This window comes from Myotis daubentonii, chromosome 4 (assembly GCF_963259705.1).
Source record: "Myotis daubentonii chromosome 4, mMyoDau2.1, whole genome shotgun sequence".
In the NCBI taxonomy this organism is placed as follows: domain Eukaryota; kingdom Metazoa; phylum Chordata; class Mammalia; order Chiroptera; family Vespertilionidae; genus Myotis; species Myotis daubentonii.
The window spans coordinates 27,735,870-27,846,342 of NC_081843.1; the positions used below are offsets into that span (position 1 = coordinate 27,735,870).

At 45.2% G+C, this 110,473-nt stretch overlaps 3 protein-coding genes and 1 non-coding gene across 8 annotated transcripts; all 4 read right to left on the reverse strand.

Annotated features, from left to right (window-relative positions):
* Positions 1–2,063: 2,063 nt before the first annotated feature.
* On the reverse strand, positions 2,064–5,915 carry ITPRIPL2 (ITPRIP like 2). Its single transcript, XM_059693302.1, has one exon. The coding sequence runs from the start codon at positions 5,243–5,245 to the stop codon at positions 3,638–3,640; it is 1,608 nt and encodes a 535-aa protein (XP_059549285.1). The 5' UTR covers positions 5,246–5,915; the 3' UTR covers positions 2,064–3,637.
* Positions 5,916–17,746: 11,831 nt separating this feature from the next.
* On the reverse strand, positions 17,747–43,189 carry COQ7 (coenzyme Q7, hydroxylase). Of its 2 annotated transcripts, none has more exons than XM_059693303.1 (7): positions 43,051–43,189; positions 39,240–39,418; positions 37,426–37,540; positions 36,570–36,709; positions 35,276–35,344; positions 34,625–34,703; positions 17,747–18,031 (listed from the first exon to the last, which is right to left on the reverse strand). In XM_059693303.1, exons 1-6 carry the CDS (start codon positions 43,121–43,123, stop codon positions 34,626–34,628), a joined length of 654 nt encoding a protein of 217 aa, XP_059549286.1. In that variant the 5' UTR covers positions 43,124–43,189; the 3' UTR covers positions 17,747–18,031; position 34,625. The 2 variants fall into 2 exon arrangements, with proteins under 2 accessions (XP_059549286.1, XP_059549287.1); XM_059693304.1 differs by having other exon boundaries at positions 39,240–39,471; positions 43,051–43,176.
* Positions 43,190–50,549: 7,360 nt separating this feature from the next.
* TMC7 (transmembrane channel like 7) lies at positions 50,550–104,234 on the reverse strand. Of its 4 annotated transcripts, XM_059693305.1 has the most exons (16): positions 103,996–104,232; positions 86,902–87,145; positions 85,618–85,766; positions 83,654–83,821; positions 80,446–80,528; positions 75,206–75,351; positions 71,439–71,586; positions 70,337–70,510; positions 69,127–69,284; positions 66,418–66,535; positions 66,034–66,131; positions 63,732–63,918; positions 59,079–59,209; positions 56,578–56,733; positions 53,500–53,578; positions 50,550–52,653 (listed from the first exon to the last, which is right to left on the reverse strand). In XM_059693305.1, exons 1-16 carry the CDS (start codon positions 104,060–104,062, stop codon positions 52,588–52,590), a joined length of 2,172 nt encoding a protein of 723 aa, XP_059549288.1. In that variant the 5' UTR covers positions 104,063–104,232; the 3' UTR covers positions 50,550–52,587. The 4 variants fall into 4 exon arrangements, with proteins under 4 accessions (XP_059549288.1, XP_059549289.1, XP_059549291.1 ...); XM_059693306.1 differs by lacking the exon at positions 53,500–53,578 and having other exon boundaries at positions 103,996–104,234; XM_059693307.1 differs by lacking the exons at positions 50,550–52,653; positions 53,500–53,578 and adding an exon at positions 53,645–53,774 and having other exon boundaries at positions 103,996–104,233.
* On the reverse strand, positions 55,980–56,086 carry LOC132233904 (U6 spliceosomal RNA). The gene has a single exon (XR_009452758.1). It is a non-coding gene; the product is annotated as a U6 spliceosomal RNA (small nuclear RNA).
* Positions 104,235–110,473: the final 6,239 nt, after the last annotated feature.

A 110,473-nucleotide genomic window follows, 5' to 3' on the forward strand; every position in this document is an offset into this window, starting at 1 on the left:
GGCCCAAAGACCAGCACTGTTTTTCTGGTGTTCAAGGCCACTGCTAAAAAAATAAAAATAAAATAATAACAATAATAATAATAATAAATTTTAAAATAAGAATAAAACGCAAATAAAAAAGAAACAAGTTATTCTGCAATCCTTCCTGATGAGTCATCTTCAAACTCCAACACAGCCTAGGAGTTTAGCCCGGACTCACCAGGAAGGAAATGCCAAGAACGGGCCTCATGGTTTGCTGGAGGATCTGACTGCAAAGAACAGCTCCACGAGAGGGTCCTCCTGGGAATTGTGAGTTAAGTGTCATCTGTGGCCATGTTAATATTTTTGGTTTGTTTCTACAATAAAGCTTAGCTCTGAAAGATAAAGAAGACTGAGATATCACTCCCCCAACTAAGTATAACAACATCATATCCATAACAATAAATATAACTTTATACATACTTGGGGGTTTAACTGTGTAAGTCAGGGGTCGTAAACTGGTGGCCTGCAGACTTAACCAAAAGTTTTGTTTGGCCCACATGGTACTTTGGAAATTTTAAAATTACTTCAAAATCAGAAATTTAACTAAAAAAAAATCCTGATTTCCAGCCCCTCTGTACCCCTTTCCCCTGCATGGAGCCGAATAATGGCTGTTTCCCTTAAGACAGGGGGTTCCCACTGCCCACCCACCCCTTCTCTACCTTGCTTCTGCAGGCTGCTGAGTTTGTGACCCCTGGTTTTGATATAGCACATACCTAAAAATGTGTTTCCTAACCCAAACCTCTCTCCCACCCTCATGATTTCCACCCCACCTCTCCTTCCTTTCACTTCCATCTTAGGTCCTACTTCCCGAGTCCTTCAGATTTCTCTTGGTTCACTCACATTCTCCCTTCTTTCACTTCAGTTTCATTTTGCAAACCCCACCTCCTACTCTCAGCCCTGGAGCATTCTAGGATGGCTCCCAAGACTGCTCAGTGGAGTTACTGAAGGGTGTCTCGTGGCAAAATGGCTGAGTCATTTTCTCCAAACATTTTCTTTGGGCACTGCCTGGACAATTAATCATTTTTTTTTTTTTAAACGTAAGCAATTCTGAGCCTTCCTGTATAAGATTATTTGCAAATATGAATCTCCAGTACCAGGTATACACCAAAAATGTGTACTTTTCAGATCAAGATCATGACGGAGCCCTAATAAAATACAGAACTGAGCTTAATTTAAGTGCCTTGGGCAACCATCACACCTGGCTAATATGCCATATTATTTCATTTGTACACAGTACATGTTTGGGATTACTAAACATTGATCAAAATCGATCGAAAATTCTAAGTTTTGGTTACCATGTCCAGAGAACAATTGCTCAGCATGGCATTTAAATAAAACATTAATATTTAAAAAATTAACAAATACAATGCCCATTAATTAAAAAATAATAATAAAAATTTAAAATATTGAGGATGGATGAGGCTTTGGGTAATTAACCTGAAGAAAAAAATAAAAATAAAAACCTACAAGAACAGTATGTTACCAGATTTAAACTTCAAAACACTACAAAGATAAAAAAGGAACCTATCAACTTAGCTAGAAATATTTGGAAAATTCAGCTTTTAAAGCTTTATAATCCCTCCAGAGCCTCAATGCCCCCCACTCCAGTAGACTTAAATGACTACAGGGGAAACTGAACTCTGTACAGTTTATATCTTTGCAGAAAGCTGGTAGACTGATCCCTTTGCTAAATGCAGTACCTTATAACCTAACACTGACCTCAAAAGCTAGGAATGATCTTTGTGGTTTCAAGGGGAACTCTCCCCAAAACAACCTCAAGGAGAAAGCAGAACACCTGCAACTGTTTCTCTTACAGTCCAAGGCTGCAAAGGATGTAAGAAGTCTCTGCAGTTCTGATGAGGATTTCCTATAAATCATTCATTCACAATGATTTCCTGCAGTGGCCAACTAGGTCCTTTAAAGAAAGTTTAGAGCTCCCTCAAAGTAACTCAGGAATTAAACAATGGCCCTATTCAGGTGGCTATTTCTGTCTCCCAAGTTTTACCCTTTAAGAGCCTAAGAGAGTACGTGTCTTTGTTTAAAAAAAAATATATATCCCAAAGTAACACTGGGACTGGCTGCAGTTTCTAGCAGGAGAGCATAGGATGGACCATTCTAAACTTGGAATTGTGGGCTGTTAGAAATTTGGGAGGACAAAGAGGGATTTCAGAAGGGGCTCCTCCTGGTTGCAAGACACACCCAACCTGGTGATATTTCTGTCCAAAGGACAAAAAAAAAACACACCAAAAAAACAAACAAACAAAAAACTGACAAGAGCTATTCTCCCTTCATCTCCACCCATCTCCTCATGCTCTCTTCTGTATTTCTCCTCTGCTGATTGACCAGGGAGTCGTGGATCTTCAAATACTGAGCCCCAGATACTGAACTATACATAATGAAATGCTTTGCAAGACCTGTGCTGACAACCGCTCTTCAAAGTCGCCTTAGGACCACTTAAAGGCAGCTTGGGCAACAGGAGAATAACTTTCAACCACTAACCATTACTGAGCATTGAGAGCACGAACTACAAGTTAGGCACTACAGTAGGCATTTCCTCTTCATTACCTCATTAAACTCTGAAAGAAATCTCATGCAAAGGAGTATGCTTAAAAGCCTTAAAAAGAGGTTTTTCTCTGCAGCCAGCAGCAAGTTCCAGTGAGACTCCTTGATAGGCAAAGACTAAAATACATCTTTCTCGAGACCCAACATGTTTCCCGCCCTCCCCGGTGTTGTCTTAAACGAGCACTTTGATGCTACTTTGCACTGTGCCTGGATCACAGCATGGGCTCAATGAATGGCTGTTGACTGGTACACATTCTGGCAAGTGCCCGGAGGGATGTAAATAAAGTAAGCCAGCTTTTCAAGACTGCACCTTTCTTAATAGTAAATATAGCTAGTCTCCCTTTTGGATGTAACACTTGGCACTAGCGATTATCACAAAACAAAAGAATTGATCAAAATAAAGTGCTATTTGCTCTGGAATTTTCTCTAACCAACTCTTGGCTGCCTCTCAACCTGTGTGACTTACTTCTTCACAATCCCATCAAACACTAACGATTACACCATTTAAAAATACATTAATATTCATTTGAAGAGTGGGAACTATGTTCCTCAGAACAGTAGCCCCTAGACTAGAACTTCAATTCCAGTTGTAGATATTTATGTTTTTTACAAAATCAATCAGGAACCCAGGACCTAGCAAGTCGTCAAGCCAAAAAACATTTAACTTCTTTAAATCTGAGGGCAGAGAGACCTGTGACACAAAAACCAACAGAGGGAACTATTCCTGCTGCCAGCTCTCTCTTCCTTCACGGGACCTTCCTAAAATCTGCAGATCCTTCCACAGAATCATTCCACACAAACCAACATTTGGACTAACTCTTAGCTGCTGCTGTTGGATGTTTTTCTGGAGCCTGCCTAGGGCACTCTGGTGGGTGTGAAGAAGTTGCCATAACTATACTGGATTGTGGACCCAAGGGTGTCATTTAAACCACCAAATATCATCCTCCGAAGTTTCCAACACCTTCTGCAGCTCATCTTTCTGGAGCTGAACTGGCCTCATGGCCATCCCCACCCCCGCCTGGTGGGAGAGGCTTTAGGAGCATTAGGCCAGGGTTTATGGTTCATCTTTGGGGAAGCCCTGGGTGTGCTGGGGGCGCTGACTCCGGGGTGGAGAGCACCTGGCAAGGTAGCGGGGACCCCCATAGGCCCGCAGAAGCTGGGGCAGCCTTCGCCATGTGGACAGCAACCGTGCAGCCACGAGTTCCCGGGCGTGACGATCAAAAGCAGCCAGGAGGTCAACTGGGGCGGCTTCACGAAGTACCTTGGGCAGTGGGCCCACTTCAGCGGCTGCCCCGCCAAGGCCGAGAACACAGTGGAAGAGTGTCTGGCGTCCCAGCAGGCAGTCCCTAAGAAACCGAACTAACTGTTCCATGCGCTTGCCCAGGTGAGCCTCATCCCAGCCTTGCTCGGGCGCCCTCTCGCACAGCAGCACCGCCAGCAGCACTGTCTTGAGCACGTATGAGGACAGGATGCGTCCCCACTGGGTGGCAGCCCTTGGGTCCAGCCCGCGGGCACCCAGATCTCGGAGGGCTTTAAGCAACTGCAGGCACTTGAGGTAGCAGGCACCTGGAGGGGCCCGTTCCTGCAGCCAGCCCAGCAGCTTCTGCTCCTGGCGGGCTGTGTTCACGCCCCAAAGTGCATCTGCACGCAGGCCTTCCGGGAGCTCCGACAGGGGCCCAACGGGTGAGGATGGCGGTGGTGGAGCCACGAGGAAGACACCGTCACCCAAATGGACGGCGGGAATGAGTCGCACGGCCATGGAAAGTCTGCAGCAGCCGTAATCGGTGCGGCAGGGCAGGATGTGCAGGGTGGGAGGTTGCTCCAGGCCCCCCGGAGTCAGGGTGACCCGACAGCGCTCCTCCAAGCTGTAGCGCACGGTGGCCAGGGAACGCTGCAGATGCGACTGGAACCAGCGCAGCACCAGGGTGGCCGAGAGGTGGCGCCGCCCGCGCACGTCCACACAGAAGCCCTCGGCGAAGGGTTTGCAGTCCCGGAGCCAGTGACCCCCCGAGGCCCCCGGCGGCGCCTTGAGTGCGCACACGAAGCAGCCGTGAAAGGCTGGGGCCAAAGCGGGCTGCGCGCCCAGGCTCCGCGGCTCCAGCGCCACCAGCGGCGGCAGGCGCAATGGCACCAGAACGTCGAAGGCGTCCGGCCGGCGGATTTTATGCTGCTCATACGCGCTGCCCACCTGGATGAAGTCTCCGCGGAAGGCCAAGGCCAATGTGCCCCCAGGAATAGGGCCTGGGGACCCCCGGGCGCGGCCAGCCCGCACCAGCTCGCCCACGATCCGGCTCACGTGTGCCTTGCTGTGGCCCAGCACGTGCGGTGACAGGCGCACCTCATGCTCGTAGTAACTCTCCAGCAAGATGTCGAGGCTGGGCTCTTGGAAGTGTCTTGGAGAGAAGGTGGAGTGGCCCCCCAGGCGGGGAGACCCGGGCAGGAAACGCTGCCGGACAGCGTGGCGACAGCGGAGGAGGATGTAGCCGAGGAGGAGCAGGGCAGATATCTTGAGCAGCGGGAAGCCGCTGTCCGCGCCGTCGGGGGGCTCGGCCCGGGCGCCCCCACTCCCTCGCAGGACATGGTATAGGCACACGAAGGCAGTGCACAGGCCGGTCACCAGGGGCCAGAAGACGCGCAGGTTGAGGGTGTAATGCACCGACATGCCGGGCGCCAGCCCCGGCGGTGCCCCCGGCCCAGCATGCGCGCAGCACCCCAGCAGCCCCGCTGTCCCCGTCTCCTTCGCCTTCGCGGCGGCTCCCCCCTCGCAGGGCTGGGGGAAGCCGCCTTCCAGCTCGGCCTCCTCTCCCAGCTCAAGTTCTCTTTCCAGCTGCGGCCCGCCCTCAGCTCCCAAGCTCCGGGCCGCGCCCTGCGCCGGCAGCGCGCTGCGTCTGGCCGGGCGGCCCTCCCCACCCAGCGCCCCGGCGCGCTGCCCACGGCCAGCTTCTGGCCCGGCCCGGCCCGCCTCCTACCCTGGGCGGCCCTCCTGACACCGGGCTCCCCCGCTGCTCTCCTCCGCGCTCGTTCCCGTTACTCGGGCCCCGGGAGTTTCCTCTTCCGAGGGGGAGGCGAGGCCGCGCCAGCTAGCGGGGAGGAAATGCCTAAGTCAGGAGCCGCGCGCCCAGCCGGCGGGCGGGGTCGGCCCCCTCCCCGGCCTCCGCCTTAAAGCGACGCGGGACGGCGGGAGGGACTTCAGGGCGCGCTTGGAACTGGTCTTCTGTGGGCCACCCCCATTCTCCCTCCCCTAAGGCAGAACTGGGAAGGCCCTGATTCCGGGGCGGTGGCCTTGTCCAGGGAACTTCTAGGATGCACTCACATGAAGTTACACTGGAAAGTTAAAAGGAGCAAAGAGCTCAAGCCGAGACTGTCTCTCCTCCACCCGCAGCAAGTCCTGGCGGCGTGGTATTGGTGGGGTGGCAGGCCCCCAAAGAAAGCAGTCCCTACCAGAGTGGCGCTGTCTTTATTCAAACCAATATTTACTGAGCACCTACTATGTGCCAAGTAGGAGTCTAGGTGCTGGGAAAATAGCAGTTGACAAAATATACAGTTTCTGTTCTTCATAAAGCTTGCAGCCTGACAGAGAGAGAGGGGAGAGGGGAGGGGGGAGTGGGGAGTGGGGAGGGGAGAGAGAAGGAAGAAGAGAGGAAGGAGAGAGAGAGAGGAAGAAAGATTGAAAAAAGGGAGGGAGGGAGGGGGGAGGGAGGGAGGGAGGGGGGAGGGGGGAGGGAGGGAGGAAAAGAATCAAAAGGCCATAGAAGAAAATGCTCTGGATGAAACAAAACTGTATGAGGGAGTGAGAAGATGGGTTTTGCTGCATGGCAGCTGGAGGTGACATTTGGTCTGAGAACTGCATGAGGAGGAGCCAGCCTCTGGAATAACAGCCATTACAAGGGACTTACTGTGTGATAGTACTGTCACCTTACACATGTTCACTCACTCCTGTTAATCCTATGAAGTGGGCACTATTTCCATTTTTCAGATGAGGAACCAGGGGCACAGGCAGGATCAGCTGCTTGCCCAAGGTCACACAGCTTTAGCAGAGCTGTGCCTTAAACACAGGAACCAGGGTCCCTACCAGAGTGCTGCTCAGAGAAACCAGGGTCAGGACTCAGGCAGGGGACCAGAATTCCCCTTCCTCAACTGCTGGGAATTTGTCTGTATCTTTTATCAGACCTACATTGGGACCTCAGTCAGGGGGAGCTTTGTTTTATTGCATAATCAGGGAGCACCCCCTGAATTTATCTAAATAATCATCTTTATTTAGTTAACACTCATTCCACTTTCCCTGCTCTCACCATCAATTAAGGAGAGCAGGATGAAGGCAATAAAAATGTTCAGAGTCCAGCTGCCATCTGGGAATCAGAACTGAGGATGGCTCCGGAGTTAAGCACCAAGATTACTCCCAGGAAATCCTGAGCCGAGCCTGTTAGAGCTAAGCGAACTTGCTTTCAGATCCCATCTCCACTATTAGCTATCAGACGGTAGTCTGTCAGTCAGGATTCTTTGGGTTGTAAGTGACAGAAACACAGCTCAAACAGAATTGATTGTATCATGTTAACAGAAATCTAGGGGATCCTACTTCAGTAAGGCTGGATTTAATTATTCTCCATAGGCTTCTTAGCTCTGTTTTCTTCTAAGTTGGCTGCACCCTCTGCCAGGTCCTCTCCATATGCCCCTGGCTGCTCTAGCTTCACTTTAGCCTCACTTTATCCTCGCTGCGAAGGAAAATAAAGTTTTGCTTGCCTGAAAGTTGCAGTAAATGCTATGCCGAGGGGTAGCCTTGGGTCATATGCTACAAGCATCCCAGTTAGAGAATGCACTGATTAGCCTGGCCTGTGGTGAAGCTATGGACTGAACTGTGTCCCTTCAAAATTCATAGGGTGAAGCCCTTATCCCCGACGTAACCGTATGTGGAAACAGGGACTTTAGGAGGTAGTTAAGGTTACATGAGGTCAGAATCCAATGATGAGCCCTAATCCAATAGGACTGGTATCATTATAAGAGGAAGAGAGAGAAAGAGAAAGGTCTCTCGTTCCCACACACCAAGGAAAGGCCTTGTGAGGACACAGGGAGAAGGTGACTGTCTGCAGGCCAGGAGAGCCTTCGCTAGAAGCCTGACCTTGCCGAATCTTGACCTTGGACTTCCAGCCTCCAGAACTGTTAGAAAATAAATTTGTTTTTTAAGCCACCCAGTCTGTGGTATTTGTTATATACACAGCCCCAGCTGACCAAGACAGTTGGATACCCAATTCTGGAACCAGGAGGTGAGGTGAGCCTTGCCCAGACCGTGGGGGCTGTGGTCCCCAAAGAAGTCAGTATGCTATGCTGGAGAAGAGGGAGGGGATGTTTTGGCATGTGAAAGCAACAGGTGGCCACCATATTTTGATAAATCCCTTAATCACACTTTGCTTTAATTTCCCCATCTATAAAGCAGGGGTAATACTAACAGGGTGACTTATTTTTCCCCTAGTAGATATGATGGCATGCTATCATCAACCATACAAAAAGGGCGATGCTCTAGATCAGAGGTCAGCAAACATGCTGTGTAAATATTTTAGGCTTGTGGGACGTACAATCTGCTACAACTACCAGGGTTGGCTGCTGTAGTGCCAAAGAAGCTACATTTATTTTCTGGGGCTGCTGTAACAAAGTACCACAACTGGGTGGCTTAGAACAACTGGAATGTATTCTCTCAGTTTTTAAGGGCAACAGGCTGTACTCCCTCTGAAGCCTTTAGGGGAGGATCCTTCCTTGCCTTGTCCAGCTTCTTTTTTTCCCTTTTCTTTTTTAAAATATATTTTTTTATTAATTTCAGAGGGAGAGGGAGAGAGATAAAAACATCTACGATGAGAAAGAATCATTCATTGGCTGCCTCCTACACACTCCACACTGGGGACCGAGCCCGCAACCCAGGCATGTGCCCTGACCCGGAATTGAACCATGACCTCCTGGTTCATAGGTCGACACTCAAACCACTGAGTCAGGCCGGCTGGGCAGCCTTGTCCAGTTTCTGGTGACTCCAGGCATTCCGTGGCTTGTGGCTGCATCACATTAACTTCTGCCTCCATCTTCACGTAATCCCTTCTCTGTGTATCTTTTTTTAAAAAATTGATTTGAGAGAGAGAGGGAGAAAGGGAGAGAGAGAAACATCGATTTGTGTTCCATTTATTTATACATTCATTAGTTGATTCTTGTATGTGCCCTGACCAGGGATTGAACCTGCAACCGTGGTGTATTGGGACCAACTGAGCTACCCAGACAGGGCCTGTGTCTGTATTTTTTCTTTTCTTTCTCTTATAAGGACACCTGTCATTGAATTTAGAGCCCACCTGGGTAATCCCAATGGTCTCATGCAGAGATCCTTAACTTAATTATTTCTGCAAAGACCCTTTTTCCAAGTAAGGTAACATTCACAGGTTCCAAGGGTTGGGATGTGGACATAGCTTTATGGAGGTATACTGGAAAAAGCTCACTTTTCCCTCCTGTATCTCCTTTATCATTCACACGAACACTTCACCCCACTGCACTGAGTCAATGATGTGTTTCTGTTACTGTTTTTCCAGTCCGTAATTGGTTCCCATAGCTCACTTCCTCCAAAGAGTTCAGGTACAGACCTCAGAACTTTGCCCTTGGAAAATCTACTGTATGTGTCAGAGCAAATACAAGCCCACTTATTTATTAGTTTATCACCCACTTTTGTGGGTTCTTACTGTATGCCAGGCAGAGGGGAACCTGAAGGAAAACAGGGCACTCCCAGCTGACGGATTAAAACACCGCACAATATGGGCGGATTCAGAAAAAGGTTTTGTAGACTTTTGATAATTATTTCATTAAAAATTTCCTTTAATGTTTAATACTTGACAAAGTCCACTCCTGTTGTTGTTTTTTTTAACAGCTTAGCAAATATATACACACAGCCCTCCCAACATTTCTGATATCCCAGAGGTGTGTCTCCCAACACTGATGAGAGGAAAAGTGAAAGAGGAGGTGACTCATTTCCCACGGAGGCTGGAAAGGCTCTCCGGAGGAGACATATGACTAGGCTGTGAAGGACGGCAAAAGACAGCACTGTATCATATATGCCATGTGCTCCTGGACACAGCCCTTCCTATAGTTTCTCCTAAAATGCTCAGAACAAGCCCAGTGAGATAGGGGCTGTCATCAATGCCTTTTCAAATGGGGGGAAAGTGAGGCTAAGAGAGGATGAGTCACATGGCTGGCAAGGCTACTTCAGAGCTGGGTTCTTGGTGCTTTTATTTCTTTCACATTGTAAAGGGTTTTATTGCACAGAAAGAGAGCACTCTGGGAAGGCAGGTTAATTTATGTTTGTATCTATCTTACTAACCAGCTGATGAGGTTCTTGGAAGAAGGGACTTTGCCATAGTCATCTTAGTATCAGAAGCACCCAACACTGTGCCTGGAACATTATAGGGGTTTTCTGAATAAATGAATGAATGATGTTTCTATCAGCAGAAATTCAGGGAGGCCATTCCAGGTAATGGGAACAAAATGTGCAAATGCTCAGGTCCAGGAGCATGTGATAGTTGGGGGCAGGGGGAGACAGGACATCGGTCCTATTGCTGTAGAAGTCTAGAGTTGGTGAGTGGATCCTGTGGCATTCACTGACCATCCATTCCAGCCTTCTTCTGCAAGCTGGGGCTGGAAAGCGAAACACATTCCCACATTCCCTGGCACGGGGACAGGAGCTGCCCAGGACACCTGCTTTGCTAGTGCAGCTGGCAGCAGAGGTGGGTGGTTTTGAAGCCCACAGCTGGGCCCTGATTCCACAGGCAGCTCCCCGGTGGGGTGGAGGCGGCAGCTCCCTCAATGGCCCAATCTGCTGTGTAACTTAGGAATCCTTTCTGGAAGTCCCAGAGTCCTTTCCTGCAGCTTTCCCACAGCTTCTCAAACTAAACTGCAATAACTGATCTGTTGCTGTTTCTTAAACATGTCCTGTTGGTTCTACTATGCATGACTATTACACAGCACATGGCACATGCTACTCAGAACACCCACATGGCCTAGCCTCTGTTCAGAGAGACGAGCCCATCCATCACACTTTTGTGGCTGTCACAGCAATATTAAGTTGATGCAGATGTCTCTAAACACTTACTCTAAAGTGACTGGAGCAGAGCAGCCAGTAACAAGGCCTGACACACAGCTTTGCCAACAATGCCACCCAATACTGGATGGTGACCAAGTGACCTAAACCTATCTAAGCAAGACTGTGGGCAGAGACAGGGGAGGGAGGAGGATGCATACACTCTGGTGCCTTACAAAGCTGGCCACAGCTTTGCAGCAGACACAGCTGGCTCCCTGGTTTGAATGGGACACAGAAACCATGAGAATGTAGAACTCAGAATTAAGCAGCAGGCATGGAACAGACAAAGGCTTTGAGAAAATAAAAACCATAGCAGGTCAGGGGAGGGTAGGAAGGAGCAAGGACAGCAAGCAGCTGATCTGAGAATGGTGGGTATCAGAGCTGATGTTGGGGCACAAGGGCTGCTGTGTGCCTGTGACAAGCTAAATCGTCCCTTCTGAGCGAGCAGCTGCTGCCTCGGTTCCCTGTGGATCCTTATAACAATCACTGCTAGACTCAGGGGTGGTTGTGGCATGAGTTGGGAGGCATTTTAGCTCAGTCCCCTAGAAAACAGGACCTAAGTGGATGGCTTGCATGTGAATGTGTTCTGGGGAGTACAAAGCCAAAACCAGAGGGGAAGTGAAGCAGGGAAGGAAGGAGGGTGCATACATGTGGTGCATTACCGAGCTGGCCACAGCTCTGTGGCAAACATAGCTGGCTCCCCAGTCACCAAAGATGCTGCACAGAGTCCCTTTATCTCTAATCAGCCGTTGAGAAAAAGGGCAGCCAATTCAACAGATGATTCCTTCCCACTTCCTGTCCCTCATCTGTCAAAGTATGCCCACTGGGCATTAAATGTCGGCACTTCCTGGCTGTGTCTCCAGGTCGATGGAGAAGCCAGTCCCTGCAGGTCTAGCCTAGTCTGTACACATGCGGTCAGTCTCTACTTCTTGGTTGGCTCCATGCAAAGGCAGGCCTTGGTTGGTAGCAGTGACGACAGTGCTCTTTCCAATTGTGATGGATAATGGAGCAAGCTGTCACTAGAGCTACTCTGGGCAAGAAGCAAGGCCAGGAGACAAGGCCGAATGGTCTGGGGTGGCCCATCAACTGGGTCTGGTACAGAATGCTCCCTGAGGAGGTGTCTGCTCAATTGATTCTGGAAGATGCACTGGTCATTGCCAGACAAAGGAGACAGAGAAGGACAAACGTGCAGAAGTCCCTTTGTGTATGGAACCCTGGACAGATGAGAGCATGGTCTGGATTTCAGTAGGTCTGAAGTTGGAGGCTGGAGGGAGAAATGTTGTGAGATGAGACTGGAGATCTGGTCACAACCTGTGTACCATACTGTTTGGTTAGGAAACCCTTGGTGACTAGTAATAAAAGACCCCAACTCAGTTGATTTAAATAGCAGTAACATGTTACAACCTCACCAAATGGAAGTCTGGAGGTGAAGTGGCTCCAGGCTTGCTTAATTCAATGGCTCACCCACATCACCAGGTTCCTTCCATCTTTCTGCTCTACCTTCTAGACTAGCTCTCCTCCTGGTTATACAATGGCTGCCATGGGTCCAACATCACATCCAGACACACAAACATCCATCAGAAGATGGACCTAGCACCATCTCTGGTACTTTATAGAGGTGGCTGTCTCCTATGGATCTCTATTTTAGAGCAAGGAAATATTTCACAGGAATTCCCCAGCAGAACTTACTGCAAGTTTCATGGTCTACAATTGCATCATGTCCAGGCCCAAGCTGATCACTGGCCAGAAGAGGGAGTTGCCCTGATTGGCTTATATTAATGAGGACTTACTTCTGAGCTAGGGCTACAGTCAACTTTGTTAAGAGTTGATACCTGAATAAATTAGGGGTTCTCTTAGTAAGGAAGGAGGAGGACTACAATATCAATGGAGATATTAATTAAAATATAAGTTCTGCTATTGTTACAGCAACACTTCACTTGTCTCTCATGAAACAGTCATGGTGTCAGGAACTTGGGCTCCTTCAATCTCCTTGTTCCACCCTGCCTAGGTGCTGCCCTGACATCTAATGTGCAAGATGGCATTCCAGCCCATGGGAAAGAGTAAACGGACAAAGGAAGGGCATGACATGAAATTAACTGCACACTCCATGTCTGCACATTACGAGGTATTGTGATCTTTAATAAGAAACATAAACTTGGTCTTTGTCCCTATTTCTGGCGCAGACCTCCTAAAACCCTTGGGATCTCCTAAGTGACCAGGGTGTCAAGGTATTTTTTGTTATGTTACTGAGGTGACATTTTTCACCAGCATCTGAGGATGGGGGCTGTTTGCCAGGAGAACCAACCATGTGATTAGAAAGATGGAACTTTCAGACCCCTCCAGTTCCTCCTCCCCACTCCCCCTTCCACCCTCCATCTCCAGGGAGGAGAAAAGGGCTGGAGATGGAGCTCAAACACCAATGGCCAGTGGTTTAATCAATTAATAATGAAGCCTCCATAAAAATCCAAAAGGATGAGTTTGGAGAGCTTCTGGATTGGTGATTACATGGAGATGTGGGGAGAGTGGTGGGCCTGGAGCAGACATGGAAGCTGGGCGCCCTTCCCCTATGCGTCCTCCCATCCGGCTGTTACTGAGTTTTACCCTTTCATAATAAACCAGGGATCTAGTAAGTAAAATGTTTCTCTGAGTTCTGTGAGCCACTATAGCAAATTAATCAAATCCAAGGAGAAGAGGGTTCACTGTCTGTCAGAAGCAGAGGGGACAACCTGGACTTGCAATTAGCATTTGAAATGGGGGGTAGGAGCAGTCTTGTGGGCCTGAGCCCTTAATCTGTGGGATCTGATGCTACCTCTAGGCAGACAGTGTCAACATTGAGTTGAATTGTAGGGCACCCAGCTGGTGTCCAAGAATTGCTTGGTGATGTGGGAAAATGTCCTTCCACACACTGGAATTGGTTCCAGAAACATACATGGCCACATGTAACAGCAAAGAAGGCTGAGAAATGTAGTCATTATTCTAGAGCAGCGGTTCTCAACCTGTGGGTCTCGACCTCTTTGGCGGTCGAACGACCCTTTCATAGGGGTCGCCTAAGACCATCCTGCATATCAGATATTTACATTAAGATTCATAACAGTGGCAACATTACAGTTATGAAGTAGCAACAAAAATAATCTTATGGTTGGGTCACAACACGAGGAACTGTATTTAAAGGGCCAGAAGGTTGAGAACCACTGTTCTAGAGCATGAATCCTGCTAAAAAATGTGTTATTATGGAAAAGAAAGAGAATGAATATTAGGAGACAATCATCAGCCTTTGCCACAGTAGTCAACCAACATTATCTACTCCAGGGGCTGCTATGGGATCAGTTCTATCCTAATTTCGATTCATTATTTGTGTGATTACTAATTAAATGTTTGTATTTCTAAATATACTGTAATCTCTTCTTATGAACAGTGACCTTATCTGTCCTGTACACATTCAATTACTGATTTTTGAAGGACCAACTAAATGAAAGAACGAGTGAATAATCCTTATTTCGGAAGTCCGGCAAAGTAGTCCCATAAAGAGCTTTTCACTAGAGAATGTTCTTCCCTGGTCTGTATTTCCAAAGCCACGGTTTATGAGTCATGAATAATGAAACCAGCATCAGTCAAAGAGAAGCTTTGGTCCAGCAGAGATGAAAGGCCAAGAGAGAGCTAATGAGTCTGTAATGCAATTTTTTGCCAATAAAATGGTGTGATATTAAATTCAAGGCCATGAGATTTACACTATAAACCCAACACAATTAGAGAGTAAGAACCCACTTCCCCACCTGCTCCAGTTCTTCTAGTTTGAATCATTTTATGGACATAGATTTCCCACTGGCATTGTCTGGTGATGCCACGGTGAGGATTTTGACAGGCATTTAATTTCTGGTTGTAGGGCCAATGGGGCCAAAAGAGGCTCAGAACTGAGTGGAACAGAATCGCTGAGTTCAGAAAACCACTGTCTGCAAAGTTAAGAGTCACATACGAGGCCCCTTCTTCCCTGCCTCCTGCTATCAGCGTGGAGATAAGAGTCAGCATGTCCTGAGTGTTTCCTGTTCCACAGGCAACGTCCTAATTAAGCACTTTAGTGGTTCTCAACCTTCTGGCCCTTTAAATACAGTTCCTCATGTTGTTTGTGACCCAACCATAAATTTACTTTCGTTGCTACTTCATAACTGTAATGTTGCTACTGTTACAAATCGTAATGTAAATGTCTGATATGCAGGATGGTCTTAGGCGACCCCTGTGAAAGGGTCATTCGACCGCCAAAGAGGTCGAGACCCACAGGTTGAGAACCGCTGCTTTACATGGTTTTCACTCATTCAGCCCTCACCACACAGAACAACCTTATGAGGTGGGTTCTATTTTTATCTCCATTCTGTAGATGCAGAAACTGAGGCATAGGCAGAATACACACTTTGTCCCAGGTCATACAGCCAGAAAGTGGCAAAGTTGGATTCAGACCCATACCTCTCATGCCGATACCTTTAACAACCCTACACACTATCTTGAGTCAGTCATTTCCCAAATGGACATTAGATAATGTTTTCCAGGGCATGGGGGAAAAGATCAAAGTAAGACATATGAAGGAAATTTTTCATAATACCCAACTTACAGTGGAGTCTCGTCTTACAGGGTAGGGACACTTCAAAGTCAGCATGTAGCAAAATAAAACTGCATTTAGTTCAAATTGCCCTTGACAGATTGGCAAAAGAAGTTAGGATTACACATTTGTCAAAACATTTAATGGTCCACTTCCAACTTACACATTTCACTGTATCTAAATTTTATCTTAAAAAATACCACAGACATTATAGTGAGTAAAATGCATGCTGAAGTGTTTAGGGGTGATGTGAACTGGTCTCAGCAATTGCCTTCAAAATATATAAGAAAATCAGAGGAACTGATGGGTGGAGAGAGGGATGGGTAAGTGGACAGACATATGATACAGCCAGTGAAGTTAAATGTTAATGGTAGAATCTCAGTGGTTGATGTATGGATGGTCTCTGTACAGTTCTTTTGATTTCCCTGTTTGCTTGAAAAAAATATTTTAATATAATGTTGAGACGAAAAAAATCAAACATTTAAATATCTGTTAGGACGTTGCTAGTTTGGAAACTGATATCCTGTCTCTCATTGACCATCATAGCCAGATTTTTTCCAGCATCGAAACCAAAGTTTCATCAGCTGAGCACCCAATGAAGGAACTGGTTTGAGTTCATGGGCCAAGTTATGTGAATTCATATGTATCTTTAAGCACTCAGCATGGTGAACGAGCCATGGTAAGACACGGACACTGGGAGACGAGATCAGCTCTTTAAGTAGTCATTTAAGTAAAACAGTATTGTCCAGACTATTTAAAGTGCTCTCTTCCACACACGAAGCATTTTTGTTTATGTAACTAAGCCACAGCAATTTAAATTTGCATTCTAATACAGTCATTTAAAAAATCAATCCACTCCGTTGAATGTTAAAATAACCATTTTCTGCCCTGGCCAGTTTTGCTCAATGGATAGAGCAGAGCGTCAGCCTGAGGGTCCTGTGTTCCATTCCAGACAAGGACACATATCTAGGTGGCAGGCTCCATCCCCGGCCCAGTCAGGGAGTGTGTGGGAGGCAACCAATTGATGTGTCTCTCTTACTAGTACATTGATGTTTTTCTCAGTCTTCCCCCCTCCCTTCCACTCTCGCTAAAAATCAATGGAAAAATATCCTCGGGTGAGGATTAACAAAAACAAACAAACAAGTCATTTTCTTCTAAGGAAAAATTGATAACAATTGTGGGAAGTTGGTTTCTCTCCTTCAGTCCTAACAGCAAAATGAAAAGTTGGCAATCCTAGATCAATAAATCACTTCATCCGCCACTTGCATGTGGGCAGGGCTCTGTTTGTTTACTTTGTGGCCCCTTATCTCACTAGTGCTTGGCACAAGTGTCACCCCATAAATAAATATTTGTTGAATTCATTTTACCAGCCTGTGAAATCTAAAGGGATGGGGAGAAAAAAGCCTGCACCTGGATGTAAGAAGTCATTACTAAACCTATGGACCGATGGACAGATGGGCCTGCACTAGGGCCCGGCCCCACACAGACATCCTGTGATCACCTATCTAAGGACATAGTTGTCAAGGCATTCCAACCACAGCCTGGCCAGGATCCTCCCAGTGTAACTCATACGCCACACATTTCACTTGGGACAACTTTCTCTCAAGGAGGGAAAGTATTACCCTTTTATGTGCCTCAAGAGCCAAGAGGACCTTTGTGTTTTGACACCAAAAAAAGGGTCACTTGGGATTTGCATCTCTCTTGGAGGAGGCGGCACAGCAGAGAGGAACCCCAGGACCACCACTGGGGACCATATTTCCCTGCACTCTGGGTGGCACAGTGGGAAATTCTGCCACTTACTCATGACACCTGGCTTCTCGGCACCTGGGTGCATCTACAAAACCCACAACTGTTCCTGCACCCCTGCTTTGTGTCAAGCACTGTACTTTCCATATGTGTCATCACTAATGCTCATAGCCAACTTGTATATAACAGGTGGGTATTAATGTCACCTCCTACTTTACAGATGAGGAAACTAAAATTCAAAGGGATTACAAGACATGTATAAGACCATCCAGCCAAGAGCAGATAAACCAACAATTAAACTCAATTCCATTAGACTTCCACTCCAATGCCCTTACCATGACAGCTCCTTGAATTGAATGTCAAAGAGGCAGTGTTGTCCTTAGGGCTATGCTGCAAATGAGAACTAGAATTGAGGCCATTAATGCAAGCTCCCTAGATCACCAGTATGGGTTAGATCGTTCTAGTAGGTATCTCTTGTTTCTGCTTCCTTGGTACCCACCTGGTGGTAACAGCTTGATTTTTCTTGGGAACTTCCCCTCCCTCAGCTGTTTGTTTGACTTGGATGTCACTGCTCACAATCCCCAGCTTGAGGAACAGGCACATGACCTAGGCCAGTCTGTTGAGAGTACAGTATTCCCTTGCTCACTATGTGATTCAGAGTAAAAAGGTGACCCAAGTTGATCCATAAGTATTAGTTAGCTTTTGCTACATAACAAACATCCCAAACCTTGAAGGCTTAAATAACAAACATTTATTATTTTTCACAATTCTGTGGGTAGGCAGGGTGGTTCTTCTGCTCTAGGCCAGCTCAGTTGATTGCAGTGGTCTCTTGGTGGCTTGCCTGGAGCTGAATGATCTAGGATGGCCTTCTCAGTGTCCAGTGGTTGGTAGACTGGTTTGTCTAAGTACATGTGGAACAGCATGTTTCTGACCCGTGTAATTTTTCATCCTCTGGTAGGCTATTCCAAGCTTGTTACTGTGGGAGCAGCATTCAAAGAAATCCAGAGCAAAGACTGAAAAGCAGATTGAGACTTAGGCTTGGGACTCATATACTGTCACTTTTACTACATTCCATTGGTCAACACAAGTACAAGATCATCCAGCAATAAATGGTGCAATAAATTCCACCTCTTGGTGAAAGGAGCTGCAAAGAATTTGAGGCCATTTGCAATTTACTCTAGAGTTAATTTTCACTGGGAAATTGAGAAAGAGAAGTATTTTTTTTTTTGAGAGAGAGAAGTCCTTTTTCTATCAGAGTTGCTGATCCATTAGGCTGTAAGGCCTGAGATGCTGGCAGGCAGCTTTGCCAATACAGGGGAAAGGCCTGTTGGAGAGGAAAGGACTACCAAGACTAGAGATAGAAACTGCTGATGGTTTCATTTGAGCTCCACTCATGCCTATATTTAGGTTGGTTTGAGTCTCTCCTCTGAGATTGGAAGTGAGAGAAAGGAGGGTTTCTTTCCTTCTGAATACCTTCCTCAGACTCCCAAAGCATCTCATAGCCCACTTCTTAAATGGTGGCAATAGCTTTCCTCCATAATTGAATGCTGTCATTCTCAGTCAGTGTGAGATGCTATAACAGAGTATCATAGATTGGGTGACTTATAAATAACAAAAATTTCCCTCTCACAGTTCTGGAGACTGGAAAATGCAAGGTCAAGACACCGGCAGATTCAGTGTCTGGTGAGAGTCCACTTCCTGGCTCAGAGACAGCTGTCTTCACTGTGTCCTCACATGGCAGAGGGGCAAGGGAGCTCTCTGGGGTCCCTTTTATAAGGACATATTCCATATCTGAGGGCCCCACCCTCATGCCTTAATCATCTCTCAAAGACCCCCATCTCCTAATACTATTACCTGGAGTTCGGATTTCAACATATAAATTTGGGGGTACACAGACATGCAGCTTTGAATTCCACTTGAGCTCATTGCCTAACTTTTGGTATCTTTCTACTGAAATAAATGATTTCCATGGAGATGGGAGGGACAGGCTGGTAAAGAAGACAGGTGTGGTGAGTTTCACACAAGTGTTTGCTTTGATTTCAACAGAGACAGGGTAAGTCCACAGGGATTTTTCAGAAAAGATGTCAGGAATATGGTAACATACTAATTTAATGATGAGCAGGCACCTAGAAAAGGTGCCTAGTTTTGAAGACTGGTCACTTTTTGGTGGTATCTGAATCTCTCCATAGCATCCAAATCTCTACCATTTATGGTTTTCCTGTTAGGGTCAAATAAAGAAGCCATCCTCTGTAGTTATGTGAATGTAATCATAGTATGTGCAGGAAGAGGTAGGAACAAAAATGGAGAGAGAGAGAGAGAGAGAGAGAGAGAGAGAGAGAGAGAGAGAGAGAGAGAGAGAAAAATGTGTCACCATGTGAACATTGTGGGGGACCTACCCATCTACCTACTGTTTTTGCGTACGAGCACAACCTTTTTGGTGGGCATAAGATGGAAACTGTATATCTGCTCTTGTTCCCTCACACCATCCCAGTTCCCACCTGCTGGGTGCAATCAGTATTAAAGATGGCTATTTCCCTTCAACATGGTCCTAAGAAACACCTTCCTATAGAGCTCAACTAGAGAAACACAGCGATGGGTTCCAGCCCTGGAAAAAAATCTACTAGGTATAGGGAGCTTCTGGGAGACAGCACAATGCTGTGTTGTCTAGGCCCTAGACCAGCTGTGGGCAAACTACGGCCCGCGGGCCGGATTCGGCCCGTTTGAAATGAATAAAACTAAAAAAAAAAAAAAAAAGACCGTACCCTTTTATGTAATGATGTTTACTTTGAATTTATATTAGTTCACACAAACACTCCATCCATGCTTTTGTTCCGGCCCTCCGGTCTAGTTTAAGAACCCATTGTGGCCCTCGAGTCAAAAAGTTTGCCCACCCCTGCCCTAGACTCTAGGGAGTTTAAGAAATGGTTTCACCTGGAGAGTAGCATACGAAGTGAAATAAGTCAGTCAGAAAAAGACAAGTATCACATGATCTCACTCATATGTGGAATATAATTAACAACATAAACTGATGAACAGAGTGGCTCCAGATACATGGAAGCATGAAACAGAGTGCAGAATCTCGGAGTGAATGGGGGGGGGGGGGGTAGTTCGTAGCAGAGAGGGGTCAACCAAAGACTTTGAATGCATATATGGGTAACCTGTAACCTGTGGAGGCAGGCAATGGGTTGGTGAGGGCCTGGAGTGGGGGTGAGCAGGGGTGGGCTAGAGGGGATCGATGCGGGGGGGGGGGGCATATGTAATACATTCAACAATGAAGATTTTAAAAATAAATAAAAAGAAAAAAAATTATTTCATAAGAGGAAGTCTTTGTCAATGCATGCTTTTCACCATCCTTACTGACTTCAGAACCTCCCCTATCTCATTTCCACACTGGAAAAGATGGGGAACAGGAACAAGTCACCCACATTCTCTGAAGCCTGCCACACTCATCCTTTGTAATGTCTTTGTCAATTGTAGCTTTGAAGACCCTCACTGGAGGGTGTGACACCCTTCATTGGACCACTTGAGCCCATCACTAACGCAGATGTGATTTCGAAGACTCCAAAAGCCAGCACTGGCAGTAAACTCAGACTCCTCACCCTGGAGCTCCTGAGCCGTCTTCCCAAACTGCCTCCCTGGTCCTATCCTGATGGCACCAGCGGGCAGCGTGAAAGGATGCCCCTCTGCTGACTGCTGGGTTCTCCAGCCACATTTCTTTTATACACACGGTGTGTCGAGGACCACTTCCAGCCGCTGCCCGGAACCTAAGCAGCATCTGGCCATCAGCTTGACAGGATGCCGAGTGGCCTGTGTGTACCTTTCACTGGGACACAGAAGCCCTTCACTTTTCCCCCTTTGTTAAAGGCACACTGGGAAGATAGACGTGACTTTTTATAGCCTCTCCAAAGGTCAGGCTTTCTCCTGTGGCTGGAAGTGGCCCTCGACACACTGTGTGTATAAAAGAAATGGATTATCAGCCTTACCTTTACGTCAGGGCTGTGCTGAGCACATAATCTACCTCCCCTTTCTTCCACAAAGCCACCCAGGGCTCGATTTGATGTTTTATTTCTGACCCTGCATGAGGGATCCACCAAAACACCCCATCCTGCAGGAGGCCTTGAACAATGCTCACTTCCTTCTTCACCTGGGGTAACCAACCTGGACCATCCGGAATGAAGCAGGTGTTTGATTTGCATGAGTAAAAACACAAGACTCAAACTAGGCACAGCCTGCTGTAACCACAGGGAGGGACCAAGAGCCAGGCATCCATATATGTTCAGAGCTATTTTAATAGAACAGTCCTCATCCTCATTCCACTGTGTGGCTTTTGTTCTCCTGAAGGTACCTGTGTGGATTACCGATAATTCACTCAACTTTCATTGGTTCAACTCATACTTACTGAACACCTACTCCGTGCCATACTGTTCTAGGTGCTTGGAATATACTCAGTGAACAAAACAGCACCTCAGCCCTCACTGAGCTGGCACTGAAAGCCTTGTCCATTATAGTGGGGCCATAGAATTTATTGCCCAAACTCAGACACTCTCGAGAAGGAAACTGATTGCCATGGATTATTAAGTTGGACAACAGGCACAGACCAGAACCTTCCTGGACAATCCACAGGGGAGGTGCAGCAGCCCAAGGCTTTGCCTGGTAGTGGACACTGCTCAGTAATCAGGTGCTTCTAGAGCAGAAAGAGCAATGTGCTTTGGAGGTAAGCAGTGCTGGGTTTGAGTCTCAGCTCGGAGACTTACTGAGTGTCATCAACTACTCATCCCTTCCGTTTGATGTTCAAGTTTCCTGGTAGTATGGATTACGTGAAGTAACACTTGGAAAGACCTAGCCCACACTTGGCACGTAACGCCGTAGACAGGTTCTGTGACTTTAAGCAAAATGGCATACAATGAAACCAGTTTTACTATAGGCTAATTGATATAAACAAGAGTTAAGCTTCTACAGCATCTTACCAATGTTATAATGAAACGATGCTGAACAAAATGATGCCATTCAAGGACTTGCTGTAGAGGCTTAACAACCATTGGTTTCTCATCCCTCAACTCAATGCCAACACTCCGACCCTCCCCCCACCCCCAACACACACATTAACTAGATTTGGAAACTACCCTTTAATATCTAAAGCAATCTATCTGGATTAGCAAAAAACTTACATTGGTTAAATAATTATAGGAAAAGTTTCTACTGGAGCAGCAGAATAAAACCCATGAGAAAATCATAACCATTACTACATTATTGAGTTTACTGTAAGTGCTAAGTAGCTTTTTACATTAACTGTGTTCCTACAATCTCTATGGATCAAGTCATGTTTTACAACCCATTTTAAAGATGAGAATAAGGCCTAGATCAGGGGGTCAGCAAATGTTTTCTGTAAGGGCCAGTAAGTAAATATTTTAGGTTTTGCAGGCCACAAGCATACTGTTGCAACTATTTAAGTTTTCAGAGGTAGCATGCAGCAGGAAAGCAGCCAAAATATGTAAATGAAGGGTGAGTTTCAATAAAACTTGACTTAGAACAGCTGGATTTGGCTCCAGAATCTGTCTGCTGACTCCTGACCTAGAGAGGTAAAGCCTAGCTCAAGCTCCGCAGGCTAGTGAGGTGGTTTAGCTGGGATCTGAGCTACACCTATACACACAGTTCTGCAGGACGGTTTGCCCCTCACTACAGTCAATGTCAGAGATTTTTCCATATCACAACAGAGACACCTCCTTTTTCTTAATGGCTGCAGAGTAATCCCTGTTGTGGCTGAACTGTAAGCTGCTTAGCTGGTCCCCTTCTGGCAGGTACTGAAGTCAGTTACAGCAGTTTGCTATTATAAATAATGCTGCAGCAAATACCTGCGCACAAGTCATTCTGAGCATGTTGAACTGTAGTGTATTTTCAGAATGGCTGCTGGAGTTCCAGCCTTGATATCCATTATCGCAGGCTGCATGCAACAGTTGGGGGAAGGCAAGAAAAGCAGCTTCCAGTTGTCTGAGCCTTCCCTGAAGATCCCACCTAAGAGCTTCTGTTTATATATCACTGACCCAAACACAGTCCCATGGGCACATCCAGCTGCAGTGGGAGAGAGAAGTCTGAGGGCCTCCCCTGGGATCTCGTGGAAATGGATGGATAAGCACGATGTCCTATGTTACGCCAAGGAGGTGGGAGTGGTCCAAAGTGTCCTTTCTTGCTGTGGCTTTCTTAAGGTTCCCTTCCATCAGATGGGGATAAAGTATGGAGATAAAGTCAGGAGGCCAGACTCGCAGCCTTAGCCGTCACCATGGGTATCTTTGTCTCCCTATCTAAAGATGCCCTCTCCCCCTCCCATCTTTCCTCTACTTTAGTCTGTTTTAACTAATGGCATTTCATAGAAACACTGCAGATTTTTCTTCAGACAAGATCTCTTCCCCTAATAAACACTTAAAATTGTTAGCAGCACCCTTCCTTATCACCTTAAGAATAGTGAAATGGGAAATATACTTTATGCCTATATACTTTAACCAATACCAGTGACTTTCCATTTCCTAATTTCACATACAGTAACTCTTCAAACAGCTCAAACAGGTTCCTGGCTCCTCCTGAATCCTAATTAAATCAGTACAAATGTTGTGGATCTAAAAGGATGGGGGATGGCGATTCCAATGAAAGCCCTCTCTACCTGCCAAGGAAATGGATTTGAGAGCAATTTGAGGAGGGAAAATTATAGACCTTAAGATTAATTCGATGTGGATGGTGAGGCTGAAGAGAGTCAGAAGGCTGGATTTTGGCCTCTAGTTTACACAGCTGGGTAGATCTTTTAATCCCCAGTGGCTGGCCCTTTATCTGGCATAGGGCAGATGTTAAATAAATTTTGTGAATGAAAAAAACAAACATAAAAAACCTTCTTTCAATACTAGTCACTTCCCTTGACGTGATTTCCTTATTTCTGTCCTGTATTTTTATTATTTTCCTATTCAGCCTGAAATTTACCACTAACTCATGTTTCCTTCAGGTCCTGTATTAGTCAGGATTCCCGAGAAAAACAGAACCAATGGGGGTTGGAGGTGGTGTACATATAAGGAATTGGCTCACGTGATTACACAGGCTGACAAGTCTCAAGATAATCCGTCGGCAAGCTGGAGCCTCAGCAGAGCAGATGGTGGGGGGAGTTCCAAGAGCCAATGTTTCAGTTCAAGCCGGAAGGCAAAGGACCAACGTCCCAGCTGGGCAGTCAGGCAGGAGAAATCGCCTTTATTTTCAGGAAGGTCAGCCTTTTCATTCTAGTCAGACCTTCAACCGATTAGATGAGGCCCACTCACATTAGGGAGGGCAATCTGCTTACTCAGTCTACCAATTCAAGTGTTAACCTCAACCAAAAACACCCGCACAGAAACACCCAGAATAATGTTTGAAAAATGTTTGGTACCCATAACCCACTCCAATGGACACAGAAAACTGACCATCACTAGTCAATTTGATGAGTGCACCTGACTGATTAGCCAGCAAGTCCTGCTCTTCTTCCGGAGAGGTGTTTTCTATGCAGTCAGGGTCCTGGCAGAAATAAGCAGCACTCAAATGGGAGAACTGAGTGGAGTTTATGGGTGAGACTTGTTCAGAAAGGTGAGGGCGGGATGAAGGGAACTTAAACTTGAGGGATGGTGAAGCCTCCAAGGTCCTGAGACAGTCAGAAGCTTTTATGACTTCCGGGTCTGATGGGGCAGACAGAGGGAATGTGCCAGCCATGTTCAAAGCACTTGACTCATTACCTTTAAAAAAATACTTTTTTTAATTGACCTTAGAGAAACATTGATCAGCTGCCTCCTGCACGTCCCCTACTGGGGATCAAGCCACAATCCAGGCATGTGCCTTGACCAGGAATGGAACTGGGACTTCTCTGTGCATGGGATGACGCTCAACCAACTGAGCCACACCAGCCAAGGCTACACATATTACCTTTAAAAAAAGTTTTATTGAGACACTAGAGGCCCAGTGCACGAAACTCGTGCACAGAGAAAGGGGATCCCTCAGCCCAGCCTGCACCCTCTCCAATCCAGGACCCCTCGGGGGATGTCCGACTGCCTCTCACAATCTGGGACCGCTGGCTCCTAACTGTTCACCTGCCTGCCTGCCTGATTGCCCCTAACTGCTCCCCTACCAGCCTGATCGCCCCTAACCACCTCTCACTTGCCCCGCACCCAGGACCCAGGATTCCCTCTTCCAGCTGGTCACAGGCACCCAGGACCTGGGCTTCCCCTCCTCTGGCCGGCCACAGGCACCCAGGACCCAGGCCGGCTGCAGCCGCAGGGAACCGTGAGTGGGCAGCTTCGCCTAGGTGCAGCCACAGGTGCCTGGGACCGCAGGGCAGGCAGCTTGTCCCTCTCCCGGGTAGCAGACTGGATGGTCCCCATTCCTCTCTCACAAGCTCATTTGTGCCTGGCTGGTCCCCATTCCTCTCTCCCCAGTGTTGAGTGTCTAAGCTGTTATGGCATAATGGTGTGACAACCATTTGCATATTAGCTCTTTATTATATAGGAAAACTCACATACCAGACAAGTCACTAATTTAAGGTGTACACTTCAATGGCTTTTACTATATGCACAGTGTCCTGTAACCATCACCACAGTCAAATTTAGAACATTATCCTGAAAAGAAACCCTGAACTCCTTAGCTATCACCTCCCAGCCCTAGGTAACCACTAATCTACTTTCTGTCTCTATGGATTTACCTGTTCTGGACATTTCATGTAAGTGGAATCATACAATATGTGGTCCTTTGCGACTGGCTTCTACCACTTAGCATACTTTTTTAGGTTCATCCATGACAACCCAGGTGCACCCATTTTACAAGTGGGTAAATTAAGGCACTGAAAGGTTAGGTAACACCTGATAAGTGGTAGAGCAAGAATTCACACCCAGGTGTTTTAGATCATTATGCTACACTGCCTCTCTGTTACAATAGAGTCCTCACCCACCACCAAGGGGAGCACTATAATAATGTCCCCCCTAATTGCATCCTCCCTGACCCAGTCCATCCTGAACCTACTGCCCCATTTATATCCACTCAAGCTCTGTCTCCAACACGACTTCCTGGGCTCAGGGGACATCAAGCCTTTTTACCTTCTCCCTTCTCCTGGTGAGGGAACTCTGGCTTCCTTTGTGGGAACCATCCCTACCCAACTCGAGGCCATGTGGCTTGAGTGGAGTTGTTCCCACTCCACCAGGCAATTCCCCAGGCCACAGTACTTGGTCCAGGGAGAGAAATGTGACCTAATTGGAGAAAAATGAGACTGGAGTGGGGGAGGGGCATCGTTGTGGGTTCTGGGAAACCAAAGTTTTCTCTTGCTTCTGTAGAAGCTAGAGCAGAGGTTCTCAACCTTCTGGCCCTTTAAATACAGTTCCCCATGTTGTGACCCAACCATAAAAAGTATTTTAGTTGCTACTTCATAACTGTAGTGTTGCTACTGTTATGAATCGTAATGTAAATATCTGATATGCAGGATGGTCTTAGGCGACCCCTGTGATAGGGTTGTTTGACTGCTAAAGGGGTCGCGACCCACAGGTTGAGAACCGCTGAGCTAGAGGAAGAGATCCTCTTTATGTGGCTGGAGGAGTATTAAGAGGTGATGGAGGGAAGTGCTGCAGCAATTCTGCTGCCATATATGAGGCAGGCCACTGGGAGCCATGGTGAGCCCAATTTCAACACTATGAAAAGCAGAAATAGGAGAGAAAGAGAAGCCAAGTATTTGGTTCGAGCTCCTGGGTCAAGCAATACCTGAAGAAAATGACCTCTGAATTTTTCATTCTTCTTATTAGAAGAACTGTGAGATATTTTGACTCTTCTAAATGATATGAGAGAATTTCATGTTCTAAAATTCTTTTTTTTTTATTTTTTATTTTTTTTAAAATATATTTTATTGTATATTTTATTGATTTTTTACAGGAAGGGAAAGAGATAGTTAGAAACATTGATGAGAGAGAAACATCGATCAGCTGCCTCCTGCACATCTCCCACTGGGGATGTGCCCACAACCACGGTACATGCCCTTGACCAGAATCGAACCTGGGACCTTTCAGTCTACAGGCTGACGCTCTATCCACTGACCCAAACCGGTTTCGGCATAAAATTCTTTTCTTATACAGCACTTAGAATATGGTCCCTTGAAGCAGTCAAATAAATAACTGAGATAATTAATCTTTTAATGCCCATGCTGTCTTATTTAAACACATACAAAGAGCATCAGCAAGTGAGTGCAACAGGTGGCATCTCCATGCAATTTTTTGTTTCAATAAAGCCACTTGGAAGTTAGGCATGGAAAATACCACACAAAGGCGGCCCTCCCCACCCCCTGTGGAATGGGAGCATTGCTGTCACCATTGTTTCCACCTGATGAAGACAACTTGCTCTGGAACATATTTCCAGCTGTCACGTCACCAAGTGGACTGGAGAAAATTGGAACAGCAAGTCACATCTTAGTGGAAAAGTGGGACAAATCTTGAATCACCCTCAGGGAAAAGCATCAATTTGGGGGTAGATTTAAAATAAAGCCTTTGTGGAATTAAACCACTGATTCTTAACCAGGGTGCATATCAAATCCTGTGTGAGCTTTTAAACTATATCCATCCCTTAGGCCAGCTCTGCAGTACCTGCTTCAGTAGGACTGGGGGAAGCAGGAGCATCAGTCAATATTTTTTATCTCAAGAGTTTAATTTGATTTGCACGCCTAATTAAGAATTCCAAAATTAAACATTAGGAAATTCTGTGTAACTGGAAATATAATTGAGATTTTTTAAAAAGGGACAAAAAGTGTCATGAAGAGAAATTCTCAAAAAACACACACAACAGCTATAAATAAAAAGCATTCTGAGGAAGGAGTTGAGACATAGTGGCGGGTGAAATGTTCGTCAGGCTTCCACTGGGTTTGGAGTGCAGATGGACAAGAGGACTGAAGGGCACCCACAAGTCAGAGCCTCCTTCCCCCCAGCATACTCTGACCTAGAAGTTTCTAGGTGAGCTCGTATTGAGATCAGGTGATTGTCATTACTTGTTTCAATTCGTTTTGTTCCATTCCATGAGCCCATGTGATTTGTTTTTAGCTTAGATTCATTTATCAAATGTTGGCTGAGGGCCTGCTAAGCTCCAGGAACTGGCAATAGCCCCTGCCTTTGAGAAGCTCGCTGCCAGGCTGGAGAAATGGTAGGAAAGCGGGTAACAACCATACAATTATAGAATGCAATACCAACGCAGGAAGCTAGAATATGCAGGGATGGGAACGAGGGTTTGGGAGGATTTCACCTAAGAGACAGGGGGTTTGAAAGGGCAAACAGCCTTAATCAATAGAAGGGCAGAGCATGCAGATTGCAGGAAGGTGGGGGTGAGCAAGGTCCAGGGAGCAGTGCCAACTAATGAATACGCATTCAGTGCGGCCCCTTGGATACTACGTGGTGCTTAATGAGGGTTTCTCCACATGTGGTACCCTCCAGACACAGACTAACCGAGCTCCCCTGTGTTTTCCTCTCTCCCTTTTCTGAAAAGGAAAAGCCTCCTCCCTGAAAAGGACTCTCAAGTTAGTGGACCAGCACAGAGTAGAATAGCCAGCTGAGCAAGTCCTCCATATCTTGCAGTGTGTAAATGTGACAGTCCACTCTCATCTAATGGCAAAAATCAGGAGGTGGGATTATTGGGGTCAGAATATCACCACACGTAGAAATTGCTTATCTATGCTCTCCAGGTATTATCCCTATGACATTCTGGAAGTGACAGAGCTGGTAGGGGCGCTGGACTCGGAAATCAGGGGTAAGGGCGCCCTCTGGTGGCCACAGGCGGGCGCTAGGAAGACCTTCCTTGCCCTTGGCGTGCCCAGCAGCAGATCTTTCTTAGAACCAGGATCAAAGGGCCCCTCCTGTTCAGTCCCAGTCCTGCAGGGCTGCCATTTCAGGAGCCAGGAGTGGAAGGAAGCACGTCCGGAAGGCAAGAGGAGCCTTTTAAACGTTTGAAAACATATTCAATAGAGAAGTGCTTTGTGCTCTGGCAGAGCCAAAAAAGGTGGTTTTGAAAAAAGGTTTCTTTTGTTCCCCTCCTGTTGGAAAAGGTCATGTTTTCTTCTCCACAAATCACTCAGATCCCGGGGTCTTAAGGAGGACCTTTAGGAGTCTGGGGTGGGGGGTGGGGGGTGGGGGTGGTCCAGAGATTTTATCATATTCTCAAGGAGGTATGGGATCTCCAAAAGGATTAAGAACTCCGAGGGGTCCCTCCTCCTGAAATTTCATAGAAGCTATGTTCAAATGTGGTCTCCTTGAAGCATTAGAGGTCCCCAAAGTCTGTTCTTAATAACCACCAGGTCCACCGATAGGGAAAGAGAGGGAACAGGTAGAGGCCAGATAGCTTCCTAGTTAAGTACAAGCTCTTCAGCACCTAGCAGACTCTGTAAACAGGGGGACCAGAAGAGTGCGTGTCCCATAGCGTGGTCCTGAGAATTCAGGGGTAAAGCAGTTAAAATAGTACATAGTCTGAGCAGGTAAGGAGCTGGCACGGTGCCGCAGTGGCTCAGCTGTAAAAGGGAAGAAAAGTACTGCAACCAATTAAAAGAATGAGGTAGATCTATACATATTGACTTGGAAAGATGGCCAAGTAGGTCACTGAATGAAAAAGGCAAATTGCAGATCTAGATGTACAGCATCACTCCATTTGAGGTACAATACAAACCCAAACATCTACATGTATGGATAAAAGGTCATGTTGGGTTTTTTTGGTCTGGAAAGGCACACGATGAATTATCAATAGTGGTTACTTCCAGGGAATAAGTTTGGAAGGGGTGCTTTCTTTTTTAGTTATATGTAGTTTATATTGTTTGATTTTGAGGCAAGCATTACTTCTGGAAGGAAAAAAAAGAAAAAAAATGTGCTGTCCTCTGTGGCAGATTGCTAATAGTTAACTACAAAGTAAGGCAAGTGGTCAGTTTCCTGCTAACAAGCAATCTACATGGAGATTTACCTGTCACTGCACATATGGAGTATTTTACCATGTGCACACATGCATTATTTATTACAAAAAAAGTTTTAATCTTTTAAAACAGGGCAATTTAGCCCTGGTCCGGTAGTTCAGGTTAGAATGTTGTCCCCATACACCAAGGTTGTGGGTTCGATCTCTGGTCAGGGCACATACAAAGAAGCAACCGATGAATGCATAAATAAGTGAAACAACAAATTGATGTTTCTCCCTCCCTTCCTCTCTAAAATCAATAATAAAAAAAAACAGAGGCAATTTAACTTTGTATTTAGTCTTAAGAAAGATTTACTGAGTGTCAGACACTGTACTAAGTTCTGAAGATACGGAAAGGATGAAGACAGTCTCTGCCTTCCAGTTCAAGGTCTAGTTCAGTGCTTCTCAAACTTTATTGTGCTTCCAAATCACCTGCAAATGTTACATATTGGTTATCTATTGCTTTTTAGCAAATCAGCCCAGAACTCTGCAGCTGAAAACAAACATTTATTATCTAACATGATTGCTGAGTCAGGAATTCAAAACTGACTTAACTGGATGATTCTGGCTCTGGGTCTTTCATGAGGTTGCAGTCAAGATATTTGGCTGCAGTCATCTGAAGGTTAACTGGGGCTGATGGGTTCACTTCCAAGATACTGCACAAATATGGCTGTAGGCAGAGGGCCTCAGTTCTTGGACATGTGGCCCTCTCCACAGAGTAACTGCCTGAGTGTCCTCATCACATGGCCTCTGGTTTCCCCCAGAGTGAGTGCTCCTGGAGAGAAAAGTAGACGCTGCAGTGTCTTTTATGACCTACCAGCCCTGAAGTCAAACTTCGTCATTTCCACCATATTCTCTTTGCTAGAAACAAGTCACTAAGGACAGCCCATCTCAAGGCAAGGGGAATTGGGTTCCGCTGAGCAGAGGAGTATTGAGGAATTTGTGGACATACTTTAAAACCACCACTGGGTTTGGAGTGCATATTATTAAAATGCATATTCTGATTGAGTAGGTCTGGGGAGGAGCCCAAAGTTCTGCATTTTGAACATGCTCACAGTTGATAGCACTGCTGTTGGTCATGGACCACACTTAGAGTTGAGAGGGAATCACATATGCAAAGAATGATAGCTCAGATCACGTCTTTGGAACAATACTGCTTGCAAGAATAACATCCTATGTCATGCTGGCATTCTTTGGATGATGTCCAATTTTAAAATCACATTTCCCCTGAAAGGTCAGAGCAGTAAAGTAAGGGAAAGACAAGATTACCTTGTTAATACACGAGGACAAGCTGTAATGAAATAAAAAACAACCAAAGGGAGAGCCATAAAATCTCTCTGGTCTTGTTTTGGAAGCTCTCAAGCATAAAACATCAGCCATCAATTCTGAAGGGGATGCTAAACAAACAGCAACAAATCTGGGCTTTTAATAAGGATTGTGCAAAGTGCCTTCATATGCCTAAGATTCCTGCCTGCAATACTTAAAAAATTAGCTCTGACATGAGGGCAATAAATAGTACCAGCATTTCCAAGATCAAAGAACAAATACCACCAGCAGCGAGATCCAAAGGAGAGGGAGAACAGCCTAGGAGGCCATTTTCACAGCAGTTTTGCAATTGCTTAAGATATTTTTTTATGTTTTTATTGATTTCAGAGAGGAAGGAAGAGGGAGATGGAAACATCAATGATGAGAGAGAATGATCCATAGCTGCCTGCAACCTGAACATGTGCCCTGACTGAGCTCAATCATTGAGCAACACTGGCCAGGCCTTAATAACATCTTGATCCTTCCCTCACCTTGTCCTTTCTCCTTCTCCTTCATTCCTTCCTGTCTTCCTTCCTTTAAATGGGCGCCTACAATGTATTAGGGACTGGGAAAGATTATTTGCCCTCAAGAAGCTCTTGGTCTTATATAGGAGAGACATAAAATGAGCATTTATAAAACAATGTAGGCATGAAGCAGTCACTGTGTAGAGCAGTGGTTCCCAACCTTCCTAATGCCGCGGCCCTTTAATACAGTTCCTCATGTTGTGGTGACCCCCAATTTCATTGTTACAAACTGAACATAATTAAAGCATAGTGATTAATCACAAAAACAATATGTAATTATATATGTGTTTTCCGATGGTCTTAGGCGACCCCTGTGAAAGGGTCGTTCGACCCCCAAAGGAGTCGCGACCCACAGGTTGAGAACCGCTGGTATAGAAACTTGGCTTTTCAGTTGTTAAACAACTACACTAAACTACACTGCAGGTGTCTGTTTGTAACCTAGCACTAAAGAGCTGGGGATCTAAATTGTCTTTGACCTTTCTCTCCCATGTTTAACTTACTGCAATTATCATCAGAAGACTGATTGACTTATCACATAAATTAAACTCACTCTTGCTCTAGGAAAAGAGAAGTTGACTAAACCAAACTATCCCCGTGTCCACTATTCTTCAAAACTGGACCCCTTGGAGGCAAGTCATGCCTCGTCAGGCAGTGCTGATTAAACCCAGAAAGGCAAAAACCTTAATGCTGTAATTCTTCACCACAAGAAGCTTAACACATTTTGTTCCGCTCAGGAGTGTTCTCGTTTTTCACGCCCATGGAAAAAGGAGCAAATCTAGATACTTATGTAAATTTTGTTTGGTCCCTCTTCATAGACGAAAATGTTTTACGCAGTACCATATGTTAAAAAAGTACTAGGAACTTTAATTGTTTTTGTAAATAAAAACGTTATAATTATTGAAAAACAACACCTAAAATGCATTATGATGATTTAAATAACATGAAGTTTGCCCAAAAACGTGCAGTCCCTGGCATATGTCTTAGAGATTTCTATGCGGTATGCAATGTGTTAAGAGTGTAGGCCAGGAGTCCCCAGTCCTGACTCACATTAGAATCACCTAGGAGCTTTGGAAACCATTCTGGTCCTGGGCCCCACTCTAATCCTGAATTTTTAGTTTACCACCTGGAAAAAGTTCCTCAGGACATTCTAATGTGCAGCCAGAGAGAATTACTGATCTAGGTTTTTCATAAATTATTTTAGAACTAGAGGCCTGGTGCACAAAATTCATGCACGGGGTGTCGGGGGCAGGGGGTGTCGCTCAGCCCAGCCTGCACCCTCTCCAATCTGGGACCCCTCGAGGGATGTCCGACTGCCTGTTTTAAACGGGCAGTCAGACATCCCTCTCACAATCCAGGACTGCTGGCTCCCAACCACGTGCCTGCCTGATTGCCCCTAACCACTTCTGCCTGCGAGCCTGATTACCCCCTAACCACTCCCCTGCCAGCCTGATCGATGCCTAACTGCTCCCCTGCCAGCCCGAATGCCCCTAGCTGTCTTCCCCTTCTGGCCTGGTCACCCCTAACTGCTCTGCCCTTCCGGCCTGGTTCCCCCCCCCAACTGCTGTCCCCTGCTGGCCCAGTCACCCCTAACTACCCTCCCCTGCAGGCCCAGTCCTCCCCACCCCCCGTTGCCCTCCCCTGCAGGCCTGGTCGCCCCCAACTGCCCTCCCCTGCTGGCCTGGTCGTCCCCAACTGCCCTCCCCTGCTGGCCATCTTGTGTCCACATGGGCGTGGCCATCTTGTCTGTTGGAATGATGGTCAATTTGCATATCACCTCTTTATTATACAGGATGTGCAAATCACATAAGACTTCAACACAGTATGAAAAGTTTAGTCCGTTTTGGTCCATTTTTTGGTAACAGCCCTAAAGAAAATTATTATAATGCAAATTCACAAATAATTCACAATTTAGTATATTCTCCAGTGGAAGTAACCTGCCTTCAATCCACAATTCAAAATAGAAACAATGAGTTTCCACTTACCTGATGAACTTCACAGCCTTGCTTTGTGTCAAACTTAAATACCCTTGTGTTTTCAATTTCCTTTTGTTACCAGTAAACTCAAATTTTTCCTTTAGATTCCTATTACTTTCTTAATAATTTATTCTTGATGTTTTAGGAAAAAATTAGCTATGGACCAAACACTGACCAGCTTTGTTTGCTGAAATTTGAATGCACCTGGTGCACTGTCAGCCTTACAGCATACACAAAAATCAACACTGGAGAGTTTTATTAAAAAACAAACCTCTTGCAGGTTAACAAAACTCATATAACAATATTATAACCACAAAACTAGCATAAACTGGCCTTGTTCTGTTCCTAATGAGATACTAAGTTGTTTTTCAGAGTTAGCAGAATAAGACTGCAGACCATGTACTGGAATAGTAGGACAACACGCTATAGAAAAAATTTACCCTAAAATAACTTTTCAAAGTCACCAGGTCAAAATCCACTGTGGACTACAAACCCCTACCCGCAAATTCAAACATTCAAAAAAGCTGTGATTCCCAAGCACCTGCGTCCTAGGCTCTTATTATGTTAAATCAATGTAACTCTCTAAATATGCAAAAATTCCCCTGCTCCTTCCTTTAACTGTAGCCCAAAACCCTCATCAGGGAGACAGATCTGAGCTCACCTCGTCTCATGGCTGGTGGACCTCACAATTATAGCCTTTTCTTTTCTCAAAAGATGACGTCACAGTATTGGCTCCTATGCATGTGGGACAGTAGCTCTTGCTCAGTGACAATATTGTACATTTCCTTTTCTACCAATATCCCTTGTTAAATTACTATCATCTTTTACAGACAGGGAGAAGCGGTCATACCTTAGAGTCTTTCTGATAAATATATCGCTGCACTGCACCCAGCCTGGATAATCTTCTTCAGAAGGGCATATGCTGGAGCCTGTTAAAGACAACAAGCACACAAAAGCAGCACGCTCTACGTTCACTTTTTAAAAATATATATTTTTTTATTGATTTCAAAGAGGAACTGCCTCCTGTACGCCCCACATTGGGGATTGAGTCTGCAACCCAGGCATGTGCCCTGACCTCCTGGTTTACAGGTCGATGCTCAACCACTGAGCCACGCCGGTTGGGCTATGTTCACTTTTACTTGTGAAATCTGCCTGGCAGGACTGAGGCTTCTCTGGAAAGAAATAAGATCTAAGAGATGATCCATTTTAATTTGGGGGGGGTGAACTATTCAAAAGATTAGAATGCCTCTGCTACTGCCAAAGCACTGAGTCATCTGGTTTCTCACTGGAAAGGGACAAGAAGCTGCCAGGGAAAATGATGAGGAGGAAGCAAGGAGATTCCCAATTGGGAGCTTGCTCTTTGTCAAAGCAGTGTATTCGTTTTCTTCCCTTGGCAGTCACTTTGAAATCTATTTTTTGGGGAACAGAAACCTTCCCACCCTACAGCCTTCAAAATAAGGTAACCAAAGCACCACAAGCAACGGTAAAGGTAGGTCCTCACCAGTTCTGCATCATGTTCCAGGCCTATGTCATGGTGCTCAAGCTCTTCATCCCTAAATTTCTTTATCACCTGGTTAAATAAAAAGAAACAGAAGCAAGTCAGCATTCCAACTCTCCGGGTGAGACTAAAAACTCATATTATTATCTAAGAAGATAGGGGTAGGTAAACTTTTCCTATAAAGAGACAGAAGCAATACTTGAAGCTTTGTATGGTCCCTATCATATCTACTCAACTCTGCGATTGTAGAGGGGACAGCGGCCATGGACATGTGAACAAATGGGTGTAGCTGTGTTCCAACAAAACTTTATTTAGGCGCCCTAACCGGTTTGGCTCAGTGGATAGAGCGTCAGCCTGCGGACTGAAAGGTCCCAGGTTCGATTCTGGCCAAGGGCATGTGCCTTGGTTGCGGGCACATCCCCATTAGGGATTGTGCAGGAGGCAGGTGGTCGATGTTTCTCTCTCATCGATGTTTCTAACTCTCTATCCCTCTCTCTTCCTCTCTGTAAAAAATCAATAAAAATATATTTAAAAAAAACAAAAAACAAAACAACTTTATTTAGGGAAACAGGTGGTCAGTCACAGGCTGTAGTTCACCAACCCGATTTAGGCTTTAAAAAAAGCCATGCCTGCCCTAGCCGGTTTGGCTCAGTGGATAGAGCATTGGCCTGTGGACTGAAGGATCCCAGGTTCGATTCCGGTCAAGGGCACATGCCTGGGTTGCAGGCTCAATCCCCAGTAGGGGGCATGCAGGAAGCAGCCGATAAATGGTTCTCTCTCATCACTGATGTTTCTATCTCTCTCTCCCTTTCCCTTCCTCTCTAAAATCCATAAAAATATTTTTAAAAAATAAATTAAAAAAGCCAGACCTGTATCTGTTCCCTTATCTGCCGTGGAAAATTATCTGAGAGTATCTTTCATTTTATTTATTTTTTAAATATTTAAAAAATTGATTGTTATTTGTTTTTTAAAATCTGAGGGTATCTTTTAGTTCATTTATTCAATCTGAAGGATTCGTGCTAACAGCATTTGCTCAGGACCTACCAATAATCCAGAAATGGGGAGAATACAGGTCCGGGCTCAAAAGACATGGGGTTCTGACGTCTGCCCAAGCATGTGACCAGGGCACATGGCTTCAGCTCTCAGTACCTTAGTTTGCTTGCCTTTAAAATGAGGTGCTGACCTAGATGTCTAAGGTCCTACCATTTTCTAACATTCTATTTTTTTTTCTTCTTACCAAACTGCATATCTGGCCCTTTCCCCCTTTATCAGCCCCTTTCAGAGTGTAGTCAAATACCTGAAGAAGCTCCTCATATTTTTCAGGATCCTCCTCCATCAATGTCCTGATCTGGTTGTTGTAGTGATGTGCTATGGACTCTTCCACGGCCACAGTGCAGGCCATCGCTCCTTCCCTCCCAAGCAGGGCGGTTCCTGCGCCTGGAATTGTCAGATCCAGAGCAGTCAAGGATGGGACTGACTCCACTGTTAGAGGAGAGCACTACAGACTCTGGGGCTGGATAACCAATCCCTTGTTGTGAGGGCTGTCCCATGCATCATAGTATGTTTAGCACCATCCCTGGATGGTGCTACCACAAGATGCTGGTAGCATTCCCAGATATGACACCAAAAATGTCTTTAGATATTGCAAGTGTCCTCAAGAGCAATTTGACCCCATTGAAAACCACTGTCTTAGGGGGTACCAGATTCAACCTTGACTAATGCAATAAGAAGGCTATTCTCTTTCAATGATCTCCCTAACCTGATTATGGCAAGGGGAAAGTCGTCATTTGGGGTGTGTCTCTGATTCTCCTATACCATTTACTTTTCTCCCTTGTTAAGAGTGAGCAGCTTTACCAGGAAACATTATCTGGCTACAACTGAATTAGTCTAGCTTTGTTTCCCCCCTCCTGTTGTATCTATTTTTACTGTACCTTTTATTTACGAAACTACTGATTTTGAGAGTCTATCTTAAATAAATTTAAGCAAAAAAAAAAAAAAAAAAGTCAGCCAATTTAACCTTAGAAAAATATTAAGTAAAAAAAAAAAAAAAAAAGGCCGTAGAAGGACACAGCAAGAATTGTGAAGTGGCACTTAAAGGATATGTTCATCTCAGACCTTTCAGCTCCCATAAGCTCTTCTGGACAGACACGCACCTAACGCAAACCCCACCACGTTCCAAAAGGGCATCAGAATCGTCGGCCGGACCCTGAATGCAACCATCAGTTCATTGAACTTTTTCAAGTGGTCCTTTTCTTGATCCCACATTTTCTGTAAGAAACATAACAATAAAAACATGTAGGCATTCCATATAGGCCACCGCTGTATCCCAAGGAAGCTACATGCCCTATCCATGAACCATGATTCTGGCAGAAGCCCTCAGACCCACAAAGTACCTAAAGCTGTGGTTCTCAACCTTCTGGCCCTTTAAATACAGTTCTTCATGTTGTGACCCAACCATAAAATTATTTTCATTGCTACTTCATAACTGTAATGTTGCCACTGTTATGAATCATAATGTAAATATCTGATATGCAGGATGGTCTTAGGCGACCCCTGTGATAGGGTCGTTGACCGCCAAAGGGATCACGACCCACAGGTTGAGAACCGCTGGCCTAAAGGCTGAGGAGCCATACTCATAAGAAATGAGATGTTTAGCTCATTTAAAATTAGGAGGGCAGAATATTAGGTATCATATAATTTCCTTCCAGATTGCTAGTATATAAGTAACATGTATATCAGAGAAGAAAGGGTGGATGATAATAGCAGCCAACACACAGCACTTCCTGCCAGGCACTCTATCAAATAGCTTAATGTAGGCAACTCATTTAAGCTGCACAACCGCTTTGTGAAGGACAAACCATTATTATCCCTATTATACAGATGAGGAAAGTGAGGCACAGAGAGGTTAAGTAACTTGCTTGAGGACTCAGAAAAGGCAATTTAACTTATGCTGAGTGTCTGTTACATGCCAGGCATGGTATCAGCTGCTCTATACCAGCCATTTATTCCTCACCAAAACCCAATGAGGTAGGTGTTATCAGCCCATTCTGCAGATATGGAAGTGAAGACCCAGAGTTTATGTGACTTCCCCCAAGGTCACAAGGCAGCAGGTGGGAGAGAGTTGAAATGTGAAGCTGGGTCTGTGTGAGTACAAAGCCAAGGTCTCTCCTTTTGTTTCTCAGTATAAAATATCTCTGCTGGGCTCCAATGGGGGCCGGAGTGCAACCTCTCAGCAACTGGAACTTTTACCTAAAGGTGTTTCTCAACCCTTTTTTCTTTTCTTTTTTTAAAAAATATTTTTTATTGATTTCAGAGAGGAAGAGAGAGGGAGAGACAGAAACATCAATGATGAGAGAAAATCATTGACTGGCTGCCTCATGCATGCCCCCTACTAGGGATCGAGCCTGCAACCCGGGCATGTGCCCTTGACCGGAATCAAACCCAAGACCCCTTCAGTCTGCAGGCTGATGCTCTATCCATTGAGCCAAGCCGGCTAGGACTCGATCCCTTTTTCATTATCACCCACCCCCACTATAAAAATTTACTACTACAGATATACCATATTATCTGTTTATGTACTAGAGGCCCAGTGCACGGATTCATCCAGGGCATGTCCGGCCCGTCCCAATCAGCCGGATCCCAGCAGCAAGCTAACCTACCAGTTGGAGCGTCTGCCCCCTGGTGATCAGTGTGCGTCACAGCGACTGGTCAAACAGTTGAACGGTCAGACACTTAGCATATTAGGCTTTTATAATATAGGATGTCCATCTGTGCTCTATACATAGAAAGAATAATATCCTTTTCACTCTTCTCTCCCCAATATCCAATTTTTACTCATTTGGGGACAAAGAGTACGTCCCCTAAGAATACATGACCTAATATGATTCATTACTTGAAGGCCTTTGGGTCCCCACCCCCGTAAGCCCTGTTCAGTAGACCAGGCTGAGAGATATAAAGCAGCGCCCACCTGAATGACTGGCCCGACACTTGTGCGACCCAGGACAGCCATCTGCCCTGCATAGATGCGGTTTGCTCCATATTCACCTGCATGATCCACACGGATAATTCGATCCACAGCTGCCCGATTGATATTGTCTAAAGTCATTCTTGAGCTGCAAAATCTGACACTGATTCTTCTTCCATAAGCTGCAATGCAAGTGTTTATTCTTCATTACTCTCAAGTAAAATTGAGCTGTTTCCTTTTACAGACAGAAGAAAGGGGCACCTTAGAACAAAGGTAACAAGTGAGTTCCCCTAGGTTGACATGCCCTTAAGTGTATTGTTTATCCTGCAGTATTGGTTTTTAAAAGAAGCGAATGTTACATACACTTAAAAGACTTTAGCTAAATATCTGGATTTCTGGTTTAAGTGTATGAAGATAGGGAAATGCTGAGTCTGACTTCTCTTAAGGCAGCTGATGCGGCAGCTGGCGCTAGATAGGCATGGTTCTCTAGTTCACTCATGGCTCCGGGCCCACTTCGCTCCCAACCCTGACTACCCAGAACCTTGTAGGGAGCTTTCAAAACCATGAATGCTCCTCCCCAGTTGACTTCTGGAAGGGGACACTGATATTTTGAAAAAGCTCTGTACACAAATCTTCTCTGCAGCCAAGGTTGAGAACCATAGATTTAAATTCTCCTAAAATACCCAGATCCATGAGCATCTGATTTTGAGAAATAAGCCTTAGAACTTGGGTTTTATCTCATTATGGTACAGATCCAATTCAACTGAATTATTCTTGCCTTCAAAATGTAAATTCTTTAGGACAGATTACATATTGTCTTTAAAAATTTGCTAATAGTGACACCTGGATTTGTATTCTAAGCCTCATATGGCAGCATCCCAAAAGTTTTTTTCCCTGAGAAGAGTTCTGTAATGTGTTTAGGTATGTAAGCTGTTTTCAGTCCATTTTGCAGATATGGAAATGGAGGCCCAGAGAAAATATTTAAAGTGAACTTTAACCTGCATTGGTATCACCTTGAGATGTGTTCCAAGCCTTATGTATGACAACCATGCCTTCCTGTCTTTAATAGATATTTTTCATTTAGTCTAACTTCAACACCCAGAAAATGTGTGGAAATTTCCATTTGGGGTACATCTATAGTTTTTTCATTAAAAAGCTGGAGTGCTTTGGGCATAAGGTGATGGGGTAGGCCTGGTGGGATTTAGGGTCAATTATTCTGCATTTGAACTTTTTGGCCAGGTGGAGTTTATGGTGCCTCACTAAACACAACAGTGTGGGTGGGCATGGCGGTGTGAAGCATGGTGACCCAGCTTTGGTCTACTCCACTGCACAACCTGCTCCACCTCACTGAGCATATCTGACTCGAGAAACTAGACTCCAGTTCCTGCACTCCAAATTCTGCCAAGTATAATGCACTACTCAGTTCTGTGCCTTCTGACAATGGGTCAATGCTAACTGTGGCCATATTTTTATGTGGCCATTTGATAAAGTCAAGGTAGCCTCTTGCAAGTTTCTGCCTCCTAGTCCAAAGACTGGTGCTTTCATCAATCTGACCTTCTTATAGAAAGTCTAGCGGCCTGATGCACGAAATCCATGCAAGGGACTTGGCCCTCACAGCCCCATGGCCCCGCCCACTGGTCCTTCTGGAAGGTCATTCTGCCACCCCGTCTAACTAGCATATTAGCTCTTTATTATATAGGATTATATAGGATGGGGCAAAAACCTGACCCAGGAATTGACACTGAAAATGATGAGCTGGCTCTACTTCTCAAATTAATCTTGTTTACTTGTTCTTTCTTTTGTTACTCCCACCCCAAAACATGTCAATGGGAAAGAACTTTACAGACATCCCAGTACTCATTTAAAAACACACACACACACACACAAAAAATACACTTTTTTAAAAGTACATAGGATGAATTCCAACAAACAGGTGACTTTTTGTGGGTAGAATTATATTTAGATTAAAAACATACTAGATTGTTCCCTAGGCCTGTACCACCTTTCCAGATTCAGACACCTAGTAAATGATCTGGGGTGAGAGGTAACATGGAAAATTGAGTATCATAACATTTGCCATTTCTATCTTTTCACAATCTCTGCAAGGTGTCTTTACTAAGCATGAAGGGACCTTAGAAAAGGCACAGAGCTAGGGCCAGGAAACGTGTGTTTTGTCTCAAAACACTAACTTTGGACAAATCAGAACTGCCATTTCTTACATACAAATTGGTAATAATCAGGTTATTACCCTTTTAAGGGAAACATACAATAACAAAACCTTTCTTACTGAGTTACCACGAAGATAAAATGAGATACAGGAAGGAAGGTAACTTTATAAATGAAAGAAGATTCTTATTCTGTTATGCCCATTGGCTCAACAAAGAAGCATTACAATCCATGTTCAACAATCCTATGAGTTTTGCCTGTATTGTCACACACTTTAAAAAAAATAAACTTGAGAGCCAGTGGTAGAAGCGCTCAAATGCATCGTTTTTATATTTGTGTTTTCCAAAGTGTGAAACATATACCAATAATGTTACCCAGAAGACTTTTAAGTGGTATATGTGAAGATTTTACATGGCTTATGATCGTACATTAAATAATGCCCATGTGGTAAGAGTTATTCTCTTTTAAATTCTCTTCCAATTCTTTTGATTTAATCAAGGACACTGGTCTGTTTATAGCTGACAAATCCTAACACTTGGTAATCTCCCTTTTTAAAAAAATTTTTAAATCCTCACCCGGGGATATTTTTTCATTGATTTTTACAGAGAGTGGAAGAGGGAAAGACAGAGAAATATCGAAGTGAGAGAAACACATCGATTGGTTGCCTCATGCACCGAGGTGCCTGCCCTTGACCAGAATCGAACCCGGGACCCTTCGGTCTGTAGGCCGACGCTCTACCCACTGAGGCAAACCGGCCAGGGCTAATCTCCCTTATTTTTTTTTTTTTTTAACCAGGAAAAGAGATGGTCTTGGGCTCAGGCCTTGGTAGGCCACAGTATCTAACACAGTTTAATAACTTTTTGGTTTCAGTGTATTGATTACTTGATTTGGGGCAGGCAAGTCGGGTCTTCTGTTTACCGTAAGGACTTAGTTTCCCTGAAACGATTTAATTTAAAAATGGCATACGGTTATAAAATACACTGAATAATCAAAAGTACATGATTTTGCTATGAGGCAAAATCCCGAAGGTGGCACACGAACGACTTCACTTGTAGGAAGCGACCTCCCCATTTTCCGAGGCAGCTCAGGTGAACCGAGAAAAGGAGAAGCCAGGACCCAAACCCAAGCCTCCCTGCTCCCGACTCGATGCTCCTTCGACTACCCGGGTGCTTCTCAAACTTCCTACTGCAGTACACGGTTCCTCCCCAGAGCGTGTTAAAGTACCGCCGGCCGGCGGAGCGGCCCAGCAGGTCCGTGAGGGACCCGAGCCCTGCGCGTCTAACAAGCGGGGGGGGGGGGGGGGGGGGAGAGCGGGCGCCGGTCACGTGACTGCACTCTGCCTGACCAGCCCCGAGGACACCCCGACACCCGCAGTGACGTGACGGCACAGGTGTGCCCTTCCCCAACGCGCCAACCTTTAGAGGCCGCCCCGGAGAGTCCCTGCGGAAAGCCATGCGCGCATTCCCGCGGCGCACTAGCCGTCAGGGCCCCCTAGCCGTCAGCGCCCCGTGTTTCAAGTCTCGAAGCCGCGCTCCGTCGCAGGCCTGTGACGTCATTATAAACGTCTTCCCCGTGACCTCGCCGGTCGAAACCCCAGGCGAAAATCCCCGGGTTTCCCGCCCAGCGCCGGGCCGCGCTCCCACTTTACCTGAGAGGGGTCGCGGGGCACCGGAGCACAGCCGCCACCGGCAGCCAGACGCCACCCACCGGGCGCAGCTCATTGTCGGCGACAACAAAGCAACGACTCCCTTGAGCGAAGCGGGCCCAACGTGCCCTTAGCGCGGATTGATGACGCAGGACAGACGTAGGGAAGACGCTGCCCCTATCTGCATCGGTGGTAACGCCCCAAGGCCCCTGCTTCCATTCGATTGGTTGGAAATCGCAAATGAAAACATTCTATTGGATGCAGTTGCTATCAATCACTGAGGGGGTGGTGAAGGAACCTTGGGTTGCCATGGAGGTGAGAATGCTAAATTGCTCGTCCGAAGATCTGACAGGGTAAAGATTTTTAAAATCACATATTTTTTTTAATTTTTAAATTACAGTTGAGTACAATATTATATTAATTTCAGGTGTACAACCCCGTGATTAGATATTTATTTGACTTCTGAAGTGAACACCGTAATAAATCTGATACCCATCTGATACTATATGTAGTTATTACAATATTGACTGTATTCCCTATGTTGTACTTTATATCCCCCTATTATGTAACTACCAATTTGTACTTATAAATCCCTTCATCTTTTTCACCCCCAATCCCGTTCCCATCTCCGACAGGGTAAAGATTTCTCAACTAAATTCCTGGAAAAAGGACTATGAGTGAATTAATTTATTGGCATAGCCATTGTACTTTGTGCTTCACCAACACGGAAAAAGATTTTTATCCTACATCCACTTCAAAACAGTAGAAATTACATGCTGAAATTAAGTTCACCACATGGCCAAAAGTGTTCTCTCTAGGTATTGGGGCTAACAGACTACTTACAATTTCTTTCTACTTATTTTCTCAATTTTAGATTTTCTGCAGAGAGCACGTATTATTTTTGTGTCCACTTTATTGTTGGTAAACAAATGGGTGCCAATTGGTTAACTGGGGTTTGGGGTGAGGAGAGGAGATTTAGCAACATATACTTTTAAAAGTGCATTCCAAAGTGCATTTATGATGCTTCTATCTCTCTTTTAAATAAAGAAAAATTAATTTAAGCAAGGGGATGGAGTGGTAAACAAATGTACCACTCTGGTAGGAGATGTGGATAATGGGGAGGCTGGGCATGTGCGGAGCAGGGGGGTATACGGAAAATCTTTGTACTTTCCTCTCAATTTTGCTTCGAATCTAAAACTGCTCTAAGATATTAAGTGTTTAGGAAAAAAATTGTTGGAAATGTTTAAAAAATGCATATCCATTGGTACAGTAATCCTCCTGTTAGGACTACAGGGCATTGTGACCCTTAACAGCCATTTGTAAGCTTCCCACCATGGGAGAACAAAAGACCAGGAAGACTTGCTGGATACCAGGAATCACACCACATAGGGAATCGAAACTATTCTAAAGACACCTGATCGCACACCTGCATTCCAAGCCCACCAGCTCAGCCCCCAAACCCACTGACGACAAAAGTTTCCTGCCAGCGACTGCCTGTAAGGATGAAACTCCAGCTCCAGAGTACTACCATCATCGACCCAATGTCCTCTTGGCTCGGTGCTGTGCAGCCCTTCCCTTTCGCTATCCCATCTTCCATCCCCTTTCTTTAAATAAATTCCTTTTTTCTTTTTTAAAAGGATGTATTTTCATTGAGGGAAGGAGGAAAAAGAGAGAGAGAGAGAGAGAGAGAGAGAGAGAGAGAGAGAGAGAGAGAGAGAGATCAATGATGAAAGAGAATCATTGACCAGCTACCTCCTGCACGCTCTACACTAGGAATTGAGCCTGCAACCCAGGCATTTGCTCTGACTAGGAATAGAACCGTGAACTCCTGGTTCATAGGTCGTTGCTTAAGCACTGAACCATGTCGGCTGGGCTCAATTTTTCTTTATCCACCGTCTGAGATGGCTATTTAGCCTGCTCATGTACCACTATGTTAACCTTTCACCTACTTCTAGGCACCTATCCAATGAAAACAATGTTGTTGTTGTTGTTTTAATATATTTTATTGATTTTACATTGAGGAAGGGAGAGGGGATAGAGAGTTAGAAACATCGATGGGAGAGAAACATCGATCAGCTGCCCCCTGCACACCTCCCACTGGGGATGTGCCTGCAACCAAGGTACATGCCCTTGACTGGAATCAAACCTGGGACCTTTCAGTCCGCAGGCCAATGCTCTATCCACTGAGCCAAACCAGTTAGGGCTGAAAATAATGTATGTGAGGATTTGAGTATGTAAAGTATGTATGTGAGGGTAAAAAATCAAAGATGTATATCTGGGAGGATATATAACAAAACATTTATATTGATAACTTCACAGGGTTAGTATTGTGAGAAAGGGGCTATCAATTTCTACTTTACACCTTTATAATATATATATATATATATATATATATATATATATATATATATATATATAATCTTTTATCCAAGTAACTATAAAACATGTAAGGAACACTGCTCTTGTAAAATAATTGAAGTTGCTAGTTGTTTTCAAATCACTTTAAAACACTGCAGTCATTAAAAATTGTGATGAACTAATATAGTTTTTTAAACCCAAATACTTCTTGAAAGTGAGAGTGATAACGTTCTCATCAAGAGCTCCTAAGAGTGTAAATCTGGCTCTCAAAAGCATTAAAATGTTCTGAGTTTTGTTGTAATCCCACTTCTAGGTCTCTATCTCTAAGAAGGAAAAATGTTGACAAAGATTTATATGGATGACTCAGTTATTATCAGGAAAATTTGGAAACAAAATGTTAAGTAGCAAGAGAATGTTTTTAAAAATTATCCGTATGATGTTACTATTATGTAGCCCACTGAAATGTTTATAAAGAACTTTTGATAAAAGAAGAAAACTTACGTTAAGTGAAAAAGAAATAACATTTTTTTTTCTTCTCATCCTCCTTCCCTCCCTTTGTACTTTCTATCTTAAAAGGAATTTTGTCAAGTTTAACAGTGGCTATCCATAAATATTGCTTATACATGATTTTTCCTCCCCACCCCCCCCCCGCAGCTTTCAATGTTCTCTGCATTTTCTATAATAAATATTTTTATAATGAGGAACAAAATTTCAAAAAGAAAAGGCATACTTATCCCTAATTCAATCCTCAAAAACAAAAGTGATTGTATCTTATTTTTCTATTTAAAGATAAGTGTTAGGACAAGAAAAAGGCATCTTTTTTCTTGCTGTAGCCTTCCACAATTTATGAGAAGTACCTGGTAAGTAAACCCCAAGATTGTTAGCTGCTCTGATTCAAAGAGCCCCTCTGTCCAAATGGCTGGACAAGGTAAGCTCCTCTCATGGCAACATTCTACATCCCCATACTCCCTACTGTTTTTACAACTCAGAGATAATTCTCACCAAGGAATCTCTAGTTCCAGGGTGGGGCACCTTTTTTCTGCCAAGGGCCATTTAGATATTAATAGCATCATTAGAGGGCCATACAAAATTATCAACTAAAAAATTAGCCTGCTATTGTTTGGTCAAACATTTAATTAATTCAGCCCTAATGCCTTGGCAGGGCCAGACCAAATGATTTCTCGGGCCTTATATGGCCCCACGGGCCAGACGTTCCCCACCCCTGCTCTAGTTAGAAAGTTCCCTTTCCCCCTCCCCTTCAAACAAGCCTCTTTGGAACTCTTCATAACTTTTACTCTAAGCATGTTTTATAGGCTTGGGAAAAATACCGATAAAACACCTCCCTAGGACATCTGCCTGGACTTTTCCTGAAAAACAAACAAACTACATGCCCCCCCCCCACCTTAATGTCTACTCAATTTCAGCGCCCCAAATCCTCCTCCCTTTTTTATCACCTAGCAACAGCAGCCATTACCCTTTAAAGGGGGAAACCATGTTTTGTTTCTTGCCCTTTTACTGATTAGCAATGAATGCACTAGCCCTTTCCCTCTATGAAAAGTAAAATAAACTCCCTCTCACTACATCTATCTCTTCTCTCAGTTATGAATTCTTTCACAGCCGGTGTCACTGGCCAAGCCTAACAATAAGGGAATTTTATCCCAGAAAGATGAAGATACCTGTACAAAATCACACAGTCAAGCAAATAGCAAAGCCATGCCATGTCCCAAGCACATCCCATGCATTGGAAAGAAAATACACCAAATGGAACTAATAAAGCCGTACCTTATATAAAGAAGGTACATGCAGAAGTTCAATCTTATCTTGCAGTGCTAACCTAGAAAAATCAATTCCTTCCTTCTCCAACACTTACTTGCATTTAGCTGCAATCAGATATGTAGCTGCAGGGATTTAGTTGGTCAATTTACAAGTTAATTCAAACTAAAAACTTGCCTAATTGGATTCTTCTCTTTCCTGGATGAGAATATTTTGTGATTGTAAGAATGTGCAAAGCATCCTTCCAAAAGAGTCTGTAGCAGAATGAGGCAGAGCAAAGAAATAAAGAAATGCTGGGGGGGGGGGGGATTTTAAAATTCTAGCTCCTAGTGTTTTTAAGGGGTGTGGGTTGAGGGCTAAAAACAATCTAAGTGTCCAGAAGAGAGCAAATCCTTATGGAAGCAATCACTTGTTAGATAGTACAAGGGTCTCAAGATTAGGAATAAAGTTAGGGTGGTTCTTAATAAATGCTCTTCTTGTTAAACGTTTAAAAATATAGTCCAGTGTTTTGCAGATGCAGCTGTAAACAGGATGAGCGTGACAGGAACTCAGTGGGTAAATGCAGCCAACTGCAAAGAAGAAATCAATGTGTAATTAGCCAAACAGTGTTTGCAGAAGGAATGGCTAAGGCTCCCCTTGGGGAAACAGAGCTTTGAATGTGAATCTCCTGTGCCCTTTACTTGCTGCAAGTAAATAAAACCACCACCTCTCGTTGTTGTTGTTGTTAATCTTTTATTTTTTTAAAATTGCTATTTTGAGATAGAAAGGGAAAGAGAGATAGAAATATTGATTTTTCCCCCACTTATTTATGCATTCATTGGCTGATTCTTATATGCGCTCTGACCAGGGATCAAACCTGAAACCTTGGCATATCAGGAGGATGCTCTAACCAACGGAGCTACTCAGCCAGGGTCACATCTTGTTCTTGACTAGAACACCCCAAGTAGTGCACTCCTTGAGTTCGGTAACACATATATAATGAAATGCCATGTAGCCATTAAAAAAGAATGTGCCACTACTCATATGGAAAGATCTTTAAGATGTTATTGAGAAAAAAGGGAGAAGCTCAGAAATATATCTCTCATATATTCACACAAATATATCTGCCTGAATATGTATTATAATTTTCTGGGAGAATAAAATAAACATCATTAACAGTGATTACCTCTGTGGGGGAAGGGGGTAGGGTGACGGGGGAAGGGCACATAATAAGAATTGTACCACAGTTGTTTAATGATTTTTTGTTTGTCTGTTTAATGATTATTTACCTTACTAACTATTAGGGGCGCCAAAGGAGGAAAGCATGAGGCTGAAAGTGATAAAGAATAATAAATTTATTAGGTCATCCGGAAACCAGTTGGATTGAGCGCCAAAATAGTGCCAGCACCCAGGGACAGGGAATCAGAAGTTTTAAAGGGCTCTAGGCAGGCTTTTCTGGCAGGACTCTGGGCAGATCCAGATCCTACAAGAGTCCAGAGGGGAAAGATAACAGCCTTAGCACGTGGAATGTCGGTTGTGAAATGGTCTAAAGGTCAGTTTTCCAGGGGATGGGTATCAATTCAATTATTTGATGACACCTAGCCCTAACTATAGATAAAATGAGGTTTTCTTACAAACCCTGGGAAACTGAAGGACATGTCGTAAAAAGAAAATACATTTTAAAAGCAGATCAAGGCCCGGCTGGCGTGGCTCAGTGGTTGAACATCGACCTATGAACCAGGAGGTCACAGTTTAATTCCTGGGCAGGGCACAGGTTGTAGGTTCAGTCCTCAGTGTGGGGAGTGCAGGAGGCAGCCAATCAATGATTCTCTCTTATCAGTGACGTTTCTATCTCTCCCTCTCCCTTCCTCTCTGAAATCGATAAAAATATATTTATAAGATAAAATCCTATATAATAAAAGGCTATATGTAAATCGACCAAACAGCAGAACGATCCATCGCTATGACGCGTACTGACCACCAGGGGGCAGACGCTCAACGCAGGAGCTGCCCCTCTGGTGGTCAGTGCGCTCCCACAGGAGGAGCACCACTCATCCAGAAGCCAGGCTCGCAGCTGGCAAACGCAGCGGCGGTGGCGAGAGCCTCTCCTGCCTCCGCAGCAGTCCCACATCCTCCAAGGGCTCCCAGACTGTGAGAGGATGCAGGCCGGGCTGAGGGACACCCCCTCCAGTGCACGAATTTTGTGTACCGGGCCTCTAGTAACAAATAAAAGCAGGTCAAGGACAGGACACACTTTGACTTGGTTGCTGTGCCTAGACCATGACCCCCTCCGGGGGTGGGGGGTTGCCTCAGGAATGCTGACCATTCTCCAGTCCCAGGTATGGGCTGAGCTGCTTGTAACATCACAGGAGGTTAGTCAGCTTGTTGGTGGACTTCAAGGTCCCGAAAGCTGAACTGCAGACCCGCCCCTCCCCTTTTCCCAGCTACACTGTTAGCTGTAGGTCGCCCTTTCTTCCTCACTGTAATAAGCCAGCTGGCAAAGGGGTGGGGGTGCGGGCAGAGCAGAATTTCCAGGATGCTCTCCTGCTGCTCTCCCCATACTGCGGGCATTATTGGAATAAACGTCCATATATGGCCCTGGCCGGTTTGGCTTAGTGGATAGAGCGTCGGCCTGCGGACTGAAGGGTCCCAGGTTCGATTCCGGCCAAGGGCATGTACCTTGGTTGCGGGCACATCCCCAGTTGGGGGTGTGAAGGAGGCAGCTGATCGATGTTTCTCTCTCATCGATGTTTCTAACTCTCTATCCCTCTTCCTTCCTCTCTAAAAAGAAATCAATAAAATATATTTTAAAAAAACAAACAAACAAAAAACATCCATATATGGTTCAACCCTGTCTCTGCTGAATTGGGCTCAAGTAGTGACAGGCAGTCTCAGACCTGATTAGTGTCTATCCCAGGGGTGGGCAAACTTTTTGACTCGAGGGCCACAATGGGTTCTTAAACTGGACCGGAGGGCCGGAACAAAAGCATGGATGGAGTGTTTGTGTGAACTAATATAAATTCAAAGTAAACATCATTACATAAAAGGGTACGGTCTTTTTTTTTTTTTTTTTAGTTTTATTCATTTCAAATGGGCCGGATCCGGCCCACGGGCCGTAGTTTGCCCACGGCTGGGCTAGTATCAGGTGGAGCACTTGAAATACTTTTATGTCTTTTAAGTCTAAACCACACACACACACCACCCTCAGCTTCAGCAGAGCCAAGGAGTTATCACAACACTCATCTGATGATCTCCTACAATTTAGCACTTCTTTTTTCTCTCTGATTCTAGGAAAAGACAAAGAATGACTTTACAAATTTATAGTTGTCCCTGCTCACTTGATTATTGACAAGAAAGCTCTGTGAATTCAAATATATACAATCACACTGAAAAACCTTCAAGAGTGTTTAATCAGTAGTTTTCATGCACATTTGTTAGTGAGAGCTGCACTTGAACAATTATACAGACATCGCTTAAAGTTATCAAAATACATATATCAAAACATTCAAGAGGTATGTAAATTAGCATTTAAAACAAATATATTAGCATATTTCAGTATCATTTTTATAATAGGGAAAGAAAACAGACCTTCCATCTCTCCTCTCTCTCTCTCTCTCTCTCTCTCTCTCTCTCTCTCTCACACACACACACACAGAAAACTTGGCTCTCCTCAGAAGTATGGTAAAGGCGAGAACAGTATATATATAAATACACGAGGTAGCAATGCCCCAAATTGGAATTTTTTAAAAGTGAGGGTTGCATGAACTTTTGTTTACTCAAAATTCCATGATACTGGTTTTTAGACTTAGAAAATCCTAAACCTTAACAAGAGAGCAAAAGCTTGAAAGCCTCATTGGTGTCACAGGTACAAAAATATCCCATGTTACTGCTCACTTTGTGGAAGGCAAGTCGCTGACCTGGGGCAAAGGGACAAGTCTACCGCAATGTGCAAGCCACAGTCAGCTGGCTTTGCTTCTCAGAGCAGTCGTTTTTTTCTAATGAGGGGTGGAGGGGGGTGGGAAATAGTCTTAACAGCAGCAGCTTTCTGAAACCTGCATCCAAGGTGAAATTCCAGCTACCCCCAGGAGAAGGTTTAGTCCGTAAAAGGCAGGCTGCCTCAAACAGTACGTTACAAAACAAATGACCTGAAGATGTAAAAATGAAACCGTTATCACACTAAACAATAACTTAGGCTTATGTTAAAAAGTTCAGACCTATCCATTTTGGAAAGCTTATGCTGAGGTATTGATTGCATACAGTTTTTTACTGTAATTGAAATTACCTTCAGAGGTACTCTGCATGTTTTGTAACATAAAGGCACTTGTGTTTAAAATTTTAAGCACAAGAAAACCAACAGTAGCCCTGAACGATTTGGATATGTGTATTTAGGAACACAGTGTTGTCTGATTTGCTACACTGGCTACTAGGCTGGTCTGATTAACAGGCAGAGCTGCAACCCATATCCCCCAAAACACTTATGCCCATAAACCCACAACTCAAATAAATACTCAACAGTCTTTCCAGCCTGGCTCTGAAATGGACAGTGTCCTTCAGAAATAGAGACCTCAGTGCAGGAAGGGAAGTGGCACTTGGAAGACGGAGAGGCACCCTTTGTCTCCCGCTTCATTTTGATGGCACAGGGCCCTCTCCCAAGTCCCCAAATTCAAGACTGGAAGGGAACCGAGGGCTCGTGGCTATCCAGCCCCGCAGAGCCACCGGGAGTCCCCTGAGTAATAAGGCCACAGCTAGGAAATCACTGCCGCCTGCAGCAATCCCCTCCGAAGGCTTCCTCGGTACATCCAGAGGCTGTGCCTCACACAGCAGGACCGGCTTTTCCCACATCACTACCCCGTGTGGCTGAAATTCCATAGCCGTCCTCCCCAGGTTCCCACCACTTGTTCCCAAATCATGACTCAAGGCTTTCTTTTCATTAAAAAAAAAAAAAAAAAATCAGGTTTCATTTTAAGTCCACAGAACCGTCCAGAAGGGTCACTACTTCTTAAGGAACACTTCTCAGTGTAAACCCCCAGAACCTGGTTTAAAAGAATGACCCCAGCCTCATGAACAGATGACCCTACAGTTAACTGTAAAAGACAAGACCAAGAAGCCCTTAAAAATATGTAAGGTCTCTCCTCCCCCATTTTTGGTGTAAAAGCTTAAAGGCTGCATACATCAGTCACTGAGTGGCTGGTCAACAGGCAAGACTTGGTTTGGAACCTGCTTTTCTACGTCACTAAAGCCCTCAGTAGGAGCCGGGTCACGGAAACATGGCCACCACAGCTGCACGCATGAGGCCACCTTCAGGAAAGGCCTGGACTCCAGAAAAATACTCCTTAAAAAATCCGCAGAAAAGCCAGCCGCACCTCTGCAGGCTCAGCAGGGCACCGAGCCAGCTTATGAACAGGCAGCAGCATCTTCTCATCCGTCTCGTCAGTTCCTCATATCCCTCTGGGCTTCTGTTAGTTTCTGGATTAGGTAACGCTTGTCACGACTTTCCTAAGAAAAAGAAATAGGTTCAAGAGTACATCCAGTATACTTGGGAACAAATATCATGATTTCAACCTGCTCCATTACCTACCAGACACGAGGCCAAGGATGCTAAACATTGGACGACTGTAATGGCCTCCTGACTGGCCTGTCTCTCTCACTCTTGCCCCCACCACAGCCCCCTGTCCAAAGAATGGACAGTAACCTTTAAAAAATGTCCATCAGACTTCTAGTTCACACCCTCTGGTGGCTTCCTGTCACCATCAGAATTCCACCTAAACTTCCGACCAGAGCCGTCAGGCTATGCTGTGACCCAGCTGCAATTCCGCCTCATCTCGCCTCTCCAGCCCCACCACCCTCCTCCCTGCCCCCAGGAGAACCCAGCTCATTCCGCACTGTGGCCTCTGCCTGTTCCTCTCATCCCAGAGACCTCCCACAATCAGCTCCTTCTCATCATTCAAGTCTCAACTACAAGGTCATTCACCTCCTCCAAGAGGCCTTCAGTGGCCACCATCTGCAGCAGCAAATGGCCCACTTGTCACTTTGCCTTGTTCGTATTATCTTCTCAGAGTTACTGCTAGCAACATTTCTTTTTTCTTTAACTACTTAGCATTCCTTCTTCACCACTGGATACCAGCCCAGTATGAGGCACAGGTAGTGCTTAATATATATGCTGAAGGAATGAATGAGTCAGTGAATGAATGAAGTTGGTGGAGGCCTGGCTTGAAGGCAGAGTTTTGGGGGAGTGGTGGTGAGGGAGGGACGGTAGCATTCCTCAGAAAGAGGCTATTTTCCACTAGATGCCCTGGGGAAATGTCCCCCGCCATGACGCCCAGGGTCTGCATGCTTCCTTACCAGGGACAGTTGCTCTCGGAGCTGGACGACCACCCGCTTGTGTGCTCCGGCCAGGGCAATGAAATAAAACATAACGAGGCTGCAACACAAGGTGAAGTGGTCACTAGGGTGTCTGTACCATTTGAAGGCCACTTAGAAAAACAACTTGACAAGTTTCGCCTGCAACAGTTTTGCTCATTAGACAAAGACAACCCACACCTCTTCCAAACAGGGCATCGAAACAGTCAGAGGGGTGAATGATCACTGTGGAATCTCTCTGGCCTAAGTTTTCTCATCTGTAAAAGGGGGATGATACAGTAACACCCAGTGATATCAGGCCTGAGATAATACAATTTTGAATGAAAGCAATTGGCAACCGGCTTCTGTTTTCTGTGCAGCCCAAAATCTCAAATGGGGGTAGGGGTGGTCAATGAAATTATTATCTTTGGGGCATGGGGCAAGTGGAGTGGAGGAAAACAGCGGACAAGCTCATTACATGAAGGGAAGGTGGTTTCCTGTCCATTCTCCCCAGATAGTGCTGAGGAAATGAGGGCCACTGGAATCACTGTTATGATCGATACTCTCCTGGAAGTCCCCACAGCCAAGGACAGAAAAGGTCCCCAAAGATGCTGAAGCCAGATCAGGTAACCACCACCAGATGGTGCCAGCCAAACCACAGCTGGGGTGAACGAATTAGGATGGAGTAGCTCCATCCCGGGTACCTCGGATGCAGGCTGGCTGGCTGCCCAGCTCCCCAGGTCATTTTATTCATCTCATCCAAGGGATCCTGCCTTTCACAGATGAATTTTTGGGCCCACTTCTTGCACTGTGGTGGGGTTTTACTGTAACAATGTCACAGGGTAATGGTGATGCTTTCATGAGCTGCAATCAATTCCAGTTATTTGTGGCAGTGTCTAGAGCAGTGGTTCTCAACCTTCTGACCCTTTAAATACAGTTCCTCATGTTGTGACCCAACCATAAAATTATTTTTGTTGCTACTTCATAACTGTAATGTTGCTACTGTTATGAATCGTAATGTAAATATCTGATATGCAGGATGGTCTTAGGCGACCCCTGTGAAAGGGTCGTTCGACCGCCAAAGGGGTCGCGACCCCACAGGTTGAGAACCGCTGCTCTAGAGTCTCCAGGAATGCTGAATTAGTGAATTTTGGACCAATGCCCTTAGAGCAGTGGTTCTCAACCTTCCTAATGCCGTGACCCTTTAATACAGTTCCTCATGTTGTGGTGACCCCCAATTTCATTGATACAAATTGAACATAATTAAAGCATAGTGATTAATCACAAAAACAATGCGTAATTATATATGTTTTCCAATGGTCTTAGGCGACCCCTGTGAAAGGGTCGTTTGACCCCCAAAGGGGTTGCGACCCACAAGTTGAGAACCGCTGCCTTTAGAGGAACTACAGGCTTAGGTTCCGATGGTCACAACGTTTTCCTCAACTGATCAATACCTTGTCTTATGTTTCTTGTTTACTGCGAAAGGTTATCCATACATAACCTTGTTTCTGTTTAAAGAGATTTAATATTCATTAGCATTGAACTTACAGCCAACAGCACTGTAACTCATGACTGACCGAAGCTAATCTAATATACGGATTATCTCTGTAAAGCACATCACAGCCTTCTTGCACTTAGGAACCCTAGACGGCACTTCAGCATTACCCTTGGGGCCTTCAAACAGTGAAACCACCAACCAAAAGCATAAAATGCAAGAAACACAGCCCTAACTAGATTGCAAACAGGGCACTTGCTTGCGGTGTGAGAACTGAAGTCAGGCGGCAGTGTACTTAAGGCCTCGTTTCACCTCAGCTGGGAAGGTGCATGCGATGGTCTGAATATTTGTGTCCCCCTAAGTTTACATGTTGGAATCCTAATCCCCAATGTGACAGTGTTAGAAGGTGGGGCCTTTGGGAGGTGACTATGTCATGAGGCTGGAGCCCTCAATATTTGGATTAGTGCCCTGATAAAAGGGTCTAGAGGCCCCGTGGCCCCTTCTGTCCTGTGAGGACGCAGTGAGAAGGTTGAAAGCTGGAAGTGGGTCCTCATGCAGCCATCCAGCACCCTCATTTTGGGGCTCGCAGGCTCCAGAATTGTGAGAGATTCCTGTTGTTTATAAGCCACCTAGTCTGTGCCGTTTTATTATAGCAGCTTGAACAAACTAAGACTGCACGGCAAGAGACTCAAATGACCATGAAAACGGCTGCGAGTACTGATTTTGAGATGTCAACCATCTTTTAGTGAGTGGGCACATTGACATCACAGGAATAAAACACACAGACTCCGTGAACAATGAGGCCCACTGTAATGAGAACAATGCCCCGCACGTCGTAAGCCTCGATACACGTTTGTGATTAGAATTACTTTAACACTCAATATCAATCATCACTGTGTAGCGAAGACCCTCGTCCCCCTTGCATATAGCACCTCTCATTTACTGAGCCTTTAACAGCAGGTCCTCTGCTAAGCTTTTTTTTTTTTTTTTTAATACGGAACGCTTCACGAATTTCCATGTCATCCTTGCACAGGGGCCATGCTAATCTTCTCAGTCTCATTCCAATTTTAGTGTATGTGCCGCAGCAGCGAGCACTCTGCTAAGCACTTTACATGTGTTATCACCTCTCCTTCTTCTCACAGCCTTATCAGGTATATGCCATTCTTATCCCCACGTTCCAGGTGAGGAAACAGAGGCTCCGAAAGGATATATAGGTGATGACCCAAGGCCACACAGCTTATAACTGGTAGAGCCAACGTTCAAGTTTATGCTCTTTTCTCTGCTCAATAATCAGTTTCTTTTTCAAAAAGCAGTGATTTTGTGAATAATCAGTAATAATAAGAATAGGCAACATTTATTAGGTTTTTGTAAGTCAGGCATTGGATTAAGTGCCTTACATGTAGGGTCTTATTGAACTTGCTCAATGATCCTCTGAAGGAATTGCTATTATTATGCCCATTATAGAGATGGGAAAGTGAGGCTCAGTAGCATCTGAAGTGTAGCAGGTGAGTTCCCATTTCCCAGCGGAGAGAAGCCCACGTGCTTCCCTGGGAGTTACTCATGGGGTCCAGGTGGTTCTCACTCACCAGATGATCATGAAGAAAGGCACTGCGAAGGCTTCCGACGTGATGCCGTGGACCAGGGACTGCAGCGAGCTGGGGAAGGTGCTCACCGTCTTGGGGACCACCTCCCAGGTGGTGTTGGAGTTGGTGAAGGGCCCACAGGCTTTCGAGGAAGGGATGCTGCAGACACAGAGCACGGAGCTCGGGTGAGGCGCGCTCCCAGGCTGAGCGTTCCCCCTTTACACGCCTACCAGGTTTTGTTCACAGCAACCTTCGAGCAACTGCCTGACCTCATGGCCTTCTGGAATATTCTGGTCAAAAATGCTTACCCTGAAATTTCATCAAATCACTAGACCTGACTTCCAATTTACAGGAAATTCAGAACAGAACAAGTTACGTGACACCATGAGGAAATAATCTGACAAATGCACCATGTGGGGATTCTATTCTCCAGGCTCTTAGAGGTGAGGAAACTGGCCTGGACTCTTCAAAAAAGCAAAGTTTAAAAAAGACTGAAAACACATACCCGAGAGCAATGGGTAAAGCTTGAAAGATCCTCATCCTATATAATAAAAGGGTAATGTGCAAACTGACCAAACAGCGGAACGACTGGAACACCCACCGCCCCTTGCCCCAGCCAGCCCACCCCCGATGGCTCCCACTGGGTGGGCCGGCTAGAACCCTCCAGCGCACAAATTTGTGCACCAGGCCTCTAGTTCTAAAATAAAGCTATGAAAGGCTATTTGGGGACAATTGGAGAAATTTGGAAATGGCAGGACTGTGATGTTGGTATTAATTTTCTTAGGTGTGACATGTTATTGTGGATACACAGGAAGGAGAATGGCCTTATTTTTAGGAGCTGCGTCCTCAAGTACTTAGGGATAAACTCATGGTGCCTACAACTTAATTTCAAGTGGTTCATCACACACACAAAAAGGTCTGCATAGAGAGAGAGGAAACAACTGTAGCAAAATGTCAATAATTGGGGCATCCAGTTGAAGGGTATATGAGTTTTCCTTGTGGCTATTCTTCAACTTTTCCATAGGTTTGAAATTTTGTTCAAAGTACAAAGTAGGGAAAAAGTAAAACTATGTTGGAAAAAAATTAAGCTCTGCAAAGAACTGCCTACATTCACATCACACAGTTCTGTGTAGAAAGTTTTCCATTGCAGCCCTATTTTTTACGGGTAAAAATAAATTCCTGAAAACCACCTAAGTGTTGTCTAAGGAAATGGATTAACAATTTATTATTTTTTTTAATTTATTGATTGATTAGAGAGAGAGAGAGGAAGGGAGAAATACATATATAAATATGGATTATGTGCCATGTCAATATATGTATTCTATTTTAAAAATTAAAGTTAAAAACTATTTTAAAAGAATGAGAATTCTATATGTACTGGCATGGACAATGACACAATATAAAATTAAGGGGGAAAAATAAGCTGCCAAACAGGATTATAGCATTATTCCATAGGTAATATTTTAAAAGAAATATATTGCTTATGAATTTCTAGAAGTATTCACAAAATGTTAACAGTGGTTGCCTAAGAGTGGGATTATGAGGTGAAGATAAAGAGTAATTTTTCCTCTTTAATTTTCACCCTTCTGTACTACTTGAAAATTTTATGTATAATATATATTACTATAACAATGAAATATATGTTTAGGTCAATTAAAAAATAAAGTATGAGAGACAGATTCCAAACTGAAGGATTTTTAACTTAAAGATAAAGAAATTAAATTCCTTGAGAGTGTAAGTCAGCAAGCTAGAGCCCATGGACCAAACCTGACACCCCACCTGTTTTTTATAAGTAAAGTTTTATTGGAACACAGTCATGTTCATTAGTTTTTATATTGTCTATGGTGGCTTATGAACACCATTTGGCCCTTAGAGCATAAATTATTTACTCTCTTACTTTTACAGAAAAAGTTTGCTGGCCTCTGGTATAAGTGATTACCCACCGAGGGAGGTGGCATGACTGGGACTTGAAACCTCAACTTCTGCTCCTCAGTCCTGAGCTGAGCAGCTCTGCTCTTTCCAAATTCCAAACCAGACTCTACATTCATATGTCATGTGTTAAATGTCTTTATATCCCTAGCATCTAGAACAGTGCTTGGCACATAGAAGGTGTTAAGTAAATGTTTGCTAAGTGCAAACCCTCCACTAAAGTGGCAGGAATATGGGTGACTTCCTGCTTCTTTTTATAATCAGACACAATCCAAATGGGGACTAGCAGAGAAGTCTCAGGAAAAGGGAACAGATAGGACAGACCCACCTGGCACTCTCATAAGTAATGGCCACCCAGCAAGCCCAAGTTCTGGAAGTGGACCCAGAGGATCCAGCCACCAGAGGGAGCGTCCAGAGGAAGGACGGGCCTGGCTGAGCCAGGAGCAACTTCCTGACCGGAGCTCTGCGGGTGGCGCCCTGTGAGCAAAGCCCATAGAAAACGCTCGGGACCCTTTAACAAAAGGGGATCGTGTCAGGAAGCAGGGAAATGTGTTAGAAAACCAAGTGGTACTCACTGTGCCATGCTGATTGTCAGCGGTATTACTGCCAAGCACAGGCCGATCAACAACACCAGCAGGAAGAAGAAATTAGAATTGGATGCTCTGAACTGCCTTGGGGAGGGTCTGCAGGTATGAAGGAGGCTCATCTAAGGGCAGAGAAAAGAGAGAGGACACGTTAAGAGTACAGCTTCCTTGAGGATAAATGAGCAAAGTCAAGCATTACAGTGGAAATGTAAATTGGTCTATTCTTTCTACAGGGCAGTAAGCAATCTAGGTCAAAATGAAAAATGTTTAACCCAGACCCCAACATTGGGCCAAAATACATGTATGTGGATGTTTACTGCTGTAGTTGTTGTTATCAAGGAATAACTAACCTGGAGCAACCGAAATAGCTATCAAGGGGGTGGGGGTAGTCCTTAAAGGTTAAAAAGTTACATCCAGCCCTAGCTGGTTTGGCTCAGTGGATAGAGCATCAGCCTGTGGACTGAAGGGTCTCAGGTTTGATTCCATTCAAGGGCACATGCCATGCTTGCGGGCTCAATCCCCAGTAGGGGGTGTGTACGAGGCAGCCGATCAATGATTCCCTCTCATCATTGATGTTTCTATCTCTCTCCCCTCTCCCTTCCTCTCTGTAATCAATAAAAATATGTGTGTTTTTTTTAAAAAGTTACACCCACACAACGGAATACCATGTAGCCCCTAGAAAGGAGGAGAAAGCGAGATTTACCTCCTATGTGGTGCTGTGAAATGAAAAGGGTAGATTTCAGCACTCTGTCCTGTATGACCTCATTTAAGGTTTTTTTTTTTAAGTATTCTTTTTTTTTTTTTTAAGTATATTTTATTGATTTTTTACAGAGAGGAAGGGAGAGAGAGATAGTCAGAAACATCGATGGGAGAGAAACATCGATCAGCTGCCTCCTGCACATCTCCCACCGGGGATGCGCCCGCAACCCAGGTACATGCCCCCGACCGGAATCGAACCCGGGACCCTTCAGTCCGCAGGCCGACGCTCCATCCACTGAGCCAAACCGGTTTCGGCTTAAGTATTCTTTACTAGAGGCCCGGTGCATGAATTTCATGCACAGGAGGCAGGGGAGCGGGTCCCTCAGCCCGCCTGCACCCTCTTGCAATCCAGGACCGCTGGCTCCTAACTGCTCCCCTGCCTGCCTATCTGATTTCCCGTAACCACTCTGCCTGCCTGCCTGATCGCCCCTAACCGCCTCTGCCTCAACCCTGCCGCCATGGCTTCATCAGGAAGGACGTCCGGAATGACGTCTGGAAGGTCGTTCAGCTGTCCAGTCTAAATAGCATATTACACTTTTATTATTATAGATAGGGGTTTAAATATGTATTAAATGGACCTACAACCCTGGCCAGGTAGTTTAGTTGGTGAGAGCATTGTCAGATTTGATCCCCAGTCAGGGCACATATAAGAATCAACCAATGAATCCATAAATAAGTGGAACAAAAAGTGTCTCTCTCATTCTCTCTCTCTCTCTCTCTCTCTCTCTCTCTCTCTCTCTCTCTCTCTCCATCTTACCAATAAATAAAAATAAATAAAATAAATTGATCTACAATACTCCATAAAAAATTAAGATATATTTTACTTGAATTCTTATAAGCATATTTATTTTTCCTATATTTTATTTTTTAATCCTCACAAGAGATATTTCTTTTTCCATTGATTTTTTTAGAGAGAGTGGAAGGAAGGGTGAGGGGGGGGGGGGAGAGAGAGAGAGAGAGAGAGAGAGAGAGAGAGAGAGAAACATCAATGTGAGAGCAACACATCGATTGACTGCCTCCCACTTGCACCCCCAATAGGGCAGGGAATTTGGTCCACAGGCTGACGTAACCACTGAGCAAAACTGGCCAGAGCAATTTTTCCTATAGTTTAAAATAAGTATTTCCATTGAAAGGAATATCAAATGGGGAGGAGGAGAGAGGTATAATAACAGGCATAATATTTCTCCTTATTATTTTAAATGCAATTATTGGGAGTAGGCATCAAGCTCTTCTGATTTCAGCAGTAGCCAGAACATCCTGTGAGCAGAGGACACTGAGTTCCAAGGACATTTGGTGTTCTGTCTGGGGGCAGCCGGTCAGTCAGGCCTGGAGTGAGTGTCAGAACAGCCCAGTGCTCCTGACCCAGGCCTTCCCACCCTGTCTTTACTGTGCTGCAGGCTGGGAAGTCACTGGCCAACCAATATTTTCGGGAAAGGGAAAAAGTTCCTATGTGCTTTTTCTTCTCTATTTCTTCTTTGGTGACTTCAGCCAAACAAAGTTTCCAAATGAAAGCATCAGAACATTCTTCAAAGGCCAAACCATCCAGGTAGAAAGTTTGGCCCAATTTCAAGATCCTGCTCACCAGGTTAAGTGGCTCTGGAGTGAGATAAATCCAGATTCAAATCCGAGGAGTCACTTATAAGCTGTGTGACCCTAAACCAGTTACTTAACCTCTCTGAACTTTAGCTTCCTAAGTGTTCATCAGAGTAGGGGCACATGGCATTACAATCATCTGCTATTATTATTAATACTATTATTATTTCCATTTCTGAATCCTCAGGCCTTGGTATTAGAGGTAATAGATGGATGTTGGGCTTGTTAAAAAAGGATACCTCTGGAAGAAGGGATGAACGTTAATGTATACATATCTCTACTGTTTAAATGTTTAATATTGAGCATACACTGCCTCTATAACAAAGAAAAAGAAGTTTGGTTAATAAGCCCAGGTAGGTTAGTCATCTGCAGGCCACTTCACCCATTAAGCACTTATTTCAGACACAATGCCTAGGGCCTGCCAGCTACTTGAGAACCTACACAAATAATTGAGACCAGAACATAAATTCACAGGCTCCAAAATCCAAACAGAACATTACAAAGTTTAAATTAATAATCACTGCATTAAACACGACCAAAATGTCCCACTGTCAACTGGTCAATAATTGCAACTCAGCTCTTAGACAGTGACACATAAAAATGACATTTAAATTACAGGAGCAAGACAACACTTAACAGAACTCTCAAAATTATAAAATGTGAACATCTTTTTTCCAGAACAGAAGTATATCTACACTAATAAAAGAGAAACATGGTAATTGGCGTACGACCGCTACCCTTTTCATTGGCTAATCAGTGAGATGTGCAAATTAACTGTCAGCCAAGATGGCGGCCGGCAGCCAGGCAGCTTGAAACTAACATGAGGCTTGCTTGCCTCAGTGACGGAGGAAACCAACATTCCCTGCCTGCGGCTGCAGGCCTCTGAGCCGGCAGTTTAAGAAACATTGTAACAAATACTGCCGGACTTCAGCCAGCAGAATTGCAACATTGTAAGCAAAGGCCAGAAACCTACTTTCAGCAGCGGAGGCCTAAGAGCTGGAGCCAAGCCTCAAGCTAAAGCTGGCCCAGAATTAAAAAAAAAAAGGAAAAAAGGAGCGGTTGGGAACTGTAGTCACTCCCAGCCTGAAAACAGCCCTCAGCCCCTCACCCAGGCTGGCCAGGCACCCCAGTGGGGACCCCCACCCTGAAGGGTGTGTGACCAGCTGCAAACAGCCATCATCCCCTCACCCAGGCTGGCCAGGCACCCCAGTGGGGACCCCCACCCTGATCCAGGACACCCTTCAGGGCAAACCAGCCGGCCCCCACCCGTGCACCAGGCCTCTATTCTATATAGTAAAAGGGTAATATGCCTCCCAGCACCGGGATCAGCGGAGCCGCGAGGCCTCCCAGCACTGGGATCAGCATGACAGGGGGCAGCACCCAAACCCCCTGATCGGCCCTGCTCTGTGTGTGACAGGGTGCAGCACCCCAACCCCCGCCCCCCCCCGCCCTGCCACGGGCCCTGCTCTGTGTGTGACGGGGTAGAGCCATAACCTCCCCATCGGCCCTGCCCTGAGTGTGACAGTGGCAGCGCCCCAACCCCCTGATTGGCCCTGCTCTGTGGGTGATAGAGGGCGGCGCCCCAACCCCCTGATCCGCCCTGCTCTGTGTGTGACAGGGGGCGGTGCCCCAACTCACCTATCGGCCCTACTCTGTGAGTGCCAGGGGGGAGCTCCTCAACCCCCTGATCGGCCCTGCTCTGTGCGTGACAGGGGGGAGCTCCCCAACCCTCTGATGGGCCCTGTTCTGTGCATGACAGGGTACGGAGCCCCAACCCCCCTGCCCTGATGGGCCCTGCTCTGTGCGTGACAGGGGGTGGCGCCACAACCTCCCCATCGACCCTGCCTTGAGTGTGACAGGGGGCGGTGCCCCAACCCCCCAATCGGCCCTACCCTGAGCGTGACTGAGGGTGGCATCACAACCTCCCAATCCGCCCTGCTCTGTGCATGACAGGGGAAGGCGCCCCAACTCCCCAATCAGCCCTGCTCTGAGCCCGACCAGGGGCTGCACCTAGGGATTGGGCCTGCCCTCTGCCACCCGGGAGCAGGCCTAAGCCAGCAGGTCGTTATCTCCCGAGGGGTCCCAGACTGCGAGAGGGCACAGGCCGGGCTGAGGGACCCCCCCTCTCCCCCAAGTGCACAAATTTTTGTGCACCGGACCTCTAGTATCAAATAAGGGATGTAATTTTGAGGTATCTGACAGAATGTGGGTGAGCTCCAAACACGGTACCGAATGCCGCGCAAGGTCAAGAATGGTGCCGGGTATCAGCCTGTCATCCCCACCTCTCCTTACCTCTTTCACGTAGAAGATGATGATGAATTTCACGGTTGCAATGGCAGGGAGAAGGGGTGAGAAAAAGGCTCCAATCCAGCAAATGGTTTGCCCATACACGATCCCCAGGACATTATCAGGAATGGCAAATTCCTGCTGCCCCCAGCACTGCATCAGCTTCCAAGAGGAACAGTACGTCACCAGGAGCCTGGAGACAAACGGGACAATTTCTCACTTGCACCACCAGCGTCCGCCAAAGCCACAGAACCACGTCCACAAAATTGGGGCCATTTCCACACAGATCTGGAAACTGGTTAGTCACAAGGCTAGAAGATGCAAAAGGCAGTGAATTCTGGAATCATAAAACCAGGGTCTGAGTCTCAGATCTACAACTGAGCAGCCGAATAAATTTAGAGAAGGCTTTTTCTCATCTGGAATATGGGGGGTTTATGACACAATTTAGTTCACAGGGTTGAGGTGACGATAAACAACATAGGTAGTATCTGTGCTCTGGCCTGCACTCAGCCCACGAAGTCATGTGCATCCACACAGAAAATAGCTTATGAAGACCCTACCACTAAGCATGCTGAAGTCCTAAAGCTTCCTACTGACACCCTCAGGCCAGGGGTCTGAGATAAACACACACCATTGTTCACTATAGCATTGCCATGTATTAGCAAAAATACCTAAATGCCCACAAGTAGGGCCTGGGTTGACAAATTATAAGCCATGGATACAGTGGTGTATTATACAGTCCTTAGATGAGGAAAACCCATGTGTCCTTCCATGGAAAATTCAAGATGTTTTGTTTGTGTGGGAGGAAAAAAAGCAAGCTGCAAACCAATCGATGCACCGTGATCCCATGTAAGGGGGGAAATGAACACGTCTATATAGCAAGGCTGTGTGTCTATGTACACATGTATTTATGCAAATGACTTTTTACTGTTAAGGACTGCTGGATCTGCCCCCAAGTATTAACAATGGCCATCTCTGAGGAGTGGGAGGGGTTTGGGGAGTTAGAGGTATGGTAACAAACAAGAACTCTCACTATTCTTCAGACTCCTGTACTTATTTAATTTCTCAACATTTACAAAATTTTAAGAAGCACATATTCATGGCATATTTGCATAATGTTTATTTAAAAAATATATCTTTATTGATTTCCGAGAGGAAGGGAGAGGGAGAGAGAGAGAGAGAGAGAGAGACAGAAACATCAATGATGAGAGAAAATCATTGATTGGCTGCCTCTTGCATATCCCCCACCGGGGACCAAGCCTGCAACTCGGGCATGTGCTCTGATTAGGAATTGAACCATGACCTCTTAGTTAATAGGTCAATGCTCAACTAATGAGCCATTAAGGCTGGGCTGTGTAATTTTTAAAGGGCAGTTTCTTTTTAGTAACTTTTTAAAATATGTTCTTATTGATTTTGAGAGAGAGAGGAAGGGAGAGGGAGAGACAGAAACACTGTTGAGAGAAACATTAACATTGATCGGCTGCCTCATGCACACACCCTGCTAGAGATTGAACCCACAACCAGTGCATGTGCCCTGGCCAGGAATCGGACAGATGACTTCTTGGTGCATGGGTAGACACTCAACCACTGAGCCATACCAGCACACAAGGACAGTGTCTTTTTTAATGTTTATTTTAAGGGCTTGCTGGACTTCTGACATGCTCACAGAATTTGTACATCTGGGTAAAAAAGTCTTAAGTGAACAGTGTTTCACTTAAGGCTCAAGGAGATGCTGAGAACAATTTAAAAAGTGACAGAATAGTAATGATAATCATAATGGTGATAGTTAATGTTTTGCTGAGTTTCGAAGCATGGAGTGTTCTTAGTACTTTTCTCTGCATTTTCTCATTTAACCCTCACAGTGGTGCTGTGAGGTGGGCACTGCTACTCCCCCATTTCACAGGTGGGAAAATACACCCAGACCTTCCTTAAATTGCCTGCCCAAGGTCACACAACTAGCAAGTGGCAGTGCTGGACCTTGAACCCAGATCAGGAAATGGGGTGTCCACTGAGGCCTGGAGGGTCTTCCCGGACAGGGCTGTGGCTGTGCTAATGGCAGGAAGTCATCCCCATGGAAACCTCATGAAAAACAGACATTTCCACTCCTCACACTGCTTTTTGGGGGAACCTAATGGACCATGGGGTTGATGGCCGGGAGCTGTGTGAAAGTCACGGCAGGGTTGTCAGTGGTTTCCCGGGACTGTGAGCTCACCCAGCGCTTTATGGAGGGCAGCTGTGAGAGGATCCTCCAGTAGGGGCAGGGGTGGGAGGAGTGGGGTAGTAAAGGGGGGGAACCCCTCACACTTACTTTCTGGGAAAATCCACAAAAAGGGTCACAGCCAAGATGATGATGAAGTCGAATATCATCAGCTTGTACATTTCCTGCCCAACTTGGGTCTCCCAGCACTAAAACCAAAGACGGGGAGAGACCATGAGACCCGACTCAGGCCAGAGAAAGCCAGGTTCTCAGACTCCTCCCAACGCCCATCCTTGTCCCCGATCCTGTTGCCTCTGGAGCCTGTCAGCTGGTGCTCCTCTGAGCTCCGGCACAAACTGGTTTTCAAGCCCTTAGGAGTGAGAAAGCGGATCAACTGGAATTCAAGCCCATGACCTCCAGATTCTTCTCTCGACCTTGAGACTGTTTCTCCAAAATGACCCACTCAGCGGGACGCGCCCGTTCCCCCCGCCTCACCGGGTAGAGTTTCTGGTTGTAGCCACAGAGCTCACACGAGTAGTTATCACAGGATGTAATCTTGGAGCCCAGGGTGAACACCAGCACACAGATGGTCGCCAGCCGCATGAAGACGCACCTGCAGGAAGAGAGGAAGAGACGGAAGGGGAGAGGAGGCCCTGGGGCAGGCTGGGCCCTTGAACGAGGGCGAGGGGGCAGAGAAGCTGCCTTTCTTAGAAGCAAACTCACAAATGGGTAGAGTTTCCGTTTGGGATGATGAGCAAGTTTTGGAAACGGGTAGTGGTGATGGTGGCTCAACACTTAATGCCACTGAGTTGTACACTTAAAAATGGCAAATTTTGCCCACCCGGTGTGGCTAAGTGGTTGAGCGTTGACCCATGAACCAGGTCGCGGTTGGATTCCCGGTCAGAGCACATGCCCAGGTTGTGGGCTCGATCCCCAGTAGGGGGAGTGCAGGAAGCAACCCATCAGTGATTCTCTCCCATCGATGTTTTTATCTCTACCTCTCCCTTCCTCTCTGAAATAAATAAAAACATGTTTTAAAAATGGAAGATTTTATGCTAATATAATACAACAATTTTTTAAATGGCAGGAAAAAAGATAAGAAAACTGAGACCTCCTGAATCTATGATGTTTTAGCCATATTATAGAACATTGTACATTTCTGGGGGGAAAAAAAGAAAATACTAATTGAATCTTATAAGCATCAGCTTTGAGAGATGTCTGATATATTGAAAAATGAATAAAGCATATTGCAGAGTTTCATACAGATACGAATCTACTTTTTTTTTTTTTAATGTGGATGTTGGCATGAGCAGATCAGGGCTGCCTGGGGAAGCTGGATTCAATAAAGGAGGGCAGAGAGTACTACTGTTTTTTTTAAAGATGCTTTCTATTATGTGGTTTGTAATTTTTTTTATGCCATTAAACAGTGGGTGGTAGAAAAAAGCAAGTCCACCCATTGGCTCACTCTTCCCAGTGGGCAGCGTGCCGCCTGACACTACGTGCCTGGTGGTGAAATGAGAACCCAGAGTCACTGAGGAGTTTCCATAACGAAAAACTGAAGCAGAATATAATGAAAAGTTTGAACCTACCCAGTAGTTTACCATGACTATGGTACAGAAAAACAAACATACCATGAAAAAACAATGCACTAAATGCTGCCTACAGGGCATTCTACAGGACAAATGCACCAGTTTCCCCCATAAATCAATAGTATAGCACAAGGGGAAGGAGAATTCTTTAAAGAATAGAAGGAGCATACAATTCTATAATATATCATCTGTACATTATAGTGTGTGTTCACCACCCCAAGTCAAGTCCCCTTCCATCACCACTTATCTCCCCCATACCCTCTCCTACCTCCCCCCCCCGCTTCCTTTCCCTTTGGTAATCACCTTGTTGTTCAAACCAGGGCCCCACCCTACGCCCCGGTTTGAACAAACCAATCATACAAAGCCATCTGCAATTCCATCAGGGAACTGACAGTTTTATTAGGGGTCATGATGGTTATATACATGTTTTTAAATCCTTGTCACTTAAAAGATATACCAAGGTGTTTACAGGTGAAATGACATGTCGCCTGAGATCTGGGGGGCAGGGGGGATGAAACAAGACTGACAATATGTTGATAATGGAAACTAAGTGACAGGCGCATGGGGGGGGGGTCATTATACCATTTGTTCTGTTTAAAATTTTCCAAAATAAGAATATTTTTTAAAAATATGCAAATGGTCCTGGTTGGGTGGCTCAGTTGGTTGGAGCATCGTCCTGTACACCAAAAGTTTGCGGGTTTGATTCCCAGTCAGGGCACATACCTAGATTTCGGGTTCAATCCCTATGTATGGGAGGCAGCTGATCAATGTTTTCCTTTCACCTCTCTCTCTCTCTCTCTCAAATCAATAAAAACATATTCTTGGGTGAGGTAAAAAGAAAAAAAAAGATGCAAATGTAATGAGGCATTTGAGAAGCAGCAAAAAATGCTCACATCACATGGTCCCCACCTGGTCCTCTCTAACTCATTTGTGTTAACTTCCTGCGCCCTGCTTCATACCTGTCATTATTTTAAAAATGAGACTGAATATTTATTTAAAGTGAGAAGAGGTATTTCAACAACTTACAGAAACTCAACGGTAGCACACACTGTGGGTGACCTGGCCACGTTTTCTCAGCACTCACTATTCCAACAAATGCTTCAAGTTCCTCCGGCAAGGACTTGTAACTCTCTACCCAAAGCCCACCCATGGAGGTAGTGGGTGGAAGTGTGGGGAGTTAATGCCTCTGGGAGCCAGCCACCCTTAGGCAGTAGAGGCAGAGTATCTGGTTTGGTTGGAGAACTGAGCCCCAGTAACCAGCAGCAGTAACCTGCCCAATAACACACCATTTATCAGCTGCCTTTCCTTCTCTCTCACTTCCTTACCCCCCTCGGCATTTCTAACATCTTCAGAGCAACATCTCCTCATAGGGCCCCACCCTAAGCCCTCAGATGTCGATGCGCCAAAACATGAACCAAAAATATAATACTGATGAGTAGACTCTTAAATCAAAGAGATTTCACTGACTGCAAACTCTGATTCATTCCTGGGAGTTGTCTGAACATTGAAGAGGATTCTTGGCTTAGCAGGAAAATGTGTCGCCATTGATTAGCAATGTCTGCCAGAGGCAAGGGATGGGGCAAGTGGTGATCTGAGTGGCATGTCTAGACATTACCTAAGGATTGTCAGTCTGATCTCAAAGCCTGGGGAATAATCCTCATAGTGGATGATCCTGGCGAAGATCACTGGGGTGATAAAATTGGCCAGAGTGATCACAATAGAAGGCAGGTACAATATCAAGAGGTTCTCTCCAAAAATCATCTTGTCAATTTCCTATGAAGATAACAAAACTGGTCAGGAGAATAATACGGAAAGTTGCATCACAGATGAATTGATCTTAAAAGAACTCAACTTACATGTATTAGGCCGTACACTTTCAACTTACACAGTGTTGTATGTCGATTATACTTCAATAAAACTGGGGGAAAACCTCAACTATACATGTTCATTAGCAAACAAAACAAAATAAAACATACATTGTCATTCAACAAGGCCTTTAAACATAAGCCATTCTCCTTCCTTGGGTGTTCAAATACAGGAAACATGATCTAGCACATACTAGAAGAAAAATGAGCTCTACTGGATTTGCTTAGGTGAGATGTAAGAAAAACAATCCATATTTCTGTATCAATGGGCAATGTATTTTCAAGGTTGTAATAATTACTTATAATAGCCATTCTTTCCTTCTTTAATTATAATAGACTATTTAGCCACATACAGTATAGGCCTATCCAGGATAAAACTACATTTCCCAGCCTCCCTTGTAGCTAGGTACAGCTACCTGACCAAAAGGATGTAAGTGGAACTTTTAAGTGCAACCTCAGGTCACGACCTTAAAAGGGAAGGGGTGTGCCCTTCTCATCTCCTTCCCATTGGCTATATGGTAAGCTATCAAATACCATACAGAAGGGGGCCACACTCTAAGGGTGACAGAGCCACAGGCTGGAAAGCATCTGGGCCCCTGATGATTGATTTATGAAGCAGAGCCACTAGACCAAATTGAGTTTTTAAAACCACTGTTATTTTAGGTAAACTGAGGCCCCTACTAATAAGTAGAGGAGTTGGGGGTTAAATCAGGCAATCCAGCTGGATTTAAATATTGTGAGTCCCAGGGAGAGTAGTGCCACAAATATTCAATCTTGGATGATTTTCTTTCTATTAGAAGTGGAAATTGGTCACCTCTGATTTCTGGTTCTCTGTCATATCAGCCAGATGACTGACATGTAAAACAAATGATGGTGGTGTCTGCCTCATAGGTTTACAAGGCACTTAGCTTAATGTCCCAACCAGTGTAAAAGCTAACTTAACTTTCAAGGAGTCCTTACTTTTTTCATGTGTTCTTGTGAGAATATAGTTGCTCTATAGATTGCATAAAAGCATGCCGCTAAAACAGCCAGAACAATACAGTTCAAAAACAGCCTCAAAGAGTAAATCCGTATCGTTTCTTCAGAGGTCCTTTCTGCTATTTTCTGCCGTATTCGTTCTTCCTCCAGATCTGCCTGAGGAGCAAAGGAGACTCATTTGTGAGCATGGGGGTAAAGGGACACTCAGGGGTGGAACCTCTGGTTTTATCTTCAGACCCTATCCCTCTTTAAGACTTTCCTTAAATATTCATCTTTCCCAGGATACCTTCCCAGATAAAGCCCAACTAGTTTTTGTGTTTAAAGGCCAAAGTCAAGGTAGAACCTTCTATTTAAGATAGCAATTAAGACTGCAATAACTGGGAAAACAGAACTATTAACTTATTCATGATATTACTTATATGTTATACGCATTATTTCTTGAAACAATATGTAAGGTGGGCATGTTTGTTTGTTGGGTTTGTTTTTTTTTTTTAACTAAACCTGGCCTCTGCTTTTAATAAAATTCAGTCTGTTCATATTTAGTATAACAAATAACACATGTGATTTTATTTCTTCCATCTTACTTTATTAAACTTTGATACAATTGTTTCCTTCTCTGTTTGAGGAGGGAGGTAGGTTTGATCACAATGCTATTTATTACTCCTATCCTTATTGAGAAATTCTCCTACTTTTTCATATTCACTCCACTCTACCTTATCATCGTAGCATTCCATCTTTTGTCCTATTTTTCCTGGTATAAGTGATGTTTATGACGGGTTCTCACGAGATAACAGGGTGGCAAGGGGAGGAGGAAAGGTACCACTTCCTTCCACTCACTGTCCAGTCCCCACTTCCCTTCCCAGCCCTAGTTTACAAGCTCAATTCCAGGAGGGACAAGGGTAGAAGGAGATCAACCCCAGGAAGCTGTTCTCTGCTAAAAGCTCTTGAAAATTACAAAGTGCTTGCTAAGTACTGGAGAAGCCTGGGCCCCACCTAGCTCCTCTGCAAGCCGCAAACCGCCTCCCAAGGCACCACCTTGCTGGGTAAGCAGCCACCAAGAAAGAGAAAGCCCAGCAGCACTCACTCGGAGCTCGTACCGCAGGCTGCTGTGCTTGAGGTTCGCCATGCTTTGGTTGGTGATGCAGAAGTCCCAGCCAGCAAAGATCTTGTTGCAGTAACTCTGGAAGTGCTCCTCACTCCGGATCAGGTTGACTTTGAACCCTTCCACCGACCTGACCCAAAAACACGATTATGCTTCTTATGAGAACAACAAGATAACAAGCCCATGGATTGACTTTGTCTAGACTAAAACAGTTACACGTGGCGGCATTTCCCACCCATTTTGACACTGTCACGTTCTGGACCATCCTAAATATATGTGGCAGCGAACCAGGCATCTCCTGGATGAAAATAACTTCCTGTCATCCACATGACAGCTCTTCTCACAGCTGGAATAAAAGCCAAACTCTAACACAGCCTATATGATCCTGCACGATACCATCTTCCTTCCCATATGGCCACTCTGTTGACACCACACTGGCTTTTTTTCCTTTTCATGAACCCACACACCTCGGCTCCTGCCCCAGGGCCTTTGCACTTGCAGTCCCTGCTGCCCTCTTCTGGGACAGTTTTCCCCCTGCCACTCCCTATGGCTGCCTCCTTCTCATCTTTTAGGTTTTAGCTCAAATAACCCCTCCCTGGGTTCCCCACCACCCCACCTAAAGCTGTGACTCTCACTTTAAATTAGTCTCTTTCATTTCCTTCACAGCAATGAACCTACTCTGCAATTATCTTACTTATCTGTTTACTGCTTCTAGTCCCTGACCCTGATTAAATTTTAAATTCCTTGAGGGCAGATACCCTGGCTGCCTTGCCACCTTGATATCCAAAATGCCTGGACCATAACGTGGCCACTATCCAATTGATGGATAAATGAATGAATAGATTATTTTAAATAGTAAATGAATCCAATATTTAGTCAGCACCTGTTCCCATCAGGTGCAATTCTTGCATGCTTCATAACTGTTATTCATTCAAATGCTTTCATGGGGGGGAAAAAACACTTGATGACACAGATATATTAAATGTCACACACTGTAGATGAAACGGGGTGTTTTTAGGATTTGCCAGTGAGTTGTGAAGACAATAAAAAGTGAAAGGAATTATAAAGCTCAGTCATTCTGCCAAAGTTCATAGCAAAGGATGTTAATCAGAACCATCCGGGTGTTTTTCCAAAATGCAGGCTCCCAGGTGGGGTCACACTCTGGTATTTTCCATCAGGAGCTCTCAGGGTGGGCGGGCTCAGAAATGTGTTATTTTATAAAACTCCATGGTGATGCTGAGGTACCACCGCAGGTGAAAATCTGATTTAACCCAAACCTACATTTGACAGATGAGAAAGCCAAGGTCTGGAGGAGAGAAAACTATTTCCCTAGAACAGTGGTTCTCAACCTTCTGGCCCTTTAAATACAGTTCCTCCTGTTGTGGTGACCCTCAACCATAAAATTATTTTCGTGGCTACTTCATAACTGTAATGTTGCTACTGTTATGAATCGTAATGTAAATATCGGATATGCAGGATGGTCTTAGGCGACCCCTGTGAAAGGGTTGTTCGACCGCCAAAGGGGTTGCGACCCACAGGTTGAGAACCACTGCCCTAGAATCAGTTAGTGGCAGAAATGGGGCCAATTTGATGATGATGATGATTTTAATTTAATAAATGTGTCAGGCCCACATTTATTAAATTAGGTTCTTTACATGCCTTGTTTCTGCGAATCCTCCCAACAACCAGGTGTCTACGTTTCACAGAGGAAGAAAATGAGTTTAAAGAGGTGAAGTGACCTTCGAACCTCAGTCTCTGAACCCCAAAGTCCACACTCTTTGCCACCCTACCACTTCTTCCTCCAGGGGTGGGCCTCTCCCCATTACAGCACACCCAGCCCTCCCTCCTGGCTGCCCCAGGGAGCAATCAAGACCCAGACATGAGGAGCTTGAGCAAAATCTGGAGATGGAGTCACTATTTGGCTAATAAACTTACTTCTTTTTCAGGGCCCCTTCCAAGGCCCTGGAAGCACCTCTAGCAATGTGTTCATCTGGTCCTGTTCCTTTTTATATTTTACTAGAGGCCCGGTGCACAAAATTCATGCACGGGTAGGGTCCCTAGGCCTGGCTGACGATCAGAGCCGATCGGGGCCTTCCGGCTGCCCGCCGGGGCCTTCCTTCGTTCCATGCCACTCCCTGATGGTCAGTGCACGTCATAGCAAGCGATCGAACTTCCGGTCTCCTAGTCGAACTCCCGAGGGGATACTTTGCATATTAACCTTTTATATATATAGACACTTCAAACAAGATATTTTCGTCTCCTTTGTCTTAAAGAAGACTCCTCCAAATCGTCTAAACTGCAGGTCTGTAAAACTTGATCTGCCCTGCCACCACTGCCAAGCAGCAAAGCCAGAACCGGAGTCAACCAACATTTCTTTACAAGAATCTCTCTGTCCCTCCAAATGAGCCACTGCTCCTTCTTGTCCATACGCTGCCCATTTGGGTTGGGGAATGGACACACGCCAGGCAATTTTCATCTCATAGCTTCTGCCTCAGGTTATGAGTGCCCAGCTGGGCTCTGGTGCTGGTGTGGTGGTGAACCTGAGGCTCCCTGGAGGGAAACTCGGTCCCAGCATCTTGGTCTCTTCTACACCTGTGTTAAGGAGCTTCACAGCCCCCTGGCTTGTAGCACTGTTCACACTCTCACATGGACAATGAAGTGGGTAAGAGAGGTGCCCATCATGATCCTGTCTGCCAAGCAACCCCTTGGGGCAGAGACAGAAAGCTGCCCATCAGAAATTTGTGGTTCCCCTTCCACAGTATAGTGTCAGTGCCAGGGATAACATTTCCTAGCCTCCCTTGCAGCTATAGTCAATGGAAAGTGAGTGATGAGTATCACTTCAGGCCTAGCCCATAAACACCTCCCATGGGATACTCCTCCATGGCTGTTCTCCCTTCCAGCTCTCAACGGGAACTTCAATGCTGACAATGGCTGAACTTTGGCCCACTTGAGTCCCACAGTGACTAAGAAGACGTCTACCACACTAACCTGTGTCCCACTCAGAACTTTATGTAAGAAAGGTATACAACGTCTATTGTGTTTGGGCCATTGTACTTTTGGGGGAAGTTATTCGTTAACAGAGTAATTAATATTCCTCACTTTTCTTTTCCTGTAAATTGACACTAAACCACGTGTCTACTGGGGGAAATGCCAGGTTCTCCTGTGATCCTAATCCACTGGCCACGGCTGAAGGGTCAGGGTTGGGTACCTGAATGAAGCAGAGCCAACAAATCTCTTTAAAGGATTTCTGAACCCGTGACCCAGAGAGGCCACATAAGGGAACTGCCACCAGGAGAATCAGACATGAAGGAGCTCTTGCTTTGGGATATTTCGAAGTCACACCTGTATCCTTGTCCCTCCTGTAATTACTTTCCTCCCTTCCTTGGTTCTCTGAGCCACTCAACTGTCCTTTGCCCCAGTTAGTCAGACGTGGGTTTCTGCCATTTGAAATCTGTGAGAGACGTGGTTAATATACACACCAGATTGAAGATAAGGTTGGGGACATGGCATTGGCACATGTGTGCAATAATGACTGAGTGACGATCTGCAGGCTGCTCCTCCAGCTCTCAAATCCTCCTCCACTGCCTTCACATCTCCACAGTCTCCAGAACACATAAATATTTCCCCCGCAAAGCCCACCTCTGGACTCTGCTCATCCTCTGGGCAATGCCTCCCAGGGTCCGTGGCCTCCAATAAACTCCAGCCATCAGGGTAATTCAAAGAGAACACAATGATAAGGTAAACTTTACCTTTTCACTATCCAAAGAAGGCTCAGGGCCAGGTAGGCAATTGTGCTTAACAAATAAGCCAGAGGCAAATCATAGGTGAAATTCTGAAATTTCACTCCGTCAATGGTGTAGTGTCCATAAAAGAGGCAGGTCTCTTCCAAGAAACCCTAAAATAAAGTCACATGCATGAGGTCAGGCTAGTAAGTTCACTGCACGAAACCAGTCTCTATCTCAAGAACTCACATTTCAGTGTCATTTCTCATCCCTGAATTCCCAGATTCTGAAACCATCCCAGGGATATCAGGGTTGCTTAATGTTTGGGGAATAGAGCATGGATAAAACCTGAGCATTAAAAATACACAGGTCTGGGATCCAAATATGAAATTTTAAAAAAACCAACAATTCCATGTGCAGTAATAGCAAAAAAAAACACAAAAAACTTAAGAATAGATTTAACACTGGAAATGTATATTCTTAAAGCTATAAAACATTGTTTAAAAATTAAAGAAGATCTAAATTAATGGAAAAACATCCCATGTTTGTGGATCAGGAAATCAATGGTAATACGCCCCAATTGATCTATAAATTCAACACATCCCTATCAGAATCCCAGATGGCTTCTTTGTAGAAAATTACAAACTAATCCTAAAGTTCATATAGAATTGAAAGGGATCCAGAATAGCCAAAACAATATTGAAGAAAAAAAAAAAGAACAAAGTTGGAGGACTCACACATTCCAATTTCAAAATTTGTTGCAAAAACAACAGTAATCAAGACAGTGAGGTAATAACATAAGAATAGAATATAAATCAATGAAAAAGAGTTGAATTCAAAATTAAGCCTATACATTTATGGTACATTGGTTTTTGATATGGGAAAAGAACAGTCTTGTCAAGAAATGATGCTGAGACAACTGAATAAACACATGCAAGAAAATATATATAAACCATATATAAAAGCTAACTTAAAATGGATAAAAGACCTAAATGGAAGAGTCAAAATTATAAAACTCTTACGAGAAAAAAATAGAGGGCTAGCCCAGCCAGTGTGGCTCCATGGTTGAGCGTTGAACTATGAAACCAGGAGGTCACGGTTCAATTCCTGGTCAGGACACATGCCCGGGTTGCGGGCTCAGTCCCAAGTAGAGTGTGTGCAGGAGGCAGCCGATCAATGATTCTCTCATCATGGATGTTTCTATCTCTCTCTCCCTCTCCCTTCCTCTCTGAAATCAATAAAAAATATTTTTAAAAATAGAGGGCTAAATCTTCATGACCTTGGATTTGGCAATGGATTCTTAGCTATGACACCAAAAGAAAGAAGAGCAATAATGAAAAAAATAAATTGGACTTTATCAGAATTTAAACTTTTGTGTTTCAAAGGACACTATCAAGAAAGTGAAAAGACAATTCAGAGAATAGGAAAAAATACTTGTAAACTACATATTTGATAAGGTGCTTGTATCTAGAATATATAAAGAACTCATAACTCAACAATAAAAAGATATATAATCCAATAAAACATGGAAAGAGGTCCTGCCGGGGTGGCTCATTTGGTTGGAGCATCATCCCATTCACCAAAAGATTCGGTTTTGGTCCCACGTCAAGGTACATATAAGAATCAACCAACGAAAATATAAATAAGTGGAACAACAAATTGATGTTTCTCTCTCTCCCTTCCTTTCTCTCTCTGAAAGTTTAATAAAAAAATAAATAAATAAACACAAAGACATTACACTTCACACAAACCAGGGTGGCTATATAAAAAGTCAGGTAATAGCAAGTGTTGACAAGGGTTGGACATCAGAACACTCATAAAGTGCTGGTGAGAATATAAAATGGTGCAGCCACTTTGGAAAAGTCTGGCATTTCCTCAAAAAGTTAAAGATAGGGTTACCATTTGACCCAGTGATTCCACTCTTAAGTATATTCTCCCCAAGAAGTGAAAACATATCTCCACACAAAAACTCACACATGAATGTTCATCGCAGCATTATTCATAATAGCCAAAAGGTGGAAACAACCCAAATGTCCATCATGAATGAATAAACAAAATATGATATTTCCATACAATGGAATCTTATTTGGCCATAACAAGGGATGAAAAACTGATAGCTGCTACAACATAGATGAACCTTAAAAACATGTCATGTGAAAGAAACCAGAGACAAAAGACCACATATGATTTCATTCATATGAAATGTCCAAAGTAAGTATTTCATAGAGACACAAATCATTAATAAAATAGGTTAACGATTGCTTAGGTCTAATAGCAGGGAGTGGGAAGTGATAGCCAAAGGGTATGAAATTTCTTTTCTAGGTGATGAACTATTCTAAAATTTATTGTAGCAATGACTGCCTAACTCAGTGAATACACTAACAACCACTGAATTGAACATTTTCAATGGGTGAACTGCATGATAGGTAAATTACACCTCAATAAAGATATGAACAAAAAGACAATAATAATAAAGTGACCTCTGAAACTATAGCACAGAACAGTCCCTGACTTCTTACGGAAAGAATAACTGACCACCTCCACTTCCTCGTTGGATGGCAAGGAGATTCCAGGAGAGTGAGAAGAGGACATACACAAAAGCAGTATAGGTAACACAGAGGTGTTCACCACGGCACTGTTTATAAAGAAGGGAAAAGGAGGCAACCTGAATGTCCAGGGCAGGGGCCTGGCTAGACTGTGGAAAATCCGTACTCCAAATAGTAAGCAAGACCTTGTTAGTGCCCGAGAAAAGGCACGAAGGCTATGAACCACGGTGTTCAAGGTTCGGTGACCTACAGGAGGGGTCCTGTCACGCTTTACTCTATAAATTCTGTTCTTTATGACAACCATGTATTCTTATAGTAAGTAAAATTTTTAACAGAAAAAAAAATGTAGCCGAAACCGGTTTGGCTCAGTGGATAGAGCGTCGGCCTGCGGACTGAAGGGTCCCGGGTTCGATTCCGGTCAAGGGCCTGTACCTGGGTTGCGGGCACATCCCCAGTAGGAGATGTGCAGGAGGCAGCTGATCGATGTTTCTCTCTCATCGATGTTTCTAACTCTCTATCTCTCTCCCTTCCTCTCTGTAAAAAAATCAATAAAATATATTTTAAAAAATGTAGAAACAGAAGACTCCATCTTCTTAATAACTCTCCCAAGGCAGGGCACACAGGCCGGAAAAACTTGCCCAACGGCATGAAACCTGTTTATATTTCCCTGGGGTTGATATCAGGGTTATCATTAATCCTCCCCCCAAATTATGTAACATTACGGGGTAAAGGTTCATGGGCCAGGAAAATAATTTGTCTGATTTTATAATGAGCTTGGCTTAACTGTTTTCAACAAAGACAAACCACTCTTGGATCTCTCTAGCTCTAGGGGCAATTTAAACTTAAATTTTTAATAAAATTAAAATTCAGTCTCTTGGTCACACTAGCCACATCTCAAGTGCTCAAGAGTTACTGGCTATCAGAGTTTACAGCACAGTTCCAGAACATTCTTATCACTGTAGAATATGTTTTTGGACATGCCTGTTCTTTGCCATGCATACTTTATTGAACACTGGTAATCAGGTGCATCTAAGTTTCCTATAGAATATTTCCTAAAAGGCCCTGGCCAGGTGGCTCAGTTGGTTGGAGCGACATCCGTACACCAAAAAAAGGGTTGCAGGTTTAAATCCAGGTCAGGGTGCATACAGGAGACAAGCAATTGATAGTTCTTTTTTTTAAAATATATTTTATTGATTTTTTACAGAGAAGAAAGGAGAGAGAGAGAGTTAGAAACATCGATGAGAGAGAAACATCGATCAGCTGCCTCCTGCACATCTCCTACTGGGGATATGCCCGCAACCCAGGTACATGCCCTTGACCGGAATCGAACCTGGGACCTTTCAGTCCGCAGGCCGGCACTCTATCCACTGAGCCAAACCGGTTTCAGCACAATTGATAGTTGTTACTCACATTCATTTCTCTCTCTCTCTCTCTCTCTCTCTCTCTCTCTCTCTCTCTCTCTCTCTCTCTTCTCTTAAGCAAGGATTTAAAAACCAGTTTCCTATAAGGAAGAAGATTATGATGTGTGGAAATCTACAGATTTCTCTTTTGGGATGTAATCTACAGAAATGGGGTTAACAGCAGTTCTGGGATTTGATCCTACTTTGCTTTCACTAGCTGGGTGAACTTGGGCGAATCACTGAACTTCTTTTCTCCTTGCACAGTGGACATTTCAACACCCACCTGATAATTCCTCTCAGCTATTTTGAGAAATACATCAGAGACGTAAAAAGCACTTTTTCAGAATTAAACACAATGGACAAATTCAATACTTTCTATTTATCTATTCCAAAAAGTGGAAGTTCAATGCAGTATTTTAATACCAATACCTTCCAGAAATGTATTTTCATAAATATCGAACAAAGTGGTTCTTAATGAGGGGCAATTTGTCCCCCAGGAAATATTTAGCAGTGTCTGGAGACATTTTTGGTTGTCACACCTTGTGGAACTGCTACTGGCATCTAGTGGGTGGGGACCAGGGATGCTGCTAACACCCTAGGGTGCACAGGACAGGCCCCAGGGGCAAAGAATTATCGGGCCTGAGATGTCAACAGTGCTGAGTTGAGAAACCCTGATCTAGAGGGCAGATGGCCACTTTACATAGCTCACACCCACACGCAAAAAATGAAAGCTCACAAAATACCATTTTTTAGAGGAATGTTAAAAAGCCCTTTTGAAACTACTATAAGAAGAATGAGATTAATTCCACTTTAGAGAAGGGTGTGTTAACCTGGGATTAGTAGACTTTTAATAGATTTCAGGAAATGTGTATGTAGGCTCACACGTCTGGGCATGTGTGTGCACTTGTGCAACACGCACGTCTGTGTGCGTCATGTCTGCAGAGAAGAGCCACAGCTTTCCTCCAGGTGATCTAGAACACCCACATCTTATAGGTTTTCCATGTCAGAGAAATTAAGTAATTCTGCCCGGGTTTATTTCCACTGACTTTTCTGTGGAGGAACTCAGCATTTTGTTGCCGTTCAATCTGAAGGTGGCGGGGCTAGGAAAAGAACAATGGCCGACAGTGACAAGGCATAGTTCCTGCATATTCTAGCAGGCAGGGGGTGGGCGAACATTATCCTTGTAGATGCGATCACTGCAAATCCTGTTCCTTTTATTGGTACTTGTGCCAACACTGACGACATTCAGGAAACTGATGTTTAAATTAACCTATTTTCAGGATCTTAAGGGCTGAAATACAGAATTATGTTAAATACTTACAGTGCCGGAGAGCAAGTCTATGATATAAGTGTAAAAATAGATGAGTCCAGAACTACTTATTGGATATACTGTGCATTGAATATCTGTAAAAAAAAAAAAAAAACAACACAAAAAACCAAGGTCAGTGGAAATAGCTTTACAGTCTCTATAACTTGTCTATCACCCTTTGTAGAGACATGAACATACGAGTATGTATACACATTTAGATGTCATTATATATTGGTATATTTGTGTAGGGATGTGTGTGTGACTTTCTATTTGCAAACCAAACCCCAATGCACCAGGTACAGTAGCATATCCCCTTTAATTTTTCTAAACATTTTGGGATGTATGTTTTTTTCTGTACATTTTGCATGTAGGTCCACTTATAGTAATGTTTTCTGCTTGTATTGGTATTTTGTGTTTTGGGGTTCATATTTATACATGTTTTAGAATTTGTGATTGATAAAATTGTTATTCCATTTTAACCACATCCAATTCTAACAGATCTCTGTGTGTATGGGAATAAACATGCAGTTTTATTTGAAACATATATATATTTACATATGTTCAATTAACCAAGAAATATTTGAATAATAATTTTAGTGACACTACCTTATCCTTGAATTAATTCATTCCTCTGTATCAGTCAGCTATTATTGTGTAACAAATAATCTCAAAGTTTCAGTGACTTCACATACCAACCATTTATTTTCTCATTCATGGATCTGCAGTTGGGGTTAATTCAGCTGATTTAGGCTAAGCCAGGATGGACTCCAGGCTTCCACTTGGGCTCAGGACTGCTCCCCATGACTCCATTCTGGGGCCCAGGATGAAGAGTAAATGGCTCTCCTCATGGTTTGTCTCATAAGGCAAGCCACACAAAGCCACTTCAAGCTATCATTCCAATAGACAAAACAAGCCACATGGCCAAGTATAACATCAATGGGAACACAAAGTATTCTCTGTCCACAGTGAGAGGTCCTGCAAAGTCACAATTACAGGGGAGTGACAAATTGGGGGAAATAAACCAATTTCTCACCCCTTTTCTGGGTCTTAGTTTCCCCCGTGTTAAAATAAGAGAGTTGAAGCAGTCTCTTCAAAGCCAAATTCAGCGCTGTCATCTTATAATTCTAACATGCATATGTTCATTTATTCATTCAACGAACATTTCTTCATCACTTGGATGTTGGAGATAAAATGATGAGTAGGCAGCAGTTCCTGCCCTTGAAAAGCTCCCCATTAAGGAGAAAGAAAGACAGAAGGTACTCAAGTGGTTGCATGAATACGGTGTGATATGCAGACGAAGGAGACAGTCATTCTATTTGGAGGGGAGTCAGGAAGATGGAATGAGGTGCCTGCCATTCTGCTCTTCACTCACTGTCCTCCAGCCTAGAGGTCGGCCAATGATGGCCCCTGGGCCACACCTGGACAGCTGCCTTGTTTTGGTTACTACGGAGTTAGGGGACCACAGCCACGCCCATTCATGGATCTGTCCGCGGCCACGTTTGTGCCACAGTGGCAATGTTGAATAGTGGCAACTGAGACTGTATGACCTGCAAAGCCCAGAATATTGACCACCTGGCCTTTTAGGGGAAAAGCCATGCCAGGCGTCTCATTTCTCTAATACACCAAGTTACTTGCCAGCCCTGGACCTTCGCAGCTGCTGCTCCTCTGCATGAAGGCGCTTCCCTGAGCTCCTCCACAGCTGCCCTCTCCTCACCCTCCTGGACTCGGCTTAAACGTCCCTGCCTTCACAGAGGGCTTTGGGCCCCTCGGCCTCCAGTGTCCTGGTGTCCAACTTCTCAGGACTTTATCCCTTTCCTCTCCCATGCCCAATTCACACTTTCTATACTTCGTGTGGGTCACTCCTTAAAGCCCACCTTCTGCTGGAATGTATGAACCCTGTGGATGCAGGTGTGATGTTCCCTGTTGTAGCCTCAGTGCCAGGCTCAGGGCCCAGCACACAGTAGGTGCTCAGTAAACACTTGTTGAAGGGAATGAAGAAGGGAAGGAAGGTGCTGAGCATTGTACTATCTTATTTAATACTCATTTTTAAATTACGAGTATTGCTTAATTATTTAAGCATTTTTATTTTCTTTTAAGTAATATAGAATTTATATTATTGCTTTCAATTATTTCTAATTTAAATAAGTATTTATTATTTTTAATGAGCAAAGTATTAAATAGTGAGGTGTTATATGAATAATGAAAGTAATCACCTCATTATTTAAATTATCACCAGCATTTGTATGGATAAGGAAACTGAGGCTAAGAAAGTCTAGTCAGCTAGCAGAGCAAGGCCTTGAAATGGAGCCCAGGGTTCTCACAAAGCAGCAGTAATATTTATCTGTAAAATGGACTTCTGTGAAAATGAGAGTGTAGTATTGGCATACAGTAGGCACTCAATATGAGTGCCACCGCCCTGAACTAAGTCTGGGTTTCCACATTATCCTCCTTTTATTTTGAAGTGTAATGGAATTAAGACAGAAACAAACGTGAGGAGGAGGAAAGTTTAGGGCCACAGAAGTGATTCTAGAGGAGGGTTCTTCTAGGGAAAGGAGTTCTATGATCTGAGAAGCATGAGGCTCCAATTCCAGCCCCAGCACAAAACCTGGTCACAGAACCTAATCAAATGTCTGTAGAATGACTGAAACTCGCCCCATTTGAATAAACAAAGTGCCCAGAGATCTGACCTACGTTAAGAATTCAAAAAAACACCCCACACAGGTCCAGCACTTGCCAGTGGCACATGATTGGCATTTAATAAATGGTAGCCCCGAGCATTGCCATTGTCAGAGACGAAAGCCTTAATTGTATTACGCCTTAATTGCTTGCTAAATATTCCACTTTCCGACCCTGCGGTTCTCCTCCCACGTGCCTCGATGAACTCGGGAGTGGCTGAGCGACTCGCTTTGGCTAATGAGATGTGGCCGAAATGGCATGTGTCATCGTCAGGCAGATGCTTTAGGAGTCAGCACATCTGTCATGGCTCCAGCATGAAGACAACACGGCAAAAAGCCACCACCAAACAGTGGTGGACATGTGCTGTGAGCAAGAAAGAAACCTTTGTGGATATCAGGTGCAGAGAGTCACAGGGTCATTTGTTTCTGTGGCATAACCCGGCCCATCTTGACTACGGTAACCGAGATTAAGAATGTAAAGATTTCTAAAGAAGCAGGCATTGTAACCAGACAACACTCTAGGGAAAACCAGGCCGTGGACTCACCCGTGTCTTTGGCTGGGATGAGCACGAAGCTGCTGTTGGTGATCTTGTATTCGGTGAGCAATATTGGGAGCAAAACCAACATAAAGATGATCAGAAATATCACCAAATTCAGCAGCACCAGAAATCGCAAGAAGGAGAAATAGGACTGAATCCCAGTGCCAAATTTCCCTGGAAAAAAAGAAATCATTGAGCAGGAGTACTGACCCACTGCCCACTGTAGATTTAATCAGCCACACTGGGCTGAAGATGGAGGAATCCTGGGGGAGGGGATGGAGAAAGAAACATTTTTTTTTTCTACTGTTGGCGTGAATGTTCTACTTCTAATGGTTTAAACTTTGACTTGTAAATGTACATTCAATCTTTTTTTAAAATATATTTTATTGATTTTTTAAAGAGAGGAAGGGAGAGGGATAGAGAGTTAGAAGTATCAATGAGAGAGAAACATCAATCAGCTGCCTCCTGCACACCCCCTACTGGGGATGTGCCCACAACCAAGGTACATGCCCTTGACCGGAATCGAACCTGGGACCTTTCAGTCCGCAGGCTGACGCTCTATCCACTGAGCCAAACCAGTCAGGGCTGTACGGGAGGACTCAATAGTTATCTTTTCTCACATAAAAATCTAGTTCACTTCTGCACCATTTATTGAAAGACTAAACTTTCCCCCAATGAATTGCAGTAGTGCTTCAGTAATTGTCCGTAATGTATGAAGCCATTTCTGAATTCTCTATTGTATTCTATTGGTCTATTTCTCTATCCTTGCACCAATACCAGGTTAATTATTTTAGATAAGTATAATAATACTTGACATATAGTGCTATCTCAGCTTTATTCTTCCTCAGGTCTGCTTGATCCTTTGTATTCCTATATAAATTTTAGAATCAGTGTGTTAATTTTCACATGAATACATATACACACATATACACAAAATCTGCTGAGATTCTGATTAGGATTACATGGAATATGCATGGGTCAATTTGAAGACAAGTGACTTGTTTATAATATTGAATCTCTGATCCATGAACATGAGATATTTAGGTTCTTTAATTTTAATGTTGTACATTTTTATGTGCAGAATAATTCATATCTTTCTTTACATATATCTATATTCCTAGGTATTCAATGATTTTTTTTATGCTACTGTAAATTGGATCATTTTTAAATATTCATTTTCCAAGTGTTTGTTGCTGGTATATAGAAATACAATTGGTTTTATATAGAGATCATGTATGTAGCAACTTTACTCGATGAGGTCATGAGGGTGAGGCCCTCATGATGGGATTAGTGCCCATATAAGAAGAGGTGCCAGTTCGAGTCTTCTCTTTCTCCCGCTCCTTAACCCTCTCTCCTGGAGTGTGCACAAAAGAGGTCATGTGAGGAGGTGACCTGATCTTGAACTTGCAGTCTCAGAACTATAAAAAAAAATGAATGTCTGTAGTCCAAGCTCCCTAATCTATGTTACTTTGTCATGACAGCCCGAGCTGCCTAATGCAATCCTGCACCCCACTGTCACTATTATGGGAAAGAAGGGATTATAAGTATCTTCAGGGTCATGGATATCTGTGGCTGTATGGAGAAGCCTAATGAACTTCATCTCAGAATAATGTTTTAAATGCACAAAATACAAACAAAACCAAATTTGTGATGGAATAACACATGGGCATCTCCATTGGCACATTAAATAATAAGATCTAGTGGTAGATCTGAAAACTGCTATAATTTCACAGTAGGGATGAGCATAAGTGGTTTCCCAAGATAACTACAACTGGAAGGAATAGGAAACTATCTGTGATTTTCCTGATGACAAAGACACAGGTTCTGCTAATCCTAACGGTGGTGTTGCTCACATCCATCATGGAAGGAAATGCCACATTTCAGCTAAAAGTACATGAAAACGAAGCTGAATTCCCCCCCCCCCCAGGCACTATTGTGGAGGAGCCGGTGCAGAGAGTGGGGTGTGGTACCTCCTATGCTGCGAATGTCGTCCCGCCACAGCTCCAGGTGGGTCGTCATCTCACGAGCTTTCTCTAGGAACCTCTTCCAAGACTTGCTGCTATACCGTTTCCACTGGTCCCACTCAGATAAATACTTCATTTGGGTCTCCTGAATGTCCCTGCGTTAAAAAAACAAGCGTGACAATGACTATGGCACCACTGACAAGCCTTAGCATCACATAAAACCCCAGCAGAGAGGATGTGGAAACCCTGGAGCCCTCAGACATTGCTGGTGGGACTGTAAAATGTTGTGGCCGCTAGGGAAAGCAGAGTGGCCATTCCTTGAAAAGTTAAACCTAGAATTAACATATGACCCAGTAATTCTACTCCTAGGTAGATATCCCAAAAGGATGGAAAGCAGGGTCTCAAACCAAAACTTGTACCCGAATGTTCACAGCAGCACTATTCACTACAGTCAAAAGGCGGAAACAAACCAAATGTCTATCAACAGATGAATATATAAACAAAATGAGCTATATAGCTACACAATGGAATATTATTTAGCCATACAAAAAGAAGGAAGTACTGATGCATGCTACAACATGGATGAATCTCAAAAACATTATATTCTGGGCTGGCCCTGTGATCTGTGCAGACCACAGAATGCAGCAGAAGTGATGCTGTGCCAGCTCTAAGCACCGGCTCCCAGAAGACTTGCAGGATTCTGCTCTTCTCTTGGATACCAGCTGCTGCCATACAAACCTGCTGCAGGATGAGCCCATTCCAGACCAGCCTACAGCCAGCGGAGCCTGAGCCTCGATGAGCAGAGCCGCCTCTCTGACCACAGCTGGCCACAGGTACATAGCGAGCCCAAATGGAACTAGAAGAATTGCCCAGCGCCAACTTGAGTTGAGAAATTGTTGTTTTAAGCTACAAAGTTGTGGGGTGACTTACTACGCAGCACAGCTAACTGGTGCACACATACTCCATACTCTCTCCCTTTACATTGGCTAGATGCAGATAATAGTTCAGCTTTGGGAGGGCTGCAGAGCCACAAGATGGAAAGAACCTGGTCCCTAAATGACTGCAAAGTCCTCCATTGACCTGACCCAGGACTTTTATGTGAGCAAGAAATACATTTCTAAAAGGCTGACCTTTGACGTGTTTGGGTATCTTTGTCACAGCAGCTTAGCTTACCCTAAGTAATAGTTTTGATTATGTGAGCTCTTGAGGAAATACATGCATGCCATGCACAAAACGCACATCTGCCCCAAAACCTACATCAGATGCCTTCCAGGTGGCTACTGAACGAACCTTAGTCTCCGCTTCTCAGAGATGTTCAGTGCATACTTTCGAATGGATTGGCTATTGAGATTTTCAGCGATTCCTTCCTCCAGTTGGGAGCTGTAAGAGTCTGTCGGCTTCAGCAAAGTGCCACTTTGCTTGTCTCGGGAGGGGATGTTGGTCCTCTTGCGTGCAATGGACCGGTAGCTTGGCAATTCTTGGAGGAAATTCACAGGTGGAGAAGAAAAGAAACTGGAGTCCAAAGAGAGGCTCTCTGGGTAGGAAAGAAGAAAAGCATCATTCACTTCCAGTGAGCCAACAAACAAAAGTTGTGTCGGAGACTTGGACCTCAGAGACCGTAACGAAACCTTGCAGACAGCCACTAGCTAGCCTGGGCCACCGACCAAAGCGTTTGTATCTTAATTCGTTTATTTACCAGGATGGTGCTCAGGACAATGAAGTCATCTGCAAATGGGTTCCCTTTCCACAGACGTGTTTGTAAATATGCTTTAGGTTACATGACATCTGAGTGCTAGAGTTTGGCTGTGACCACTAACTAAATGGGTGACCTTGGGCAGTTATCCATATCTCTGTTGTTCATTGGTCAAATGGGGCGAGTAACATTTGCCTCAATTATCCTCACACAGTGTAGGGTAGAATGATGTATGGAATAAAACATGAAAAGGGTAAAGTGCCTTGCAGAGTAATAACAATAATGTTTACAGAACAATTCCTATGAACTACTAGGCACTGTGTTAGCTTCACACACACTCATGGGATCAGGACTGGCCCTATGATCTGCTTGGACCAAGAGTATGCAGTGGAGACGATGCAGTCCAGTTCTAAGCTTGCAAACTTCTGCTGCTGTCTGGACCCCAGCTACTGCCAAGTGAACCAGCTGAGCTAACCTGCTAGACTGCAGTGGTTCTCAACCTGCTGGCCCTTTAAATACAGTTCCTCATGTTGTGACCCAACCATAAAATTATTTTCGTTGCTACTTCATAACTGTAATGTTGCCACTGTTATGAATCGTAATGTAAATATCTGATATGCAGGATGGTCTTAGGCGACCCCTGTGAAAGGGTCGTTCGACCGCCAAAGGGGTCGCGACCCACAGGTTGAGAAGCGCTGTGCTAGAGGCTGAGACGATGTGGATCACGGATGATCACCTGCTGAGACAACCCAGACCGGCCTACAGCCAGCCGATGCCCAGCAGACCACAGACACTCCAAGCACTGGGGATGGGTTTATTATTATCCCCATGTTACAGGTGAGAAAATAAAGTCATTGACGGGTTCCCCAGCCCCTTGCCCATGCAAAGTCCTGCATGATCGGACTCCTGCCTGCCTCTCCAGCTCCTCAGGCTCTTTGCCCTCCAACCACACATTTTCAAAGGTCATTCTAATACCAAAATGTGTTTCCTCCTCCTCAGAGTCTTTGCATATGCTGTTCCCTCTGCCTAGAAAGAACCTGCCCACCTCTTTAGCCTCTTAGCTCCTACTCAACTGTCAGTTCCTCAGGACACTGTCCACTTCACTGCACTATCACAGGTGCCCTGTTACACATCTTCCCACACTGGGGACCTATTTATTTGGGTGACTGTGTGAGTATGTCTGTCTCCCCCAGTGGACCCAGGACCTAGCACCACCCTTGGCTCAGAGTAGGAGTTCCTAAATACCTATTGGGTAGATGGATGAGGGATGGTATTCCTAGATCACCTGTTTAGAGAGCCTGTGAGTAGGGGTGCTGGAAACAGAACCAGGTCTGCCTGGCTCAAAAATCTATGTTTGCTCAACTACATCAGGCCACGGCTGGAGGTCAAGCTTTGCTGTGCCTTGTGCAGTGGTCTAAGAAGGGAAATTTTCCTGTTAAAGGTGAGAGACACCACCTTCAAGATGGGTTTTACGCCTGATCTGATTTTAATTGTGGGAAGACCACTGTGTGTGGAGAAGACAAGACACAGGGAGAGAAAAATAGGAGGCAGCCATAATTAACTAAGTAATTAACCCTACAGGCAGCAAAGCTTCTACTAGTATGGCTCAATGTTAGATGCTAAATGGCTTGGGTTTGAATCCTGGCTCTGTCAATTATAGCTGTGTGTCTTTGGGAAAGTTACTTAACCTCTCTGAGCTTCAAACTTTAATACACATTCATTCAACTTTAATACACACTCAGTCAACAAATATATCTACCATGTGTCAAATCTGGAGCTAGAGCTACCACAGAGAACAAAGCCCCATTCATGTGACACTTATATTCTGAGGTGAGGGCAGGGGAAATCAGACAATAAATAGGCAATAGATATTAAGCCAGGAGGTGATACGTGGAAGAAAACCAGAGTGGGTGAGGGGCAGAGGTGCACTGTTTTTGATAAGATGGGGTCAGGTATGGTCTCTCTATTAAGGTGGCATTTCAGCTGAGGCTGAATGGAAGGAGGGTGTGAACTAGGTGGGTATTTGGGGAAGAGCATCCCGGAAGAGGAGAACAGCAAGTGCAAAGGCCCTGGGGCAGGGATGTGCATGACATGTTTGGAGAAGAGCAGAGAGGCCTGTTTGGCTGGAGAAAAGCAAGTAAATAAAAAAGTACATGAACAGAACTAAAGTTTCATTGGTGGCCCCCAGGAGCCACACCAGCCCTTCACTGCCCCCACCTCTTGAATCTGGGCTGGATCTGTGACTTAACCAAAGGATGCAACAGATTGATCCTCTACCAGTTGCGGACCCAAGCCTTAAAGGAGTCTGAAGCTTCCACTTCTGCACTCGGGTGAGCCTGGCGCTGCCGTGTAAGCAGTCAGGCTAAGCTGCTGGGACAACCACATGGGAAGGAGGAGGCTCCAGACTCGGAGGAGGAAACCCAGATGCCAGGCTGAGGACCCCCGCAGGCTATGACAACTGGTCCCCAGTCCCCCGCGTCCTCCTCGCCAGGCACCGCCACGGGTGTGAAGAGGCCACCTGGACTCGGCCCCAGCAGACTTGACACGCAGCAGAGCAGCCACACTCTGCTGATTTCCTGGTGCATAACATCGGCAGGAACAATGAAATGGCTTTAGTCATCATGTTTGGAGCAGTTTATTAGCAACAACAGGTAACTGGGACAGGGAGATGGGAAAAGCGGGGTCAGAGAGATGGTGGGGCCAAACCAAGTCATGCTGCGATCCCTGGATGTGACAGACGGGAAGCCACTGAGGGCTCTGGGTAGAAGCGTGTCATAATCTGACTAATTTTAAAGGATCACTTTGGGCCCTAGCCAGTTTGGCTCAGTGGACAGAGCGTCAGCCTGCGGGCTGAAGGATCCCGGGTTCAATTCTGATCAAGGGCACATGCCCGGGTTGCGGGCTCCATCCCCAGTAGGCGTGCAGGAGGCAGCCAACCAATGCTTCTCTCTCATCATTAATATTTCTATCTCTCTCTCTCCCTCTCACTTCCTCTCTGAAGTCAATAATAATAATAAAAAATAAAAAAAGGAAAACTTTGGAGGCTGCAAAGCTAAAGACAGGGCCCACTTATAAGCATTAAAGGTGATCATATAGATAGAAGCGCCCAGTCCAGTGCCCAGCAAGCAGTGGACTCCACAAATGTCCATGTAGATAACAGGACAAGGGGCAGAGGGAGGGCGAGGGCGGTGGGAAGGGGTACAGCCAAGGCCTCGCTCTGAGTGGGAGTCTGACGGGGCAGAGCTGTAATCTTCACCTCTCTGATGGGCCTGTGAGACACAAGGGAGCAGCTGTCCCACTGCAGATGACACACAGCCACGTGTCTGGAGCCCGGCCAGTCACCAAGTGCAAGCCTGCCAGACTCCCTCAACCTCCCACTTCCCTGCCCAGCACACCCTGGGATCTGTCACACTTCCAGTTAGTACCGGTGGCCTCCTAACGCCAATCAGGAGCGTGGCAGGTGGGTCCTAGAGGCGACAGGGTCCAAGTCCAGGCTGGAGGCTACTCCTCCCTCTGGACAGCAACAAAGAGCTGTTATGAACCACAAACAAAGGCCTTTGAATATGGAGCAGCACTGACCGGCTGACTATTCAGCAGCTGTGGGGTCAGGGACTGAGCACTGGAGCTGGAGCCTGAGCTGGCTTGTCAGCCAGTAGCCAGGCCAACCCAGCCAAGAAAATGAGCATCTCTGAATCATGTTTCTCATCTCCGGAACTGGGGGTGTGACCCCATGCACCTCATCGACATGATCGTGAGGACAGTTACAGCCTAGGATACATTGAGCACTTACTGTAATAGGCTATTCGCGGTACTTAATACGTGTCTCCACACTTAGTACTCTGAACTACCCTTTGAGTAGAATGATCCCATTTTGCAGATGAAGAAACTGAGGCTCAGAGAGGTCACGTGGCCTTTCCCATTCACACAGCTGTTAATATTGGAACTAGGCCCCAATCACAGGTTTGTCAGATGCCAAAGCTGGGGTCTTCACCATGAAATGATTCAATTGGGCCATGGATTTGAAAGTTTTTCTTAATCACTACAAAGCCATACAGATTAATGACTTGATTGTTCTTGCAAACGTTCCACAGGAAAAATACGTCCTATTTACATTTCATCATGACCGTTCCTGGTGGAAAACGATTATTTTCAAAATGGCCATTATTGAAGAGGAATGATTTTTTCCTTTTCAGACATTCTTGGGAAGTTCTCGATCTTCAAATAACATTAAAAAAATCACAACCATACCTTTGAACACAGGCATCGTTATTTTTATAACTATGTTCCGCCTCCTCTCCCTCTCACATAGGACCACACTTTTCAAAGCCTGACAGCACCTGCTTTCTCATGCCAACCTGCAGAGGTGGGCAGCGCAGGGCCCTGGCTTTGCAGCAGGGGGGCTGGGGCCCAGAGAGCTGGCAGCCCGCCCAAGGCTCTGATGCCCAGCAGACTCCTGGCTCCACTGCTTCTTGCAGAGACAGGCACGTCACCTCTCGGAGCCTCGGTTTTCTCATCCCCGGAAATAAGAAGAATGTCTCATTACAGTTACTGCCCGATGTTCTCCTGAGTTGGTCCGGCTGAAAGTGTCATCCGTGTGGCCACTTAATTCCTGGGGTCAGTGCGTGGGCTGTTTGTTGGCCATTTGCACAGGGGTGGAGGGAGGGACATATTTCAGATGTTGAGGTGCCTCCATCTAGGAATATATAGACTGTTTGCCATCAAAGCCAAATTTCAGCAATTAGATCAGTGGTTCTCAACCTTCTGGCCCTTTAAATACAGTTCCTCATGTTGTGACCCAACCATAAAATTATTTTCGTTGCTACTTCATAACTGTAATATTGCTACTGTTATGAATCATAATGTAAATATCTGATATGCAGGATGGTCTTAGGCGACCCCTGTGAAAGGGTCGTTCGACCGCCAAAGGGGTCGCGACCCACAGGTTGAGAACCGCTGAATTAGATGATCAGTGAGGTGGGCGGGTGAGTGGGTAATTGCAGGAGGGTTGCGGACAGGGGCGGGCATAAGTACTTTTTGTGGTGTTTTGTATTCTTCCAGGTTAAGGACCAAGTTAGTCTCTCCGAGGCTTAGAGCACAGTCTTGCTCATAGAAGGGCCTCCATCGGAAGAATGAATAAATGAACGAATGGACAGATGCAGGCACATCTGGAGAGCATCTTTAGGTCCCAACTCTTCTTCACAGCTCTTTCCACAAGACGCCAAATCCCCCCAATGGGCATGAACACTCCCAGGACGTGGGCACAGGCCGACTGTGAGCTGAATGGTACTAACATCGCCACCAGCCTCCCTCAGATGCTTGCCAAGAACTGAGCCCAACCATATTTGGTGCTGGGTTCACTTCAGGGATTTTCTTCCCACTCGCAGAATCATGGAAACTCCGGATAAGATGGGACCTTCTGGGTCACCCAGTCCTGGCCTCTCGCCAGCTGCCGTGGGAATTAGTTTGGTTGCATGGAGCCCCTCTGGGCAGGGACTCTGAGCTGGGCGCTGCGACTCTGAGAGGATGAAGGTTTGCAGACTGGCTTCCTGCCTCCCTAAGCGCCAGTCCATCGCACACACCCCTGCCATTATTCCATCCCCCGCCCGAATTGTTTCCTTGTGCTGTGTCTGGTCTTCTCCCTCCCCCATTATTCTGCAATCTCTAAGAGGCCAGGGACCCCATCTCTCTCCTTCACCACTGAATGAATGAATCATGAATGAATGAATTTGGTGCTGGGGATACAGGCAACATTGGATCATCCACAGACAGACCAAAGTAGAGGCACCAAAACGTGAGAAAAATATTTAAGGAACTTAAGCTTTTAACATTATTCTTTTCTATATGGATGGTATTTTTCACAATTTAAAAAAAAAATTAAAGTTGGGGGGGAAAGCTGGCAAAAAATATTGAGATGTTGACCATATATTACATTTTTCCTATTTTAGGTGCTTTCCACAAACCAACCCAATTAGGAACATGCTTTGCTGTTACTGCTCAGAGATAATCAAATGGCACATGCTCACCCAGTTTTGGTATTGCTACCAAAGGAATGTGGACATCAATTTCAGAACTTTCTGGACTTCTTTATACTTACATTCTATGGTTTGACATTGGTTTTATTTTGAATGCTAATCAGAGGTGGGGTCCCTGATTAATTTGTGCTCACAGCCACCAACGGGTCTTAACCAGGGGCTCACAGACCAGGGAATCTAGTTAAAGCTGCTGACATCTCCACCAAGTGCTCAAAAACCTCCGAGGCCAGAGACTCATCGCTGCTCTACCCCTGGAAAGGCCACCCACTCATCCACCTGTTCATTCACTCACATACTCGAAAGCATTTGCTGTGCAACTGCTATGTGCCATGCACTGTCCTAGGACTGGAACACAGCCCTGAATATGACTCACAAATTCCCCGGCCTTTATGGGACTTATATTCTAGCTAGAGGAGGCAGACAGTAAACAAACAAGAACAAAAATATTTCAGGTAATATGTGGAGAAAAATAAGGCAAGGGTGGGTCTGAGCAAAGCTTAAAGGGAGAGAAAGAACCGCATAGCTAGGTGGAAGAGCAGGTGCAAAGGCCCTGGGGCAGGGCCATGCCCAGCCAGTTTGAGGAACAGGACTGGAGAAGAGTTAGCACAGAGAAAGGTATTAAGGTAGGAGTCAAGGCCACCAGGGCCTATGGGCCAAGGTGAGACTATGGCAGAGGAATGATATGATCTAACTCAGACTTAACAGGATCTCTCAGCCAGCCCTGCGGCTATTTCTGTCCTTGGCTGAGCAGTTTGGCATGGCTATGCACCATGCCAGGGCATCGTGTGTCGGGCTGTACTGTCCCTCTGCAATGGTAGAAATGTTCTATATCTGCACTAATATGGTGAGTATTAGCCATGCGTGGCTACTGAGCAATAACAACGTGGCTGGTGAGACTGAGGAAACTGCTATGTGAATTTCTAATTTGATCAGACTTCATTAAATTTACTTCCCCATAGCCACACATGTATTGAACAATGTAGAGGGGCCTCATTCACAGGAGCCCAGAGCCTAGTCTGAGAGGGGAGAAGCCAGGAGCGCTGGGAGCCTCCTCTACCTGCCAGACTTCAGAACTGCAGGGCTGGGCGGACCTGCATGAATCATGGCACCTGGCACCAGGGTGGGGCCTGGGGACAGGCCAGGTCCAAGACCGTATAAACCATGAGCAAGCAGCCTATGGGAGCAGTGACTAACTGGGTAATCAGAGCCATGCTGGGCCCAGGACCCAGGTCTCCTGGTTTTCAAGCCAGTGGAGCATCCCGTGGGCTCTCAGTGGAGCAGTGACTTTGATTCGATCTGTTTGAGGAGGTAACCTCACCTGGTGGTTAAAAGCATAGCCCCGGAGTCCGCTGCCACCCGGGTGCCCTGGCAAGTTTCTTAACCACCCTGAGCCCTGTTTCCCACGTGTTAAATAGGGATGGTAGTTTCCACCTGCACAGCCATCCTGGGGGTTAAACAGCTATGCTGAATAAAGTGCTTAGAAAACATGCCCTTTTTTGTGAAGGGCCAGATAGTAAATACTCCTTACCACATGGTCTTTGCCACAACTACTCAACTCGGACGTTGTAGTAGGAAAGCTACATAAGTCATAAATAAATGGGCACAACTGTGTTCTAATAAAATTTTATTTGTAAATATAGGTGGTGGCATGGATTTGGCCTGCGGGTTGTGCTTTGCAGACCTCTGGCTGAGAGCAGTGCCTGGAACACTGTGCTATACATGGGTAGTTATTGACTGATGAACTGACTTGATTTATTATGAGCCTTGAGAAAGAAGATACCTACTAAAGATGACTCCTGGTGGCTAACTGGGCTCAAACTAAAAAAATAGTAATGCAACAAAACAACAACAACAAAACAGAGCCCAGCAGCCATTTCTACACAGGGGTCTCTCATGCAAACTGCACCTCAAGGAGAAGCCTGCTCTGAACTACCTGCCTCTGCACTGAACTGCCTGCCTGCACTGTGCTGAGCCAGCCCTTATCAAGGAGTTCATGGAATCTTAGGTCATCCAAAAGGATTGAGGCTTTCCCCATCCAATTGGAGATGTGTGGCTCCAGCCAGCCAGAGAGCCTCTATTCTGACCAATCAGGACAGGGCCTTTTGGGCCAATCAAACAACGAGGATTTGGAGTCCTCATTTGCAAGAGCACAGACAAATCAGGGACCAGGGGTGGGGACTTCTGTCCCTACAAGCCAGCTCCCTCTCTGGCTCTGAGAGCATATTTTCCCTTTCCACTGAAGACAAAAGAGTGGGTTTCCCTGGCTGAGCTAAAGCACTGAAGATACCTCACTGGAGCAGAGCTGAGGAAACCAGCACAGGCCAGAACAGACCAAAGCACAGTGGAGGAGACCAGCACAGAGCAAAGCAGACCAGCAAGGAGCAGAGCAGATAGGGGCCTGGCCTCAGGCCCACCTGGTCCCAGGACTGCCTCACAACCACGCTATTTTCACAGCTGTGCTCTATCACAATTGAACTCTTTTCCACTGAATAAAGTCTCCTTTTTCACCACACCCCAAACAGAGGATTCCTGTTGGTGTTGAATTGGTGCCAGTGACCATCGGTTGACATATTTACTGATGAACTTAATGAACATGGAGAATTGTATCTGCAGTGGGGGATCTTCTTGCTATGGACCAAACTACTCCCTATGTGGCTGGTTTATCCTCCTTGGCCAGGTTCTCTCCAAAACAGATTTTCCTGGGGGTGACATTCATGACAACTAGTATTTACCATGTGCCACAATTATGCCAAACTCTGCATGCTTACCTCCTGTGATCCTCAAAATGACTTCATGTATCACTGATTCTGCAATACGGAAAGTTCGGAGAAGACAAGAACTTTGCACAGGTTGAGCTAAGGCATGAACCCTCAGGGGAAAGAAGCCAGCAAGCCTTCCTCACTCTGACACCCCTGGTGATCAGCATGGAGCCTGGCACATGACAGGTGCTCAAATAAACATTTGTCATGTCCATACATGGACACGCTGGCTCTCGGTTCACACCATAATGTCCTTCTGTTTCAGGGGCTTGTCACGTAACTTTTCAGAGCCTCAGTTTCCACAGGGATAAAATGGACAAATAACACCTACTTCATGGAGTTGCTGTAAGGAATTCAAGCAGGATACGTATTTGAAACCAAAATCACACAGATGACCCGGGCTTAGCGGAGCCTCAGGAACCGGTTCCTGCTTGCCTGACCTCATGCCATCTCCTCCTCTAAGCGCCAGCTGGGAGCCTCCTCCAACACACCGAGGTCATTCCCACTCCAACCTTTTGCTCTTCCTGTGCCCCCCTCTGAATGCTCTTTCACCTGCACGTCAGAGAGTCACCTACACCGACTCCTTGACATCCTTAGCCTGGGCTCCGAAGTCCCCTCCTCAGAGAGGCCTTCCGGACCACCCACCTAGGCAGATCCCCCCTCCTCCCTATGCCATCACCTGTTAGTTCCTTCTCAGCAGTTCTGGTGAACTGTAACTACCCGATTTTTGTCTTTACCTGTTCAGTGTTCTCCCTGCTTCGTGAACGCATGTCCCTGGCCTGCCTCTTTCACCACTAGGCCCCACGCCTGGAGCATGCTTAAGGCTCAAGGTCAGTTCCCTTCCTCCTCCTCCTGGTGGGTGGAGGGGAAGGCCCCACAGGAGCTCTGGGTGGGTCCCGCACCCAAACAATGCTCCTTTAAAAAGCAACCAGACTACAACAAAGGTTACAACACTGAAAAGTCATTTCCCCCTTTTATCCCTCTAAATTCTTCACTTCCTAAAAGAAACAAACACACACCAAACGCCACTGGGGGACTCTGGGTCTAATCTGGGCCTGAGTTGCCGGGCAGAATTCAGCCTCTTGCAGACAGAGGGGGGGAAAATAAGCCAGATGGCTGGCTCCCCAGCGAACCACTGCAGCCTGAAAGTGGTCCGTGCAATCTCCAGCTGTTCCAGACCTGCAGAAGATCCCAACCTCTGGGGCCCCTGTAAGGGTGATGAGTGACCCGGATGAATGGGCTTAGCAGATAAGGGAGGGAGGGGGCAGATAAACACTGCAGGTTGAATGGTTACTTCAATTTTAATACACTCTGTTGCAATAAAACAGCCCAAAGAATAGTTGTTTAACTCTATAAATATCTAATAGCGTACCTCCAGAAAGTACAGGCACACAACACATGCAGTCATAAATCTTATAACGTTAGAGCTAAGAAGGCCCGAATAATAATAATGCCAACAGCGACCATTCAAGTGCACAGAAACGGTGTGGTGCTAGATTCTTGACATGCTTATCTCTGTCTATCCCAGGGGTGGGCAAACTTTTTGACTCGAGGGCCACAATGGGTTCTTAAACTGGACCGGAGGGCCGGAACAAAAGCATGGATGGAGTGTTTGTGTGAACTAATATAAATTCAAAGTAAACATCATTACATAAAAGGGTACGGTCTTTTTTTTCAATAGTTTTACTCATTTCAAACGAGCTGGATCTGGCCCGCGGGCCGTAGTTTGCCCACGGCTGGTCTATCCTCTTGGTGACCCTAGCAGAGGGGGACGATTATCTCTGCTTTACAGATAAGAAAACTGAGGCTCAGAGGGGCAACAGGACTTGCTCAAGGTCACACAGCTGATAACTGGCCAAGTCAGGATTCACACCTAAGCCAGGTGGTTCCATAAAAACGACCACCAGAGGTTCTCTTCATTTATCTTTAAAAAACAAAAAAGTTCCACCTCCTCTCACAGGAGGAGTCTAATGGGCCTGTTTAGTTTTATCCCTTCACCCTCTAGAGCAGTGGTTCTCAACCTTCCTAACGCCGCGACCCTTTAATACAGTTCCTCATGTTGTGGTGACCCCCAATTTCATTGTTACAAATTGAACATAATTAAAGCATAGTGATTAATCACAAAAACAATATGTAATTATATATGTGTTTTCCGATGGTCTTAGGCGACCCCTGTGAAAGGGTCATTCGACCCCCAAAGGGGTCACGACACACAGGTTGAGAACCGCTGCTCTAGAGGGTCCCTGCTTCAGAGGCCCAGACATCTGGCAAGTGGGGTCAATCCAAACTGTCCCAGCAGGGCCCGCCAGGTCCCCTCCTAAGAGCGGTGCCCTTGAGGAGGAGAGAGAGGTGGTCAGTGGCCCTGGAGCCATCACACAGGTTTTAATTCTGTCCAGCCCCCACAGCGTGGTGATCTGATCATCTTGGATGAGTCGCTTGGGTTTGCCCACTAAACAATGAGATAATGGTCACAGTCACTCCCCACAGAAGTGTCAGGAGTCTCTGAGCTTGGCCCTTCCTCAAAAAAGTGAAATACAGAGTCAGGCCTTTGTGGTTCAGTGGGTGAGTGTCAACCCATAAACCAAGAGGTCACTGGTTCAATTCCCGGTCAGGGCACACGCCTGGGTTTTGGGCTCGATCTTCAGTAGGGGGCATTCAGGAGGCAGCCAATATACACTGAGTGGCCAGATTATTATGACCACCCCATCAGTACTTCATTGACACTTCCAAAAACACTGAATATTGAAAACTTCCTAAGCAAATACTCTCAAGGTTTTATTATTTGCATAACTAATTCACTTCATTGTACTGATGGGGTGGTCATAATAATCTGGCCACTCAGTGTAGATGATGTTTCTTTCTCATCGATGTTTCTATCTCTCTATCCCTTTCCCTTCCTATCTCTCTAAAAATCAATTTAAAAAAATATTTTTAAAAAGTTAAACACAGAATTACCATATCATCTAGCAATTCTACTCCAGGGTGTTTGCCCCAAATAACTGGAAACAGGTGTTAAAGCAGAAACTTTTGCATAAATGTTCACAGCGGCATTTTCCCCAACAGCCAAAAGGTGGAAACAATCCAAATGTGCATCCGTGGGTGAATGGATAAACTGTGCTATATCCACACAATGGAACAGGATTCAGCCAGAACATGGAATCAAGTACAGTACCAATGCATGCTACAACAGGGCTGGAGCTCACAAACATCCTTATTGCCCTGGCCAGTGTTGTTCCGTGGGTTGAAGTGTTGTCCCATACACCAAAAGGTTGTGGGTTCGATCCCTGGTGGGGGTGCATGCAAGAGACACTGATCAATGTTTCTCTCTCACATAGATGTTTCTTTCTCCCTTTCTCCCTCTAAGATTAAAAAAAAAAAAAAATACTTATTTTAAGTGAAAAAAACAACCACCATAAATGGTCACATATTCTATGATTCCATTTATATGAAACTAGAGGCCCAGTGCACAAAATTTGTGTGTGTGGGGGGGTGTCCCTCAGCCCGGCCTGTACCCTCTCCAATCTGGGACCCCTTGGGGGATGTCCGACTGGGGAAACTGGGGCTCAGAAGAGGAAGTAACTTGCTCAAGGTCACAAGGCATTCTTTTTTCAGCAACAATAACATGTCTGGGCCAGAAAAGTGATCTCTGGATAGAAGGCTGATGAGTAGAATTCTCACCACCAAGACTTTCTTTTACACACAATCTTTATTCTTTTCATGATTTGGAAATCCGTATAATATAGGCATCAGAGGGCAGTCACCAAGGCAACCAGAGCTGCAAGGTTGCCCACAGAGAACTTTGTATCACTGGCCACGATTCCACCTGGCCACAGACAGGGCTTGTAAGAGGCTAAGTTGGTGTCTTAACCCAGCAGTTCTCAACCTGTGGGTCGCGACCCCTTTGGTGGTCGAACAACCCTTTCACAGGGGTCGCCTAAGACCATCCTGCATATCAGATATTTACATGACGATTCATAACAGTAGCAACATTACAGTTATGAAGTAGCAATGAAAATAATTTTATGGTTGGGTCACAACATGAGAAACTGTATTTAAAGGGCCAGAAGGTTGAGAACCACTCTTTTAACCCCCACCCCTACTCTTAAGAACAAAACAACTCAAGAAAATTGAGAATACAGTTCAATGGATACTTTGAAAGGGCGAGGCCAGGGTCTGTGTGGATTACAGAGAAGGGACACAGAGTCCAGCCTGTGGGAGGAGAGGTAATCAGGGAAGACTTCCAGAGGGAAGTGACAGCAGATGGAAAGAAGAGAAGAGCAGTATGCCTTATAAAGAGGCAAGGCAATGGCCTGCGGGGGAGAGGGAACAGAAGGAGCTTCTCAGTCTCAAGAAGCAACATGCAGATGGCAGGTGTGGGGGGATATGGGAGCTAAGACAGGGACCAAACCACAAAAGGCATCCCTCAACTAATAATTACTGAAGGCCCACTATGCACCAAATACTGTGCTAAGCATGTGGATGCAATGGGGAGCCAAACAGGCCCAGCCCCTGCCCTCCTGGAGTTTATCATCTAGTAGGGGGGGGCAGAGATATTCATGAACAACAGTTAACACTCCCATGGCAGCCAGTCTCCAGGATGGGCCCCAAAGATGCATCCTCTCCCCCAATATCCTGATACTCATAAATTTATATAGGCTCCTTCCACACTGAACGGGGCCAATGAAATATTGCAGAGCCAGGCCAGTGTAGCTCAGTGGTTGAGCACCGACCTATGAAACAGGAGGTCACGGTTCAATTCCCAGTCAAGGCACATGCCTGGGTTGTGGGCTCAATCCCTAGTGTGGGGCACACAGGAGGCAGCCGATCAATGATTCTCTCTCACCATTGATGTTTCTCTCTCTCTCCCTCCCCATTCCACTCTGAAATCAGTTAAAATATATTTTTTAAAATATTGCAGAAATACCACTGTGATTTCTGACACCAGATCATAAAGGCATTACAGCTTTTGCTTTGCTCTCTCTTAGATCGCCATCTGCTCTGGGGAAGCCAGCCGCCAGGTCATGATGACACTCAGCAGCCCCCTGGGAGGTCCATGTGGAAAGGAACTGAGGCCTCCTGCCAACAGCCAGTGTGAGGTCGCCATCTGTGTGAGCAGGTAATCTCGGGAGGGATCTTCCAGCCACAGGCAAGCCTTCAGATGACACCATGACTGAAACCTCATGAGAGACCACAGCCAGAACCACCTAGACAAGTCGTTCCCAAAGTTCTGACCATCAGAAATTGTAAGATAATGAGTATCACTGTTCTAAGCCACTAAGTTTTGGGGTGATTTGTAACACAGCATAGATAATGAATACAAACATTAAGTTCTTTATATAAATCAACTCTCTTAATCCTTATAGCACCCTGAAGTGGGTTCTATTCTCATCTCCACTTAATACATAAGGAAACTAAGGCACCAAGCAGTTAAGTGCCTTGTCCAAAGGCAAATCCAGGAAATGGGAAAATGAGGATTTGTATCTGGGTATCGGAGTCTAGACTTACCATCACTACAGTGTAGCTGGGGTCCCCTGCTTGCCTCTCTCCTCCCCTCCTTCCCTCCCTTCTTTCATTTATTTGTCACAATTTAGCATCTACTATGTGCCAGACACTGTTCTAGGTCCTCAGGGAACAAGACAAAGCCCCTGCTTTGCATGGCACCCATATTCCAGAAGAAGAGACAACTAACAAAAAAAGTAAACAATCAAACTAGATGACTTCAGGTGGTGATAAATGCTTTGAAGGAATAAGCAAGGTAATGGGTCAGGGAAAGCGAGCTGGGGGTACTTCTTCAGACAAGGTGACTCTAGCGGTCCCCCTCTCTGAAATGATATTTGAGCAGACCTGACAGGAGGGGGAGGAAGGGGAGGCTGACATACAAAGAACAAAGAGAAATGTAGTTGGGGCAAAGAGAACAGCAGATGCAAAGGCCCTGAGGCCGAAACCACCCTGATATGCTGAAGGAATTGGAAGGCAGCCTGCGTAGCAGACCGGGTTAAGGGTGATGACGGCCTGGAGAGGAGGCTAGCGTCAAATCTCCAGGCCTTGTTGGCCACCAGAGAAAAGCCTGGCCTTTATACTCAGAGCAGTGGGAAGCTACCTGAAAGTTTAATTACGAAGGGGAGTGGTGTGATCGATCACTTAGATACAGAGGTGGGGAACCTTTTTTCTGCCAACGGCCATTCTGATATTTATAACATCATTCACGGGCCATACAAAATTATCAACCTAAAAATTAGCCTGCTGTATTTGCTCAAACATTGGATTAACTCACCCTTATTGCCTTGGCAGGGCCAGACCAAATGATTCCTCTGGCCTTATACGGCCCTGGGGGCCAGACACTCCGCACCCCTGACAGAGGAGGCACAAGCTGCACTCCATAAACCAGATCCCCTATGTTTCCTGCCCACTCCAGTTGTACTCCCATGATGCCCATATAACGGATAACCCTTTACAGAGTGCTACAAAGTTATAAACATGTCCCTTCTGAGCCTTCCACCCATGCTAGTGGGTACAAGGTCAAACATATCATCTGTCCAAGGTCTGGGGGAGACTTTAGAAGGGCCAGTTATACTCATAAAAAGATGCTTAGAGTCCCCTTAAACACCCAGGAAAGATCCAAAAAAGATGAATCTCACACCTTCTGTATAGGAAAACATGGCATCTTAAATGTGATTGATTGTGCTAAAATAAGAGGAAGATAAATAGAAACCAACTAAAATAATCCTTGAATGGCCGTTATGGAAAGGTTAAAGCTGATGCCGCAGGATGAATAATGAGCTAAAAAGGAATTACCATCAAGCCCAGTCTGAGTTCTGATTCCTGAGCAAGTTCCCAGGGTTTGGGGCCCTTCTGGATGTCTTTTCTTTTTCTTCTTCCAAATGTTGAGAACAATCCAGTCATAAGGGTCTAATGCCCAGATCTACACTCATGTTTTACTGTACATCCTTGCAACAAAACCACTCTTCTCAAATTGAATTAGAGAAAGCGCTGCAGATAAAACTCAGAATACAGTCTTGTGTTTTGTTAAGGGAAAATATAAGATACAAATGCTACAAGGAAGCCTGCCTGGGTGCTGGCAACTTTTCTATATTGACTGGGTGGTGGTTGTCCATGATTTTGTAAAAGTTCACAGAGCAAGACACAACTTTCTCCCAAGGGGAAAAACAACCACATTATCATGCTTGCTTGGTTACCATTTATTGTGCTTTCTCTGTACCAGGCACTGTGCTAGGCACTTCACACGTTTTTCTCTCAGCTATAATCCCACCAGCATCCTATTTCCACTTGACTGCTTAAGAATCTGGGGCTCTTCGCTTGTTACCTCCGACACACGTGTCATAGGTTCGCCATTACTGCTTTAAGCAATAAAATAAATAAATAAATAAATAAATAAATAAATAAATAAATAAATAAATTTTTTTAAAAAAAGAATCTGGGGCTCAGAGAAGGCAAACCACTTAGCAAAGATCACACAGCAATAAACAGCTGAGGCAGAACTCGGTTCCAAGTTCATCTCATTGTAAACCCTGAAATGTTTGGGGGCTGGCGCCTCCTGTCAGAATGTTAGAACTGGTGGGGATCTCAAAATCTTTTCATTTAACGGATAAGGCTATTTGGAGACTAGCCCAGGATCCCTCCGCCAGCAACGGGGAGACAAAGCCACCTCGCTCTGGACTCCCAATGTCGTGCTCCTCTGGTGGGGCAGGCGCCCTCCTAACTGGGCGAGGATGGGTGAGAGGAGGGAGAACGGGAATAAGAACGACCGCTTCCCACCCACCCCACCCATCTCCCCTTCCCCCAAAGACTGGGAGGGCGGGGGGAGGCTGGGCTCTCGCCAAGCTCCAGGCACCTCGCCGCGTGCCCTCCGGCCACTAGGAGCACCGTCCCGCCGCCCTACCTGGATGGACGAAGGGCTGCCTCCTGGGCCTGCCGGGCGGGAGCGCACTGGCACTGGCGTCGCTCATGGCTGCGCTCCAAGCCCCGAAGAGGCCGCCGGAGACCCGCTCCCGCTCCGGCCGCCGCCGCCGCCGCCACCTCCTCGCCTTCCCTCCCGGAGCCGGGATTCCAGGTTCCGGCGTGGACGTCACAGAGGCCGGGGCGGGGCGCGGAGTCCGCTCTTCCCACGCCCGCCCCGCGCTGGACCACTCAGGGGCGGGCGCGCCGGGGTGTGTCCGCCGGGGTCGTGTGATGTAAACCCCGTGTCGCGCGTCCCGGCTCAGGGATGGGGATCTGAGACTGCTCCATCCAGTGGCCCGATACGGGGCGACCTCCCAGATGTCTCACGAAACATTTTGCAAGTATAATAAAAATAACCAAACTGTAAACAAGTGTTCCTATAAGTTACCATTTGGGCACACACGGGGGTGGGGGGCAAGGATATAGTTGGACATGTTTGTAAGCGCATAAGGTGTCTCTGGAGCGGGGAGCTGTACGGCTGGGTGAGAAAGGTGTCAGAGAGCGTTCTCCCTCTGTGCCGTGTTTGTCTGTTAAATTTTACACCGTGTCCACGTTTCATTTCTGCCTGTATACCTCTATTCATGGACAGTTTAAGACATAGAATTACAAGGAATTGCCAAATTAAGTAAGTAACGGGGAAGTGCCCTCTGCAGAAGAACTCCAACTAATATATATGGGTATGTGGATATTTCAAGGAGGTGGAGCATAACTCCCCACCCTTTTAGTGTGAGCTGTACAAGTGACTTCCTTCCAAAGAGGGCAGTATGGAAAGGAGAGGGTGGGGCACACAAGTCACTGTGCCTGGAAAACACCCGCCCAACACTCTCAGGCCGACAATCAAGATCAACATCTACAGTCCTAGGTCATGTTGATGGGAGGTGCTCTTAATGTGAAGTCATGAGAATGACCCTTTACCTAGGGGGGTCTTCCTCACCAGTAGATGTGGGCCGTTCTTTGGGAAAATAACCCGTCTAATCATAAGAAAAACATCAGACAAACCCTAATGGAGGGACGTCCTACGAGATATTGATGAGCTCCACGAGGTTGTCAAAGTCATCAGAAACAAGGAAAGGCTGAGAACCGTCCCTGCCCAGGGGAGCCTATGGAGACATGCCCACGTAAGGGTAATGTGGTCGCCAGGGTGGGAATGCGGAACAGGAGAAAGCAACAAGTAAAGTGCTTTACAAATCAAGCGTGGACTTCAGATAATAACCATGCGTGGATATTGGTTCATCTATTGTGAGAAATGTACCATGCTGATGTAAGATAGTCATAAATCAGAGAAACTGAGTCTGAGGTGTATGGAGACCCTCTGTACTCTTCTCAAAATTTTTCTGTAACTCTAAAACTATTCCAAAATAGAAAAACTGATTTTTTTTTAAAGTAATTGTCTGGCTCAAAAGAAAGACTCTTTTTATTGTATTAAGGGTAGCGTCACTGGTTTCCAATCGGAACTTCGTTTCCAATTATTCCCCTAGTGAGCTGGACCCATGCCTTTGTTTTCTCACCGATGGCATATACTACTCGATCCTGAGCTGCGGAAAATAATCACCCGCAGGGCCTGGGCAGAGCATCTAATCTGGACAGCAACACCGCACTTACATAGAAGAAAATCCAAAGATATCAGTGTAAATAGTAAAACCATGGAAGTACTAACATCAACATAATAAGAGGGTTGTTTTTTTTAAGTATCAGAGAGCGGAAGGTTTTAAGTTTGACTCAAACCCAGAAGCCAAAAAAGCATGATAACTTCAACTACATAAAAACTTTAAATAATGACATTTGTACCAGGATAGTCCTTGCAATGTTATTTATACTAGCAAAAAGTGGGAGCAACCTAAAACTCCATGGAAAGGAGGTTTGTTAGATCAATTTTGACATAATATGTCCAGCTGTTTTATAGCTTCATGTGTAGATATAAAGAAAGTTCTACGTGCATGTCAGTGAAAAAAGCAAGGTGCAGAAGTGTAGTAGGTAAGCTACCATTTGGGGAAGGAAAAAACAAGAATATGTATGTGTTTGAAAATGCATAGTATATCACTGGACGACAGTGGGAGTATTACTATTATCCTCACCAGAGCTGCCTCCCTGCCCCTTGATCCAGCCCATCGCTCCGGAAGGGGCTGGATGGAACCCGTTCTCTCTACAAATGGAGGACAGAATGGGGTGGATGTGGTGGGGACGGGTCAGTGACCCTAGAAAGAAGGCTCAGGACTCCTGGCACTCCTCTCGCTCCTGCCGATGTTGCCGGGCACCTGGCCCTGGCTGGGGTCTGCCTTCTGGCCAGGTGAGGCCTGGGCTTCTCTCCGGGCCGGGGACCAGCCGGGCTCCTGAAGGGGACTCCTCCCTCCCCACAGAGGACTAATTTTACAGGAATAGAAATGGGGTCGTTTTCTGGGAAAATGCCACAGAAATACCTTGTTTGAAGGAGGTAGAAGAGGGAGAAGGCCAGACGCCAGTCAGATTCAGAGGATGGCAAGTTCCAAGGGGAGCCACCTCTTGCCACAGCGCCCCCTCGGAGCATTCTCATTTCTAGCGCTTTTTGGTACGACTTCTGTCTACATTATTTGCTACGCGAGAGTATACATAAGCATGGCGAGGGCTCTCTTTTATTATTAGGGGGATAATAATAATAATAATAATAGCCACTTGTTGAGAACTTACTCTGCACCACAACCTTATGATCACAACACCTCGTTTAATTTTCATCATCCCTAAGAAGACAGGAGGAACCTTCAATCCCCATTTTATAGAGAACGAATGCATAAATAAGTAGAACAACAAATTGATCTCTCTCGCTCACTCTCTCTCTCTCTCTCTCTCTCAAATCAATCAATAAAAAATATAGTAAGTCTGCCCTGATCGGTTTGGCTCAGGGGATAAAGCGTCGGCCTGGGGACTGAAGGGTCCTGGGTTCGATTCCAGTCAAAGGCATGTACCTTGGTTGCGGGCACATCCCCAGTAGGGGGTGTGCAAGAGGCACCTGATCAATGTTTCTCTCTCATTGATGTTTCTGATTCTCTATCCCTCTCCCTTCCTCTCTGTAAAATAGTCAATAAAATATATTTAAATATATATATAATATATATATAGTAAGTCAAAAGTGCATTTAGTAGACCTAACCTATTGAACATCATTGCTTAGCCTAGCCTACCTTATATTGCTCAAAACACATTAGGGGGAAGGTCAAGGGGGGGGGGGGGGAAAGGGAGACAAATGTACTACCCTTTGTAATATTTTAAGCAATAAAAAATTTAAACTTAAAAAGAATTAGGTATGCTTCAAAAATAATTTAAAAAAAAAAACACTCTGTGACCAGAAATAAAATAGAAAACAAAGCAATAAACAGAACTAAAACCAAAAACAAAAACAAAAACACTTACATTAACCTACAATTAGGCAAAATCATCTAACACATAGCCTATTTTAAGTGTTGAATAGCTCCTGTAATTTATGGAATATTGTACTGAAAGTGAAAAACAGAATGCTTGACTGCACAGCATCATTAAGTTGGAAAATCCTAAGTCAAACCATCATGATCAGGGACCGTTTATATTCCAGCTATGAGGCTGGTAGAGGGCATGAAGGGGTCTGTGAAGTTCATTTTAGGGTGGTGAAGGGGGCTCCAAACTCTGGGTTAGCTCCTGATGTCATTTCCTCTGGACCCTGCTGAAATGTGAAACATAATGGGGCAAGGGAGGGGAACCTCTCTTTCTTTCTGGTATGAATGACTCCTTGATGTTTAAATGCAACATTTCTTTATTTGGGGTCATGAGAGGTGATCTTAAGGCAAACTGCAGAGTGATTCAGAAAAGGTGACACACCTCTGAGGTCAGGAGGGGCCGGTCCACTTTTAGTTGTCCAGGCGCTTGGCTGCCAGCAAAGGGCCCTTTCACAGAGAGGTTCTTTCCCGCCTGGAGAGAGCTCAGCTGTCCCTGTAAGACCTAAGTGCTTCTGGTCAGGCCCCCACACACAGGCCTGCCCTTTCCCAGGGGGCCCATGGGTGGACCGCCGGCCCATCTGGGAGGCACTTCCTTCCTGCTTCCCAGTCCCTACATCTACCACAGCCCTAACCCACACCCTCTTCTCACCAAGCACAGAGCATGCCCCCTCTTCAGGGACAAGCCAGTTTTAATCCACTTCCCTCCACTTCCCTCGGTTTTGAATCCCAACAAAAACCAAGATAGGATTCCCATGGGGCTGCTCACAGCCTAAAACCAAGGCCCCCTCTGCGACCAGCCAGGGAAACTCTCCATCAGCTCTATTTTGCACTTACCACCAAGCTGTGGCCCACGGGACATTGCAACATTAAATGTTTATTGCAAGCCCCTGCAAGTACATTTATCTGTGTGCACGAATGTGTCAAGTTGCAAAGCCCTCTTTTTGGGAAGGACTGTTACGTTCTGGTCTGTAATCCTCCTTTTGCACATTGAAATGTCCTATTTGGCAGAGAGAGAGGTGATTATAGCATGGATTCTGAAGCTACACAGCCTGGGTTCCACGGCTAGCTCTGCCACTCACTAGCTATGCGATCTGGGGCGAGTTGCTAAACTCCTCTGTACTCCTGTTTTTCTCATCTATCAAATGATTCTCATAACACTACGTCCCACCAACACAGGCCTGGGACTAGAGTCAGGCAGGAGCCTGGACAACACTTAAGGAGACACGCAGGGTTTTGCAAGGGTAGTGTTGGTACCTGAGCTCATGTCTCTGGCCCTCCCGGCACCCCCCTCCTCGCACCCCAGCCCAGCTCTTAAAGTTGTTGGAAGATGACATAATTAGGTTATCTTTGTAAAGCACTTAGAGCAGTGCCTAGCCCATAGTAAGTGGTATAAAAATATGTTTGCTAAATACACTACATTTTTTCATTAAATGTTTGTGTTCATAAATGGTAATGTTGTTTTTTCTTCTTTATGTAACTGTACCTGGTGTTGGCCATGTAAGAAAAAAAAAAATGGCGACCCTAAATTAGTTCCCAAAGTTTGTGGCAGAAATTTGATTGCTTTGTGTATTTCATATTCCGTCACCAGGAGGCACAAGTTGTCAGATTGTCCCTCTATTGGTGATGTTAAGTTCGTTTGCCTTGTTGAGGTAGTGAATTTTGGAAGTTTAAAGCACCAAGTTTGGAACATTCTGACTTGTTAACATTCCAGTTATATCTGTAAATGATATTCCTTTTTGTTAACATTTATGATTCTTCTTTAGGATCCTTTCTCAGGGTCAACATTTGGATCTACTGAAGCTTTGCAATTTACCAAAAAAAAAAATAGTCAAATATCAGAGTGACTTGTGATCATCATCATGAAGCAAACAGCATCTGTACATTAGAGAAACTTGTGGGCAACACCACTGAGATAAAACTTTTAATGTGACACAACCTCAACTATTGACTGAATCAATTCAGAGAAAAGAGGCAAGTCCCAACTGTGGGACTTCCTGGGAGGCAACTGGCCTGGATGGTTCAAAAATGCCAGTGTGCCGAAACCGGTTTGGCTCAGAGGATAGAGCGTCGGCCTGCGGACTGAAAGGTCCCGGGTTCGATTCCGGTCAAGGGCATGTACCAGGGTTGTGGGCACATCCCCAGTGGGAGATGTGCAGGAGGCAGCTGATCAATGTTTCTCTCTCATCGATGTTTCTAACTATCTCTCTCCCTTCCTCTCTGTAAAAAATCAATAAAATATATTTAAAAACAAACAAACAAACAAACAAAAAATGCCAGTGAGGGGACTCTTTACCCCTCGCACCTGGGAGTCTGTGCTGTGAGATTCTTTCCCCTTCAGTCCCCAAGTGCTGTACTTGTTCTTCAATAAATCTCCACCATATATATTTAAGCCAATGATTTGAATGACAAAAACAAACAAACAAAACAGGAACAAATTAAAGACTAAATGATTAAAGGAGAATAAAGAGCCCTAGCCAGTTTTGCTCAGTGGATAGAGCGACAGCCTGTAGACCAAAGGGTCCTGGGTTCAATTCCGGTCCAGTCCAAGTACCTGCGTGGCAGGCTCCTCCCCAGCCCTGGCCCTGGTCAGGCGCGTGCAGGAGGCAACCAATAGATGTGTTTCTCTCCTATCGATCGTTCCCTCTCTCTTCCACTCTCCATAAAAATCAATGGGAAAATATGCTCAGGTGAGGATTAACGAACAAAAAAGGGAGAATAAAGAGGCATGAAACTAAATGCAATTCATGACCCTGGATTGGATTCTGGCCTCGGTTCCTGCCCACCTGGGTCTTTCCACGGGGCTTCTTGAGTGTCCTCCCAACATGGCGTCTGGCTTCTCCCACAGCAGGTGCTTAAAGAGAGAGAGTAAAAGGCAGAAGCAGCACTGTCTTTTATGACCTAACCATGGAGGCCACTTACTGTAATTTCTACAACATCCCCCTTGGTTTCACAGATCAGCCATACTCCGTTTGTGGGG

What these genes read in the sequence shown, in the direction of transcription:
- ITPRIPL2 (XM_059693302.1), bottom strand. Translation starts at nt 5,245, where the DNA reads ATGTCGGTGCATTACACCCTCAACCTGCGCGTCTTCTGGCCCCTGGTG.
- TMC7 (XM_059693305.1), bottom strand. Translation starts at nt 104,062, where the DNA reads ATGAGCGACGCCAGTGCCAGTGCGCTCCCGCCCGGCAGGCCCAGGAGG. An exon ending in TCATCTTCTACGTGAAAGAG is followed by an intron (nt 59,210 to 63,731) that starts GTAAGGAGAGGT and finishes CTCTGCCCTTAG; the next exon opens with ATGAGCCTCCTTCATACCTG. An exon ending in CCTTTCTTCATGATCATCTG is followed by an intron (nt 53,579 to 56,577) that starts GTGAGTGAGAAC and finishes CTTGTGTTGCAG; the next exon opens with CCTCGTTATGTTTTATTTCA.
- COQ7 (XM_059693303.1), bottom strand. Translation starts at nt 43,123, where the DNA reads ATGAGCTGCGCCCGGTGGGTGGCGTCTGGCTGCCGGTGGCGGCTGTGC. An exon ending in GTGTCGGGCCAGTCATTCAG is followed by an intron (nt 37,541 to 39,239) that starts GTGGGCGCTGCT and finishes TGTTTCTTACAG; the next exon opens with AAAATGTGGGATCAAGAAAA. An exon ending in CGTGGTGGGGTTTGCGTTAG is followed by an intron (nt 36,710 to 37,425) that starts GTGCGTGTCTGT and finishes TGACAATTCCAG; the next exon opens with GCGCAGGAACCGCCCTGCTT.